This window comes from Triticum urartu, chromosome 4A (assembly GCF_056163025.1).
Source record: "Triticum urartu cultivar PI428250 chromosome 4A, HENAU_Tu73, whole genome shotgun sequence".
Taxonomy (NCBI): Eukaryota; Viridiplantae; Streptophyta; class Magnoliopsida; order Poales; family Poaceae; genus Triticum; species Triticum urartu.
This window is the reverse complement of record NC_141876.1, coordinates 485763406-485907584: the sequence shown is the minus strand read 5'-3', so window position 1 is coordinate 485907584 and position 144179 is coordinate 485763406. Positions and strand designations below refer to the sequence as shown.

The window sequence follows — 144179 nt, the reverse complement described above, 5'->3', positions numbered from 1 at the left end:
TGTGAAGATTTGCCCTCTTGCGACAAAACCACCATGCAGTTATGCCTCTAAGTCGTGCCTCGACACGTGGGAGATATAGCCGCATCGTGGGTGTTACAAGTTGGTAATCAGAGACATCCCTGACTTAGGATCCCCCTGCTTGATCGAATCGATGACGTTGTTGAGTCTAGAACAAAATGTTTTGAGTCTTAGGATTATATATATCGGAGAGTAGGATTCTTTTTACTCCTCAGTCCCTTCGTCGCTCTGGTGAGGCCTCCTGACGTAGAAGTTTTGACTTTCCTCTCCTCAAATTTCATGAATTTGTTTTAGGATCACGCGGGTTGGAATTGTTCCGATAGTCTTGTGACAAGAACATTGTTCTTGGTGCCTCCTGACATTTAGGGGTTGTGGCAGTGTCCCGGGGAGTTGAGCTCAGAGGTGTTGTCGTCACAATTTTATCGTTGCAGTTCTTGAATACCTGAGTTCGTCGACATCGAAAATCTCTTTTATGCAGTTGTTGGTGAGATAACCTCGACGCCACCCAGTACTGGGGCGGGAGTTCGGGAGTATTGCGATAACTCGTATAATGGATGCTTTTCGAAGGTTGAGGTACATGATTTCCGAAGGTTTCTTGGTTATGTCTTGATGGATGGATACAGCTGGATGTAGGGATTGTTAGTTTGGGTGAGATATTATGCTTCCCCTGTATCCCCAACACCTGATTGCATAACCATAAAGTTTTGGGAGTTTATAGGTGGGAATTCAAGTAGCTCCTGGGATATCTTTCCGACAGATGCATGATATGAGATTGGGGTTCGACGCCTAGTGGTCCGCCTATCCACGGTTGGTTTTACAGTGGTCTCATTGTGTCTTAAAGAGTCCTTGGCTATGCTGACTCGGGGACGCTTCGTATGTCTTGTGCACTGCCTTGTACATGATGGTGCTGTACGATCGATCCCATGTAGACCCCACCATGAAAACTTCGGACGAAATCTCTATCATATGTTTTTCCGGCTTATTTTGTAAGCCAATCCTTTGTTTTGTTTTGGTTTGTGGTATTCGAGTTACTTCAATGTCAACTGTTGAATCCATACCTTTCTAAGTGGTGCTCTCATATTTTATGGGAATACTAATCCTTCTTGATCATCGAGTTTGTCATCTCAATTTCTTCTCAACCGGTTTAATTTTCTTCAAGTGGATCCGATCATTTCAACATTCGCAAGATCACCTCTCAGTTTTCCCAACGTTGTTCGTTTCATCCGTCCCCAAGTTGCCTTTGTTTTTCCCGCCCTCCCACCCTTTTTCTTCAAGGACTCAGATTTCCTACTCAAGTATCGTTTTATTGATGGGAAGTCTCTCCATTCTTTTCTGTCAATGTTCTAATTCGGTGATTCTCAGTAAGATACTAAGGAAGCTTCAAGTTCATCATTCTTCATTCTTTTCCTTATTCGATGGATTCAATTCAAGCTTTGTCGATCATATCTTTTGCTCATTTCAAATGTTTTTCCATACCGGTGCACGTCCTAATCATTCTTCGCTTGCTATTCCATTGTTCCGGAGTGTTGGATATATCTCAGAAGATTCTCGTTTTCCATTCTTAATCCCTTCAAGCTAATTCAAGGTTGTTATCTCATTCAAGCCATTTAAATCAACCTGTGCAATCTCCCTTTCAAGTAATCGTCCAACGGTGTATCTTTGAGTGGGCCCTAACCCACAGGTCTTTTCCCAGGATCTTACCTGACTCTTCTAATTTTCCCGGAGCTATTCTCAAATTCATTTCAAAGTTTGACGTAAGAATGAGTTATCATCAGTCAAATGTCTTTCTCCTAGATCTTTCAAATTCTTGTCATCGTTGGTTCATCATTTCTAGTCTTCATTGTTCCAGAGTGGCTCATCAATTGTCTTGGTGGTTCTCATCATCTTTCTCAACATTTGAAGACCGAAGAAGAGTTTCTCCTCCAAATCTTACCCATTCTTCCAAAGATGCAAAGTTTAAGCTTGTTGCCATCGTCTCATAATTGTTTGCGATTGTGAGAATTCTTTTCACCCATCTGGAGCAATTCAGGAGTCTTTTCAGTTTGATTCTCCGGATCCCATCATCTCTGAATTATTCATTCCAGCTTTCAACTCTCGTTCTCCAAATCTTACCGGTGCATCATTCAAGTATACTCTAGTCCTCTCATCATCTCTTCATTCTCATGTATCTAAATTCTCTCAAGTATCTTCATTAGCTTTCTAATTCTTACGGTGGTTCGTTCAAGATTTCTCTTCCTTCGTTATCATATCAATTTATTTGTTGTTTCAATCCTACCGGTGGCTCGTTGAAGACCTTCTCAAGTTCACGCTATATCTCTCTTAATCCTTTCTACGAGAATAAGTTGTATGCAATCCGTTTGCTCGTCATCAATATAAATTGGTGAAGGATACACATAATGTAATTCTTATTATTGTTTCATCCAAGTGATCTAGTTTCTTCGTTCTAGAGTTGTTCATCATGTCACATTTCTTGGTTCGAGATGCTTCATCTTTCTTTTCCGGAGTTCCAAGTTTTCTCGGTTACATCATCGCGAAGCTCCATCTAAATCATTGCAAGGCTTCACCTTGTGTTTTCAACTTCTCTTTCTTTCTATCATCCTTTTATTACCGGAGTTCTTCATGGAGGCTCTACATGGTAGTTCGTCAAGGATTCCTTTCATTCTTCAATTGTTATTTAAGATTTCTCTCGAAGTGATGATCCGCCAAGCTATACTCAAAATTTAACAGGGTGCTCAACACATGTTTTGTTTTGGGGAGTTCAGGCATTCTTCATCTTACATTCAAGTGCAATTATTTCTACCTTATCTTTTGAGGTGGTGTTATGTCATTCTTAACAATTTCCTTTCGTGTTTCATGATTTGCAAGTTGTTAAGAATGAGATATTTTAAACCCATCATTTTCCCTTCGTTCAGGAGATCCTTTGCAACCCATCAATCTCTTCTTTGGAGTTATCTTGGGTTATATTTCACCTAAAGCCTTCCCTAAGGAATGTTGCTATTGTGGTGCTTATCAATGATCCAAGTTATCTCTCTATCATCTTGGTGGAAGAAGTTTTTTTTCATCTCGTTGGTGTTATGAATGATATTATTTGTTTCCGTAGTGGTAGAATTTCGCCTCAATTTTGAGAATTTTTCCATAAGCTCACTACAAGATTATTTGTTTCTTTGTTGGGTTTCCAGCAACTCTGTTATAACCTTCTTGGAAGGGTGCTTTCCAAACTCAATTGTGGTAGAAGTTGGCATTTTCTTCTCCATTCTGTTATTGCACTGATATATCTTCTATTCTTCCTTCCGGAGGCATTGTGATGTTGCTCTCTTCACTCATCATCTCGGATTGTGAGGACCGTGTTATATTCGTGCTTATCCATTCAACCGGATTGTCGTGTCCTTCATTCAAGTTCTCCAATCTTATCAAGTTTTGCCTCCCTTCTCAACCGAAGTGCTATCTGAAATCATTCTTACCCCTTGTGCCATTCTTTTAATTGTTTTGGAGGCAGTGTGTTGTTGATTTCGTCAAGTATCATCCAATCTTGCCAAGTTCATGTTCAATTCCTTCCATTTACAGTCGGAGTGTTGTCCAAATTATATCATTCTTATTCCTTCTCTATCTTGTTTTAACCGGAGTGTTGTGTCATCTCTTTAATTTCTTTTCATCTTATCAAGTTTTATTCTCTTTTCTATCGGATTGTTGTCCAAATTCTGGCATTCGTGCTCCTTGGCTATCTCATTATACTGGTGTGGTCATATTCTTTTGGTTTTTGAAGCTCTTATTTCATGTCTTTCAACCTACAAGGTTCTCGTAAGGTTCCTTGTTTCTATTTTCTAACGGAGTGTTTTCAACTTTGTTCATCTTTGTTGTATTCTTTCTTTCAATTTGTTCAACCTCGCAAGGTTCTTTGGTTTCACTCATTTGTCAAAGAAGCAACTTAGTTTTAACTCTTCCCTTTCAATTTGTTCAACCTCGCAAGGTTCTTTGGTTTCACTCATTTGTTCAACTTCCATTTTCCCCCGGTGCCATCCTAGATCTTGGGACGAGATCCTCTTGTAGTGGTGGAGTGTTGTAACGCCCCGAGACCGATGCGCCAGGTGTCTTCCAGTTATTCGCTGTTGTTGCCTTGTCATTCACTTGCGTGTTGTATCTTGGCATGTCATCATGTGCATTGCATCATCATGTTTTCAAAACTTGCATCCGTCCTGGTTCCCCCAGTTCCGTCCGTTGTCCGTTCTGAGCCCAGACACATTTGCACGCGCCCGCGGCACCTTTGAAATAGTATTTTTTTTATAAGTGGCCGGAAAATGTTCTCGGAATGGGTTGAAAGTTGTCATGCGGTGTTTTTATAGTGTAGATAGGCCGCCTGCCAAGTTTCATCGCATTCAGAGTCCGTTTGACGCCCCAACGGATAACTATAGCGATAATATAGTCGGTCAAATCGTCGGACGTTTTCGGTCTCCCAAAACTGTTACCGGGCTTTCCCTCTCTTTCCTCCCAAGACCGTCTACACAGTCCACTACCTACCACCAGGCCCAACCTAACCTCTCTCGTCAGCCCGTGGCCCTCCTCGCGTGAGCGTCCAAAACTTCTCCGAACCCGACCTAGCCAGTCGTCACCGTTGGATTCATATCATCCCCAAACATCCGTAAAATATCTGCATTTCTCCTTTGGACTCCCTAACCCATTTATTCTAGACCGCACGATCACGATCGGAGGATCCAAATCATTCCCCTTTTGTACATATATATACCCTTAATCCATTTTTAGACCCAAACCCTAAATCCTAGGACATTTGTCCCCCTACTGCCTCCAACTACACCCTTCCCCCTCCTCGGATCAGCCGCCGCCACCCACTCACCAAATCTCCCTCGGGATCCATCCTTCCCCAACCATCGCTCGCCACCTACAGCCTCCAGATCCCCTCGCCCTCCACCTCGCTCGATCCAGCGCCTCCCTGTCCTCTCCATCGCCTCCTCCCCGCGTCCAGCCGCTGAGCCATCCGGATGCCGCCGCCGCTCCTGTCCCTGAGCCACTGGAGCACCGCCCCGCTTCTGCCTCCTCATTCGAGCGCCACTGGAGTCGCTCCGTCCGTCATGCCTCGCGTGCATGGTGAGAACCCCGGTGAGCTGCGTACGCCCATTCCCCTCTTCTCTTCTCTCTCTCCCGACTTCTCTCTCACGCGGCTCTCTTTCTCTGTGTACCGCTGCAACAGGGAGCCGCCAGGGCCATGGATATCGTCCGCCGCCTCCAGCTCGAAGCTCCGGTGGCCCAAGCCTCGGAGGCGTCCGGATCCGGCCCGAATCGACCTCCCCAAGCCCCCAACACCGGTCTCCCCTGCTTCTGCATGCGGGGATGATGATGACCAGTGCCAACTCTCCTGCTCACCCTTTGCTTCCCGCATTGGACGACCCCAGCGCCAAGTCCCTCTTCGCTATTGACTGGTCCTCGCTCGATCTGCTCGAGTCATCGACCCGGATGCAGCCGCGCAGGCCTAGCTCCCTTCGCTCGTTGACATCGGCCTCCTCAAGCCCGGCGCCGCCAAACTGCTTCCTTTGCTTCATCCAGGACGAGCGCTCGCCCGCGTGCGTTGACCGCATCCCGCAGCATCGACCGCGACCCCCAAGCAGGCCTCTTCACCTGCTCGCCCGCAAGGCCGGCCTGCCTTGGCCTCTCCTTCGATCTGAGCTTGGCCCATGGTGAGCCACCCACAATCCTGAGCCCAGTCCGCCCGAGATGCGGCCCAATTCCTGTTTTTTTCAGTCCTGTGAATTTGTCTAATTATCCAGGGATTTGCAGATTTGCAGAAAAGTCCCTCTAGATCATGCATTTCATATCTCACAAACTATGCATCATATGTAAAAACTTTAAATATGAAAAATTCTTAGAATTTCATCTAGATTCATAATATGCCTCTTTCATCCATGTTAAACTTGTTTAAATTGTTGTTTGCTTTAATTTGCTTAAATAGCATGTTAAAATGGTTTATTTCATAACCAGTTAACCGTAGCTCAGATTTAAATAAACTTTATATGTAAATGGGGTAGAAAAATGCATATATTAACATGGTAGCACTACTTTGCATGTTTAACAACTCTAAAATATGGTTTAGGGCAGAACAGTACCAAACCTAAAATATGCACATGAGGATTTGTCGGAATTGTTGTTTGTTATTTTCGGCCTCATTTAAACTTGCCTAGATAGGTAGTTTTCATATGCTTCACCCTTTGCCATGTTTAATAACATTTAATATTGTTGGGTACATAACCGAGAGAGAACTAAATAAGTCATGTGGTGTTTCGTCAATATGCAACTCGTTGCATATGGAGCTCCACTTAATTTGTAGTATTGTTTGTGCACTTTGCCATGCCATGCCTCATTAAACCGGACAGGCATCATACTTGGTTGTGCATCATGTTATGTTTATGTGTTGGTTGTTTACTATGTTGCTTGCTTCTTTCCGGGTTGCTTCTCTCATTAGCTTCGGTTTCGTTCCGGAGTTGTGAGGATTGGTTCGACTATGTTGGGTCGTCTACTTCTTGGACTCGTTCTTGTTCCTTGCGGGATTTCAGGCAAGATGACCATACCCTCAAAATCACTTCTATCTTTGCTTGCTAGTTGTTCATTCTATCACTATGTCGCGCTACCTACCACTTGTTATATCATGCCTCCCATATTGCCATGTCAAGCCTCTAACCCACCTTCCTAGCAAACCGTTGTTTGGCTAAGTTACCGCTTTTGCTCAGCCCCTCTTATAGCATTGTTAGTTGTAGGTGAAGTTGAAATTTGTTCCATGTTGGAACATTGATATGTTGGGATATCACAATATCTCTTATTTTAATTAATGCATCTATGTACTTGGTAAAGGGTGGAAGGCTCGGCCTTATGCCTGGTGTTTTGTTCCACTCTTGCCACCTTTGTTTCTGTCATACCGGTGTTATGTTCCTTGATTTTGCGTTCCTTACGCGGTTGGGTGTTATGGGAACCCCTTGACAGTTCGCTTTGAATAAAACTCCTCCAGCAAGGCCCAACCTTTGGTTTTAACATTTGCCAACACCACCTATTACTTTTCCCTTGGGAGTCGTGCTCCCGAGGGGCATCTTTATTTTAACCCCCCCCCCCCACCCCGGACCAGTGCTCTTCTGAGTGTTGGTCCAACCTGTCAACCGCCGGTGGCCACCAGGGGCAACTCTGGGCTGGCCTACCGGAAGTTTGGAAAATCCGGTGTGCCCTAAGAAGGAGATATGTGCAGCTCCTATCGGGATTTGTCGGCACATTCGGGTGGCTTTGCTGGTCTTGTTTTACCATTGTCGAAATGTCTTGTAACCGGGATTCTGAGACTAATTGGGTCTTTCCGGGAGAAGGAATATACTTCGTTGACCGTGAGAGCTTGTGATGGGCTAAGTTGGGACACCCCTACAGGGTCTAAACTTTCGAAAGCCGTGCCTGCGGTTATGTGGCTGATGGGAATTTGTTAATGTCCAGTTGTAGAGAACTTGACACTTGACTTAATTAAAATGCATCAACCTCGTGTGTAGCCATGATGGTCTCTTTTCGGCGGAGTCCGAGAAGTGAACACGGTCTTGTGTTATGTTTGTTCGTAAGTAGTTTCATGATCACTTCTTGATCACTTCTAGCTTCTCGACCATTGTGTTGCTTCTCTTCTCGCTCTTATTTGCGTATGTTAGCCACCATATATGCTTAGCGCTTGCTGCAGCTCCACCTCATTACCTTATCCTACCCATAAGCTTAAATAGTCTTGATCTCGTGGGTGTGAGACTGTTGAGTCCTCGTGACTCGCAGATACTTAAAAATAGTTGTAGGTTCTGATGATACTAATGCAGGTGACACAACCGAGCTCAAGTGGGAGCTCGATGGATATCTTGATTGTTGTTTTGTGTCTTTTCCAGTTGATCAGTAGTGGAGCCCAGTTGGGACGATCGGGGGTCTAGCATTTGGGGTTGTCTTCTTTTATTTTGGTTCCATAGTCGGACCTTGATTGTACTCTAGATGATGTATGATTTATTTATGTATTGTGTGAAGTGGCGATGGTAAGCCAACTCTTTATCCCTTGCTTGTTCAGTACATGGGATTGTTTGAAGATTACCCCTCTTGCGACAAAACCACCATGCGGTTATGCCTCTAAGTCGTGCCTCGACACATGGGAGATATAACCGCATCATGGGTGTTACAAACAGTAAGACTTCTATGAGACTATTTTGCTTGACAAGAAGCCAATTGTTTGTGACATAAGATGGGTTGATTGGGAATACATCAAAGAGAATGAAGATCACTTCCCAGGTGTACAAGATAGCTTCAAAGCTTGTGGAGTTGACAAGTTTGTTGAGCAGAAGCTCACAAAATGGAATGACGAGCTAATCATGCAGTTCTACTCCACTGCTCATTTCTATCCAGATGGAAGGATAGTATGGATGTGTGAAGGTACAAGGTAACAATCAACAATTGAAGAATGGGCCAAGCTAATTAATGCCCCAGAAGAGCATGAGGACGACTTGGATGTGTATTCCAAGAATAAGAAAGACCACAACTCTATGGCAAACATGTACAAAGAGATCCCTGATAAAGCTTTGGAGACACACAAGTTTGGATATGTACATTACTTGTTGTCTGGTCTGCCTACAATCAACACCATCCTAAGGCACACTTTGCTACACAAGTCAGGAGATCACAAGATGATCATAGGACATTCCATCAACCTGTTACAAATCTTTGATGTTCCTGAAAAGTTTAAAGTCATGAGCCTGATTGTAGAGACAATCAAGAGGACAACTACTGACCAAAAGAGAAGTTGTGGGTATGCTCCACACATTCAGGAGCTCATCAACTCAAAGATGGGCACAAGCACCTACTTGTTGGACAAGGAGCACTTACCTCTGTACCCTGAGTTTGAAGACAACACAGTTGTGATGAATGAGAATGAGCCTTCATCAGCTCAAGCACAGGAGAAGCGAGCTAAGGCTAAGGTAGAGAAAGCTGCAAGGATGCCAAGTGTAGAGGAAGCATCTCAGGTGTTCCTAAAGAGCAAGCAAGATCAGCTAGCATATCTGATCCAGTCTACTTTGAGGATTGAGAAGGGCTTGGCCACCCCGACTCGGAATCAGGAGAGCTTTGAGAGGATTGTTGAGACAAAATTATATGATCTTGATCTGAAGGTTACTGAGATACAGACAACTATTGAGCAGCTCCAGGAGGAAGCTGATGAGAGGAGAGGAAAGGCAACTACAGATGCTTTTCAGCGTGTGCCACGAGGTCAGAGGTCTGCTGTAGTGCCAGTAACAGATTCTAGAGCTACATTATCGGCACTAGCTATTGGAAATATGCCCTAGAGGCAATAATAAAATGGTTATTATTATATTTCCTTGTTCATAATAATTGTGTTATCCGGAAATCGTAATACATGTGTGAATACATAGACCACAACATGTCCCTAGTGAGCCTCTAGTTGACTAGCTCGTTGATCAATAGATGGTTACGGTATCCTGACCATGGACATTGGATGTCGTTGATAACGGTATCACATCATTGCGAGAATGATGTGATGGACAAGACCCAATCCTAAGCATAGCACAAGATCGTGTAGTTCGTCTGCTAAAGCTTTTCTAATGTCAAGTATCATTTCCTTATACCATGAGATTGTGCAACTCCCGGATACCGTAGGAATGCTTTGGGTGTACAAAACGTCACAACGTAACTGGGTGGCTATAAAGGCACACTACGGGTATCTCCGAAAGTGTCTGTTGAGTTGGCATGAATCGAGACTGGGATTTGTCACTCTGTGTGACAGAGAGGTATCTCTGGGCCCACTCGGTAAGACATCATCAAAATGAGCTCAATGTGATCAAGGAGTTGATCACGGGATGATGTGTTATGGAACGAGTAAAGAGACTTGCCGGTAACGAGATTGAACAAGGTATAGGGATACCGACGATCGAATCTCGGGCAAGTATCATACCGGTAGACAAAGGGAATTGTATACAGGATTGATCGAATCCCCGACATCGTGGTTCATCCGATGAGATCATCGTGGAACATGTGGGAGAAAAAATGGGTATCCAGATCCCGCCGTTGGTTATTGGCCAGAGAGATGTCTCGGTCATGTCTGCATGATTCCCGAACCCGTAGGGTCTACACACTTAAGGTTCGGTGACGCTAGAGTTGTTATGGGAAATAGTATGCAGTTACCGAATGTTGTTCAGAGTCCCGGATGAGATCTGTACGTCACGAGGAGTTTCAGAATGGTCCGGAGGTGAAGATTTATATATGGGAAGTCATCATACGGTCATCGGAAGTGTTCGAGGGTTTATCGGTATTATACTGGGACCACCGAAGGGGTTCCGGGGGTCCACCGGGAGGGTCCACCTGCCCCAGAGGGCCCTATGGACTGTATGTGGAAGGGAACCATCCCCTAAGTGGGCTGGGAGCCACCCACCCTTAGGGCCCATGCGCCTAGGGTTGGGGGGGGGAACCCTAAAGGGGGCGCCCCCCTTGGCTTGGGGGGCAAGCCCCCTCCCCTTGGCCGCTGCCCCCCCCCTCTAGATCTCATCTAGAGGGGCCGAGCCCCCTTCCCCCTTCACCCTATAAATAGAGGGGTGGAGGGAGGGCAGCAACACCACTTCCAAGGCACAGCCCTCCCTCTCCAACATCTCCTCCTCCTCCGTTGAGCTTGGCGAAGCCCTGCCGGAGAACTGCGAGCTCCACCACCACGCTGTCATGCTGCCGGAGTTCTTCCCCAACTTCTCCTTTCCCCTTGCTGGATTAAGAAGGAGGAGACGTCCCCGGGCTGTACGTGTGTTGAACGCGGAGGCGCCGTTGTTTGGCGCCAGAATCAACCGCGATCTGAATCGCTGCGAGTACGACTCCTTCATCCGCGTTCTTGTAACGCTTCCGTTTCACGATCTTCAAGGGTATGAAGATACACTCCCCTCTCTCACGTTGCTAGTCTCTCCATAGATTGATCTTGGTGATGCATAGAAATTTTTTAATTTCTGCAACGATCCCCAACAGTGGCATCATGAGCTAGGTCTATGCGTAGTTTCTATGCACGAGTAGGACACAAGCTGTTGTGGGCTTTGATTTTGTCAATTTACTTGCCGTTACTAGTATTATCTTGATTCGGCAGCATCGTGGGATGAAGCGGCCCGGACCAACCTTACACGTACGCTTACATGAGACAGGTTACACCGACTGACATGCACTAGTTGCATAAGGTGGCTAGCGGGTGTCTGTCTCTCCCACTTTAGTCGGATCAGATTCGATGAAAAGGGTCCTTATGAAGGGTAAATAGAAATTGGCATATCACGTTGTGGTTTTTGCGTAGGTAAGAAACGTTCTTGCTAGAAACCCATAGCAGCCACGTAAAAACATGCAACAACAATTAGAGGACGGCTAACTTGTTTTTGCAGGGTATGCTATGTGATGTGATATGGCCAAAAGAATGTGATGAATGATATATGTGATGTATGAGATTGATCATGTTCTTGTAATAGGAATCACGACTTGCATGTCGATTAGTATGACAATCGGCATGAGCCATAGGAGTTGTCTAAATTATTTATGACCTGCGTGTCATTGAAAACGCCTTGTAATTACTTTACTTTATTGCTAACTGTTAGCCATAGTAGTAGAAGTAATAGTTGGCGAGACAACTTCATGAAGACACGATGATGGAGATCATGGTGTCATGCCGGTGACGATGATGATCATGGCGCCCCGAAGATGGAGATCAAAAGGAGCAAAATGATATTGGCCATATCATGTCACTATTTGATTGCATGTGATGTTTATCATGTTTTACATCTTATTTGCTTAGAACGACAGTAGCATAAATAAAATGATCCCTCGCAATAATTTCAAGAAAGTGTTCCCCCTAACTGTGCACTGTTGCTAAGGTCCATTGTTCCAAAGCACCACGTGATGATTGGGTGTGATAGGTTCTAACGTTCGCATACAACGGGTGTAAGCCAGATTTACACACACAATACACTTAGGTTGACTTGATGAGCCTAGCATGTACAGACATGGCCTCGGAACACGGAAGACCGAAAGGTCGAACATGAGTCGTATAGAAGATACGATCAACATGAAGATGTTCACCGATGATGACTAGTCCGTCTCACATGATTATCGGACACAGCCTAGTTGACTCGGATCATGTATCACTTAGATGACTAGAGGGATGTCAATCTGAGTGGGAGTTCATTAAATAATTTGATTCGATGAACTTAATTATCATGAACATAGTCTAAAACTTTGCAATATGTCTTGTAGATCAAATGGCCCACGCTAATGTTGCCCTCAACTTCAACGCGTTCCTAGAGAAAACCAAGCTGAAAGACGATGGCAGCAACTACACGGACTGGGTCCGTAACCTGAGGATTATCCTCATAGCTGCCAAGAAAGCATATGTCCTTGAAGAACCGCTAGGTGAAGCACATGTTTTCCCAGCAACTCAAGATGTTATGAACACCTGGCAGTCACGTAGTGATGATTACTCCCTGGTTCAGTGCGGCATGCTTTACAGTTTAGAACCAGGGCTCCAAAAGCGTTTTGAGCAGCACGGAGCATATGAGATGTTCTAAGAGCTGAAAATGGTTTTCCAAGCTCATGCCCGGATCGAGAGATATGAAGTCTTAGACAAGTTCTATAGTTGTAAGATGGAGGAGAATAGTTCTGTTAGCGAGCACATACTCAAAATGTCTGGGTTGCATAACCGCTTGTCTCAGCTGGGAGTTAATCTCCCGGATGACGCGGTCATTGATAGAATCCTTCAGTCGCTCCCACCTAGATACAAGAGCTTTGTGATGAATTTTAATATGCAGGGGATGGAGAAAACCATTCCTGAGGTATATTCAATGCTGAAATCAGCGGAGGTAGAGATCAAAAAGGAACGTCAAGTGTTGATGGTCAATAAAACCACTAGTTTTAAGAAAGGCAAGGGTAAGAAGAACTTCAATAAGGACGACAAGGGAGTTGCCGCGCCTGGTAAGCAAGATGCCGGGAAGAAGCCAAAGCATGGACCCAAGACTAAGACTGAGTGCTTTTATTGCAAGGGAAATGGTCACTGGAAGCGAAACTGCCCCAAGTACTTAGCGGATAAGAAGGCCGGCAATACCAAAGGTATATATGATGTACATGTTATTGATGTGTACCTTACCAGCACTCGTAGTAGCTCATGGGTATTTGATACCCGTGCGGTTGCTCATATTTGTAACTCAAAACAGGAGCTGCGGAATAAGCGGAGATTGGCGAAGGACGAGGTGACGATGCGCGTCGGGAATGGTTCCAAGGTCGATGTGATCGCCGTTGGCACACTACATCTACATTTACCTACGGGATTAGTTTTAAACCTTAATAATTGTTATTTAGTGCCAGCTTTGAGCATGAACATTGTATCTGGATCTCGTTTAATGCGAGATGGCTACTCATTTAAATCCTAGAATAATGGTTGTTCCATTTATATGAGAGATATGTTTTATCGTCATGCCCCGCTGGTCAATGGTTTATTCTTGTTTAATCTCGAACGTGATGTTACACATGTTCATAGTGTGAATACCAAGAAGTGTAAGGTTGATAATGATAGTCCCACACACTTGTGGCACTGTCGCCTTGGTCACATTGGTGTCAAACGCATGAAGAAACTCCATGCAGATGGACTTTTGGAGTCTCTTGATTATGAATCATTTGACACGTGCGAGCCATGCCTCATGGGCAAAATGACCAAGACTCCGTTCTCCGGAACAATGGAGCGAGCAACCAACTTATTGGAAATCATACATACTGATGTGTGCGGTCCAATGAGCGTTGAGGCTCACAGTGGCTATCGTTATGTTCTCACCCTCACTGATGACTTGAGTAGATATGGGTATGTCTACTTAATGAAACACAAGTCTGAGACCTTTGAAAAGTTCAAGGAATTTCAGAATGAGGTTGAGAATCAACATGACAGGAAAATAAAGTTAATACGATCAGACCGTGGGGGAGAATATTTGAGTCACGAATTTGGCACACACTTAAGGAAATGTGGAATTGTTTCACAACTCACGCCGCCTGGAACACCTCAGCGAAATGGTGTGTCCGAACATCGTAATCGCAGTCTATTAGATATGGTGCGATCTATGATGTCTCTTACCGATCTACCGCTATTATTTTGGGGTTATGCTTTAGAGACTGCCGCGTTCACTTTAAATAGGGCTCCGTCGAAATCCGTTGAGATGACACCGTATGAATTATGGTTTGTAAAGAAACCTAAGCTGTCGTTTCTGAAAGTTTGGGGATGCAATGCTTATGTCAAGAAACTTCAACCTGAAAAGCTCGAACCCAAGTCGGAAAAATGCGTCTTCGTAGGATACCCTAAGGAAACTATTGGGTATACCTTCTACCTCAGATCCGAAGGCAAGATCTTTGTTGCCAAGAATGCATCCTTTCTAGAGAAAGAGTTTCTCTCGAAAGAAGTAAGTGGGAGGAAAGTAGAACTTGATGAAGTACTGCCTCTTGAACCGGAAAGTAGCGCAGCTCAAGAAAATGTTTCTGTGGTGCCTGCATCGACTAGAGAGGGAGTTAATGATGATGATCAAGGAACTTCGGATCAAGTTACTACTGAACTTCGTAGGTCCACAAGGACACGTTCCACACCAGAATGGTATGGCAACCCTGTCCTAGAAATAATGTTGTTAGATAACGGTGAATCTTCGAACTATGAAGAAGCGATGGAGGGCCCAGATTCCAACAAATGGCTTGAAGCCATGAAATCCGAGATAGGATCCATGTATGAAAACAAAGTATGGACTTTGACAGACTTGCCCGATGATCGGCGAGCCATAGAAAATAAATGGATCTTTAAGAAGAAGATGGACACGGATGGCAATGTGACCATCTATAAAGCTCGGCTTGTCGCTAAAGGTTATCGACAAGTTCAAGGGGTTGACTACGATGAGACCTTCTCACCTATAGCGAAGCTGAAGTCCGTCTGAATCATGTTAGCAATTTCCACATTCTATGATTATGAGATATGGCAAATGGATGTCAAAACAGCATTCCTTAATGGTTTCCTTCAGGAAGAATTGTATATGATGCAGCTAGAAGGTTTTTTCGATCCTAAGAATGCTGACAAGGTATGCAAGCTCCAGCGCTCAATCTATCGGCTGGTGCAAGCATCTCGGAGTTGGAACATTCGCTTTGATGAGATGATCAAAGCGTTTGGGTTTACGCAGATTTATAGAGAAGCCTCTGTTTGCAAGAAAGTGAGTGGGAGCTCTGTAGCATTTCTCATATTGTATGTGGATGACATACTATTGATGGGAAATCATATAGAACTCTTGGAAAGCATAAAGGCCTACTTGAATAAGTGTTTTTCAATGAAGGACCTTGGAGAAGCTGCTTATATATTAGGCATCAAGATCTATAGAGATAGATCGAGACGCCTCATTGGTCTTTCACAAAGCACGTACCTTGACAAGATATTGAAGAAGTTCAATATGGATCAGTCCAAGAAGGGGTTCTTGCCTGTATTGCAAGGTGTTAGATTGAGCATGGCTCAATGCCCGACCGTGGCAGAAGATAGAGAAAAGATGAGTGTCATCCCCTATGCCTCGGCCATAGGGTCTATTATGTATGCCATGCTGTGTACCAGACCTGATGTAAACCTTGCCGTAAGTTTGGTAGGAAGGTACCAAAGTAATCCCGGCATGGAACACTGGACAGCGGTCAAGAATATCCTGAAGTACCTGAAAAGGACTAAGGATATGTTTCTCGTTTATGGAGGTCGTGAAGAGCTCGTCGTAAAGGGTTACATCGATGCTAGCTTCGACACAGATCTGGATGACTCCAAGTCACAAACCGGATACGTGTATATTTTGAATGGTGGGGCAGTCAGCTGGTGCAGTTGCAAGCAAAGCGTCATGGCGGGATGTGCATGTGAAGTGGAGTACATGGCAGCCTCGGAGGCAGCACATGAAGCAATCTGGATGAAGGAGTTCATTACTGACCTAGGAGTTATTCCCAATGCGTCGGACCCGATGGCTCTCTTCTGTGACAACACTGGAGCTATTGCCCTGGCCAAGGAGCCCAGGTTTCACAAGAAGACCAGGCATATCAAGCGTCGCTTCAACTCCATTCGTGAAAAATGTTCAAGATGGGGACATAGATATTTGTAAAGTGCATATGGACCTGAATGTCGCAGATCCATTGAATAAACCTCTTCCATGAGCAAAACATGATCAACACCAGAACTCTATGGGTGTTCGATTCATCACAATGTAACTAGATTATTGACTCTAGTGCAAGTGGGAGACTGTTGGAAATATGCCCTAGAGGCAATAATAAAATGGTTATTATTATATTTCCTTGTTCATGATAATTGTCTATTGTTCATGCTATAATTGTGTTATCCGGAAATCCTAATGCATGTGTGAATACATAGACCACAACATGTCCCTAGTGAGCCTCTAGTTGACTAGCTCATTGATCAATAGATGGTTACGGTTTCCTGACCATGGACATTGGATGTCGTTGATAACGGGATCACATCATTGGGAGAATGATGTGCTGGACAAGACCCAATCCTAAGCATAGCACAAGATCGTGTAGTTCGTCTGCTAAAGCTTTTCTAATGTCAAGTATCATTTCCTTAGACCATGAGATTGTGCAACTCCCGGATACCGTAGGAATGCTTTGGGTGTGCCAAATGTCACAACGTAACTGGGTGGCTATAAAGGCACACTACGGGTATCTTCGAAAGTGTCTGTTGAGTTGGCACGAATCGAGACTGGGATTTGTCACTCCGTGTGATGAAGAGGTATCTCTAGGCCCACTCGGTATGACATCATCAAAATGAGCTCAATGTGATCAAGGAGTTGATCACAGGACGATGTGTTACGGAACGAGTAATGAGACTTGCCGGTAACGAGATTGAACAAGGTATAGGGATACCGACGATCGAATCTCGGGCAAGTATCATACCGGTAGACAAAGGGAATTGTATACGGGATTGATCAAATCCCCGACATCGTGGTTCATCCGATGAGATCATCGTGGAACATGTGGGAGCCAACATGGGTATCCAGATCCCGCTGTTGGTTATTGGCCAGAGAGATGTCTCGGTCATGTCTGCATGATTCCCGAACCCGTAGGGTCTACACACTTAAGGTTCGGTGACGCTAGAGTTGTTATGGGAAATAGTATGCAGTTACCGAATGTTGTTCGGAGTCCGGATGAGATCCCGGACATCACGAGGAGTTCCGAAATGGTCCGGATATGAATATTTTTATATGGGAAGTCATCATACGGTCACCGGAAGTGTTCGGGGGTTTATCGGTATTATACAGGGACCACCGAAGGGGTTCCGGGGGTCCACCGGGAGGGTCCACCTGCCCCGAAGGGCCCTATGGGCTGTATGTGGAAGGGAACCAGCCCCTAAGTGGGCTGGGTGCCACACCCCTTAGGGCCCATGCGCCTAGGGTTGGGGGGAACCCTAAACGGGGCGCCCCCTTGGCTTGGGGGGCAAGCCCCCTCCCCTTGGCCGCCGCCCCCCTCTAGATCTCATCTAGAGGGGCCGGCCCCCCTCCCCCCTTCACCCTACAAATAAAGGGGTGGAGGGAGGGCAGCAACACCACTTCCAAGGCGCATCCCTCCCTCTCCCAACATCTCCTCCTCCTCCGTTGAGCTTGGCGAAGCCCTGCCGGAGAACTGCGAGCTCCACCACCACGTCATCGTGCTGCCGGAGTTCTTCCCCAACTTCTCCTTTCCCCTTGCTGGATCAATAAGGAAGAGATGTCCCCGGGCTGTACGTGTGTTGAACGCGGAGGCGCCGTTGTTCGGTGCTTAGACCGGAATCAACCGCGATCTGAATCGCTGCGAGTACGAGTCCTTCATCCGCGTTCTTGTAACGCTTCCGTTTCACGATCTTCAAGGGTATGAAGATACACTCCTCTCTCTCTCATTGCTAGTCTCTCCATAGATTGATCTTGGTGATGCGTAGAATTTTTTTAATTTTTGCGACGATCCCCAACACTAGCAGCTACAGCTTCAGTGCCCCCTCCAGCACCCACTCCACCAGCTCCAACTACATCAACAGATGCCTTCGTCCTTGGAGTTCTCTCTACACCACCTCCCAAAGACCGGGCCTGAGACGCATAGCACTATGCATTTTCAATCTTTTTGGTAACTTGTTGCCAAAGGCGGAGAAATGTATAGATCATAGGCTTCGAGAGAGTGTGTTTTGCTTCTTTGTCTCTCTTGCTTTTGGTTGAACTTTATTGTGTGCTTGGTTGATACTTTATGTTTGTGTGAGATACTTGTTTGATCATGTGTTTGATCATATGCTAATGCTTGCTTGGATGATATTATCTCTTATATCCCATATATGATCACTCACTTTGCTTGGTGATGAGTGCATGCTTTTAATTTCCATCATTTTGAGCGCTCCACCAAGATGTATGTGACATGGAAGAGTAACCCATGATCCTAATCGATTGTGCATTTGCATTCAAAAGGAAATTTTAAATAATGCACAAATTTAGGGGGAGCTCGTGCTTATCACATACTTCTCAAAGCGACGATGTATTTCAATCTTATGATCATTTGTCGAAGCTTTGATCTATATGTTGTCATCAATTACCAAAAAGGGAGAGATTGAAAGTGCAACTATCCATGGGTGGTTTTGGTAATTATTAACAACATATAGTTCATTGAGCTAATGCTATTTTAAGATAAATATTTCAGGAAATCTCAATCATTGGCATGGCATGGATTAGAAATATGGACCCCTCAAAATGCTAAGGACAAAAGATTGGCTCAAGCTCTAAAGCTCAAGACTCTACATTTTACTTTTAGTGATCCAAGATCACATTGAATCCATAGGAGAAGTCAATACTATTAAAAGGGGATGAGGTGTTGCTTAATGGGTTGTGTGACACCCACGATGCGGCTATATCTCCCACGTGTCAGAGCATGACTTAGAGGCATAACCGCATTGTAGGCATGTCGCAAGAGGGGTAATCTTTACACATCCCATGTACTGAACAAGAAAGAGATATAGAGTTGGCTTACAATCGCCACTTCACACAATACATAAATATAGCATTACATCATCCAGAATACAATCAAGGTCCGACTAGGAACCAAAATAAAGACAACCCCAAATGCATAAGATCCCCGATTGCCTCAACTGGGCTCCACTACTGATCGTCTGGAAAGGAAATGTAGTAACGTCCTGAATCCTCGTCGAACTCCCACTTGAGTTCGGTCGCATCCCCTGGAATGACATCATCGGCACCTGCATCTGGTTTTGGAAGTAATCTGTGAGTCACGGGGACTCAGCAATCTCACACCCTCGCGATCAAGACTATTTAAGCTCATGGATAGGAAAAGGTGGTGAGGTGGAGCTGCAGTAAGCACTAGCATATATGGTGGCTAACTTACGCAAATGAGAGCAAGAAGAGGAGAAAAGCACGGTCGAGGAGCTATAAGATCAAGAAGTGATCCTAGAACTACTTACGTTCAAGCATAACACGAGACTGTGTTCTCTTCCCTGACTCCGCCGAAAAGAGACCATCACGGCTACACACGCTGTTGATTCATTTTAATTAAGTTAAGTGTCAAGTTTTCTACAACTGAACATTAACAAATTCCCATCTGCCCATAACCGCGGGCACGGCTTTCGAAAGTTCAAAACCTTGCAGGGGTTTCCCAACTTAGCTCATCACAAGCTCTCACGATCAACGAAGGATATTCCTTCTCCCAGGACGACCCGATCAGACTCAGAATCCCGGTTACAAGACATCTCGACAATGGTAAAACAAGACTAGCAAAGCTGCCCGAATGTGCCGACAAATCCCGATAGGAGCTGCACATATCTCGTTCTTAGGGTACACCAGATTGTCCAAGATTCCGGTAGGCCAACCCAAAGTTTCCGCTGGTGGCCACCGGCTGCTGACAGGTTGGACCAACACTCAGAGGAGCACTGGCCCGGGGGGTTTAAAATAAAGATGACCCTTGAGTCCGCAGAACCCAAGGGAAAAAAGGCTTAGGTGGCAAATGGTAAAACCAAGGTTGGGCCTTCCTGGAGGAGTTTTATTCAAGGCGAACTGTCAAGGGGTTCCCATTATAACCCAACCATGTAAGGAACGCAAAATCAAGGATTATAACACCGGTATGACGGAAACTAAGGCGGCAAGAGTGGAACAAAACACCAGGCATAAGGCCGAGCCTTCCACCCTTTACCAAGTATATAGATGCATTAAAGTAAACAAGATATAATAATGATATCCCAACAATAAACATGTTCCAATAAGGAACAAACTCCAATCTTCACCTGCAACTAGCAACGCTATAAGAGGGGCTGAGCAAAGCGGTAACATAGCCAAACAACGGTTTGCTACGACAAGGTGGGTTAGAGGCTTGACATGGCAATATGGGAGGCATGATATAGCAAGTGGTAGGTATCGCGGCATAGGCATAGCAATAGAGCGAGCAACTAGCAAGCAAAGATAGAAGTGATTTCGAGGGTATGGTCATCTTGCCTGCAAAGTTCTCCGAGTTGACGTAAGCTTGATCCTCGTAAGCGTACTCAACGGGTTCCTTGATCACGTACTCGTCTCCCGGCTCTACCCAAAGCAATAACACAAGAAAGGGAAACACAATCAACCACGGTGCAATGCGCAAGCAACATGATGCAAAACATGGCATGATATGCGGGATGCAATATGCAATGCATATGCATGCTCCGGAAGGAAAAGATTGAATCAGGCCTCAACTTGGCAAACCAAGTGCGCCGCTGGAAAGATGAGTTGATTTCGATCGAAATCGATATAAAGATCACCGGAATCGGATGCACGGTTTGCAAATGGCAAGCAAAACAAGAATGGCACGATTCTGCGATTAACAGCACGATGCCATCTAAAATGCAACAAGAAACTAAGCTACTGCACTCTAACATAGCAACAAAGCACATGGAAGTGATCTACTCAAGATGCTTGACAAAATATGAACACTGAGCTACGGCTAAATCACACAATAGAAGGTTCAAACAAGCATGGCAAAAGTGCAAAAGATATCATCTTCACAGACTTAGTGAAAAATAACAACATGACAGGACTTAACATCAGGAAGCAAAGTTTAGAGTAAGATAACAACATGCTACAGGATCAGATCATAGCAACACAAGGCATGGAATGAGTCTACTCAAAGCATATAATAAAAGTCCCTTACTGACCATAAGCTAAAAAGGATCAGAAGACATGATGGCACCCATGTAAACATAGAAAGTTTCGTTAACAGATTCAGACTTAGCAGAAAACCGGACATGGCAAAAACAGAGTTACGTAGGCATGTTTGCGAGCTCGATGCACTCAACACAAGGCATTTCATGACAAGCTAAGCATACACCCAGCAAGAGGCAAAAACAGAGTTACGTAGGCATGTTTGCGAGCTCGATGCACTCAACACAAGGCATTTCATGACAAGCTAAGCATACACCCAGCAAGAAGACATGTCAAGAAGCCAACCATGGCAAGAACCATCTCATAGCATGCATGGATCAACTACAACAACCTTGGCAAAATTGATTAACACGTAAACAATCTGCCAGGAACATTTTATAGCAAAAGTAGAGCAAGATTGAGTCATGCTAGGGTACTCCATAATTGCAAACAAAGACATGGATGGATAAAGCACAACCATATGCTCAAATCATCCTTACTAAACATGCTCAAAAGAAGTATGGATCACTCCGTAGCAACATGAATACATGGCATAAAAATAACATCAGGGAAATGACTTAGTAGAATTCTAAGTCCCTGAAATCAGCAACATCACGAGAGCTACTTTGCATGCATGTGCTAGTCACCATATTGATCACAAAATACATGGCATACACCCCTGTAAATATGGCATGGTATAGCCCAAAACACATGTAGATCTCATGCTCATAGGAGGCACATAATAATCATGGCAAAAATGACAAATACACATAAACTGATAAGAATCAGGAACTAACATTTTATAGAACTCTTGCAACAGCATTTTAGGCATCAAGATGGACTCAAACAAGCATGGTGCAATGGAACAAAATGAAGAGCACATCCTAACGAACAATTTGATATCTCACACGCGGAAAACGGAGCTACGGGTGATGAGATATGGTGCGATGGACATGGCTAAAAAATATGCAGAAAAAGACTTAGACGAAAAAGTCAACCTCCGAAGCAGATCTGGATCTAGGGTTCTCGGGCACAGACTTCGAGGTTCGTCGGCAAGGTCACCGGAGAAGCCACCGGAGAGGAGGGAGACGACGGGGCGGCGAGGTCCCGCCGGAGGACAGCGCGGAGCAGACCGGGCGGCACGGCGCGCGCACCGGCGAGGTTCGGCGGCGGCTGCCGGAGTCGCGGGGCGGCGACGCGTGGGCACCGGCGGGCAGCGGCGTGCGGAGGCGGGCGACGGGCGGTGATCGGAGAGGTGCGACGCGGCCGGAGTTGGTGGCGGGGATGGCACGCTGGCCGTCGCGGGCGCGGGGAGGCGCGGGGGCGCTGGCGGCGGCGATGGGCCGGGCGGGCCCGATCTGGGCTCGCCGGGCCGGCGGCGGAGGCGGGCGGTGCGTGACACGTGGCGGCGCGGGGTTGGGCGGGCGGCGGTGGCGAACGCGTCCGGCTCCGCCCGGACGTGTTTGGCGGCGCGAGGGGAGCGGGGCTAGGGTTTGGACCCGGGATTTTCGGAGGGGGCATATATTTATAGATTCTGGGAGTTAGGAGAGTCCAAATGGAGTGCGGTTTTCGGCCACGCGATCGTGATCGAACGGTCGAGAGGATGGGGGGTTTGGATGGGTTTTGGGCCACTTTGGAGGGGTGTTGGGCTGCAACACACACGTGGCCTTTACGGTTCCTCGGTTAATCGTTGGAGTAACAAACGAACTCCAAATGGCACGAAACTTGACAGGCGGCTACCGGTGGTGTACCAAGGCCGCTTGGCAAATCTCGGTCCACTCCGAGAATGTTTAACACCCGCACACGAAAAGATGCAAAAGGGGACGCCGGAGGACGTAGGAGTGCCGGAATGCAAAACGGACAACGGGGGAAATGCTCGGATGCATGAGACAAACACGTATGCAAATACGATGCACATGATGACATGATATGAAATGCATGACATGGATAAAAAGCCAAACGAAGGCAAAACCCAACCACGAGGGAATATCATAACTTAGAGCCGAAAATGGCAAGAGTTGGAATACAAATATGGCAAGTTACATACGGGGCGTTACAGGTTGCTTGCTCAAAATGCTTAGTCATATGCTCCAAAAACCCTCAACCACTTTCTTATATCCACATATGTCCCAAACCAAAAGTCAAACTTGGCCCCACCGAAACATTCCATCCGGCCACACCGAGTTTGCTTGACATAGCCACTGCCACAAACCTTAGACACTTCGGTCTCACCGATAGGGATCTCGGTCTCACCGAGATGGGATTGCAAACTCTCTGTTTCCCTTCGTAACATTTCGGTCGAACCAAGATGAGCGATCGGTACCACCGAGTTCGCAATGCAAACTCTCCGTTTCCCCTTCGTAACGTTTCGGTCTCACCAAGATGAGCGAATCGGTCCCACCGAGTTTGCCTGACCAACTCTCTGGTTAGCTTATTACCAAAATCGGTCCCACCGGGTTTGTGTAATCGGTCTTACCGAGATTACGTTATGCCCTAACCCTAATGAAATCGGTCCCACCGAGTTGACATGTCGGTCCCACCGAAAATCCTAATGTTCACATTTTGAACTAAATCGGTATGACCGAGTTTTATTATTCGGTCCCACCGAGTTTGGTGATTTGTGTGTAACGGTTAGATTTTGTGTGGAGGCTATATATACCCCTCCACCCACTCTTCATTCGTAGAGAGAGCCATCAGAACATGCCTACACTTCCAACATTCATTTTCTGAGAGAGAACCACCTACTCATGTGTTGAGACCAAGATATTCCATTCCAACTATATGAATCTTGATCTCTACCCTTCTCCAAGTTGCTTTCCACTCAAATCATCTTTCCACCAAATCCAAATCAGTGAGAGAGAGTTGAGTGTTGGGGAGACTATCATTTGAATCCCAAGAGCAAGGAGTTCATCATCAACACACCGTCTATTATCTTTTGGAGAGTGGTGTCTCCTAGATTGGTTAGGTGTCACTTGGGAGCCTCCGTCAAGATTGTGGAGTTTAACCAAGGAGTTTGTACAGGCAAGGAGATCACCTACTTCGTGAAGATCTACCCTAGTGAGGCAAGTCCTTCGTGGACGATGGCCATGGTGGGATAGACAAGGTTGCTTCTTCGTGGACCCTTCGTGGGTGGAGCCATCCGTGGACTCGAGCAACCGTTAGCCTTCATGGGTTGAAGTCTCCACCAACTTGGATGTACGATAGCACCACCTATCGGAACCACACCAAAAATCTCCGTGTCTACATTATGTTTGCTCCCTCCAAACTCCTTCCTTTACCTTCATGTGCAATGTTTTACATTCCGCTGCTATACTCTTAGACTTGCATGTGTAGGTTGATTGCTTGACTAGTGCTAAGTTGCTAAAATCTGCCAAGTCTTAAAATTGGGAAAAGGCTAGATTTTTATTTGGTCAAGTAGTCTAATCACCCCCCTTTAGACATACTTTCGATTTCGATCCTACAACGGTGCCATGTCAGACAATGCTTTCTTCACCTCCTCGATTGCAGGAACTTTTTCAAGAAGTTCATTCATATGTTCCGAGACCCAAGGAGTGACAACATCTAAATTTTTTTGCATCTCATTAAAACCTTGTGAGTGATACAACAACTTGTAGAAATTGAGAATATTTTCCCTTACATCATCTAGATCAACACAAATAGAATATCACTTCTATGGAGAGTAGTGATTCGGTTCATTCTTTTTCTTTGCACTACTTGGGCTTGAAAATAACCAGTATTACGACCCCTTGCACAATCATTGCACACTCGAATACTTCCTATTGACATAAACATTCTTTCAACTAAATTGTCATGACCATTTCCTTTGCTGACGGACCACATCCAACCGAGGCAACTCCCAAGTGTTCAAGCTTTTGCTGCCACTTGTGATTTTTTTTGATAAATAAGTGAACTCTCTTGCTCCCCAAGTGCCGACATTTTTTTGGATGGACGATAAGACTTCAGTGACACCACTTAAACCCCTTTGACTGTATGAGAACGTGTTATGCAACAAAATTGTATGCTACTTGATTACACAAGAACACTATGAAGAGGTCGTAACCACTACTAAAGTGTAATAGCCCGAGACCGATGCTCCAGATGCTTTCCATGTTTTTCATGATTGCCGTGTTAATTATTTGTCTGTTGCATTCATCATCGCATCATTCACATTGCATTGGCACTCCTTTGTCGTCATTTTCCAAAACTTGCACCCTTTCGTAGTTGCCGTTTCTTCTTATTGCCTTTTATTGACGTTCCCGAGACCAACCACACTTGCACGAGCCCGTGATTTCATCTAATAATTATTTTCTAAGTGGAAATGAAAATGTTCTTAGAATGGGTTGAAATCTGACATGTGGTCTTGTTATTTTGTACGTAGACCGCCCGTCAAATTTTGTTGCATTAGGAGGTCGTTTGATGCCCCGACTGCTAAACTTGTGTAGCATCGTTGTCGGTTTAATCGTCAGACGTTTTCAGTATTAAAATCTTGTGTCGGGCCGCTCGTCTTCCCTCTCATCTCAGCCATGACCTCTCTACACAACCCACTTACTCCAACCAACACCCCCTCTGCCCGTAGCCGTCCGATTGTGATCGGAGGGTCCAAATCAGCCTCAAATCCCCCAAACCTAGACCCCTACCTATTTAATCCCCGCCTCTTCCAACTTTGGAACCCTAGCCTACCCTAACCTTTCTCCTACCCACAACCGCTGCCACCCCCCTCAATTTTCGAGCCGGCCAACCCCCACCTCGCCACTTGGCATGCAGCCAACGACCGCACCGCCACTTGAGCCGTCGGATTCCACCAACCTCGCCCCGCCACATCGCCACTTGACTAAGAACCTTTTATTTAGCCGTTTACCGTTCCACACATGCATATGAGTTTTCCACTGAATCGCATATTCCAGGATCATAGTAGTTATAGCATAAAATATAAACTCTATAATTATGAATATGGAAATACAATAATACAAATATTATTTTCTCTAGGGCATATTTCTAACACTTGATGGTAAATTTACCATCAAAGAAGGGTGGCCCGTCTTTGCGGTCATTCAACAGCTGAAAATCGTGTGCTCCTTCACCTTGAAACCCCCATGTAAGGATAATTTTAAGTCATCTTGTTTGACCTTTCTCGCACGGGCGTCATGGCTAGGCGCAACCGGCACAAAAAAAGAGCTCCCATGGATCCAAGAGTGCTTGTTTCTGTTGTCATCATAGGTTGCTTGCCTTCTTGGTTGCGATAGGCTTGTGCGCCACGGTCCCAACGGGTCATTCATGTATTTCTAGCTGAGACATTTAGCCAGCTTTTGAAACTTAACGTTGTCGTGTCGTACGTGGAAACCCAACAAATGGTTGTTCCGCTGAACAATGATTGGCCGACTCGAACAATCGTTGGATGCTTAGCATACACATCGTATTCTAACCATCACGTGCTCCGCCTACGACCTATGCGAACATGAGCGTGATGTAAGTTTGCCCCGCCATTTTTGAGTGCGGCGTGCTCGGATGCTCCGGCTGACAGCCCTGCCCGTCGTGGGGTGGTAAGAGTATTGCTAGCAGTTGTTCCAGTGAAGGAAGTCGATGGGGCCTTCACGGTAAAGCCAAGGCATGCAGTCCACCCGTTGTTGTAACCTGTCGGGGCTAGCTGGTTGGTATGGGCTGACTTTCAATACTCGTACTCATGCCATCACAGACCCTGGCTGGACGACATCATGTAAGAATATGCAAAGCAATATGACATGGACGAATAGCATTGGTTATGGTATGGGTATGTTTTTCTAGTATGGTTATACATATGCTTCTTGGTACCGTCATGTTTGTGTTCATTTATAATTATCGAAAGAACCTGGTACCCTTTGCAGATCATTGATAGAACGTGTTGCTTAGTTGTTTTGACCGCGATTAGTTTTCTCAGGAGTAACACAACATATCACACATGTGAACGGCCTAATATTTCCCGCTTGTTCTATCTATGTAGAGGCATGCAGGCTTTTTCTTTGGTGGATGGGCAGCTGCACATTGTAACCATAGCGAAGTGAAGAGGCCATGGCCGGAGAATAGTGGCCTAGAAAAATCGTCGGCGGTTCGAAAGTTAAGTGAACTGTTTGAACCATAAAATGGAAGTTAAGTTAATTATTTGAAGAGACCAACTGCACCCAACGGCGAAATGACCAACTACAACAAAGAAGTGAAACAATTAACACAAACTGAAAATTTAGGTGAACTATCGTTAGACGTGTTGCCCATAGCATTGCTTAACTGATGGTGCGGGCCCGACACAGACGACCAATGCATGTCTAGCTAGTAAGGGCGGACCGAAAGGGCGAGTGTCTGAGCCATACCTGCTAAAAAAAGCGCGTTTCTGGGAGCTTGAACAGAGTCCAGTGCCATACTGTCATGGCACGTGCAAAAGGTTGGGTTGACGCGGGCAACACTAGCACGAAATGACTGAGTAGCAGGACGACCGGGCAACCAACCTTCAAAGCCACCTCCTAGAGTCTATTTTCTGGCTTATATTTTAATTTCCATTTGTTCATTTGTTTGTATAGTTCCCATATGTATTCTTATTATACTAATGGCTTTTGAGGGTGATTTATAGAACCAACATTTCTTACACGTGCTGCCCATAGTGTTGCTTAACTTTCTGGTTGTAGTTTCATATTGTTCACTTAACTTCTCTATTTGGCTAGGTGCAATTTCGAAGTTTGATCAAATTTTGAGCCGAAAGAATTATTGGCAGACAGTTGAAGAAAAGAATATTTCAAATACCTCACTTAACTTCTGGGTTGTAGTTGGTCTCTGGGCCAGTCGGCCTGTTACAAATGGAGCTACAAGAGAGAAAATCAACTCACATGGGGCTGCAGGCTGAATGGGTGCATTCCAATATAATTATCTTAGGAGTGCCACATGAGATGAATGTTGTGGCGAAGAAGATAGAAAATGAAAAAAGATTGTTCTTTTTTAATTAAGAGATGATCTAGCAACAAATCTCTCATTACATATTTAGGAATACTTCTAGAAAGATAAGAGTGATAAACAACCCAATAATGCTAGACCTACGTAATCAACCTACGTAAACCTATGTTCTATCCTCTCTAAACCCCTGAGTTTTACGGTGTGGGTTTGGGTCTAATTTTCCTTCCAATCAGATTAGCCCAAGTCAGCCAGCACGTAAAGCTACGTAAACCAATTTATGTAGGTGTAGCAAAAAGCACTAAGGCGTTGTTTGGATAGTGAAGATTAGCGATAGGATTATAGAAAATGAGTTTTTAGCCGATTTCTAAGAAAACCCATTTTACGTCAATTTTTACAAATAACCAGTTTATAAAAAACTATGTTTGGTATGGAAATTTGGAAAACTGGTCGGCCCAGTTCCTTGTTTGGATACCCACAACTACTAGCTGCTTCTATTCCTACTAGATGACCCGGTTGCGCCAATGGCGCAAGAAGCGAATTAGAAAGAATGTTAGTAGTGAGTAAGTAAAAGATGTAACTGGAAATATAATGCAGTGTGGATTGTATTACATCATGTATTAACCACAAATCATGAAATCAATACCAGAGAACCAACTAATGTCACCACCTCTGTACTAACAACCAACATTTAGTATCACAGGAGTGTTTACTTGCAGATCAGGAGTATCACAATTACAACTAAAGAGGCATTGTCCTCACTGCTGTCCTGAGCCCTTCACAAGGAGAGCTCCAAGCCTCACAACTTCTTCCTTCAGCTCTACACATGACCCTTAGTTACGAAGCTCGTCCCTCAGCTATGATTATTTCAAGATGAAATCAACATGCTATTTCTCTCACATGGAACATGTTCAGAATTTAGCCAGTCTTGCTAATCTTTCAGCTACAAAGGCAGAAAGAAAAATGGCATGATGAATAACTAAAAAAAACTGGACCAATAATACTTGTAGCATTAAAAAACCGAGAAAGTGAATTGAGGACAACAGAACAATTATTTGTAACAAGGGCAAGCTTGGCTGATGCAATTATTTTGGACCCCTTAACAAAAAGTGGACACCATCCGCACGTCGGACATGCACGTGTACAGCCATCTGGATTCCATGGACACCATCTGGACAAAAGGAGTGCATGTGTAGGACCACCTGGAAGTGGTCGCAAGAGTGACCAGCAGAGGCGCCCTTGCGGCGCCCGGTGACGAAATGCAGTGGTGCTACGTGGTGCGCTGTTGTCGGTGACACCATGCCTTCTTCCTGCCGGACGGCTGTTGGTCTGCACCGCACAGGGAAGAGTGGGGGGCTTGTGATGGAGAATGACGAGGAGGGGTGCGCCCCCCCAACCGCCAATGTCGCAGACTTGGAGGTTGCTGCCCGTGGGGAAAACATCATGCTCGCTGCCCGTGGGGGAAACCGCATGCCCAAGATCCCCGGCGCAGCGGATGAGATCGAGGTCCTTTGCGCAGCGAAGGGCAACTTGGAGGAGCGGCAGCTGCAGACCACGCATCTCCCGCACACGCCGACGCGCTAGGAGGCCGCGCGCAGTAGCCTGCAGCCTCACCGCCGCCGACACGTGGCGGGTAGCGATCCAAGACGGAAGCGGTGACGGCGACGGCGGGGACTGGACTTGGTGGAGCGGGACTCCCGCCGGCATGGTCGATGCGGGGCCGGAGCTAACCGGCGGTGGCTGCTGCAGCGGCTGCGGCGGTGGCGCACCGGGCAGCGGCAGCGGCTGCTGCGGCGGAGCGCCGGGCGCGGCGGAGGCCGGTAGGAGCGGCGGCTGCCAGTGCAGCCAGGGCTGGGCGGTGGTGGCGATGGATGGCAGCTGCAGTGGCCCGGCGAGCGCGGCGAAGGCCGCCTGGTGCGGCGGCTGCCACGGCAACCACGGCGGCGCGAGGGCAGCGATGGGCGCTGGAGGCGCGGCAGGAGCCGGCCCCGGCCACTGCGGCCACTGCGGGGCGGCGGTGGGCGACAGCTGCAGCTGGGGCAGTAGCGTCCCAGCGAATGCCACGGAGGCCCCTGGATGCGGCGAGTACCACGGCAGGGCCGGCAGCCCGGCAGTGGCGGTCAGCGGCAGGGGCGGCGGCGGCCCGTAGGGGCTGGCCAGGTACAGCCGGATCCCCTGGACGGCTATGACGAGGTCGTTGAGGACCCCGGTGATCTCCTCCGGGGTGTAGACGGCAGACGGTGATGCGGTGGAGGGCGCCGACATCTGGGCAGTGGCGGCGCCGGAGGATGCGACCAGCGGCGCGGACAGGGAGGGCAGCGGCGCGGTGGTGACAGTCGGCAGGGGAAGCGACGGGGTGGGAGGCGACGAAGACATGATCGGAACTGAGCTACCTGATACCAAATTGTTATGGCGCTGTTAGAAGGAGGGCGCGAGAGGGCCGGCCGGGGGCCTTTTTGCCCACGGCCGGGCAAGAGGGAAGGGATTTCCTTCTTAATTCTTGCTTGATTAGATCGATACATCTCTTTTTATATAGAGAGGTTTACTTGACTCCCAAGCAAGGCTTATTTGACCCTTAAGCAAGCGACTCTTATCTCTAATTAACCCTAAGACTAACGGGCTCATTAGGCCCATTACGTACTCTAACATGATCACTCTGAAACTATATTTTAGAACCAAATTAAAAAGGAACAAAATAATCTAATACTCCCTCCGTTCCAAAATAACTGTCTCAACTTTGTACAAAAACATCATGTATCTTTAGGACCAATTTTTAGACGATGGTACCACATAAATCAAGAATTAGACATATCAGATTGCAACGTATTCATGGTCATGTATCTTTAGGACCAATTTTTAGACGATGGTACCACATAAATCAAGAATTAGACATATCAGATTGCAACGTATTCATGGTCAGTTACCAATCATGTCACACCAAGGATTTGCACATAGAACCTGAAATAACTGCAGCTAGCTTGAAGTCTGAAATCTACCAGGTGACAAACAAAGGCAATACCACCAAACCTTATTCTTATTGGACAAGCACAAGATTTAAGAGAAGATAACACATAAAAAATCCTATTTGGTTTCTGGATGCATGCACTTTCTGGATTGTGCACATCAAAGCATGGAAGAACATTCCTAGGAGAGCCATTGTAGCACAACAAAGTAAACCAAAAATAAAAAAAGAAGTGAGTTTGTATCATGTAATTTAGCAATGTATCAGCCCATATCACCATTTATTTTTCAGAGACCAAAGAAAATGACAGAAGTTCCCCTATTCTTTCCTGTACCTTTCTACCAGAATGCTCTCTATTTACAAGCGCCACACAGACTATTTCCACTTGGCGGCAGGTTGGGCACAACAATCCTCGCCGCGAGCTGCAGAAGAACCACACACGCACATACGTCAGACCAGGACACACGAACACGGGCGCCGTGAGGGGGAACGGAACGGACCGGAAGGGGAGAGACAGATCGAAAGAGGGAACGTATGGAGGCATAGTCAGGCTGGGAGGCCGTGAGCGCGGCGGCGGTCTCGGCGGCGAGCTCGTCGAGCTGGCTGGTGGTGACGCCCATGTATACCCTGACGCAGACCAAGCACGGGGTCGCGGTGCTCCTGGCTGAGCCCATAGCTGAGCTTCTTGAACCACACCGTGATCTTGTCGAAGTGCACCGTCTCCGTCCGCCCGTCCCGCTTCACGACGTACATCACCGAAAACTAACAAAAACATACTCATGTGCATCATCCAAACAGGCAATGGTTTTGCATGTTTGTACATCAGAATCAATAATTGAATTATCAACAGATTGGTATATGCAACATGCTTAAATATCATGCCAAGAGAATAATTAAATGCCACATTTATGAATAACTGAACATTATGAATGCCATGCTGCATTTTGTAATGGTAATGATCCAAGATAGTTAAATAGATGGTCATTATTAGGAATGCTCCATAGGATCTAAAGACACGTGTGCATGTTTCTTAAGTGTGCTTTCTAAAATTGGATACCCATTTAGCTCTATTAGCTTGACTTGAAGCGATGGGGACACCGCAAAGTTGATCCCGTACTAATAGTCACAGACAACCTTGTAGAAGATCATGCCCACCCTTGGTCCTTAGAGGGACGTGTGTTGTAGTGGTAACCACATCGGTGAACTTGAAAGGTTATACATGTTCCTACATTACAGAAATGAAACAATAAGCATCTTCACAATAGGACTACATCACTCGGCCAACAGGGCATTTAACGCAAATGCATTGGCTAATGCCAATGATGTCTGTTTCTTACACAGGATAGCCATGAAATTGTTAATCGTATAAAAGTACAGGAATGCAAAGAAACCATGATCGTTCTACAATTGTTGAAGCAAGCTATTATCTTTCAAGAAATCCTATAGAAAATAAGCAATGTAAAAAGGGGAAACAGCTAGGCACGCACTAAGAAACTGACGAACAATATCTGTCCAACTAAACTTCTACACATGATGAAATAAATATCCTTGCAGAGGGCCCTTTATAATTGGAACAAAGAAATAATTTTAAAAAACAGTACCCCTCTGTCATCACCATAGTCTAGCAGATTAATTTAACACAATTTAGGATGAGTAGCACTATAATATTAAAACTGAACTAATTGTTCCTGCTACTTGTGCTTTCTGATGCCTTGTACATATTCATATATGATACAGTAACACTGGCAGCAATTTCTCAAGCGCAAGAACACATATTTTTTTAACTAACAGATTGTATCTAAAGTCCCCCCAAAAGCTGACTTAGAATATAATCAAATAAGTCAAAAACTCTTTTTTAGACTAAATAAGTAGAATCCTGCCTTCTTGTGGCTACAGTTTAGTCTTGGCTAGAATTTAATCTAACAAGCAGAAACCTCATCAGAATTTAATACAGAATATGAATGACAATAAAACAATTCTAAGCAAAGAGGAGGAAGAGGGGAGCGAAGCTGACAGGGAAAGGTTGTCGGGGCGAGCTGAGGGCTTGCTTTCAGAAAAACTCTCCCACAGGCTTGCTCTACACTCGCCGTTGCTCTCGACCGTGACCGTAAATTTCTGGGAATATATGTTTCCTCTATATAATTATGCTGGATTTTTGGAGAGATGCATCACATAATATCTTTCAGTTTCAAATCCATGAGTTTGTGTAGATTTCGTTTGTAAAACTTTGTATAGCTTAGGTTCTGAACTATCTTTATGAAACCTTATGTAAGATCTGAAGTCAATCTTGTCGATTGTGTACAGATCCGATGAATAAATGGGCAAGGAAACCAAGTGGTGTCCGGGGATTGATGGCTCGGATAGCCTGGTAATGATATCAATAAGTAATTATTGTGCAAACAATAACTAATGCAGGTTCCAGGATCTCGTGTGTTGCTGCTGATTACCGAAGGCATATTAGACAAACTCTAATCGATCTAGCCAGTCCAGGCACAACAAGAATGGGCCGCTGCATTGTAAGGTATATCCAAGATTCAGAAACATATGATTTCGCTGCTTTCGACTCAGAACTGAACTAAGCTAGGCACCCGAACACCATGCTAGAATCCAGAGGGAAGCATAGCGCAAGTGCGACCCTCGCTGACCACCTAGAGGCACGGTACCAGTAATGCACCAAGATCTGTCTATTCAAGAGGTAAACAAGAACACATCCTCGTTTGATATCATGATATGCAAGTAAATTTCAAGCACACAGGGTTGATATGCAAACAAATATCACACACACAGGGAGACCGCCCAAACAAGCACATCAGCTCACATCACTTTTAGTAGACAAAAACTGAGCAAGAGAGACCCAACCTTGTTCATAATGACACGAAGGACCCAACAAACAGAGAACATAGATCAGCCTGCAAGAAGAAGAAAAAATAAGAGAATGAACAACATACCAGCTCATAGACATTTCATGAAACACGTCAGGAGTATTGTAACGGAAGAACACCTCCTTCATATGATAATAATGAGCAGCAGTAGAATGGAAGGATCACTGGCAAATTGAACGAATGAGAGCAGCCCCGACGATCTAAAGCTTCAGACCACCAATATCATCATAAACCATGTTTGTCGGCATTGCTAAAAAAACAGTAGAATAAGCAAACAAAATCTCAGTTAACCACCTGGTACACAAAACAAAGGGCATTTAAATCCCCAAACCTGAAGATATGCTACAGGAGCACATGTACATTTGATAAAAACCAATGTACATGTATATGCATGATTACTAAATATGGCAACAATACATATGGCACAATAATTTACCCCCGTCACTGAAATCTGAAGTCAGTGTGCGTGTGTATGTTTATACACCCAGCTAAAAATCTACGAAACGCAAAATAAGAATCTGAATGCCCAATAAAAATTAATCTGGCTGGGCAACTCGGCTACTCCGAGCTCCCCCAGATTGAAAACTCGCTGGTCGTCCGATTCTGTCTTTTACATCGTCTGAGCCGTCTAATTTTCACAATCTATTTTCACTTCGTGGTTATTTTTCCTCTTCTATGACTGGTGGGCTTATTATTGTGCTTTACCTGATTATTAGTGATTTGAATGATTAGTAATTTACCTGAGTATAAGTGTCACAAGTATATTCATTAACTGCCCCCGTACAACCTGCAAATTGATTATGGAATGAGCTTCTGACGGGAAATAGAAAACAAAAAGCACAAAAGAACAGTAGGCACCTGACATAGCTCTAGCGTGGTAAACTTTTTTGAGTGCTTACAGTCATCTTTGGTGCTGACTCGTATCTGACCATTGCCCTGCCCATCGAGGTCACTGTTGCACCACGACTCACGGCAAGGCCCATTTGCCTAGTATGCTCCAACTGCCAGCAGACAAGCAATGTTGCATAAACCAATTGAGGCCTTTTCACTAATTAAATCTACAAAACCATTTAGTAAAATCCACTGGAACTATCCAACTATAGGACTGAATCAATGAAACATAACAGCAGCTGCAGAAACCACTCTAGACCTTTTTCATAAACTAAAGGAAACATTTTAGGTTCTAATTAACCCTGGGGGCTGCAGCCGCTGTTATGAAAATCACTCTCTTCCTATCAATTTTCAGAAAATGGTTTAGAGTGGTTTCTGAAAATGGTCCAGAGTGGGTCCTGATTAAATTGATAGGAAGAGAAGGAATGGGGGTGTTTTAGAACGATTGCTACACATATGGCATACATCTGAAAAAGGAAAAAAGAACACCCTAAATCAAACCTGAAGAAAACAGGATAAAATAACCCGATGTATGAACTGTAAACTGATGAGATTGTTAGTAGACATGATAAAATATGTATGTACAGGTCATTAATTAATAGATTATGAATAGCAAGGATGAAATTAAATCAAATCTGGCAGAAATATGTGCAAAGAACAGCAAGACACCACCGCCGCTGTTGAAATCAAATCTGACAGAAATATGATGAAATTAATTAATCCACGCTGGCCATTCCCATCCACGAGATGAGAGAGACAGTGTGTGTGTGCTGTGTACGCAAGGATGGGAGGGGCTGGAGGAACAGATGAGAATTAAGGAAAAGGGAAGGGGGGGAGAATCCACACCTTGGTCCTCTGACCGTTGCAACCCGTGGTCGAAGGTGAAGAGGCGGTGGCGCAGGGGGGGAGAATTGATTTTAACCCCCCCAGTTCGCTCGCCTTGGATCTTATGTCCCTTTCTTCGTTTGCCTAGCTCTGAAGCCCCCCAGTACGACTTGATTCTTGCCGATTGCCCCTTCTGCGTTGTTATCTATTCAGTTAGCTAATAATGCAAGAAAAACTGATCCTATAATGGTCTGATTTGACTAATTTGCCCTCGTGCAGTTTCCTCATGACCCAGCACCACGCGATGCGAGGAGGGCTAGCACGTTCGTTCTTCGCCCCTGCCGCCAGAGCCGCCGCGCCCTGCTGTCCGTCGCCCCTGCTGCTCCGCCGCGCCTTGCCGTCCGTCCCCCCTGCTGCTGCGCGGCGTCCCCCCCTCCCCTCTCCCCTCCCGCCGCCCTCCATTGCTGGCAAGGCAAGCTTCTCCCCTTCCGTTTCCATGGATTTTGCTTGGTTCCTCTTATATGGTTGTCTAAATCCTAGAAACCCTAGGTGCTGAGGGAGTTTCACATGGGGATTTCTGTCTATTCGCATTTTTATTTGATGGTTATATCTACTAACAAATTTGTTAAACATCAAAGGGGGGCATCAGGAAGAGCTAGACAGAACTGGGGGGCTTCAGAGCAAGGCAAACGAAGAAAGGGGCATAAGATCCAAGGCGAGTGAACTGGGGGGGTTAAAATCAATTCTCCCGCGCAGGGGTGGTTGGGGGATTTTTTTCGGGGCTCTTCGTCCAGCGGCGGTCGTCCAGGTCGAGTTCCTCCTCCGGCGGCTTCTTGGCAGTGAGCGCCCGGGGCGCCGTTGACCGGGGATCCTCCTCCGGCTACCGTCGTCCCGGTAGAGATTTGCGGAGGAGAGCCCACAGTTTCTTGTCCGCGCCGCCGCCCCGGCCTCGCTGCTCCTGGCCCGGCCTCGTTAGTGGAGAAGGAGAGAAAGGAGGGGAGGCGGCGTTGGGTAGAGGAGGAGAGAAGGGAAGGCGCCCGAACCCTAGCCCGAATCCTAGCCGCGGGGGAGAGAGAGAGAGGAGGGTGACGAGGAGGGGGAGGCGAGTGGGACGGGAAAAGAAAAGACGGCTCAGATCGGGAATCACCGCTGCAGCCTGAAGACGAGCGATGGGAAGGCAAGGAGGGGGAAGAGGCGAGGCGGTGGAGGAGTAGCAGTCGGCGGCGGGGCTCCTAGAGCGTAGGAGGAGGAGGAGGTGGGAGGGAGTGGCGGCGGACGAGGGAGGGAGGAGTGAGGGGCGCGGGGCTGTTTTTCCTCTTGCTCGATTGCTGTGGCCCTGGCGCAGTAGCGCGACCGCTCGCTTGCTCGTGTGGTGCGGTGCGCCCTTGCGTTTTTTTGGGTGGTTTTTACCCCTCGCGTGGTGCGGTGCGCTCGAGCGATGGTTGTGCCTAGCACTTTTTAAAGGTTTATATGTTCAATTCTTCTCGACTCACTTCCCCCAAATGGCACATCATGGCCTCATCCATCCAAGCGTTGAGCTGCTGCTGCTCTCCGATTCCTTCTCTGCTCGCTCACACCGCTGCTCCCTCGTCTCGCCTGTGGAAGAATCCGTGCGCGGACGCCAGGTACGGCACGCCTCCGCCGTCCTGGACATCGGTTGCTGCTGGACTCCCAGACCGCCATGTACACGCCGCCGCGCGCGGACGCCTACTACTATGCGCCTCCGCTCCCTGGATGTTGGTTGATGCTCGCCTCCCCTCCTCTGGACGGCTAGGTCCCCAGGCGTACTCTGTTTCGTCGGCCGTCGACCCCGCACAAGCTGTACCTAGCGAGCGGTTCTGCTTCAGGTCAACGCATAGGCCTGCCTCCCCTCAACGCCGGCCGTGCAGGCTGCACCGACATCAGCCTGTATCGGCGGCGCCGGGGGCAGCAGGCAGCTATAGCGGATGGGGATTCCAAGCTAGCGGATGGGGATTCGGAGGAGCAGGTATGTTTGATTATTATTTTCAAGTTTTGTACTAGTAAATTAACATGAACTATATCATGCACTTGACGAGAGAAGCTACAGTTATCTCTTTTTTTGGTTTCTTAGCATGTTTTCATGGTCTACATCATGCACTTGCGGAGAGTATACTACTTCATAATTGACAGGACTTAGCAATTAGCTACATATCTACTTGGTCCATTGAAGAATCTGGTGCGTAGGTACAAAGGGAACACTTGAATGTCACATAAAAATGCACCAATTTGAAGTAGTTTATTTGTTGCTTTACTTGCTGGAAAAATTGGTAGACAATAACATTTCATCTTGTAGCTCCAGATAGAGAGAGGGAGAGGCAGAGGGTGAGAGAGAGAGATAGAGCATATAAGCCTATAAAAGAATGGGAAGTTCATGTCCATATAAAGAATTAAAAGTTGCAACAATAATTATGCAGATATATCTGCAATCGAAGATGAAAAACAAATATTACAGTATTTAATCATCTTCTGGTTGAGCACTACGTTGTTGATGTTTAGTCCACAACTCTCGAGCGATGGCAGCACGAACTCTCTCACCAGCAACTCTATCATCTTCTCTTGCTTGCCCATGAACTTGATGATCACCATGGTCAGTATTTTGTTCTGTTTCCCCATGCTCATAAAGCTCGAATAACTCATCAGGATGATTAACCTTTCTTATGAAGTTGTGGATAATGCAACAAGCCATAACAATTTTCACTTGAGTTCTGTATGGATAAGGAATTCCTCCTTTCCTACTTAGAATTGGAAAACGAGCTTTTAGAACACCAAAAGTTTGTTCAATGACATTCCGCAACTGTGCATGTAGATGGTTGAACAAGTCCTTCTCACTAGTATATCATCGATTACTTCCACGAAAAGAAGCAATATGATAGTGATCTCCACGATACGGGGCAATAAATCTTGGAGTATTTGCGTAGCCTGAATCAACAAGGTAAAATTTACATGCACATTAATTTCATATCAAACTCATCATCTTTATATATATTGTAGATACACGAATAATTGTACTTTACCTTCAGGAACAACTAAACCCCCACTAGTCACAGCCCATCTTAGAACAACTTGATCCGATGCAGAACCCTCCCATCCAGGAGCGACATAAGAGAATGTCATGTCAAATGACACTACTGCCATTACATTTTGAGACGGATAACCATGTCTGTTTCTATAAGGTGTTTGCTTATCAAGCCTGACTTTTGCCTCAATATGTGTCCCATCAATTGCTCCTAGGCAGTTCTGTTGGGATTTTTTGTTAGTCAAAAAATAAAGTTTAAATGGTATCGACCTTCTATTTATGAAAATCATATGTAAAAGAGTATCTGCTTCTAATAGCAGACATACCTTGAAATATGGGTAGAATCTTGCGTCACCCAATATTTTTGATGGGACTTGATTGCTTGAATCTGTTATGCAAACATCATGCAAACCATTTATGGCGTCTAAAACTTTGTTGAAGTGTCGGCTGATTGGTTCGCCAGAATGCTGATATCTATCTTGGATGACACGGTTTCTAACATTGTGACCAATTGTATGTAGAAACATGAGTAGTTGTTCGTCCACTGTCATTCGATTTGTATCCTTAAGTAACTTCCTCTCGCACAAAGCATCCCGCAACAAGTAGAATGTGTGCGTCTCAAGACGAAATTGTTCATAAAATCTAACTGGATGTCCCTCTAAAAACTCTATCGTTTTCTGAGCACCAGTTAATATAGAAGTGTTACGGGGCGTTCTGAATAACCTTGTGAACAACACATCGCGAAACAAGGACACTACAGAAATGTTATTAATAAGCACTTGTTCGGAATCAGAAAGTTCATCATCTGGCACATCCGAAATGTTCATAGATCCCTGCACGATTTGCACAGTTGACCATATCATCTCTGGATAATTGTTTTAAAATGTAATAGTGCTGAACCGGACAATGAACAATACCAAACTGAAAACAATATTTATTACTTCACACAAACTGACAAAATATAAGTGAAATTGTTTTCTGAATCTTGTAAAGTGCGACAACGACTGAAATAAAATACTATGCTCAAAGGTGTATTACAAAAATTCTAAGGATCAAGAATCCAGAGCTTCCGCGTCTCTTCATCCATCTCGATGAAAATGGCTCGTTTATCACCATCTGTAAATGCCTTTACCGCTTTTAGTTTCTCTTTGGGATCTAGATTACTCATACTATTTAGTATTGCCATACAAGATTTAACCGAGTAAGCTTCAGTTTGTTGTGCTACTGTTTTCTTTGCTTCAGCAATGCTAAGTGATGCATCTGCAAGGCGATCAATTGCTATTATGGCATCATCGGCTGTCCGTTTTTGTCCTCTTGCAGTTTCCTTGGATCCACTTCCAGGGGACTTCTTTTTTTCTGGCTCAATGGTAGTTGACTTCTTGGTGAAGACACCAGGGGAAGCATTGATTTCATCAGAATCGATGTCATGTACTTCAACTTCCGTATTGAGATCAATTTGTGAAGATTTGGTCGTACATGTACCATCTTTTCCTTTGCTAGATACAGCACCAGCTCCAGATGTTGTTGAACTAGCACATATGGCTTGAAGATCTATCCAACTAGGCCACACCTTATCTCGATATTCTTGGATAGCCTTATCCTTCTGCAAGTTGTTTAATGTTTTTGTTAATAATAGGATATGAAAACTTTATATGAATTCTACTTGAACAAACTTATCTTAATTAGTTCTTCCCAAATATCTTCTGGAGCTTTTATCATTTTGTCATCGTCATCCCAACCAAATCCCGTGAGTTTTAGAAGTCTGTCCATGGTGCTGTAGCAATTCCTGTAGTATTTATGACGATTTTTCAGTTGTTGTAATTCAAGTTTTTCTACCCTTGAATCATTGAATTGTTCTAAGATATCACGCCATGCTTTCTTTGTGTAACATGTTCCTTCTTTTCCTCCATGTAGGCTTTGATCTTTTAATATATTCAGCAGTATTTTGTCCTCTGAAGATTTCCATACATGGCGCTTAGCTTTATCTGTGTTTTCCTTCTTAATTTTTTTCCTTCTCATCATCCATATTTTTCTACAGAGGGGATACAAGAAGCAATAATGGAAGATGAGTCATTTGGTTTAAAAGGAATAAATCTATGAAGTGGAAGAAAATGAGCATGCCACTAATCTTTTGTTCATGCTATGACTGGACACTTGAATTTTTGTCGCTTGTCTTGTTGGAAATATGCCCTAGAGGCAATAATAAATTGGTTATTATTATATTTCCTTGTTCATGATAATCGTTTATTATCCATGCTAGAATTGTATTGATAGGAAACTCAGATACATGTGTGGATACATAGACAACACCATGTCCCTAGTAAGCCTCTAGTTGACTAGCTCGTTGATCAATAGATGGTTACGGTTTCCTGACCATGGACATTGGATGTCGTTGATAACGGGATCACATCATTAGGAGAATGATGTGATGGACAAGACCCAATCCTAAGCCTAGCACAAGATCATGTAGTTCATATGCTAAAGCTTTTCTAATGTCAAGTATCATTTCCTTAGACCATGAGATTGTGCAACTCCTGGATACCGTAGGAGTGCTTTGTGTGTGCCAAACGTCACAACGTAACTGGGTGGCTATAAAGGTACACTACAGGTATCTCCGAAAGTGACTGTTGGGTTGGCACGAATCGAGACTGGGATTTGTCACTCCGTGTAAACGGAGAGGTATCTCTGGGACCACTCGGTAGGACATCATCATAATGTGCACAATGTGATCAAGGAGTTGATCACGGGATGATGTGTTACGGAACGAGTAAAAGAGACTTGCCGGTAACGAAATTGAACCAGGTATCGGGATACCGATGATCGAATCTCGGGCAAGTATCGTACCGCTAGACAAAGGGAATTGTATACGGGATTGATTAAGTCCTTGACATCGTGGTTCATCCGATGAGATCATCGTGGAGCATGTGGGAGCCAACATGGGTATCCATATCCCGCTGTTGGTTATTGACCGGAGAATGTCTCGGTCATGTCTGCATGGTTCAGGGGACCCGTAGGGTCTACACACTTAAGGTTCGATGATGCTAGGGTTATAGGGAAAGTATGTACGCGGTTACCGAATGTTGTTCGGAGTCCCGGATGAGATCCCGGACGTCACGAGGAGTTCTGAAATGGTCCGGAGGTAAAGATTGATATATAGGAAGTATGGTTTTGGCCACCGGAAGTGTTCCGGGCATCACCGGTAGTGTACCGGGACCACCGGAGGGGTCCGGGGGTCCACTAGGTGGGGCCACCAGCCCCGGATGCCTAAATGGGCCAATAGTGGGAAGGGACCAGCCCCTAAGTGGGCTAGGGCGCCTCCCACCAAGGCCCAAGGCGCCTCCAATAGGGGAAGGGGGCAAACCCTAGGGCAGATGGGCCCTAAGGCCCATCCCAGGTGCGCCTCCCCCTCTCCCCCTTGTGACCGCCACCCAGATGGGATCTGGGGGCTGCCGCCACCCCTAGGGAGGGAACCCTAGGTGGGGGCGCAGCCCCTCCCCTCCCCCTATATATACTTGAGGTTTGGGCTGCCCAACACATGTGATTTGCTCTCCCTGTTGGCGCAGCCCTACCCCTCTCCCTCCTCGTCTCTCGTAGTGCTTGGCGAAGCCCTGCTGGAGTCCCGCGCTCCTCCACCACCACCACACCGTCGTGCTGCTGCTGGATGGAGTCTTCCCCAACCTCTCCTTCTCCCCTTGCTGGATCAAGGCGTAGGAGACGTCACCGGGCTGTACGTGTGTTGAACACGGAGGTGCCGTCCGTTCGACACTAGGATCATCGGTGATTTGGATCACGACGAGTACGACTCCATCAACCCCGTTCACTTGAACGCTTCCGCTTAGCGATCTACAAGGGTATGTAGATGCACTCTCCTTCCCTCGTTGCTAGATTACTCCATAGATTGATCTTGGTGATGCGTAGAAAATTTTGAATTTCTGCTACGTTCCCCAGCAGTGGCATCATGAGCTAGGTCTATGCGTAGTTACTATGCACGAGTAGAACACAAAGTAGTTGTGGGCGTCGATATTGTCAATTATCTTGCCGTTACTAGTCTTATCTTGATTCGGCGGCATCGTGGGATGAAGCGGCCCGGACCAACCTTACACGTACGCTTACGTGCGACCGGTTCCACCGACTGACATGCACTAGTTGCATAAGGTGGCTGGCGGGTGTCTGTCTCTCCCACTTTAGTCGGATCGGATTCGATGAACAGGGTCCTTATAAAGGGTAAATAGAAATTGGCAATTCACGTTGTGGTTTTGGCGTAGGTAAGAAACGTTCTTGCTAGAAACCTATAGCAGCCACGTAAAAACTTGCAACAACAATTAGAGGACGTCTAACTTGTTTTTGCAGCAAGTGTTTTGTGATGTGATATGGCCAAAGGATGTGATGAATGATATATATGTGATGTATGAGATCATGTTCTTATAATAGGAATCACGACTTGCATGTCGATGAGTATGACAACCGGCAGGAGCCATAGGAGTTGTCTTTATTTTTTGTATGACCTGCGTGTCATTGAGAAACGCCATGTAAATTACTTTACTTTATTGCTAAACGTGTTAGCCATAGTAGTAGAAGTAATAGTTGGCGAGCAACTTCATGGAGACACGATGATGGAGATCATGATGATGGAGATCATGGTGTCATGCCGGTGACAAGATGATCATGGAGCCCCAAGATGGAGATCAAAGGAGCTATATGATATTGGCCATATCATGTCACTATTATTTGATTGCATGTGATGTTTATCATGTTTTTGCATCTTGTTTACTTAGAACGACGGTAGTAAATAAGATGATCCCTCATAATAATTTCAAGAAAGTGTTCCCCCTAACTATGCACCGTTGCGATAGTTCATTATTTCGAAGCACCACGTGATGATCAGGTGTGATAGATTCCAACGTTCACATACAACGGGTGTAAGACAGATTTACACATGCAAACACTTAGGTTGACTTGATGAGCCTAGCATGTACAGACATGGCCTCGGAACACAGAAGACCAAAAGGTCGAACATGAGTCGTATAGAAGATACGATCAACATGAAGATGTTCACCGATGTTGACTAGTCCGTCTCACGTGATGATCGGACACGGCCTAGTTGACTCGGATCATATAATCACTTAGATGACTAGAGGGATGTCTATCTGAGTGGGAGTTCATAAGATAAACTTAATTATCCTGAACATAGTCAAAAAGTCTTCGCAAATTATGTCGTGGTTCGCGCTTTAGTTCTACTATTTAGATATGTTCCTAGAGAAAATTTAGTTGAAAGTTGATGGTAGCAATTATGCGGACTGGGTCCGTAAACTAAGGATTGTCCTCATTGCTTCATAGAAGGCTTATGTCTTTAATGCACCGCTCAGTGTGCTGAACCTCGAACGTTGTCTGTGGATGTTGCGAACATCTGACATACACATTTTGATAACTACGTGATAGTTCAGTTAAACGGTTTAGAGTTGAGGCACCGAAGACGTTTTGAAACGTCGCGAAACATATGAGATGTTTCGAGGGCTGAAATTGGGATTTCAGGCTCGTGCCCACGTCAAGAGGTATAAGACCTCCGACGATTTTCTTAGCCTGCAAACTAAGGGAGAAAAGCTCAATTGTTGAGCTTGTGCTTAGATTGTCTGAGTACAACAATCATTTGAATCGAGTGGGAGTTGATCTTCCAGATGAGAAAGTGATATTTCTCCGAAGTCATTACCACCAAGCTGCTAGAGCTTCGTGATGAACTATGATATATCAGGGACATATATGATGATTCTTGAGATATTCGCGATGTTTGACACCACAAAAGTAGAAATCAAGAAGGAGCATCAATTGTTGATGGTTGAACCACTAGTTTCAAGAAGGGCAAGGGCAAGGGTAAGAAGGGATACTTCATGAAACGGCAATTCAGCTGTTGCTCTAGTGAAGAAACCCAAGGTTGAACCCAAACCCGAGACTAAGTGCTTCTGTAATAAGAGGAACAGCCACTGGAGCAGAATTACCCTAGATACTTGGTAGATGAGAAGGCTGGCAAGGTCGATAGAAGTATATTGGATATACATTGTGTTAATGTGTACTTTACTAGTACTCCTAGTAGCACCATGGTATTAGATACCGGTTCGGTTGCTAAGTGTTAGTAAACTCGAAATAAAAGGCTGCGGAGTAAACGGAGACTAGCTAAAGGTGAGCTGGCGATATGTGTTGGAAGTTTTTCCCAAGCTTGATGTGATCAAGCATCGCACGCTCCCTCTACCATCGAGATTGGTGTTTGCGTTGAGCATAGACATGATTGGATTATGTCTATCGCAATACGGTTATTCATTTAAGGAGAATAATGGTTACTCTATTTATTTGAATAATACCTTCAATGGTCTTGCACCTAAAATGAATGGTTTATTAAATCTTGATCGTAGTGATACACATGTTCATGCCAAAAGATATAAGATAGTAATGATAGTATCACCTACTTGTGGTACTGCCACGTAAGTCATATCGGTATAAAACGCATGAAGAAGCTCCATGTTGATGGATCTTTGGGCTCACTCGTTTTTGAAAAGTTTGAGACATGCGAACCATGTCTATTGGTGTATATGCATGAAGAAACTCCATGCAAATGGACCGTTTGGACTCACTTGATTTTGAATCACTTGAGACATGCAAATCATACCACATGGGCAAGATGACTGAAAGCCTCGTTTTCAGTAAAATGGAACTAGAAAGCAACTTGTTGGAAGTAATACATTTTGATGTGTGCAGTCCAATGAGTGCTGAGGCGTGTAGTGGATATCGTTATGTTCTCACTTCACAGATGATTTGAGTAGATGTTGAGTATATTTACTTGATGAATCACGAGTCTGAATTATTGAAAGGTTCAAGTAATTTCAGGGTGAAGGTGAGAGATCATCGTGACAAGAGGATAAAATATCTATGATATGATCATAGAGATGAATATCTGAATTACGAGTTTGGCACGGAATTAAGACATTGTGGAAATTGTTTCACAACTAATACAGCCTGAAACACCATAGTATGATGGTGTGTCCGAACATCATAACTGCACCCTATTGGATATGATGCATACCATGATGTCTCTTATCGAATTACCATGATAGTTTATGGGTTAGGCATTAGAGACAACCACATTCACTTTAAATAGGGCACCACGTAATTCCGATGAGATGACACCGTACGAACTATGGTTTAGAGAAACCTAAGCTGTCATTTCTTAAAAGTTTGGGGCTGCGACGCTTATGTGAAAAAGTTTCAGGCTGATAAGCTCGAACCCAGAGCGGATAAATGCATCTTCATAGGACACACAAAACAGTTGGGTGTACCTCCTGTCTCAGATCCGAAAGCAATAAGGGATTGTTTCTAGAATCGGGTCCTTTCTCGAGGAAAAGTTTCTCTCGAAAGAATTGAGTGGGAGGATGGTGGAGACTTGATGAGGTTATTGAACCGTCTCTTCAACTAGTGTGTGGCAGGGCACAGGGAGTTGTTCCTGCGGCACCTACACCAATTGTAGTGGAAGCTTATGATAGTGATCATGAAACTTCAGATCAAGTCACTACCAAACCTCGTGGGATGACAAGGATGCGTACTACTTCAGATTGGTACGTAATCCTGTCTTGGAAGTCATGTTGCTAGACAACAATGAACCTACGAGCTATGGAGAAGCGATGGTGGGCCTGGATTCCAAAATGGTTCGAGGCCATATAATCCGAGAGAGGATCCATATATGAAAACAAAGTGTAGACTTTGGAAGAACTACTTGATGGTCGTAAGGCTGTTAGGTACATATGGATTTTTAAAAGGAAGACGTACAATGATGGTAAGTATCACCATTAAGAAAGCTCGACTTGTCGTTAAGATGTTTTCCGACAAGTTTAAGGAGTTGACTACGATGAGACTTTCTCACTCGTAGCGATGCTAAGAGTCTGTTGGAATTATATTAGCGATTACTGCATTATTTATGAAATCTTGCAGATAGGATGTCAAAACATTGTTTCCTCGACGATTTTCTTGAGGAAAGGTTGTATGTGATACAACCGGAAGGTTTTGTCAATCCTGAAAGATGCTAATAAGTATGCAAAGCTCCAGCAATCCTTCTAAGGACTGGAGTAAGCATCTCGGAGTTGGAATGTATGCTTTGATGAGATGATCAAAGATTTTGGGTGTATACAAAGTTTATGAGAAAATTGTATTTCCAAAGAAGTGAGTGGGAGCACTATAGAATTTCTGATGAATATATGTTGTTGACATATTGTTGATCAGAAATGACGTAGAATTTCTGGAAAGCATATAGGGTTATTTGGAAAGTGTTTTTCAATGGAAAGCCTGGATTAAGCTACTTGAACATTGAGCATCAAGATCTATAAGGATAGATCAAAACGCTTAATGGTACTTTCAAATGAGCACATACCTTGACATGATCTTGAAGGTGTTCAAGATGGATCAGTCAAAGAAGGAGTTCTTGCCTGAGTTGTAAGGTATGAAGTTAAGACTTAAAACTCGACCACGGCAGAAGAAAGAGGAAGGACGAAGGTCGTCCCCTATGCTTTTGTCATAGGCTCTATACGGTATGCCATGCTGAGTACCGCACCTGATGTGTGCCTTGCCACATATCTGGCAAGAGGGTACAAAGGTAATCTAGGAGTAGATCACCAGATAGCGGTCTAAATTATCCTTAGGAATAAGGATATGTTTCTCGGTTATGGAGGTGATAAAGAGTTCGACGTAAAGAGTTACGTCGATGCAAGCTTAACACCTATCCGGATAGTTCTGAGTAGAGATACCAGATACGTATAATGGAGCAACAATTTAGAATAGCTCCAAGTAGAACAGTTATTTGAAATGGCTCCAAATGTAGCGTAGTAGTTGCATCTACAAGATGACATAGAAATTTGCGAAGTACATACAGATCTGAATGTTGCAGACCCGTTGACTGAAACCTCTCTCACAAGCATAACATGATCAAACCCAGAACTCTTTGGGTGTTAGTCACATGGGGATGTGACCTTGAGTGTTAATCACATATCGATGTGAACTGGATTATTGACTCTAGTGCAAGTGGGAGACTGTTGAAAATATGCCCTAGAGGCAATAATAAATTGGTTATTATTATATTTCCTTGTTCATGATAATCGTTTATTATCCATGCTAGAATTGTATTGATAGGAAACTCAGATACATGTGTGGATACATAGACAACACCATGTCCCTAGTAAGCCTCTAGTTGACTAGCTCGTTGATCAATAGATGGTTACGGTTTCCTGACCATGGACATTGGATGTCGTTGATAACAGGATCACATCATTAGGAGAATGATGTGATGGACAAGACCCAATCCTAAGCCTAGCACAAGATCATGTAGTTCGTATGCTAAAGCTTTTCTAATGTCAAGTATCATTTCCTTAGACTATGAGATTGTGCAACTCCCGGATACCGTAGGAGTGCTTTGGGTGTGCCAAACGTCACAACGTAACTGGGTGGCTATAAAGGTACACTACAGGTATCTCCGAAAGTGTCTGTTGGGTTGGCATGAATCGAGACTGGGATTTGTCACTCCGTGTAAACGGAGAGGTATCTCTGGGCCCACTCGGTAGGACATCATCATAATGTGCACAATGTGATCAAGGAGTTGATCACGGGATGATGTGTTACGGAATGAGTAAAAGAGACTTGCCGGTAACGAGATTGAACCAGGTATCGGGATACCGATGATCGAATCTCGGGCAAGTATCGTACCGCTAGACAAAGGGAATTGTATACGGGATTGATTAAGTCCTTGACATCGTGTTTCATCCGATGAGATCATCGTGGAGCATGTGGGAACCAACATGGGTATCCAGATCCCGCTGTTGGTTATTGACCGGAGAACGTCTCGGTCATGTCTGCATGGTTCCCAAACCCGTAGGGTCTACACACTTAAGGTTCGATGACGCTAGGGTTATAGGGAAAGTATGTACGCGGTTACCGAATGTTGTTCGGAGTCCCGTATGAGATCCCGGACGTCACGAGGAGTTCCGGAATGGTCCGGAAGTAAAGATTGATATATAGGAAGTATGGTTTTGGCCACCGAAAGTGTTCCGGGCATCACCGGTAGTGTACTGGGACCACCGGAGGGGTCCAGGGGTCCACTAGGTGGGGCCACCAGCCCCGGATGCCTACATGGGCCAATAGTGGAAAGGGACCAGCCCCTAGATGGGCTAGGGCGCCTCCCACCAAGGCCCAAGGCGCCTCCAATAGGGGAAGGGGGCAAACCCTAGGGCAGATGGGCCCTAAGGCCCACCCCAGGTGCGCCTCCCCCTCTCCCCCTTGTGGCCGCCACCCAGATGGGATCTGGGGGCTGCCATCACCCCTAGGGAGGGAACCCTAGGTGGGGGCGCAGCCCCTCCCCTCCCCTATATATACTTGAGGTTTGGGCTGCCCAACACATGTGATTTGCTCTCCCTGTTGGCGCATCCCTACCCCTCTCCCTCCTTGTCTCTCGTAGTGCTTGGCGAAGCCCTGCTGGAGTCCCGCGCTCCTCCACCACCACCACACCGTCGTGCTGCTGCTGGATGGAGTCTTCCCCAACCTCTCCTTTTCCCCTTGCTGGATCAAGGCGTATGAGACGTCACCGGGCTGTACGTGTGTTGAACACGGAGGTGCCGTCCGTTCGGCACTAGGATCATCGGTGATTTGGATCACGACGAGTACGACTCCATCAACCCCGTTCACTTGAACGCTTCCGCTTAGCGATCTACAAGGGTATGTAGATGCACTCTCCTTCCCTCGTTGCTAGATTACTTCATAGATTGATCTTGGTGATGCGTAGAAAATTTTGAATTTCTGCTACGTTCCCCAACATGTCTGTCTAACGGGATGTTCACATCCCTTATCAGTTATTTTCCTATGTTGCTGCCAAGATCTTTAATTTGCTATTAAATCTGGTCTCGCTTGCCCCACGTACTGCTATCAACATCAGATGACATCACAAGGTATTCTAATCTTCATCTCCTTACTGCTTAGCTCTTACTGCACACTATATATTCTGGATAAATATGATTGATACTTATGGAAAATCATCCTTACAGTGTGCTTTAAACTGCATCCTTGTCATGAAAAATTAACTACTGCACTTGATATATATAGTCATCGATAATCTAATTGTGGTTCGGTGTTAGATCATTTTAGTATTTATATAGGCATTCATAGTGCAATCTGATTCTCTTATGTGCCACATGTTCATATTTACGATACTCCCTAATCAGAGTTGCCTCTAATTTTTCCTTCAACAGTATGTGTTATCATTTAGATTAACAGATTACCAGGTTGTTGGATCTACTATGTCCTAGGAATTGCCCATATGAAATTATCAGAGGTTTTATGCAAAATAGGGTCCACTACCAAATAGATTAATTCAATCAACAGTACCATGAAAATATTTACAAATACAAATTCGTACTGCTGTGTAGGATGGTGAAGCCATGGAACCTGATTGAAGATGGGAAGACTGATTGAAGGTGGGAAGATGATGCACGAAAAGCCTGAAGGAGATGTGGAGCCTTATTGAAGATGACCAGCTTCAGATCCAAGGTCAACGTCTCCCATCCAGTGCCTGTCACGGGGTCACAGCCAGCCCTTTGCGATCTGGGTGTATAACATGCGGGAAACAAAGTCTGTCTTTTATAGGCAGTGAAAAGGGCGTGAGGTGAGACGCAAAAAGCAGAATTGGTGCCATCTGAAATTGTTGAGGAATAGACGGGGGCGAAGAAAGGCAGTTGCATCTGTATATGCTAATCGCGTTCGTGGAAAAACGAGTAATAATAGTTTTTCCACAAACCCGGAATGATGGGTTTTTAGAAAACGAGTTTCCCCTATCCACGAGGTTGTTGGACGAGCCAAACAAGATTTTTTACGGTTAGGCAGTTTCCTTGGCTTACGTAGATTGCGTTCTCTATATTCCTTTTATCCAAACAACGCCTAAATAATCCATACCCATTGTACGTTATGCTTTATTACCACGGGGGGCGGGGAGACGTATATTTTTTACGGGTATATTTATAAGGAAAACGATAATCCAAACATGCCTCAAACTAGAAAAACAAAGCGAGACAAACGTTGCCGGGTTGCACTCTTCTCGATCTGGTCTAAGCACACGTAGGATAAACTGCCAATCTTTCCACCATCGGCGCGTTACTTTTCTTGCTCTCTTCAGCTTCTTCTTCCAGGTGGAGGCCATGAGCGTAGTCGTCGAAGCATTCGTCAATTGTCCTGAATGGAATGTCAGGGTAAAGGCTTGATACTTCAACGTCTCTCGACCCGTCGATGCCGAAGTTGGTCTGGCAGCCGTTTATAAAGATGTCGTGCGTGAGCGAAGCGACTATGCTCTCCGGGATGATGTCTTCTGCAATGCATAAGATGAATCAGATTTTCAAGCCAAAATTACGTTGAATCTCAGGCTGCATGAGTAGGTACCCGCAGCCATGGCGAGCAAGTCCTCCTTGCTAAGCGTGACGCGCGGCAGTGTGCGGCCGATCTTGCTCTCCCAGAGGCAGGCCATCTCGTTGGTGCTGAGGAGATTGCAGGCGGGGCGGAAGTGGACGACCTTGTTGACGCTCCGGGCGTCGTACGCGGCCTTGACCGTGAACTTGCCAATGTCAGTTCCAGCCACGAAGAACGCTGTGCAGTGCGGACAGAATCGCTGAGTCACGGTGAAGGAACAAAGAGAGAGGTAGGGCATGGGTATACCTCTGACGGTGCCATCGCCGTAGATCTGGAAGCGGTCGAGCGGCGGGCGCACCTCGGACGGGTGCATGTTGTCGAAGTAGGGCCAGCCGGCGATGGAGTTGCAGCAGATGTAGGTGTAGGGCACGCCGGCCGCCTCCGCCGCCCGCCGGACGCGCCGCTTCTCCTCGTAGAACCCCAGCCCGGCCCCCACCGGGCGCGCCCTGTCCACGTCGTGCCCGAACTCCGACGGCAGAAACCTCTGTTGTGCGCACCGCGCATACAAGTCCATCATGCATGCATACGGGTGTGTACGTGCACGTCACAGTGCAGTGTAACACAAACTTGCAAGTGCTGGCGCGTACCTTGACGGTGCCGGCGGCTTGGATGGCTTTGATGAGGCCGAGCTGGTCGAGGATGTTGGCGCCGCCCATCACCGAGATCACCACCTCGACGCCGTGCGCGCGGAGCGCCGTCTCCACGGACCTCCCGCCGTCTTTCCCGTCGACGCGGCCCTGGCATTTCAGAGGGCGCATACCTAGCTACGTGAACATCTGTACTACATACAGTGGCGGAGACACGCCTGGAGCAGTTAGGACTATAGCCCCAGGCCTAGAAACAACTTCCTTTGTAATTTCTTCATGCAAAGTATAGAAAATTATAAAAATTTATCATTCAACATAGCACAGCCCTAGGCATAATTTGCATCTAACTCCGACACTGGGTGTCTGCATGATATATAATACCTCGACGACCAAGGCGCCTTTGCGCTGGAGCGCGTCGACGGAGGCCGCGCGCGCGGGGCAGGCGTTGCCGGGGCGGACGAGGATGAAGGTCCTGCGCCCGCTGTCGAGGCAGGCCTCCGCCACGAAGCGACCGATGTAGCCGGTGGCGCCCACGATGAGTGCTGGGCCGGGACGAGGCACTTCCTCTTCCTCACAAGGCGCCATCGCTTCCGTCGCTGTGCCTAGCTTGCTAGAAGCTGATGACCAGATGGTGGCGGTTCTAGCAACCGGCTGGCAGACGCTGACCGGCAGAGTTGGATCTTATATAGAGGTTGTCTTTGTACCCTACTTGTCACCTGTCGGGCAGGTCTGGTTACAGAAGAAGAGTAGGTAAACACATGGCAGCCCAAACTCACACGTTAGGTGCTGCTGAATCCTAGTTTTGCCAGATCCAATAGCAAGGGACCAGATTCATATGTGAGTGGTAAATGGTCAGGGACCCTCTGTAGGAATCAGATGCTTCTGTATCGTGCAAAATTTCTGCACAACTGTCTCTCCGTTCGTGTCAAACGGGTAGTATGATCTCTTCTTGTTGGCTGGGCCTGATTCTTCTACACAGACCGGCTGGTAAGGGCCGTAGGTTTCTTCCTTAGTCAAGCCCCACGACAAATGCTGATGGCGTTTGCCCCGCCGAGAGACGTGGCGGTAGTTACCATTTTTGCGCCTCGTTTTTTTTAGCATAATAACTTTATCTTCTATATCTAAATAGCTAGCCCCCACTAACTATTTCTCTCAACATGCAAGCATGCCACATCATCCCACAACATGCATGAGAAAAGGTCCACTCTCACTATCATAGTATCTCAACATGCAAGCATGCCACTTCATCATGACATGCACGGAAAAAAACTCATCTCAATATGCAAACATACATGAGAATTTTCATTCTATTATGGTATATATATTTAAAATATATTTAACAACTATATAGTAATCAAACATAATAAGTTATATCATTTTTAGTTTTAGCCTTTTATATTATTACTTCAAATATTCATGTTTCATACAATGAATCACATTGAAATATGTTATAAAATGTTCCCGCAACAACGTGCGGGGTATCATCTAGTTCATCAAATGATAGTGTCGTTTACAAAAAGGGTCTTTTACATCTGTGTCCCTAACTGGAACCCACTACTCATATTTGCCCTTAATTTTGAAGTGTGCTCAAATTTATCCCTCTGCCGTTAAGTGCACTTATAGAAATGTCCTTCCGTGCTGTTTCCGTCCGGTCAAAGTGGGTTGACCGGTATCTGGCCGTTTCTTTGACAATCTTGCCCCTGTCTCCATGTGTCTCTTATGGATGGGACCCACTCCAAATTTTTTGGTAAAAGCCCTATCGCTCACACACTTCCACATGGGTCCTAGCTAGAAAAACTAAAATGAAAAATAGAAAAGGACTAGTCAAACTAGATATTAGGCCCACATGTCATTGGCTTATCAATATTTTCTCAAATATTTTTTTAATTAACAGTGGATTAGGCTGCCTCAATTAAAAGCCGTGGCTTGGGCCGACGGTCGCCCGCGACGACCAATTCCCGCGCCGGAGGCACACAGGGAGGCCGCAAGGAGGCCGACCGAGAGGACCAGGCGATAGCCCTCGATCTACCACGTGTGGGGATATTGTCGCCGGACCATATGGTCGCCGGAACAAACGGCGGCGACCATTCCCACGGCGGCTCTGGGCGGCGCAAGTGGGGGAGCTTCCATGCGAGCGGGAGGGAGAGGGAAAAAGGCTGTGTGGGGGATCTTCCATCACTAGGATCACGATGGCTACGCCGCTCAGGCTAAGAGAAGGCCAGAGCGAGGACTTTGACGATGGCGGCCATGGCAGAGCTCGGAGCTCGCGGGTAAGACAACCCGAGATCATGGCGGTTGCTGTGGAGGAAGCCCACGTCTTCTTCGGTACATCACGATGCCCGGGAAGCAGGTGGAATCGACCGGCGTGCCTCAATGGCGTCGAATCGAAGGCGGCAATCTGAGACTGGAGGCGGGAAGATGCGTTGTAGCGCTCAATCCTTGATGTCTCTGGTCGAATTAGTGCTGGAATTTAGTCTATTTTGGGCAGCCCAATAACTATTTCAGAAATTCCTAATAAATCCTAGAGGCCCACTTAGCCCATTTGTGCAAGGCAAGGGATACTACTAAAGTTTAGTCCCACATTGCTAATTTAGTGGGAGTTGGACCTCCTTATAAGGGAGGTTCTTTCCCCACTTGTACGAGCATGAGAACAAGAGGGATATCCACGCGCGCTCCTCCTCCGCCGCCCGCCTCGCCACGCCACGCCTCGTCACGACGTGCCGCGGGTTGCGGGAATGAGCCGAGCCGATATCTAAGGTCGCTCCTCTCAGATAGACGCACCGGAATCTCTTCCTCCTCTCGCCACAAGTTCCTGAGCATTGCGCTGCTGCTACGTTCTTCCCCATCCCGTCTTGCGGCGTGCACCGCAGGTCGGGACAGTAGGCCTCCGAAACCGCACCTTTTGAGTCCTGTACGGGAGAAGGATGATAAGGTTTTTGGGAAGCGCTTAGCGCGACTACTGGCTGCTTCATCACGGACGATCCGGTCGCCGACGACTTCTTCCCCGATGTCCACGACCTCCTCGACGACATGGCAGGCGAGGACACCGACCCCAAGTCCAGCGCTTCTGCTGCTGCTGTCCCGTACGTGTTCTTGTCTTTCCTGTTAAAGGTTCTGCCGCAGTTCCTTATTCTAGTCCTTGTCCTACACATGATAGGTTCTACTTCATATATGCAACTAGTTCTACTGTCTGCTATAGATATGTTAGGCTACGGTTCATATATGCAGAAGCTATTTACCTTCTCTCTGTCAGAACGCATGACTTGTTTTATCTCTATTATATTACTCATGCTTTATCTAGTATTTCTGTTAATAAAATCATTTGGTAAATTGCTCATATTTCCAACAATCCAAAAACCTTATTATAGGCAATTTACCCCAAGTGGTTTTGTTGCTTCCATGAGACCTCCTATGTTTAAGGGTATCCACTATAAGAGGTGGCGCGTGAGAGCAGTCTTATGGTTTCAAACCATGAGTTGCTATGACGCCACTCTCGACAAACCTGAAGGAGAGCTTGATGCTCAACAGGCACAAGCTTTTCAGAAAATGGATACTCTGTTTAAGGCTGCTCTCTTGAGTGTTCTTGGTGAGAACATAGTTGATGCTTATGCGTCAATTGATAATGGAAAAGATATGTGGGATGCACTCGAGGCCAAGTTTGGGGTCTCGGATGCTGGCACTGAGCTGTACATCATGGAGCAATTCTATGATTATAGGATGACTGAAGAGCGCTCCGTGGTTGAGCAAGCTCATGAGATACAGTCATTTGCTAGAGAACTTGAACACTTCAGTTGTATGCTACCGGACAAGTTTGTTGCCGGAGGTATCATCACTAAGCTTCCTCCTTCATGGAGGAACTTTGCTACCTTGCTGAAGCATAAGAGGCAGGAGTTTTCCATCCCGGATCTCATTGGCACTCTTGATGTGGAAGAAAAGGCGAGAGCAAAGGACGCACGTGCTCGAGGTATTGAGGAGGATCTAGTGCCAATGTGGTACAGAAGCAGAACTTCCAGCCCCACAAGTTCAAGAACAAGGGCAAGTTTGATAGGAAGAACAAGGCTGTGCAACACACGAACTTCAAGAAGAAGAATGACAAGAAGAAAGGTGCTTGTCATGTGTGTGGGGATCCTGATCATTGGGCTCCTAGTTGCCCTAATCGCTATGACAAGCGTCATCCTGGGAAAGGCGGCAAGACCGCTAATGTTGTCATTGGAGACACTGACATGAAGTATGATGGGTATGGTATATTTCTCACTATTCTTTCAGTATGTCATTCTCCTGACTGGTTGATTGACACGGGTGCTAATGTGCATGTATGCGGTGATATTTCCATGTTTTCGTCTTATCAGACCGGAGGGACTTCAACCGTGCTGATGGGCAACAGTTCAAGTGCTTCTGTTCGTGGTGTTGGCACGGTCGATCTGAAGTTTACTTCGGGGAAGATCGTGCGGCTGAAGAACGTGCATTATGTCCCTCCATCAATAAAAATCTTGTTAGCGGATCTCTTCTGTGTAGAGATGGCTACAAGCTTGTCTTTGAGTCGAATAAATTTGTAATATCCAAGTATGGAACCTTTGTTGGTAAAGGCTATGAGTCAGGAGGCTTGTTTCGTTTATCCTTATCAGACGTTTGCAATAAAGTTGTTAATCATATTTGCAACAATAGTGAATCTAATGTGTGGCATTCACGTCTTTGTCATGTTAACTTTGGTTGCATGTCGCGACTAGCGAAGTTGAACTTAATCCCTAATTTCACCACCGTCAAAGGATCTAAGTGTCAAGTGTGTGTGTAAGCTAAGAAACCTCGTAAGTCTCACACGACTGCGGAAATAAGAAATCTTGCACCACTAGAGCTCATACATTCAAATCTATGTGAAATGAATGGTGTGTTGACAAAAGGTGGAAAGAAATATTTCATGACGTTAATTGATGACTCCACTAGATACTGCCGTGTGTATCTTCTGAAATCTAAGGATGAGGCTTTGAACTTTTTCAATATCTATAAAGCTGAAGTGGAAAACCAACTTGATCGGAAAATCAAGAGGCTTAGGTCCGACCGTGGTGGAGAGTATTTTTCCAATGAGTTTGATGCTTTTTATGCGGAACATGGTATAATCCATGAGAGGACGCCTCCCTACTCACCTCAGTCAAATGGGGTGGCCGAAAGAAAGAACCGTACTCTAACTGATTTGGTTAACGCCATGTTAGACACATCGGGTCTCTCCAAGGCATGGTGGGGGGAGGCAATATTGACAGCATGTCATGTCCTAAACCGAGTCCCCACAAAGAACAAAGAGATAACTCCATTCGAGGAATGGGAGAAGAAAAGGTTAAAACTCTCTTATCTGCGAACATGGGGTTGTTTGGCGAAAGTCAATACTCCAATTTCAAAGAAGCGGAAGCTTGGACCAAAGACTGTGGATTGTGTTTTCCTGGGATATGCTTTTGATAGCATTGCCTATAGATTCTTGGTTGTAAAATCTGAGGTACCTGACATGCATGTCGGTACGATCATGGAGTCGAATGATGCGACATTCTTTGAAGATATCTTTCCCATGAAGGATATGGCTACCTCATCTAATCACGAGATGCCTAGTTCATCGAATCAGGAACCAGTTACAATTACCGAACCTGCAATTTCGATGGAACACTTTGAAAGTCTAGTGGAGGAGAACAATGAAGTTCCTATTAGGAGCAAGAGACAGAGGACTGCAAAGTCCTTTGGTGATGATTTTCTTGTGTACCTCATAGATGACACTCCCAGTTCTATTTCAGAGGCCTATGCATCTGAAGATGCTGACTACTGGAAGGAAGCGGTTCGTAGCGAGATGGATTCCATCTTGGCAAATGAAACTTGGGAGATAATTGATCGTCCTTATGGGTGCAAACCTATAGGATGCAAATGGGTATTCAAGAAGAAGCTTAGGCCTGATGTTACTATTGAAAAGTACAAGGCTCGGCTCGTGGCTAAGGGTTATACCCAAAAGGAAGGTGAAGACTTCTTTGATACTTACTCACCTGTGGCTCGACTGACCACTATTCGAGTTCTACTTTCACTAGCCGCCTCGCATGGTCTTCTCGTTCATCAAATGGATGTTAAGACTGCTTTCCTAAATGGAGAGTTGGACGAGGAAATTTATATGGAACAACCAGATGGGTTTGTACTAGATGGTCAGGAAGGGAAAGTGTGCAAGTTGCTGAAGTCTTTGTACGGACTTAAGCAAGCACCCAAACAGTGGCATGAGAAGTTTGAAAGAACTTTAACAGCTGCAGGCTTTGTTGTGAACGAAGCTGACAAATGTGTGTACTATCGCCATGGTGGGGGCAAGGGAGTTATCCTGTGCTTGTATGTTGATGACATACTAATTTTCGAAACCAATCTGAATGTTATTAAGGAGGTTAAGGATTTCCTATCTCGTTGTTTTGAGATGAAGGATTTAGGAGTGGCTGATGTCATTCTGAACATCAAGTTGTTGAGAGACGATGATGGTGGGATTACATTGCTTCAATCTCACTATGTGGAAAAGATCTTGAGTCGCTTTGACTACAGTGACTGCAAGCCCTCTCCAACACCATATGATGCTAGTGTGTTGCTTCGAAAGAATCGAAGAATTGCTAGAGACCAAGTGAAGTATTCTCAGATTATTGGCTCGCTTATGTACTTAGCCAGTGCTACAAGACCTGACATCTCTTTTGCTGTTAGCAAACTGAGTCGGTTTGTTTCAAAACCAGAAGATGTGCATTAGAAAGCTCTAGAAAGAGTTTTGCGTTATTTGAAAGGCACTGCAAATTATGGAATTCACTACACCGGGCATCCAAAGGTGCTTGAAGGGTATAGTGACTCAAACTGGATCTCAGATGCTGATGAGATAAAGGCCACGAGCGGTTATGTATTCACTCATGGAGGTGGCGCTGTTTCTTGGAAGTCTTGCAAGAAGACCATCTTAACGAGGTCAACAATGGAAGCAGAACTCACAGCACTAGATACAGCTACGGTTGAAGCAGATTGGCTTCGCTGGCTCTTGAATGACTTGTCGGTTGTTCCGAAACCTGTACCGGGTGTCCTTATGAACTGCGACAATCAAACTATGATCACGAAAGTGAGCAGTTCAAAGGATAAAATGAAGTCATCAAGACACGTTCAGAGAAGGTTAAAGTCTGTCAGGAAAATGAAAAACTCCGGAATTATTGCGTTGGATTATATCCAAACGTCTAAAAATTTGGTAGATCCTTTTACCAAGGGTCTATCACGTAATGTGATAGATAATGCATCGAGGGAGATGGGTATGAGACCCACAATATGAGTTGTTCACAGTGGTAACCTATTCTTTGTGATGGGAGATCCCGTGAATTAGATGTGGAAGACAAGCTATTGGTCAACTGAGAGGAGAGTATCCTTACTATTCACAATACCACTCCATGAAGATGCAATACTCTCCTAATCTGCATGGCAAGTTGATGTATATCTTAATGTGTTCTAAGTGGCTTATTTAAGCAGAGATGTTATCCTGCAGAACATCTTTTGAAGAACACACCTATATGAGTCTGATTGTCAAACGTCGCAATCTATGAGAGTAGGGTTCTCTCTAGTAAATTCATGAAAGGTCATGGAGTATGACGCATAAGCTCCACCCGCGGGGAAGACCCACGGTAGCCACGTATCGGTCAAGGCTTTATGTGAAGCTAAATTCACAGAAAACTTGCAGTTCAAGGCCCAGTTCACTGTTCAAGTTGCTTACTAGTGTAGCATAGAGTTCTAGGTGGAAGTTCAACTTAACAGTCTCCACTGCAGTACCGGTATATAAAACAGTGTTTTTTGGAACCAAAGACAAATTTCTGTGTGCCTCCGGGATTTGGTGGGGGATTGCTGGAATTTAGTCTATTTTGGGCAGCCCAATAACTATTTCAGAAATTCCTAATAAATCCTAGAGGCCCACTTAGCCCATTTGTGCAAGGCAAGGGATACTACTAAAGTTTAGTCCCACATTGCTAGTTTAGTGGGAGTTGGACCTCCTTATAAGGGAGGTTCTTTCCCCACTTGTACGAGCATGAGAACAAGAGGGATATCCACGCGCGCTCCTCCTCCGCCGCCCGCCTCGCCACGCCACGCCACGCCTCGTCACGACGCGCCGCGCCGCGCCTCGTCACGACGCGCCGCGCCGCGCCGCGGGTTGCGGGAATGAGCCGAGCCGATATCTAAATTTTTTCCACGCACTACGGGTATACGCTGCACCCTTCGGCTGCTGACTGTTCGTTTCATCTCCCGCGTTCCCTTCAGCTCCCGGCGCAGCCTCTCGCCTCCTTCTCTTGCGCCTATAAAAAGGAGGTCGCTCCTCTTAGAGAGACGCACCAGAATCTCGTTCTCGTCCTCCTCTCGCCACAAGTTCCTGAGCACTGCGCTGCTGCTACGTTCTTCCCCATCCCGTCTTGCGACGTGCACCGCAGGTCGGGACAGTAGGCCTCCGAAACCGCACCTTTTGAGTCCTGTACGGGAGAAGGGTGATAAGGTTTTTGAGGAGCGCTCAGCGCGACTACTGGCTGCTTCATCACGGACGATCCGGTCGCCGACGACGACTTCTTCCCTGACGTCCACGACCTCCTCGACGACATGGCAGGCGAGGACACCGACCCCAAGTCCAGCGCTTCTGCTGCTGCTGTCCCGTACGTGTTCTTGTCTTTCCTGTTAAAGGTTCTGACGCAGTTCCTTATTCTAGTCCTTGTCCTACACATGATAGGTTCTACTTCATATATGCAACTAGTTCTACTGTCTGCTATAGATATGCTAGGCTACGGTTCATATATGCAGAAGCTATTTACCTTCTTTCTGTCAGAATGCATGACTTGTCTTATCTCTATTATATTACTCATGCTTTATCTAGTATTTCTGTTAATAAAATCATTTGGTAAATTGCTCATATTTCCAACAATTAGTAGGCTGGTAGGATGCGTTCATGTCGTAAGAGCTTCCCGACGAGTTGGCGGGGCTTGGTGTTGCCCTTGGCCACGTTCTTGACAGACGACGGCGACAGGTCACTCTCTAGCCGTCCAGCATGCTTGCGGGAGAGGGCTCAAGGGCGGGAGAGAGAAAGCAGGCTAGCGGCAGAAAGAGAACGAGGGCAAGAGGGATGCGACGTCAGGGGAGGCCAGCTGTAGAGGCGACGCCCGTTCGTCACTCTCACCGGAGTTGAGAGAGAGTGGCGTCGGCCCGTCGTTCGGCAGGGAGAGAGAGAGGTGAGAGAAAGAAAAATATTTTTTGTCTAGCTAGGACCCACATGTAAGTGTGTGTGAGAGAGATGGGGTGAGAGAAAGGGTTTTTTCAAAAAAAAGGGAGTGGGTCCTACCGGTAGGTGAGACATGAAGACAGGGCCAAAATTGTCAAAGAAACGGCCAGATACCGGTCAAACAGCTTTGACCGGACGGAAACGGCATGGATGGGCATTTCTATAAACGCACCTAACGGCAGAGGGACAAATTTGAGCATGCTTTGAAATTAGGGGCAAATCTGAATAGGTGGTTCGAGTTAGGGACAGAAATGCAAATGACCCTTACAAAAAAAGCTAAAGAACAAAGTCAACGATGTTTGCGCCTTGGTAACTTGACGGGCACGCTTCCTTTCGTTCATGTTTCATACAATGAATCACATTGAAATATGTTGTAAAATGTTCCCGCAATAACGTGCGGAGTATCATCTAGTTCATTAAAGAATAGCGTCGTTTACAAAAAAAGCTGAAGAACAAAAGTCAGGGATGTTTGCGCCTCGGTAACTGGATGGCGCGCTTCCTTTCGTTGGGAAAATGTAAAAATAGACGCACGAGCTACGGAGCGGAACGTGGCCGCCGGCAAAATAGCATAAGACCGCAACGGAAACAAGAACCAAGGAGGAAAGAAAGCACGTACGAAGGGGGGAGTAATCAAGGATGCAGATCTTCGTCAAGACGTCGGCGGGGAAGACCACCACCCTGGAGGTCGAGAGCAGCCACACCGTCGATGATGTCAAGTCCAAGGTCCAGGACAAGGAAGGTATACCGTGAGTCGTCCATGCCCAACGCCACGTTTTTTTAATTAATTACCCCCGTGTCGCACCGTCGATCTTCGCAGGAATCTCGCCGGACCAGCAGCGTCTCGTCTACGCCGGGAAGCAGCTGCCGGACGGCCGCACCCTGGCCGACTACGGTGTACACAAGGAGTCCACAATCCACCTCGTGCTACGCCTCGGCGGAGGCTGGTGCTTCTACAAATACGGCCCCGGCCTGCGAGCCCTCGCGGAAAAGTACAACGCCAACAAGATGATCTGCTGCAAGTACGTATTTTTTCTCTTTCATTCAAAAGTGGATAATCCCGGTCTGCCTGCATCATACGACACACATAGTCATTTTATATTAAAAAATATATGAATTTGTTAAAGTACATCTAGATATGTCATAAGTATTGCACGTTTAAATCTTGTGCCGTAAATTTTAGGCCAAGATTCGTACGGATATTTTCTTTTCTTTTTTCTTTTTTCTTTTTATGCTTGCTTGAGTCACTTTAAATGTGTAATAATTAGGACACATCTAAATGCGCCTTAGACAAAATAAGTTTCAGTCATCGGGTCACAAAAGTTATCCTATATACCTAAAAGATTCACCCCCACTATCCTATTTATCTTAACATGCAAGCTATCCACATCAGCAGTCCACTCACATCAGCGCTCCGTTACCGAATTACAAGAGGGACCTACCACAGGTTGACATGGATTCTCTGCCTTCACGTCACCTCAACTTCTTCTACCAAGTTGTGCCACACACACGTCACCTCAACTTCTTTTACCACATTGTGTCACACACACATGCTGTGCGTTATCACGTTGTGCGGCACGCAGCAAATGTAGGTGGCATACGAAACGAGGGCCTGCCCATATTCCTTTCATCCACTATCTCGCCACTGATCATTAATAGGCCCGTTTATACTAGGATAAAGCCAGTTTGTCTCACACAAATCATGAACGAATTATTGCGCCTTCCAACTGGGTGCTACTGCGACGGGGCGGCGGCGGACATGTAGCAGAGCATCGGTATCCATTAACTAGAGGAATAGGTGTCAGGCAGGCAGCGGTGAGGACGTAGCAGCAGCCAGCAGGCGAGGCGCCACACACCGACGACAACGATCGTAGACTGAACGCTCCAGCTAGGGCTGAGGTATGTCAAAATATCAATTAATCTTTTTGCCTAATTTTTGGACAGATTGGTTTGGTGAATCGGTTTATCTAATCACATCATAGAGATAACGAGTACTTCTTTTTCGTAGTGAATAATTTGTGCATCATTAAATTTTGGACCGATTTATCTACGTTCAATACTGTCAAAATTCTGCAGCCGCCACTGGGTACTACTGCAAGGGTCGAACAAGCAGAACGAGAGTGCCAGATCGATAGAGAAGAACACCGCTACATGACCAGAAACTGGAGCCCTATGTTGCCATCATGGACATGGATCGGAAGGCTCTGAATTACGCCAGATGCATTCATCCCCTACAAACTATAATATTTCGGGGCAACCTTTTAATCATAATTTAATTTTATTAATATCTGTGTAAATGCAGATAACTCATCATGCTTATTTCTAGGAATGGAACTAAGCTTCATCAAATTCAAAAGCATGTATAATGCTGCGCACTACACAAAACAAACAAAAAGAATGAGAACAACCTGAGTATACTGTCATGAATGGTCGCAGTATGTTGCACAAGGTTGATCCGGTGAGAAGCATGATTTACTCAATAGTGTACCTCGTGATTTATTAGTGATATCTTTTAACAGAAAATTAGATTATTAGTGAACTCGCATTTTTTCTTCTGAGCAAGCTATGTTTTTATGGAATGGATAGTTAATAGTTGTCATCGTTGTTTCAGGTTTTTTCCAAGGGCTGAGATGTCTCTACTTAAAGGTGTTTTTTTTGCATCAGCTTGTTTTTATTTTGCGGGTGATGTATCACCTTGGTGATATACTTTTTTTGCGGGGAACCTTCGTAATATACTATTAAGGTAATAAAGGAGAAGAAGTTTATCAAAGAAGGTAATAATTAGTAAAAAAAATCACGTGCACACAATTTAAGCTTTTCAACACTTTTATCTTATTCTAAACAATATTTTTTTCCAAGAATGTTATTTAAAAAAACACATTTATCATATTCTAAACAATATTTTTTTCCAAAGAATATTCTTTATCATCGCACATACTAAAATTCATGTGCACACAATTTTAGCTTTTCAACACTATTCTCTCTTATTCTAAACAATATTTTTTTCCAAGAATATTATTTATCATCGGCACATACTATCTCATGTTTCTAAACATCAAATTATTTGTTAGAAATTCCCGCAACAACGTGCGGGGTATCATCTAGTTGAAATAGACTTTCGTCCCGCTTTATTAATAAAGCCACCATCGCGTCCATACAAAAAATTCAAGTGCAGTAGAGTAAATTAAACGGCTGCGGCGTCAGCACAAACGGATCCCTCGCCAACAAGAGCACACTCTCTCAGCCGGCTCCCTCTCGCCCTCTCCACCTACCCCACCGCTCTGCCACTGCGCCCACCGTTGCTACCCGCCCACCACCGGCCTCCACTGAGATCCCGCCGCCGCGGCCCTCCAGGGTCCCCTTCCCCCACCCGCCGCCGCACTCCGCAAGCATGGCTCACTACCTGCCGCTGGCAAGGAGCCGCTTCCCTGGGGAGCTGCTCACCCACGGGGACTCAGATCTGAGGCCGGAGCGGGGCGGGGGCATTATCTCCCGCTCACCAGGCATGGACGCTTTGGAGGCGGATTACCGCAACCATGCCCTGCTGGCTACGGTCCGGGGCAGGCGGCCCGCGGTCTCGCCAGAGGCACTAGTGCGGGAGCTGGAACGCTGCTGCGGCGTCGAGAGGAGCCGGATCCGGGTGGAGGTCACGCATCCGGCCGATTTCTTCATCACCTTCGCCACATCAGAGGAGTGCGATGCGGTCTTCACCCGGTCCGGCCAGATCCGCTGCGTCGGGGCCCCCATCGCCTTCCAGCGCTGGCACCGGAGCGCGCAGGCCTCCAGCGGCAAACTGTAGTTCTTCTGCAAGTTAGGGATCGAGGACCTTCCTGCCAGTGCTTGGGAATGGGGGACTCTTAGTCAGCTCGTCAACAACCTTCAAGGTCAGCTGGTTGAGATCCTGCCGCCGACCGACCGCTGGCAGCTGGAGGTGACGGCGTGGATGAAGAACCCGTCCGGCATTCCCAAGATTTATGATCTGGAGGTTCCGGAGCCGGCGGGTCTGCCAAACTCGGTCGACCAAGAATGGCCGGTTGCCCCACCGCCGCCGGCGCCGCCCTCGGAGCGCATTACACTTGTGCATCACCTCACCATTCATGTCCTGGATGTGGTGGACCGCACCGTGCCATACTTGCAATTCAGGCCGGACTTCGAGCCGGAGGAGGACGAAGATCTCACTAGAAGACACGACTACTCCAGAATCTGCTACTGGGGCTCGATAGATGGAACTGGTGCGGGCAACATGATGCGGTCAGGGGGCCATCCCTTCACGGGTCCGGGCGGGCTGGGTATTGCGGGTGATTGGGGTGGGCGTTCGGCCAGCGACCTTCCTACCCAGGGCGGCGGTCTGGAGTTTGGCGCACCAAGGCCGACGGCAACCGCACTGTCCTCTGTTTCACCTTCTTCCAATGCCACGACGGCGGTTGGATCTGTGGCCCTTGTGGAGATGCCAGTGGGTAGGTCCCCGGCATCCACTGCCGTGGGCTCAGCAGCGCTGCATCGGACACCAGAGTTAGCACCAAGTGGACGGGGATGTGCGCCATCACCGCGGAGGCTGTCATTTAGCCAAGAGGCTCAGGGGGAGGCTGCAGATGGATCGACCCAAGCTGACGACGTGTTGGATGGGGCAGCACAGGCGCCTGTGATAGAGGAACATAATAGAGCGCTGCTGGAGGTCGTGGGGGCGACAGGGCCGCTCTCATCATTGTGCATCCCGCACAGGCAGGAGGAGGAGGAGCCATCGGGGCAGGATTTGCCTCGCACCCCGATTGTAGTCCCGCTGAGGGAGCACCGGCTAATACGGCCAAGCGAGGAGGACACGGCTACGGAATTCGGCCCCAAAACAGTGGTGACCACGCTACTGGAGGGTGTCGGGGCCACACCCGCGCCATCAGTCTTGGGACTCAGGACGGTGGCATCCGTGCCGGCCAGGCGCAAGAAGACTCTGCCTCCCAATTTCACTCCAAGGAGGAGTGCTAGGCTCTGCCAGCAAGATGATGGCATGAAGAAAGGACCGGAGCAGCGTGCCCAGACGGTGCTACTCCGACGCATGGGCCTGATCGAGAACAAGGAGCAGATGACCCAGGAGGCTCTTGAGGCGTACCTCCGGCTTTTCGACAAGCCACTGGCGCCCCAACACATTAGGGCGGTGGCCGCCCTGCTCGATCCGGAGGGACATGAGTTCAACGAGCCGGCGCAGCTCCAGTTCGGGGCATTCTTACTTCCCGAGCAGGCAGAGTCATGCGGCGTCTAGTCGCAGCGACATCGAAGGAAGAGGCTCTTCTCTGGTTTGTAATGTCGTTAGGCATAGTATCTTGGAATGTAAGGGGGCTCAATAACCCCGCAAGACGCAGTGCGGTCCGTCTGTCCCTGCAACAGCTTAATGTCTCATTGGTATGTTTACAAGAGTCTAAATTGGCCATGGTGGAGAGGGCCCTGGTCTTGTAGACTTTAGGGCCCGGGTTTGATGAGTTTGACTATCTGCCAGCGGAGAGGGATGGCGTTGTGATGGCGTGGAAATCCAATCAATTGCAGGTTTCCAATGTGCAGAAAGGGGGAATTTGTAATCTCGGCAATGGTTAGATCTCTGGCTGATGACAAAATCTGGAAGGTTTCTTCTATGTATGGGCCACAGGAGGTCGAAGACAAAATCAGGTTTCTGGAGGAGCTGGCACATCTAGGCCAGCAGGTTCAAGTACCCTGGATTATCAATGGGGATTTCAATCTGGTGAGCAAGGAGGAGGAGAGAAGCACTCGGAGGATCAATAGGAGGACTGCAAACAAGTTTAGGCACACCTTGAATAGCCTTGGTCTGCATGATATGCCTCTGGCAGGCAGATGCTTCACTTGGTGCAATGGTCAGGAGCAAACAGTTATGGCACGTCTAGATAGGCTGCTGTTTAATAATGAATGGGAAGATCTATTCCCGATCAGCGACCTGACACCCCTAAGCTCGAACATCTCGGATCACTGCCCCCTTCTACTCTCGGTCTCCAGGGAACGTCCACGAGCACACAGATTCAGGTTCGAAAACTTCTGGTGCAAAATTCCGCGTTTTTTGGAGGTGGTTCGAGAGGCTTGGGAGGAGACAGTCAACAGTCAGAACCCGATGAAGATTTTTGCAACCAAATTGCAGTGCACAACAAAAGCCCGAAGGAGCTGGGGGCAGAGAAATCAGAGTTCTTTTAACCTCCAATTCTAGATAGCGAGTGAGGTTATTCTGCGCTTAGATTCTGCGCAAGAAGTCAGGGCACTATCAAAGGACGAGAGGAGATTGAAAGCTTTCCTAAAGGGCGAATGCCTGGCACGAGCGTCGCTGGGAAGAACGAGGCTGCGTCAGAGGACGCACATTAGAGTCTTGAAAGAGGGTGATGCGAACACTAAGTACTTCCACATGAAGGCTAATGGTAGGAGGAGAAAACACCTGATTCCGTGTATTACCGATGGGACTCATACGGCGGCCACAGTGGAAGACAAGCTGGAGCTTGCGAGGGGCTTCTTCATGGAGCTCATGGGCACGCCCAAAGAGCGTCCTAGGCTGATCAAGCTTGATGAGATACGACTAGGGGCGATTGACCCGGACATGGCACAAGCTTTGGAGGCTCCTTTTTCAGCCGAGGAGGTCAAGCGTGTGGTATTGGGCATGCCGTCGGACCGTGCACCCGGGCCGGATGGATTCTCCGGGCTGTTCTACCAGTCTTGTTGGGATATAATTGCCCAGGACTTCATGGAGGTGATGGAACAGCTCCACACGGGCGGTTTCAACTCGTTTGAGATCCTCAACGAGTCCATCCTGACGCTATTACCCAAGAAGGAGGGAGCGCTGCATCTTAGAGACTTCAGACCGATCAACCTTATTCACGGAGCTGCAAAGATATTTGCGAAAGTTTTAGTGGTGCGGCTGTCCCCCCTGTTGCCGAAGATTATTACCCAGGCACAGTGTGCTTTTGTGAACTCCAGAAGTATACATGAGAACTTTAAGTTTGTACGGAGTGCGGCTCGACAACTGCACCAGAGGAAAACCAAAGCTATTCTGATGAAGATCGACATCTCCAAGGCTTTGATACCCTTTCTTGGGAATTTTTGCTGGAAGTCCTTCGGAGAAGAGGTTTCGGTGAGAGATGAATCTCTTGGATCTGTGGGTTGTTACGTACTGCATCGACCTCTATCCTTCTTAATGGAGTCTTGGGCGAGCCATTCATGTTGGGCAGTGGAGTCAGGCAAGGAGACCCCATATCTCCAGCGCTATTCATCATAGCCATGGACACTCTCCATGCTTTAATGGAATGGGCGAAGCAACATCGGCTGCTCTCTGGTATTTGGCTGGGATGAACGGGTGCCAAGAACCTCCATTTTCGTGGATGATGCCATCCTTTTCTTCACCCCCTCCAGTACAGACTTACATGTGGTGGCCGGCATACTCAAACTATTTGGGGAGGCCTCGGGACTATGCATTAACTTCCAAAAGAGCTCAATCACAGGGATCTGTTGTGATGAGGAACAGCTCCAGATAGTGGCCAACCACTTCCAATGCGACAACCAGCCGTTTCCCTTCAAATACTTGGGACTGCCTCTGTCGATCTATAGGCTCAAACGCCATGATATTCTCCCTCTGGTGGACAAGGTTTCCAGTAAGATGAAGGGCTGGAAACCAAAGATGCTGGCAATATCCGGAAGACTGACTCTGTGCCAATCTGTCCTCATGGCACTGCCTATTCACCATATGTCCGTCCTTCCACTTCCAGTCTGGGCAATCAAATTAATTGAATGAAGATGCAGAAGCTTTGTGTGGAAGGGAGAGCAGCAGATCAGCGGGGGTCACTACCTTCTACCCTGGGCTATGTTATGCAGGCCCAAGGAGTTTGGCGGCCTCGAGGTTCTGAACCTGAGGAGTTTTGGGCTGGCTCTCCGCTGTCGGTGGCTGTGGAAGAATTGGGACAAGGAGGAAAGACCTTGGAGTTTCTTTCTGGACAAGGCAGAAAAGGAAGTGGTTGCGATGTTCAACGCAGCATGCGAGATAAAGCTGGGTAGCGGTCATGACGCCCGATTCTGGGTTGATAACTGGCTCCCGGGCGGGAGATCCATCGCCTACACCGCGTAAGCTTTATACTCATATGTCAAGGACAAGGGCATGTCTATCAGAGAGGCTCTGTCTAACAACGCCTGGGTCCGAGACATCTAGGGTGGCATCTCATCGAGAGCCCTGGCCCAGTACCTAGAGGTGTGGGACACCGTGCAAGAAACTGTGCTTCAACAGGACAGCAGGGACTCCCCAGATGGAGACTAACAGAGAGTGCAACTTTCTCGGTCGGCTCGACGTACAGGATGTTTTTCTTGGCGAATGCCGGATTTGCTTGCACTAAGCCTATATGGAAATCGAAGGCGACCCCTAGATGCAAATTCTTCATGTGGTTAGTGGTCCACAAGAGATGTCAGACAACGGACAATTTGCAGAGCAGGGGCTGGCCCAACGATCCCTGCTGCCAATTATGTCACTCGGAGCTGGAGGATTGCACACACCTTTTTGTACACTGCAGATATACGCAACTTGTGTGGACAAGGATCAAACAGTGGTCAGGCGCCAACTTCACAATACCAAATGAGAGCTACACTTCTACTGAAGACTGGTGGATAAGCGCCAGGCAACAAATACCCAAGACGAGGAGGCGCGTGTTCGACACCATTACCATCCTGATCCATTGGCGAATCTGGAAAGAGAGGAACGCCAGAGTCTTCGACCAGCAGGCCAGCAGTGTTGACAAGGTCTTTGATGCTTTCAGGGAAGATCTGGCCACCTAGAGAGCAGCGGGGTGCATCTTAGACACTGACACTACTGGGTAATCTAGGGTGTTGCTCTCTTCCTCTTCTGTAAGGCTGTTGGCCAGTCTTAGTGTGGCTTCAGGCTTTTAGTATTCTGCTGGGCCATTGCTTGTGGCCAGTACCGATGTAACTGTGTTTTTCCGCTCCCTCTAATAAAGAACGGCCTATGGCCCTTCGAGAAAGGATAAAAAATAAGAAGAAAAGATCACCAAGTGGCCGTAGTATCAAGGCCCGTTGTGTGTCAAGTCAGCGTGCGCCTGCAGTCATAGCATCCATCATAAGGCACAGGTGACTGCGATCACGTTGTCTCGGTAGCTGGTACCAAAATGCTTACAGCAAAACATGACAAAACCAGTCAGAAGCAAAATTACATAGCTTATCCACATAATCGGGTAGTAGGACGCCAGCCAAACTGGTTAAACAAAACTCATGCAACCGTTTTCAAATGGCTGGACCCGAAGGCCATAAGCCCTCGCACGTCTATAGGCTGCAGTGATGATCACATACAGATTGATGCCATAGCTAGCTCTGTAGGTAACCTACAATTTTTTTGGAATAGATGATCGGTTAAAAACATAATTATTCTAGCAATTTCAAATTGCCCAATGAAGGACACAAACTCCCACACGGAATTTACCCTTCAGTGGTGAATACCACCTAACCAATTACCAAACCAATTTGGTATACTTGTTGGTCGTGATAAATTGAAGTAACACGAATCATCCATCAAATCAATGTAGCAAACAGATATGACATGAATAAATGATGAATTGTTTTCTCTTAATCGCAAAATGAACATTTTGTGCTACCCGGTCAATTATGTTTTGCAAAATTATCTTTTGTAAGAACTAAGTCCCTCTGTAAGAATCACATGAAAACTTTGATTTTAGAACTTTTGTTTATTAGATGTGTTATGCGAAAAATAGACCCAGAATTTATAAAATCCGCATACATAGACTTCACGAGAAAGACACCATTGTTAATCAACCTCCACCGTAACGGTACAGACATCTCGGTTAAATTGATTGACACCAACGTACTAACCAAGTGGATCCACCCAGTTCATTTGTCACGGAGTAAGGCTCCGCTAAATTAACTATTCAATGGGCTAGCCCCAAGACAGCTGCCACCGTGGCCTCCTTCCTAACTATAATATTATAAAGGGTCAGATATTGAAGAGCTAATGAAGTGTCACCTAACCAATTATCTTCCCAAAAACTCGTTGATTAGCAACCACTAACCTTAATGGAACCTCTCATGAAAAACAAAGACGACCTTCGCCAAGCCCTTCCTGGTGCGTAAGCCCCAACTTATTTAGCTGTTCTTCACACAATTGCCTGCGTGTGTACATGATTACATGTGACTCACATCGATCATTACATGTGATAAAAGTAGGCATTGTCTATCCCGTCACACCATTTCCTAATTGTTGTGTTCGTGTACATGATTTAGCTCTTGACAAGTAAGTTGGTGATGTGTACCCTAAGAGGTAAGTGTAGATGTGATGCAATGCAACTATGTAGGAGCGATTATCAACCTTTTTTCTTCTTCTAGAAGGAGGTTCCATCGTGGTCTTTGCGTATCATAGTGATTGTCCTAATTAGCGTTTTGTCACTATTCTCTTGCAGGTGCTATGCTCGGCTGCTTCTTAGAGCTACAAACTGCCGCAAGAAGAAGTGTGGCCACAGCAACCAGGTGAAACTTCATCCATTGTCCCTTTATGGAAGAAAGAAATCATGTTCTTTGCCTCATAGATCTTGTTAGAATACAGTTCATCGCCGACGATATTCAGAAATAAAATTATTATTTTTTGATTAAAAATAAAATTAATTCTTTCATGATGCATGCTCTAGTCATAGTGTCGTATCCAACATTTTACTCCATTTAACATACTTTCCAACTCCCCTGCTCTTTTTTTATGTGATGACCCTGATTTTTTTTCTTCTGGTATGCACTGTAGGGGCATGTGTTCCATCCACACTAACACTCTCATGACAAAACATTTTCGTACAAATAGGAACTTCTAGGTTTTGACAGCTACTATTGGATATTTATATTTATTTAGATACAATTGATGTGAATTACTGAATAATCTATTCATTTTTCTTATCTGATGTATTGTGTGCAAACTATTATTTACAGTTGAGGCCAAAGAAGAACAAGTACAGGAGGTACTGAAGTGCCATTTGTCAATGAATCAACTTCTCACTACTCATATAGCCATATCATCTGAGATTCACAGTTCATGTCCTGTTTAATTACCTCGTTGTAACATCCTGCTGGGTGTAAACCATGATTACATAATTACTCTCTCAAATACAGATTTTTTTGAGACAATTTACGAAGCTTTATTACGTCGTCACCAGTTGGACCAGGACGAAAGAGAGGTTCCCGGGATGGCCTAACCACACACGGCGGCCCATCCCTAAATTCAAAGCATGTTGGGGAACGTTGCAGAAAACAAAAATTTTCCTACGGTTTCACCAAGATCCATCTAGGAGTTCATCTAGCAACGAGTGATTGGTTTGCATCTACATACCTTTGTAGATCACGCGCGGAAGCGTTCAAAGAACGGGGATGAAGAAGGCGTACTCGACGTGATCCAAATCACCGATGATCCTAGCGCCGAACGGACGGCACCTCCGTGTTCAACACACGTACGATCAGCGTGACGTCTCCTCCTTCTTGATCCAGCAAGGGGAAGGAGAGGTTGAGGAAGATGGCTCCAGCAGCAGCACGACGGCGTGGTGGTGGTGGAGTTGTAGTACTCTGGCAGGGCTTCGCCAAGCTCTATGGAGGAGGAGGATGTGTTGGAGAGGGAGAGGGAGGCACCAAAGGCAAAGGTAAGAGATCCTCCATCCCCCCACTATATATAGGGGGGCCTAGGGGGGGGGGGGGCGCCGGCCCTAGGAGATGCAATCTCCTAGGGGGGCGGCGGCCAAGGGGTGGGGGGCTTGCCCCCCAAGCAAGGGGGAGCCCCCCCTTTAGGGTTTCCCCACCCTAGGCGCATGGGCCCTAGGGGAAGTGGCGCCCCAGCCCACTTTGGGCTGGATCCCTTCCCACTTCAGCCCATGGGGCCCTCCGGGATAGGTGGCCCCACCCGGTGGACCCCCGGGACCCTTCCGGTGGTCCCGGTACAATACCGGTGACCCCGAAACTTGCCCCGACGGCCGAAATAGCACTTCCTATATATAATTCTTTACCTCCGGACCATTCCGGAACTCCTCGTGACGTCCGGGATCTCATCCGGGACTCCGAACAACATTCGGGTTACTGCATATACATATCCCTACAACCCTAGCGTCACCGAACCTTAAGTGTGTAGACCCTACGGGTTCGGGAGACATGTAGACATGACCGAGATCGCTCTCCGATCAATAACCAACAGCGGGATCTGGATACCCATGTTGGCTCCCACATGCTCCTCGATGATCTCATCGGATGAACCATGATGTCGAGGATTCAAGCAACCCCGTATACAATTCCCTTTGTCAATCGGTATGTTACTTGCCCGAGATTCGATCGTCGGTATCCCAATACCTCGTTCAATCTCGTTACCGGCAAGTCACTTTACTCGTACCGTAATGCATGATCCCGTGACCAGACACTTGGTCACTTTGAGCTCATTATGATGATGCATTACCGAGTGGGCCCAGTGATACCTCTCCGTCATACGGAGTGACAAATCCCAGTCTTGATCTGTGTCAACCCAACAGACACTTTCGGAGATACCCGTAGTATAACTTTATAGTCACCCAGTTACGTTGTGACGTTTGGCACACCCAAAGCACTCCTACGGTATCCGGGAATTACACGATCTCATGGTCCAAGGAAAAGATACTTGACATTGGAAAACTCTAGCAAACGAACTATACGATCTTATGCTATGTTTAGGATTGGGTCTTGTCCATCACATCATTCTCCTAATGATGTGATCCCGTTATCAATGACATCCAATGTCCATAGTCAGGAAACCATGACTATCTGTTGATCAACGAGCTAGTCACCTAGAGGCTTACTAGGGACATGTTGGTGTCTATTATTCACACATGTATTACGATTTCCGGATAACACAATTATAGCATGAATAAAGACAATTACCATGAATAAGGAAATATAATAATAATGCTTTTATTATTGCCTCTAGGGCATATTTCCAACAGTCTCCCACTTGCACTAGAGTCAATAATCTAGTTACATTGTGATGAATCGAACACCCATGGAATTCTGGTGTTGATCATGTTTTTCTCTAGGGAGAGGTTTAGTCAACGGATCTGCTACATTCAGGTCCGTATGTACTTTACAAATATCTATGTCTCCATCTTGAACATTTTCACGAATGGAGTTGAAGCGACGCTTGATGTGCCTTGTCTTCTTGTGAAACCTGGGCTCCTTGGCAAGTGCAATAGCTCCAGTGTTGTCACAGAAGAGCTTGATCGGCCCCGACACATTGGGTATGACTCCTAGGTCGGTGATGAACTCCTTCACCCAAATTGCTTCATGCGCTGCCTCTGAGGCTGCCATGTACTCCGCTTCACATGTAGATCCCGCCACGACGCTCTGCTTGCAACTACACCAGCTTACTGGCCCACCATTCAAAATATACACGTATCCGGTTTGTGACTTGGAGTCATCCAGATCTGTGTCGAAGCTAGTGTCGACGTAACCTTTTACGACGAGCTCTTCGTCACCTCCATAAATGAGAAACATTTCCTTAGTCCTTTTCAGGTACTTCAGGATATTCTTGACCGCTGCCCAGTGTTCCTTGCCGGGATTACTTTGGTACCTACCTACCAAACTTACGGCAAGGTTTACATCAGGTCTGGTACACAGCATGGCATACATAATAGAACCTATGGCTGAGGCATAGGGGATGACACTCATCTCTTCTATATCTTCTGCCGTGGTCGGACATTGAGCTGAGCTCAATTTCACACCTTGCAACACAGGCAAGAACCCCTTCTTAGACTAATCCATATTGAACTTCTTCAATATCTTATCAAGGTATGTGCTTTCTGAAAGACCTATGAGGCATCTTGATCTATCTCTGTAGATCTTGATGCCTAATATATAAGCAGCTTCTCCAAGGTCCTTCATTGAAAAACTTTTATTCAAGTAGGCCTTAATGCTGTCCAAAAGTTCTATATCATTTCCCATCAAAAGTATGTCATCTACATATAATATGAGAAATGCTACAGAGCTCCCACTCACTTTCTTGTAAACGCAGGCTTCTCCATAAGTCTGCGTAAACCCAAATGCTTTGATCATCTCATCAAAGCGAATGTTCCAACTCCGAGATGCTTGCACCAGCCCATAAATCGAGCGTTGGAGCTTGCACACCTTGTCAGCATTCTTAGGATCAACAAAACCTTCCGGCTGCATCATATACAATTCTTCCTTAAGGAAACCATTAAGGAATGCCGTTTTGACGTCCATTTGCCATATTTCATAATCATAGAATGCGGCAACCGCTAACATGATTCGGACGGACTTCAGCTTCGCTACCGGCGAGAAAGTCTCATCGTAGTCAACCCCTTGAACTTGTCGATAACCCTTAGCGACAAGCCGAGCTTTATAGATGGTCACATTACCATCCGCGTCTGTCTTCTTCTTAAAGATCCATTTATTTTCTATGGCTCGCCGCTCAACGGGCAAGTCAGTCAAAGTCCATACTTCGTTTTCATACATGGATCCTATCTCGGATTTCATGGCTTCAAGCCATTTGTCGGAATCCGGGCCCGCCATCGCTTCTTCATAGTTCAAAGGTTCACCGTTGTCTAACAACATGATTTCCAAGACAGGGTTGCCGTACCAATCTAGTGCGGAACGTGTCCTTGTGGACCTTCGAATTTCAGTAGGAGCTTGATCAGAAGTATCCTGATCATCATCATTAACTTCCTCTCTAGTCGGTGCAGGCACCTCAGGAACATTTTCTTGAGTTGCACCATTTTCCGGTTCAAGAGGTAATACTTCATCAAGTTCTACTTTCCTCCCACTTACTTCTTTCGAGAAAAACTCCTTCTCTAGAAAGGATCCATTCTTGGCAACAATGATCTTGCCTTCGGATCTGAGGTAGAAGGTATACCCAATAGTTTCTTTAGGGTATCCTATGAAGACGCATTTTTCCGACTTGGGTTCGAGCTTTTTAGGTTGAAGTTTCTTGACATAAGCATCGCATCCCCAAACTTTTAGAAACGACAGCTTAGGTTTCTTCCCAAACCATAATTCAAACGGTGTCGTCTCAACGGATTTCGACGGAGCCCTATTTAAAGTGAATGCGGCAGTCTCTAAAGCATAGCCCCAAAAAGATAGCGGTAAATCGGTAAGAGACATCATAGATCACACCATATCTAATAGAGTGCGATTACGACGTTCGGACACATCATTACGCTGAGGTGTTCCAGGCGGCGTGAGTTGTGAAACTATTCCACATTTTCTTAAGTGTGTGCCAAACTCGTGACTCAAGTATTCTCCTCCACGATCTGATCGCAGGAACTTGATTTTCCTGTCACGTTGATTCTCAACCTCACTCTGAAATTCCCTGAACTTTTCAAAGGTCTCAGACTTGTGTTTCATTAAGTAGACATACCCATATCTACTCAAGTCATCAGTGAGGGTGAGAACCTAACGATAGCCACCGCGAGCCTCAACACTCATTGGACCGCACACATCAGTATGTATGATTTCCAATAAGTTGGTTGCTCGCTCCATTGTTCCTGAGAATGGAGTCTTGGTCATTTTACCCATGAGGCATGGTTCACACGTGTCAAATGATTCGTAATCAAGAGACTCTAAAAGTCCATCAGCATGGAGCTTCTTCATGCGTTTGACACCTATGTGACCAAGGCGGCAGTGCCACAAGTATGTGGGACTATCATTATCAATCTTACATCTTTTGGTACTCACACTATGAACATGTGTAGCATTACGCTCGAGATTCATTAAGAATAAACCATTCACCATCGGAGCATGACCATAAAACATATCTCTCATATAAATAGAACAACCATTATTCTCAGATTTAAATGAGTAGCCATCTCGAATTATACGAGATCCTGATACAATGTCCATGCTCAAAGCTGGCACTAAATAACAATTATTAAGGTTTAAAACTAATCCCGAAGGTAAATGTAGAGGCAGTGTGCCGACGGCGATCACATTGACCTTGGAACCATTCCCGACGCGCATCGTCACCTCGTCCTTCGCCAGTCTCCGCTTATTCCGCAGCTCCTGTTTTGAGTTACAAATATGAGCAACCGCACGGGTATCAAATACCCAGGAGCTACTACAAGTGCTGGTAAGGTACACATCAATCACATGTATATCACATATACCTTTCGTTTTGCCGGCCTTCTTGTCCGCTAAGTATTTGGGGCAGTTCCGCTTCCAGTGACCACTTTCCTTACAATAAAAGCACTCAGTCTCGGGCTTGGGTCCATTCTTTGGCTTCTTCCCGGCAGCTTGCTTGCCGGGCGCGGCAACTCCCTTGCCGTCCTTCAAAGCTTTCTTTCCTTTGCCCTTCTTGAACTTAGTGGTTTTATTCACCATCAACACTTGATGTTCCTTTTTGACTTCTACCTCTGCTGATTTCAGCATTGCAAATACTTCAGGAATGGTCTTTTCCATCCCCTGTATATTGAAGTTCATCACAAAGCTCTTGTAGCTCGGTGCAAGCGACTGAAGGATTCTGTCAATGACCGCGTCATCCGGGAGATTAACTCCCAGCTGAGTCAAGCGGTTATGCAACCCAGACATAGTGAGTATGTGCTCACTGACAGAACTGTTTTCCTCCATCTTACAGCTGAAGAACTTGTCGGAGACTTGATATCTCTCGACCCGGGCATGAGCTTGGAAAATCATTTTCAGCTCTTCGAACATCTCATATGCTCCGTGTCTCTCAAAACGCTTTTGGAGCCCCGGCTCTAAGCTGTAAAGCATGCCGCACTGAACGAGGGAGTAGTCATCGGTACGTGCCTGCCAAGCATTCATAACGTCTTGTTCTGCAGGGAGAACAGGTGTGTCACCTAGTGGTGCTTGTAGGACATAATCTTTCTTGGCAGCTATGAGGATGATCCTCAGGTTCCGGACCCAGTCCGTGTAGTTGCTGCCATCGTCTTTCAGCTTGGTTTTCTCTAGGAACGCGTTGAAGTTGAGGACTACGTTGGCCATTTGATCTACAAGACATATTGTAAAAATTTTAGACTAAGTTCATGATAATTAAGTTCATCTAATCAAATTATTCAATGAACTCCCACTTAGATAGACATCCCTCCAGTAATCTAAGTATAACATGATCCGAGTTAACTAGGCCGTGTCCGATCATCACGTGAGATGGACTAGTCAACATCGGTGAACATCTTCATGTTGATCGTATCTTCTATACGACTCATGCTCAACCTTTCGGTCTTCTGTGTTCCGAGGCCATGTCTGTACATGCTAGGCTCGTCAAGTCAACCTAAGTGTTTGCATGTGTAAATCTGTCTTACACCCGTTGTATGTGAACGTTAGAATCTAACACCCGATCATCACGTGGTGCTTCGAAACAACGAACTGTCGCAACGGTGCACAGTTAGGGGGAACACTTTCTTGAAATTATTATGAGGGATCATCTTATTTACTACCGTCATTCTAAGTAAACAATATGCAGAAACATGATAAACCTCACATGCAATCAAACAATAATAGTGACATGATATGGCCAATATCACATAGCTCCTTTGATCTCCATCTTGGGGCTCCATGATCATCTTGTCACCGGCAAGACACCATGATCTCCATCATCGTGTCTCCATGAAGTTGCTCGCCAACTACTACTTCTACTACTACGGCTAACGCGTTTAGCAATAAAGTAAAGTAATTTACATGGCGTTTCTCAATGACACGCAGGTCATACAAAAAATAAAGACAACTCCTATGGCTCCTGCCGGTTGTCATACTCATCGACATGCAAGTCGTGATTCTTATTACAATAGCATGAACATCTCATACATCACATATATATCATTCATCATTCATCACAACTTTGGCCATATCACATCACAGAACACTTGCTGCAAAAACAAGTTAGACGTCCTCTAATTGTTGTTGCAAGTTTTACGTGGCTGCAAAAGGGTTCTAGCAAGAACATTTTCTTACCTACGTGAAAGCCAAAACATGATTTGTCAACTTCTATTTACCCTTCATAAGGACCCTTTTCATCGAATCCGCTCCAACTAAAGTGGGAGAGACAGACACCCGCCAGCCACCTTATGCAACTTGTGCATGTTAGTCGGTGGAACCGGTCTCACATAAGCGTACGTGTAAGGTTGGTTCGGGCCGCTTCATCCCACAATACCGTTGAAGCAAGATAAGACTAGTAGTGGCAAGAAAGTTGACAACATCAACACCCACAACAAATTGTGTTCTACTCGTGCAAGAGAACTACGCATAGACCTAGCTCATGATGCCACTGTTGGGGAACGTTGCAGAAAACAAAAATTTTCCTACGGTTTCACCAAGATCCATCTAGGAGTTCATCTAGCAACGAGTGATTGGTTTGCATCTACATACCTTTGTAGATCACGCGCGGAAGCGTTCAAAGAACGGGGATGAAGAAGGCGTACTCGACGTGATCCAAATCACCGATGATCCTAGCGCCGAACGGACGGCACCTCCGTGTTCAACACACGTACGGTCAGCGTGACGTCTCCTCCTTCTTGATCCAGCAAGGGGAAGGAGAGGTTGAGGAAGATGGCTCCAGCAGCAGCACGACGGCGTGGTGGTGGTGGAGCTGCAGTACTCCGACAGGGCTTCGCTAAGCTCTATGGAGGAGGAGGATGTGTTGGAGAGGGAGAGGGAGGCACCAAAGGCAAAGGTAAGAGATCCTCCATCCCCCCCCACTAAATATAGGGGGGCCTAGGGGGGGGCGGCCCTAGGAGATGCAATCTCCTAGGGGGGCGGCGGCCAAGGGGTGGGGGGCTTGCCCCCCAAGCAAGGGGGAGCCCCCCCTTTGGGGTTTCCCCACCCTAGGCGCATGGGCCCTAGGGGAAGTGGCGCCCCAGCCCACTTTGGGCTGGATCCCTTCCCACTTCAGCCCATGGGGCCCTCCGGGATAGGTGGCCCCACCCGGTGGACCCCCGGGACCCTTCTGGTGGTCCCGGTACAATACCGGTGACCCCGAAACTTGTCCCGACGGCCGAAATAGCACTTCCTATATATAATTCTTTACCTCCGGACCATTCCGGAACTCCTCGTGACGTCCGGGATCTCATCCGGGACTCCGAACAACATTCGTGTTACTGCATATACATATCCCTACAACCCTAGCGTCACCGAACCTTAAGTGTGTAGACCCTACGGGTTCGGGAGACATGTAGACATGACCGAGATCGCTCTCCGGTCAATAACCAACAGCGGGATCTGGATACCCATGTTGGCTCCCACATGCTCCTCGATGATCTCATCGGATGAACCACGATGTCGAGGATTGAAGCAACCCCGTATACAATTCCCTTTGTCAGTCGGTATGTTACTTGCCCGAAATTCGATCGTCGGTATCCCAATACCTCGTTCAATCTCGTTACCGGCAAGTCACTTTACTCGTACCGTAATGCATGATCCCATGACCAGACACTTGGTCACTTTGAGCTCATTATGATGATGCATTACCGAGTGGGCCCAGTGATACCTCTCCGTCATACGGAGTGACAAATCCCAGTCTTGATTCGTGTCAACCCAACAGACACTTTCGGAGATACCCGTAGTATACCTTTATAGTCACCCAGTTACGTTGTGACGTTTGGCACACCCAAAGCACTCCTACGGTATCCGGGAATTACACGATCTCATGGTCCAAGGAAAAGATACTTGACATTGGAAAACTCTAGCAAACAAACTATACGATCTTATGCTATGTTTAGGATTGGGTCTTGTCCATCACATCATTCTCCTAATGATGTGATCCCGTTATCAATGACATTCAATGTCCATAGTCAGGAAACCATGACTATCTGTTGATCAACGAGCTAGTCACCTAGAGGCTTACTAGGGACATGTTGGTGTCTATTATTCACACATGTATTACGATTTCCGGATAACACAATTATAGCATGAATAAAGACAATTATCATGAATAAGGAAATATAATAATAATGCTTTTATTATTGCCTCTAGGGCATATTTCCAACAAAGCATGCTTCGTAAATTGTGAGCCTCCATATTGGAGCTCCTATTTTCATGAACAAAATTGCAAGAATTAAAGCTAGTAGAATAAACTAAGATTTCATGCACAATCGCTCCATATTCCGCTCCACTCTTCTGCTTGATCCTATCAATAACCTCCTTACAATCAGAAGCCACATGAATATTCTGAAGTTGGAGATCTTTGGAAAGAGCCAAAGCCTCCCGTACCGCCAGCGCTTCAAGGGCAGTTGGATTGGTGATAGCTCGGAATCCCAACGAAGATGCTCCCAGGAACATGCCATTCTCGTCCCTGGCTATAGCGGCAATGGCTCCAACCCCTCGTCTCTCTGCCACGACTGCATCAACATTAAGCTTGGACATGTTGCTAGGTGGCCGTAACCATCTCTTCGGTCTTTGTGGCTGGGTGCTATTTCTGATTGGTGTGGCATGGGGCTGAACCTGGAAATCACTGATGTATCGCTGTATAAACATGTGTGTTGACATGGGAGATTGATGTAGATCCTCATAGACTGCTTTCCTCTTTGCACTCCAAACCACCCACAATGTAATTGCCATCCTCATCAACTGATCTGTGGTCAGCGCTTCATTCAGAGAGAACAACCACTCACGTGGGTCTTCGGCTGTGTGTTGGCACATCGTCTGGATCAGTTCGTCTTCCGCAAGCGCCCATACACAGCGAGCGTGTGTGCAATCAAGCATCGTGTGTCTCCACGAATCCATGGCACCACAAAGTTTACATGTCGGCGAGTCACCCATGTGTCTATGAGCTAGCACATCAGCTGTCGGGATGGAACTTCTAGCCAAATCCCATAGGAAGAATTTGATCTTAGGTGGCAAATTGACCTTCCAGAGTGCTGACCAAGCGCTGCTATCCTGCCCTGCCCGCGAGGTCCCTTCCTCCTCATCTATCCAAGATTCCCTTGCAAACTTGGTGTTCATGATCAGCCTATAAGCCGATTTAACTGAAAAGCATCCCTTCTTCTCACCACTCCAAGCCCAAAAATCATTTATAGTCCTTGTACAAAGAGGAATACTAAGAACTGCCTCCGCATCGATTGGTAAGAAAACCGACCTGACCAGTGATTCGTTCCATGTTGCAGTTGCCATAGAGATCAATTCAGAGACCATGATCGGTGGCGTTGGGATCCTCGAAGAGATGGGTCTCATCATACCTGGTCGAGGCAACCAGTTATGGCTCCATATATGTGTGGTTTGCCCGTTCCCGATTCTTCGTATTATACCAAGTCTCAGCATATCCCGTTCGTCCAAAACCCCCCTCCATATTTGAGACGGCTTCCCGCCAAGTTCAGCATCGAGTAGCGTGGTCTCCGGGAAGTATGCCGCCTTAAGTATTCTCGCACTCAGAGATTCGGGCTCGGTAAGGACACGCCAGGCTTGTCTGGCTAGTAGAGCAAGATTGAAGATCTCCATATCGCAGAAACCGAGACCACCCAAGTGTTTTGTTCTCGTCATGGCATCCCAGGCGACCCAATTAGGCTTCCTCTTGCCCGCTTTGCTTCCGCACCAAAACTGACGAATAATAGATGTGATATTCTCACATAGGCCTCGTGGGATCCTGAAACAAGCCATAGAGTAGACTGGCAATGCTTGAGCCACTGCCTTAATGAGTACCTCCTTACCCGCTGCTGACAGCAATTTTTGCATCCATCCTTTCACCTTCTCCCAAACCCTGTCTCGAAGATATCTGAAGGTACCCATCTTTGACTGTCCCACATCTGTTGGCATTCCCAAGTATCAGTCGCTCAATGATTCATTCTGAACGTTGAGAGTATTTTTGATACTATCCCTTACATGTTGCGGGCACCCCTTGCTAAAGAATATAGAGGATTTATCATGATTTACCCTCTGTCCTGAGGCATTACAATACATATCCATCAGGTTTGACACCTATGACGCCCCCTCCACACTTGACTTGAACAACAATAGGCTATCATCGGCGAAGAGAAGGTGGTTAACAGCCTGAGCTGTGGGTGCCACCTTGATCCCACTGAGTGCTGATGATCGAGAACTGGACTTTAAAAGGCACGAAAGGCCCTCTGCTACGATCAAGAAGAGGTAGGGGGAGATCGGGTCTCCCTGTCGGATGCCATGAGACGGCAAAAAATTCTCAAGCCTCTCACCATTAAACTGAACCGAGAATGAAACGGAGCTGATCATCCCCATAACTGTGTCCACCCATACTTGGTTGAACCCTAGCTTTATCATAATCGCTTGGAGATAAGACCATTCAAATCTGTCATAAGCTTTCATCATATCCAGTTTCAGCACACAATAGCTATTTGACTTCGCCTTGCTTCGCTTCATAAAATGTAGATATTCATATGCACATATAATGTTATTAGTTATCAGTCTGCCCGGAACAAACGCAGATTGCTCTTCTGATATGATGTCTGGTAGAAGCACTTTAAGCCTGTTTGCTACGACCTTTGAAGCTATTTTGTAAATAACATTACACAAGCTAATAGGGCGAAATTGGGATAGAAGAGTTGGATTGATCACCTTGGGGATGAGAACCAGTACCGTGTCATTCACACATGTTGCACTCTCCTCCCCTCTAACAATCCTCAATACTGCCTTAGTTACCTCCTCCCCACATAGGTCCCAGTGCCGCTGATAAAAATGTGCTGGAAATCCATCTGGCCCCGGTGCCTTAGTGGGGAACATCTGAAAGAGTGCAATTTTCACTTCTTCATTTGTGTATGGTGCTGTGAGCTGTTCGTTCATGGCTTCAGTAACCTTGACAGGAACATGTTGTAATACTTGATCGATCCCTATAACTCCCTCGGAAGTGTAGAGATTTTTATAGAAGTCAGACACCATACCTTTTAGTTCTGCTTTGTCCTCAACCATCACTCCAAGAGCATTGGCCAGTGCTTTAATCATGTTTTTCTTCCTCCGCATGCTGGCTCTCATATGGAAGAAGTGTGTATTCTTGTCACCCTCTGCTAGCCACTGTATATGTGACCGTTGCCTCCACATGATTTCTTCCTGATGGTATAGTTCAACAAGTTTCTCATTTATTTTCAGCTCAGCATGCGTTGGTCCTACCCTAGTTGGCTCCCCCCTCAAACGATGCAGCTCAGCGTTGAGGTGTTTTATTTCTTTTCGGACAGATCCAAAAGTTTCCCTGTTCCATCGCCCCAGGTTGCTTGATATTGCTTCTAATTTCTCCTTGAGTCCCTCCATAGTTAAGGAAAACTGCTCCTGGCTCCATTGTTGGATGATAGTATCTTTCCACGAGTCGTGAGACTCCCACATCACCTCGTACCTGAATGGAGGTTTAGCAGAAGGTCGTCCCTGACCAGGTTCAACACAATCAGACAGTGGTCTGAGCCAGCTGCCGTTAAGTGTCTGAGACTAGCCTCCGGGTGCTGTGCACTAAGCTTGGCCGACACCAGGGCCCGGTCCAGTCGAAGCCTTGTATAGCTTCCCCCGGTCACTTTTGTGTCAAACGTCCAGAAATTGCCTTCATAGCCCAAATCCATTAACATGCAAGCATCGACCGCGTCACGAAAACCCTAAATTTGAGCATTGCTTCGTTCTCCAATACCTTCTTGTTCATTTGGACATAGGACTTCATTAAAATCGCCTATACACACCCACGGGAGCTCGCTCAAACTTGCTATTCCCTTCATGGTGTCCCATGTTTGGTGCCTCAGGTGTGTACGTGCCTCTCCATAGAAGCAAGATGCACGCCATTTATCAGTACCTGGTTCATCTATAGAGCAGTCAATATGATACACCGAGCAACCCAAAATTTCGACTTTTATTGGATTGTTCCAGAAAATGCCAAGGCCTCCGCTCCGGCCTTAGCTACTAACAGCAAAGGAATTATCAAAACCAAGAGAATTTGCTAAATTTTCTACCCGAGCTCCATCTAGCTGAGTTTCGACAATACAAAGCAGGGTAGGGACAAACTTCTTCGCTAAATCGCGAAGTTCTCGGACTGTCGCGGCTTTGCCCGCATCGCGGCAGTTCCAGCTCAAGATACTCATTGTGCCCGGCGGTACTCCTCTCGGGAGCCCGCCGATGTTGCTTCTGTGTCGTTGCCCAGTCTCCTGATGCTGCTCTGGAGTTGATTTCCCTTGTCATCTGCTATGTCCACCCGAGCCCGTTTCGGGTCCTGCTTTGGGGGCGGGCTCAATGGGATCTGTGGCGTGGGGAGTGCAAGAATCTCATCTCCCTTGGGTTTAGACTTATATCCCCCTTGGATGTTAGCTATCACTTCCGAGACTTGTGTGCGCTTTCTGTTTCCTTCCGCATCTACCATGTGTTCATCCATACCAGAATAGTTTCCGGCCTGGTGTTTCTTTTCTTTAGATTTCCCCTTGCTTCCATTCCTAGCTTTACCGGGACCCGGTCTTGCGCCCCTAAACCAGTCTGCCTTCAAGTTCTTGAAAACCAAAGCTGATGGAGGGTGGATACCGTCTCCATGTTCCTTGTACAAGTGTCCAAGCTTCCCGCATACCGCACACCAGTTTGGCAAATGCTCGTACTTCATGCGGAAAATCATCCTTTTTTCGCCCACCTTGAGCGACACGGCATTCCTCAAGGGCTTCTCCACATCAATCTTGACCTGGACCCTGAAGAAGTTGCCTTCAAAATCATGAGAGGTTGGTTCGGCATAGATGAACTCCCCGAGTTTCGACGCCAGCGATGGGATCTGGGAAACATAACCCTCTGGAAAATCATGTATCTGAGCCCAGATCTCCAACCTGTCCAGCTTGATTGACGACGGCTTTGAGAAACCATCGTATGGTGCTATAACCACTGCATCCCCTTGAAACGCCCATGGACCATCCATCATTACTCGCTCCCAATCCCCCAAACATGCAAATTGGAGGGTGTACAAGTTGTCTTCTAGGGGACGGATGTTGACTTTCTGCGCAAGGTTCCAGGCTGCGCGCATGTTCTTATAGAACCAAAACTGGTTGTACTCCTTCTCTGTGTTAACCCTGGCCACCGCCATCCAGCGGGTTGTTTCAGGCGGAACGGATCCCTGATCCACCACCACATCATCCAGATCTTCCTCAGAGAGCCCCAATTCCTTCATCATCTCTGCCAGATCGTCCGGATCACCTGATCCAGAAGCTTCAGCCACCATCTCCTTGTACCCTTACCCGAAGATGATTCTCTGCCGGGCTGTGACCTAACCCTAACCAACCAGCCGCCACTAGTTCGTCGCCCAACTGGTGGGAGAGGGAACCAGAAACGTCACCCCCGTCAATAGACAGAGCGTAACCAGCGAGCAGAGGTAGGGAAAAAATTTCTCTACGCGCAGCGAAGATCGCCGCCGAGAGGAAGTGAAACCCTAACGAGAGGGAAGGTGGACCGTCGTGGCTCATGATGCATGCTCTAGCCATAGTGTCGTATACAACATTTTACTCCATTTAACATACTTTCCAACTCCCCTGCTCTTTTTTTATGTGACGACCCTGATTTTTTTTCTTCTGGTATGCACTGTAGGGGCATGTGTCCCATCCACACTAACACTCTCATGACAAAACATTTTCGTACAAATAGGAACTTCTAGGTTTTGACAGCTACTATTGGATATTTATATTTATTTAGATACAATTGATGTGAATTACTGAATAATCTATTCATTTTTCTTATCTGATGTATTGTGTACAAACTATTATTTACAGTTGAGGCCAAAGAAGAACAAGTACAAGAGGTACTGAAGTGACATTTGTCATTGAATCAACTTCTCACTACTCATATAGCCATATCATCTGAGATTCACAGTTCATGTCCTGTTTAATTACCTCGTTGTAACATCCTGCTGGGTGTAAACCATGATTACATAATTACTCTCTCAAATACAGATGGTTGTCTTTGAGTCACGACGAGCAACCATACTACTAAGAGCCCGTTGAAGGTGGTCTGCTCCGGTGGGGCACATAGCCGGCCCGAACGGTCCAACTGCATGGAGTCAGATCCGTGAAGCGCAGGAAGCCCGTGGTTGGAAAATGAGTAAGCGAAGTGCAAATCCCCCTCCCCCCGCTTTTCTGATTTTCAGGGGATGGGGCTCAAATCCGAAAAATTCTATACCAACAGAGGAATACGGCGATTTTACAGGAATATCATTCATTAACTAATCTTCACCCCTTGATTTTTAAGGGGCATGGGGCCCTCATCACCTTTTCTTCCAATCAATTTATCCCAGCTAAGCATCCCTGTAAAATTCAGTAAAAATCTACATGTGCGTGTAGCATTGCTCCTCCAATCCAACTACAATCTTACACGTGACATTGATTTCCAATCAACCCGTAGAAACCCCGTAAGCCTCCCATACATGTGCCATCACTCCCCCCCCTTTTAAGATCTGGAAAACCCAAGTTTCAAAAAAGAGAAAAAATGCAAAAAACCTGGAGATTTACAACGAATTACCATTAAGAACATTTCTAACCTATCCCTTAGAAATAGAGGAGTAAACATTGGATTAAACCTTAGTAGAATATATTTACTTGAATAAGTTTTGGCCGGACCTAGCCGATCCCCTATATATAATGGAGTAAACTTAAATTTGGCTCATACATTTCGGTGAACACTTGCTATGCACCTCCGCAGCGAGTGGCAACCATGGTGACCATGCCGGCGGCGAGCAGCAGCAGCAGCAAAGGCACACAACTGGGAGGAGCAGCAGCAGTGTGCCAGCGGCAGCAAGCAGCAGCAGCACGCAGCGGGGAGGAGCAGCGGCGAGCAGCAGCAGCAGCAGCACGTTGCGGGGAGGAGCAGCGGTGAGCAGCACACACCGACGGCAAGCAGCAACAACATGCACCGGCGGCGGTGAGCAGCAGCAACACGCAACGGGGAGGAGTAGCAACAGCAGCAGCACACACCAACGACAGCGAGCAGTAGGAGAAATAGCACACACCGACGGCGGCGAGCAACAACAACACGCAACAGCAGCATTTAGTGGCCGTAGAACGAAAACCCCCCTCCCCCGCGTCGTCTCCTCCGAGGCGACCCGGGGGCAACTCTAGTCGCCACAGCCGTGCCCCCTCCTCCCCCTCCTTCCTCTCCGTCGCCGCCTGAGGTGTGCTTCGGCACGCACGCTCGACACCGATGAAGGTGGCAGCGGGGATTCGGCGGCTGCTCGTCTCGGGCAGGGCCTCGGCGCCACCCCGACAGATGAAGGTGGGGTGGCCCTGGCGGCGGGCCGCCCTGCCGGTGCGAGCTCGGCGCCCCCTTGGTCTCGCGGGTGACGAGGTGGCGGCGGTCAGAGGTCGCTGGTGTGCATCCCTCCCCGCAGGTATGCCGCTGATGAAGCCCATCCCCTCCGCCCCAATCTGCTCCTTCCTTCGTCAGATCTGGGTCCTGGTGGCTTAGGCCGCTGCTCTTGGTTGCTGGCTACGCGGATCTCATCGGGCGGGGTTGGATCCAGGGGAAACCCCTGGCCGGCGCGACGGTCACACCAAAGGCGACGCCTTGGGCGACGTTCCCCTCCTTGGAGGCTGTGGTGTGGATCTTCCCCCTCCTTCCGTCGCCTGCTAGGTGAAAGCCTAGGTCCCCTGCTTAGGGCGGCGACGGCATGTCCGTGTCTTGTTCCTTCTTGGAGGCACCGTCCGGGGATTGCAGGGGCGGCGAGAGAGTTTGGTTGTGGGTGTGATGGTGGCGGAAGACAGCTTGGATTGGTCTTCATAGGATGCCGGCTGGAGGGTCCCTGATGAGTTCGCCGGTGGGTCGATGCCCACGAGCCTGGGCAAGAGGGGATCGGGTTCCCCTCTTCGACGACAACGATATACCATTGGTGGGAGCATTGTGCTCCGGCGAATCCAGCGCTGGCCTTTGATCTACTTATCGCTGCTTCCCTTGCTTCTGCGACTATGGCCGGCAGCTCTCGCCCTTTGGTGCGGCTGAGCCGCAGACAACGATGGTGCTTGTTTGTAGTGTGCCCTGTGCCTGCGGTCCTACTCTAGTCTCTTCTCCCTGCATCTTGGAGGCCATCCATTTGGGTTCTGGGGTGAACCGAGCTGCCGTCTACCGGTACGGCATCCTTCGAGCCAGGATGAAGGGGTAGGGGCCCTTTGCAGAGGCAGTAACAGATGGTGGTCTGGTCCATGGCTGGCTCCGAGGGTGGCTGTTATCACGAAGCTTGCACGGTGGTGCATTCCTCCCAAGACCCTAGTTTTGTTCTGTTGGTGTAGGTCGTCCAGTAGGGTGTTGGTAGCAGCGTGGTGTTGCCTTGGCTCACTCTGATGCTGCCTTGAGTTGTTTTGCTTGAGTTCCTTGTATCCGTCGCTCGGTTTCCTTTTCTTTGCATTGTAAGCGGTTGTTCTTGTAATCCTGGCCGGTTGATGGCTTTGTTAATTCAAAGTCGGGCTCTTCTTGAGCCTTCGTTCCAAAAAAAGCATTTAGTGGCCGTACCACTAGCAGTATAGGCAGGGATCATTGGTGAGGTCGCCGGCGAGGCCCAAGGTCACAAGCGAGGCCATGGGAGCTTCACGTGAGTTGCCGGCCGGCCACGAGGAGGTCTTTGGTTGAAGAATAATTATACTCGGCCATCTTCAGGCGGAGTAAATATAGAGAGAAATTTAGGGACGAAATACGTAAAAATTATACTCCTTCTCACGGATTGGGGGTCGGCTAGGTGCCGGTTAGAGTAAAACAGCCTGTTATAAGGGATTTTTTTTTTGTGAATACTGTTATAAGGGATTGGTTAGAAATGCCATAAGACAGCTCATATCCCTGAGAAAAAGGCGTCAACCCTCACATGTAGTTTTCCATTGCGGGTCTGAGAAAGAATACATTGGTAGCATTTGCCATTAAAAAACCCCGCTTAGGACGCCAAAGGTCCAGGCAATTCAGACAAACACTAGGATCAGTTATTTAAAGTACTTGTGTATGGATCTCATCACCGGCCATGCAGGAGTACCTAGGTTCCTGCACCAGTAATCCCAGGACGGCGCCGACCCCATCTGGGTGCCGGAGAATACACCGTTGACATCCCAAAAAATAATCATGCGCTACAACGGTAATCACGTCAGTTTACAACCAGATTAGTACAAGACTTATCAGCAATTTAGCAGTCGAGTACGAACACAGGTTGCAGCAGCTTAGGCATCAGCAATTTCCTCCCACGATGCATGCCATGAGCTATCTTGTAGCAACGTCCATGGCAGTAGGATTACTCCTCGGTGCCGTCTCCCCAACAGTCAAGGCAGCTTCAGCCAATGCGACGGCGAGCCGGAACACGACGGCGTCGGCACTGCCACCGTTCGGCACGAACCACACCGTCGGCGACGGTGCCGGGTGGTTGTTTGACGGCAAGGCGAATGCCTCGGCGGCCAACTACTCGGCCTGGGCAGCCAACCGCACCTTCTACCTCGGCGACTACCTCAGTATGTGTTCTTTCACTGCATTTCCTTTAGCTTTGATGTGCAAGGGGCAACTCCAAATCTTATTAGTCCCCGTTCGGAACAACTGAATTCGGTGCGAATGTAGCAAGAATTGCCGTCGCTTTTGGGATCATGTTGGTCACATGATCATCTCGTTTTGCATTTACAGGCTTCAGGACCCGCACGGATAACACGGTCGTGCACACGACCAACGCTACGGTATACAAGCTCTGCGGCTACGACGGTGGTGCCAGCGGTGGCGGGTGGAAGGCCGAGGAGGCCTTCTTGACGGTGATGCTAGCTGCGGAGGGCCCAAACTACTTCTTCTCGGACGCCGGCGAGGGGGAGCACTGCCGGAGGGGGATGCGGTTCGACGTCACTGTGGCGCGCGGCCGCGGCCTCCCACAAATACCACCGTCGTACTACGAGCCCCTGTCCGGCGGGACGGCAGGGAGGGGGCTCGGCGAGGTGGTGCCCATGTGGGTTGCTGTGAACGTTGGCTTTGCTGTTTTGCTGATGCTGTGAATGGTCTCCATTTCCATCAGGTGTTAATCAGCATTCAGCAACGACACAGGGAAATTGCAACTTCTGTAGCAACGTCCGCAAGTTTTAAGATTTGTTCTCGTTGCTTGAAAAATTTAAAATCTTAGTCGTCTGTAAAGTTGGTGGCCGAGGTAGAGGCTCAGAGAGACAGAGACGGCATCGAGCTATGCTCACAACGTGATGCCGGTGAATGCATCAAGAAGAAGACTTCAGTATCTTCAAAAATTTATATGTATTTCTACTTTCTTATAAATGTGCGTTTGTAAGGACATGTGATACTTAATATCACTGGTGGAGAAGCCCATTCAACACCAAATTCTTTTTATACGTAAGCATGCACTTTTTCTTTACGGGAATACTTAAGCATATACTGCTTGTTGGTTTTAGACCACAAATCGATTAGCCGAAGCAAACCTAGATGGAAGCACGCAAGCAGGCAGCTTGGTTTCTGTACTGCCTACCACATGCACATCTCACTGTGTGGACGTACTCGAACTGACTCGCTTCTTCTGAACTGGCTCACTTCTGCTGAACAACAATCGGATCGATTCTTTTGGCGGCTCGCTCTTTTGATGGAACTCTCATAACTTGGCGACCAAAAAACAGAGAAAAATTTGCCGGTCCGTGCAACTTTCATTTTTTGGGTTCTTTCTTCCTTAACTTGTATATATATAAGAGTACATGACTGACTACTCGTGCCCTTTCGCAAAAAAAAAGACTGACTACCCGTGCCAACGCACCACGGACTTCACAACCAACACAACACGGCCCGGTATTCGGTTTAACGCATATATGAGATGAGTATGAGGTGTGCCAGACAGCTAAATAATTTGATGGTGTGTTACATTGAGAAAAGGATAATCAAAAGTTGATATGTTGCTATAATTAAGGAAGACTTTCCAAAGGAGGATAGGGCACTGCCATTGCATGCGTCTTCTAGACGCCATTGAAAGCTTCGGTGCAGTGTGAATTGACTATTATGTTTTTGCATCAAATCTTTTTAGTTGACAGTTCGCCACATCTTAATTTTTTTCGTCCTCCGCCTCTGCTTAATATATAACCTTAGAACTTTTCATAAAAAACGAGTTTTGCAGTTTTAGAGTAATGTTAGTGCAAAATTTATTTCAAAATGCTATAAACAAGGGGCGAGGGAGCTCCACAAGGTTGATATGAGTTAGTATATGACCTTAATATATGTATTACTCAACTCGTAAATTCATACAATCAATCGTAGAAAGTTCTGTAGCAACTGAAGGCCCTGATCCAATCCAAGTCATGGTTCTGCCCTCTAAACGAGCAAACTTAGCTAAGCTATCACTAACCTTATTCTAACTACGATTGATATGAGTAATACAAGATCACAGAGAGACAAAAGATATCTAATCTCTTTAATGAGCGACGCATAAATAGATCTATCCACGTCCTTGGCCTGGATTAGCTTCACTGCAACAAAAGAATTCATCTCAATCATGATTGGAAGATCACTTGATTGGATAGCTAACGAAAGGCCTTCCATACAAGCACACAATTCAGCTTCTATAGAGTCACGGCATGAAAATAGTTGTTTGCATGAAGAAATAATAATAGCACCCTTCTCATCTCGCAAAACCATATCAGCACCAGCTGAACCATCATCATCATAGGACCCATCAGTGGAAAGTTTTACCCAACCAGATTTTGGAGAAATCCACTTGGCCTCAACACTCATTATCACATGCAGCCTACTGAAATTATTTTCATAAATGACGATAGATTTTCCCTTATTTGGATCAGCTATGACATCTGACTTAATGCCAATGAGGGAATCAAGATAGCTCACCAAAAAAACGTCTGGAAGCTTCCATAGGTGGTGGTGGCTTGTGATGAACAACCTCATTCCGAATATGCCATGCCCGCCATAATGTCATTAGAAACATTGATCGTTCAATTTCTGACAGTGGTTCTAGTGCTTGCAGAATCCATTCTTTCCTACTATTCATCACTGAGAAAATACTCGGTAGAGCCCATACTTCAGCCACTGTATCCCAGAGTATCCGTGATAATGTACAATGGCAAAGAGCATGGAAACTGTCCTTCTAACTTACTACTCCCTTTGCCTCGTAATATAGGAGTATTTTTTACACTAATTATATTATGAGATAGAGGGAGTATATTTTATTTTCAAAAACTGCTGCTAATTTTACACGCTAACAAATGATATATGACTAAGCCCTCTAATGATGTACATTAGAGCAACTCCAATGGGCCGACCCAAACGGACGGCGATTTCGTCCGCTTTTTGTCCGTTTGAATCGGCCGCCCGCCCTGCGTCCGCCCTATTTTACATTTGGGTCGGCAGCACGCCCAACGCGCCGACCCATATGTGCAGGCGTAGCCGGCTGGCCGCCCAATATTTACATTGATTTGCATTCAAACATATTGTCAAATAACATAGTTTTACTGAATAAAAATATTATAGTTTTACAAGCCGGTTACAAATAAAAATGTTTCACATAGTTTTGCAAACGAATAAAAGAAGATACATCTATTGGTTGCCAACATGAGCCCACATATGCTCAACCAAATCATTCTACAGCTGCATGTGAGTTTCTCAATCACGCATGTCTTCATGAAATTGGGTGAACTGTTCAACTGTTGCCGCTACTCCATGCTCAGGCACAACATTCTCACCCTGAAACTGAAACCCTTGATCGTACAGATGTTCCGGGCGCTCGTCTTCTACGATCATATTGTGCATGATCACACAAGCAGTCATCACCTCCCACAGTTTCTGCGTGCTCCAGGTATTAGCAGGATACCGAACGATGCCCCATCGAGATTGCAAAACACCAAAGGCACGCTCGACATCCTTCCTGGCACTATCTTGCTCCTGGGCAAATCTTTTCCTCTTCTCTCTGACAGGGTTGGATATTGTCCTGATAATAGTGGTCCACTGAGGATAGATACCGTCACCCAGGTAGTATCCTTTGTCGTAGTTGTGTCCGTTGACAGTAAAGTTCACCGGTGGGCTGTTGCCTTTGTCAAGCCTAACAAACACGGGCGAGCACTAAAACACGTTGATATCATTGTGTGATCCAGCCATGCCACAGAAAGAGTGTCAGATCCAGAGATCTTGAGATGCCACGGCCTCTAATATGACAATGCAAGCCCTGACATGTCCCTTACACTGCACTTGCCAAGCAGAAGGACAGTTCTTCCACTCCCAGTGCATGCAGTCTATGCTGCCAACAAACGGGTTGTATCTTCAGCTGTCGGCTCTCTCAAGTACTCACGGCCAAACACAACAATAACAGCCTTGCAGAACTTATACATGGCCTCTAGGCATGTAGACTCACTCATATGGACGTCCTTGTCAATGAGATCACCGGGCACTCCGTATGCAAGCATTCGGATGCCGGCAGTGCATTTCTGATAAGAGGAGAAACTGATCTTGTCGACGGCATCCTCTTTGCACTCGAAATAGTCATCATAGCCGACCACCCCCTCTCTAATACGGTTGAAAAGATGCCTACTCATACGGAAACGACGACGAAATTTTTGATGTTTGAACAACGTATTTGTTGTATCAAAGTAGTCTTCCAAAGAAGGAAATGCCCGCTCTCTCGATTGCGATTCAACGCCGGAAGGTGGCCCGGAATGGAGCCACGAAACAACGGCCGCTAGCTGTTGAGGTGATAATGGACCAACACGGCAGCCAATATCTCCTCCTCATCGGAGTCGCAAAGGAAATTGTGGAAAAAGAACTCATCGACGGAGTCCATTTTCGTACCTTGGCAAACCGTCGAACAGCTTGCGTGCGTCGAAGAAGAAGACGGACGGCGAGGGGAGTCGCCGCGCCCACGGACCAGCTAGCTGCCCTGCCGACGTTCGACAAGTGGGCCGGCGTCCGACAAGCGTGCCGGTGAGGATCTGGCCGGGGCGGCGAGGCGGCCTCTTGGTCGTGGGCAGCTGTGCGGTTGGGGGGAGCGGCGGTGGGAAACAGTTTGCTCCCCGGCGGCAAGACGATGATGGAGGGGGCGGCGAGGGAGTGAGAGGCGTTGCTGGGTGGATGTGGAGGCGGCGGCAGCTGGCAGAGTCGCCGGCAAAAGAGGGCGGCGGCGTAGGCAACGAAGGAGGCGGGCGAGGGTTGCTGTTGGCTGGGGGTGGGGGAGGCCAATGAGCCACCGACCAGCGGGCCTAGGGAGAGGAGGAGGCGAGCGTGCGCGCGTCCGCCGCGTGTCCGCGCCGACGCAAATCTGGCTCAAAAATGGGTCGGGAATGGGTCGCCCGCGGACTAAGAGCGGACGCACGTCCGTTTGGATCGGCGCGTTGGGCCGACTTTTCTGTCCGCACCGACCCAAACGGACAGCGGCGGACCAAATGGGTCGCCCCATTGGAGTTGCTCTTAGTATTCATGCTAAGTGTATTTTTTAACATCTGGGCTGCATACCCACGTTTAAAATTACATCGACGATCTTTGTGCGGATAGGATAGCAGAGGCGGGCGCGTCCGCTAGGTCTACACCAAATGGTTAGTTCAGGTTTTTGCAATGTGGAATTTCTCAAAAGAAAAGGTTGAAAAAGCTGAGGGGCATTTATTTCCCATTTCCTTGGGCCGTTCCTGCTCCAGTCCACACACAGAGACAACACGCGCCGTTCAAAGCCCTCGTCCCCACCCCCGGCTTCCCGCGGCGGCGGCGACCATGGAGCACGACCTGTCCCGGTGTCCCCTTTTCGCCCGTTTGCACAAGGTAGCGGCCGAGTTGCTCCGCAGCAAGGACGCGGTGCGACAGCTATTCCACCGCGCCTACGTGCCTACCCACCACGCCCTCCCCGACTCGCTTGTCTCCACCGCCCCTTGCCTCTTCGCCCTCCTTCCCCACGACGACGTCGACCGCGTCAGCCGCCTCCTCGATGCGCTTCTTCACAACATCGTCTCCGCCTCCCCGCAAAGGACGCCGTCCGCACCGCCGCGCTCTCCCGCCGCTGGCGCGGGGTCTGGCGCTCCGGCCCGCTCATCCTCGTCGACTCCGGCCTCTTTCCCGCCACCTCCGCCATGTACAGCGTCCTCACGCACGCCCGAGGCCCTTCCGATGCGTCCACCTCACCAGCTGCAACATGGATGAATTCCATGCCCTGCTCATGGGCTGGCTCCAGATCCTCGCTGACAAGGGCGTCCAGGATCTCGTCCTCGTAAACCACCGGTGGCTGTTCGTCGTCGCTCTCCCCGCCACTCTGTTGGGCGTGGCCACCCTCACCCGCCTCTACCTCGGCCCCTGGATGTTCCCCGACACGGCCGGCCTCCTGAGCGCCACCTGTTTCTATAACCTCTGTGAGCTCGCGCACTGCAACGTCGTCATGGAGAGCAGGGATTTGGACTTCGTCCTCGACAGGAGCCCCGTGCTCGAGACGCTATGTGTCAAAGGGAATCTGTTGAGGCTTTGCCTCCGCCTTGTCAGCCAAAGCCTCCGGTGCGTGCAGATCATCGGCTGCTTCCTTGAAGAAATCTTCGTGGTGGACGTCCCACGCCTTGAGCGGCTCACCCAGTCCGAAGGTTTTACCCCTAATGGCAACTTCACCAAGGTGAAGATTGGTCATGCCCCCAAGCTGCAATTGTTGGGGTACTTGGAGCTGGACCAAAGGCACGTCCTAGAGGTCGGCAACACCATTATCAAGGTGCCTCATCTTTCCATTCGTTCAATTTAAAATTCCTAAGTGATCAATGCAAATGTGTGATCTTTCTTGTCTTAATTGGGTGCGTTGTGATTGCACTTGCAGGTTGGGTCAAGGGTGAGTCCAAGCACCATGGTGCCAGGTGTGGGAATCCTGGCTTTAGAGGTGTGTTTCGGAGTCCGCAATGATGCCAAGATGGTTCCCGGTGTCCTCATATGCTTTCCGAACATTGAGACGCTCCACATCAAGGTGAATCCCCTGACACCTCGTTTGGCTTCCATTTGCATCATAATAATGCTAATTGCTATCAATAGCTGATGAACTGCATCTGCATTTGACTGATCGAATTTTCAGTCTGGAAAAACCGATAAATCCTCATCAATCCTCTGGCAAGCTGAACCTGAAGTCCTGGCACGAGTCTGGTACCATAGAATGCATCCGGTCACGTATCAAACTGCTGGTTTTTCATGATTTCCAAGGGGGCCGCGGCGAGCTCGCCTTCCTTAAATTTTTCTTTGAGAGCACATTGGTGATGCAGGAGGTTGAGAATGTGTTTGACGCTGCCTCTAGTTCGTTCGAAGAGGTAGAATCCAAATTGGAGAGTCTGGGGTCCATGAAACGGGCCAGTGAAACCTCCATAGCGCTGGTCGCTGCGAGTTCTGGTCATCATGGAGGAGACATTTGGAGCTTCAAAATAGGATTTGGTTTTCCTCCTGCCGACCCTTTTGTAAACTACTAAAGTCACAGCAAGTGGCCTATGTACTTCGGAATGCTTTGGAAGTTGTTAATGTTCTGCTGCTTGCAAGACTGTTTAATATTCGATTTCAGTGTTTGAACACTTGCACTGTCTCGTGTTCCTGTTGGGGAACGTAGTAATTTCAAAAAAAATCCTATGCACACGCAAGATCATGGTGATGCATAGCAACGAGAGGGGAGAGTGTCGTCCACGTACCCTTGTAGACCGTAAGCAGAAGCGTTATGACAACGCGATTGATGTAGTCGTACGTCTTCACGATCGACCGATCCTAGTACCGAACGTACAGCACCTCCGCGATCTGCACACGTTCAGCACGGTGACGTCCCACGAACTCAAGATCTAGTAGAGCTTCGAGGGAGAGTTCCATCAGCACGACGACGTGATGACGGTGTTGATGAAGCTACCGACGCAGGGCTTCGCCTAAGCACCGCTATGATATGACCGAGTTGGATTATGGTGGAGGGGGGCACCGCACACGGCTAAAAGATCAATGATCAACTTGTGTGTCCTGGGTGCCCCCTGCCCCCGTATATAAAGGAGCAAGGGGGGAGGCTGGCCGTCCCTAGGTGGGCGCGCCAAGAGGAGGAGTCCTCCTCCTAGTGGGATTAGGACTCCCCTTTCCTAGTCCCACTAGGAGGGGGAAGGAAGGAGTGGGAGAGGGGAAAGTCAAGGGGGGCGCCGCCCCCCTTCCTTGTCCTATTCGGACTCAAGGGAGGAGGCACGCGGCCTGCCCTGGCCGGCCCCTCTCTCTCTCCACTAGGGCCCATTAAGGCCCATTAGTCCCCGCGGGGTTCCGGTAACACCCCTCTGACACTCCGGTTTTCTCCGAGATCACCCAAAACACTTCCGGTGTCCGAATGTAGCCATCCAATATATCAATCTTTATGTCTCGACCACTTCGAGACTCCTCATCATGTCCGGGATCACATCCGGGACTCCGAACTACCTTCGTTACATCAAAACACATAAAATCATAATATCGATCGTCACCTAACGTTAAGCGTGCGGACCCTACGGGTTCGAGAACTATGTAGGCATGACCGAGACACATCTCCGGTCAATAACCAATAGCTGAGCCCGGATGCTCATATTGGTTCCTGAAGGAAATATGCCCTAGAGGCAATAATAAAGTTGTTATTTATATTTCCTTATATCATGATAAATATTTATTATTCATGCTAGAATTGTATTAACCGGAAACTTAGTACATGTGTGAATACATAGACAAACAAAGTGTCACTAGTATGCCTCTACTTGACTAGCTCGTTGATCAAAGATGGTTATGTTTCCTAGCCATAGACATGAGTTGTCATTTGATTAACGGGATCACATCATTAGGAGAATGATGTGATTGACTTGACCCATTCCGTTAGCTTAGCACTTGATCGTTTAGTATGTTGCTATTGCTTTCTTCATGACTCATACATGTTCCTATGACTATGAGATTATGCAAATCCCGTTTATCGGAGGAACACTTTGTGTGCTACCAAACGTCACAACGTAACTAGGTGATTATAAAGGTGCTCTACAGGTGTCTCCGAAGGTACTTGTTGGGTTGGCGTATTTCGAGATTAGGATTTGTCACTCCGATTGTCGGAGAGGTATCTCTGGGCCCACTCGGTAATGCACATCACTATAAGCCTTGCAAGCATTGTAACTACTGAGTTAGTTACGGGATGATGTATTACGGAACGAGTAAAGAGACTTGGCGGTAACGAGATTGAGCTAGGTATTGAGATACCGACGATCAAATCTTGGGTAAGTAACATACCGATGACAAAGGGAACAACGTATGCTGTTATGCGTTTGACTGATAAAGATCTTCGTAGAATATGTAGGAACCAATATGAGCATCCAGGTTCCGCTATTGATTATTGACCGGAGACATGTCTCGGTCATGTCTACATAGTTCTCGAAAGCGTAGGGTCCGCACGCTTAAAGTTTCGGTGATGATTGTATTATGAGTTTTTGTGTTTTGATGTACCAAAGGTAGTTCGGAGTCCCGGATGTGATCACGGACATGACGAGGAATCTCGAAATGGTCGAGACATAAAGATCGATATATTGGATGACTATGTTCGGACACCGGAATGGTTCGGGAAGTTTCGGACATATACCGGAGTATCGAGGGGTTACCGGAACCCCCCGGGGAGTTTAATGGGCCAAGATGGGCCTTAGTGGAGAAGAGGAGGGGCGGCTAGGGTAGGCCGCGCGCCCCCTCCCCCTCTAGTCCGAATTGGACAAGGAGGGGGGCGGCGCCCCCCTTTCCTTCCTCCTCTCTCCTTCCCTTCCTTTTCCCCTCCTAATCCAACTAGGAAAAGAGGGAGTCCGACTCCCGGTGGGAGTAGGACTCCTCCCTGGCGCGCCCTCCTCTTGGACGGCCGCCTCATCCCCCTGGTCCTTTATATACGGGGTTGATAACCCACAAGTATAGGGGATCGCAACAGCTTTCGAGGGTAGAGTATTCAACCCAAATTTATTGATTCGACACAAGGGGAGCCAAAGAATATTCTCAAGTATTAGCAGCTGAGTTGTCAATTCAACCACACCTGGAAACTTAGTATCTGCAGCAAAGTGTTTAGTAGCGAAGTAATATGATAGTGATGGTAGCGGCAACAAAAGTAAAGACAGCAAAAGTAATGTTTTTGGTATTTTGTAGTGATTGTAACAGTAGCAGCGGGAAAGTAAATAAGCAAGAACCAGTATATGGAAAACTCGTAGGTACCGGATCAGTGATGGATAATTATGCCGGATGCGGTTCATCATGTAACAGTCATAACATAGGGTGACACAGAACTAGCTCCAATTCGTCAATGTAATGTAGGCATGTATTCCGTATATAGTCATACGTGCTTATGGAAAAGAACTTGCATGACATCTTTTGTCCTACCCTCTCGTGGCAGCGGGGTCCTATTGGAAACTAAGGGATATTAAGGCCTCCTTTTAATAGAGAACTGGAACAAAGCATTAGCACATAGTGAATACATGAACTCCTCAAACTATGGTCATCACCGGGAGTGGTCCCGATTATTGTCACTTCGGGGTTGCCGGATCATAACACATAGTAGGTGACTATAGACTTGCAAGATAGGATCAAGAACTCACATATATTCATGAAAACATAATAGGTTCAGATCTGAAATCATGGCACTCGGGCCCTAGTGACAAGCATTAAGCATAGCAAAGTCATAGCAACATCAATCTCAGAACATAGTGGATACTAGGGATCAAACCCTAACCAAACTAACTCGATTACATGATAAATCTCATCCAACCCATCACCGTCCAGCAAGCCTACGATGGAATTACTCACGCACGACGGTGAGCATCATGAAATTGGTGATGGAGGATGGTTGATGATGACGACGGCGACGAATCCCCCTCTCCGGAGCCCCGAACGGACTCCAGATCAGCCCTCCCGAGAGGTTTTAGGGCTTGGCGGCGGCTCCGTATCGTAAAACGCGATGATTTCTTCTCTCTGATTTTTTCTCTCCGAAAGCAAATATATAGAGTTGAAGTTGGCGTCGGAGGGCATCCAGGGGGCCCATGAGGTAGGGGGCGCGCCCTAGAGGGGGGCGCGCCCCCCACCCTCGTGGACAGGGTGTGGGCCCCCTGGTCTTCATCTTTGGCGAGGATTTTTTATTATTTTTTCTAAGATGTTCCGTGGAGTTTTAGGTCATTCCGAGAATATTTGTTTTCTGCACATAAAACAACATCATGGCAATTCTGCTGAAAACAGCGTCAGCCCGGGTTAGTTCCATTCAAATCATACAAGTTAGAGTCCAAAACAAGGGCAAAAGTGTTTGGAAAAGTAGATACGACGGAGACGTATCAACTCCCCAAAGCTTAAACCCTTGCTTGTCCTCAAGCAATTCAGTTGACAAACTGAAATAAAGAAAGAAAAACTTTTACAAACTCTGTTTGCTCTTGTTGTCGTAACTATGTCAAGCCAGCATTCAAGTTTTCAGCATAGATCATAACTAACCACATTTGCAATAATTCTCGGGTCTTATAATTACTCATATCAATAGCATAATCAACTAGCAAGTCATAATAATAAATCTTGGATGACAACACTTTCTCAAAACAATCATAATATGATATAACAAGATGGTATCTCGCTAGCCCTTTCTGAGACCGCAAAACATAAATGCAGAGCACCTTTAAAGATCAGGGACTGACTAGACATTGTAATTCATGGTAAAAGAGATCCAATCATAGTCACACCCAACATAGATTAATAGTGAGGAATGCAAATGACAGCTGTGCTATCCAGCTAGTGCTTTTTAATAAGAGGATGATGACTCAACATAAAAGTAAATGGATAAGCCCTTCGCAGAGGGAAGCAAGGATTTGTAGAGGTGCCAGAGCTCGGTTTTGAAATAGAGATAAATTGTATTTTGAGCGGTATACTTTCATTGTCAACATAGCAACTAAGAGATGGCGATATCTTCCATGCTAAACACATTATAGGCGGTTCCCAAACAGAATGGTAAAGTTTATACTCCCCCTCCACCAACAAGCATCAATCCATGACTTGCTCGAAACAACGAGTGTCTCCAACATACATCAGGTCCCAGGGGGAGTTTTGTTTGCAATTAATTTTGATTTAGTTTGCATAAAGCATGGGACTGGGCATCCCGGTGACCAGCCATTTCTCGTGAGTGAGGAGCGGAGTCCACTCCTCTTGAGAATAACCCGCCTAACACGGAAGATAAGGACAACCTTGGTTGATACATGAGCTATTCGAGCATACAAAACAGAATGTTTATTTGAAGGTTTAGAGTTTGGCACGTACAAATTTACTTGGAACGACAGGTAGATACCGCATATAGGAAGGTATAGTGGACTCATCTGGAATAACCTTGGGGTTTAAGGGATTGGATGCACAAGCAGGATTCCCGCTTAGTACAGGTGAAGGCTAGCAAAAGATTGGGAAGCGACCAACTAGAGAGCGACAATAGCCATGTACATGCATTAAAATTAATAAACATTGGATGCAAGCATGAGTGGGATATAATCCACCATGAACATAAATATCGTGAAGGCTATGTTGATTTTGTTTCAACTACATGCGTGAACGTGTGCCAAGTCAATTCACTTAAATCATTCAAAGGAGGATACCACCCCATCATACCACATCATAATCATCTCAATAGCATGTTGGCACACAAGGTAAACCATTATAACTCATAGCTAATCAAGCATGACACAAGCAACTATGATCTCTAATTGTCATTGCAAACATGTTCATTCATAATAAGCTGAATCAAGAACGAGGGACTCATAATATTTACAAAAACAAAAGAGGTCGAGTTCATACCAGCTTTTCTCATCTCGGTCAGCCCATCATATATCATCATAATTGCCTTTCACTTGCACGACCGAACGATGTGAATAACAATAAGAGTGCACGTGCATTGGACTAAGCTAGAATCTGCGAGCATTCAATAAACAGGAGAAGACAAGGCAATATGGGCTCTTGGTTAAATCAACAATAATGCATATAAGAGCCACTTCAACAATTTAATTATGGTCCTCTCCTACTGACCCCAAAGAAAAGAAAAGAAATAAAACTATTTACACGGGAAAGCTCCCAACAAGCAAAAGAAGAACGGGATATATTTTTGAGTTTTCTTTTTAATTATTACTACTACAGCAGAAAAATAAACTACTACTATTTTTTTTGGTTTTTCTTAAGGTTTAACAAACACACAAGAAGAAAGCAGGAAAAGAAAATAAACTAGCATGGATATTACAGTGAAAGAGTATGAGCACCGACATCTAGCAATGAGTGTGTGTGAACATAAATGTAATGTCGCTGAGAAATACGTACTCCCCCAAGCTTAGGCTTTTGGCCTAAGTTGGTCTATTGCCAGGGATAGCCTGGCGGATACCCATAGGTGTAGCTGGGGTCGTACTGCGACGAAGAATAGTTGGGATCATACTGATGTGCAGCGGTTATCGCCTGCTGAGCTGCAGCGTGGAGTCGAGGAGCCTCCGCTCTCCTCTCGTACTCTTCTGCCTCCTCTCTGGTAATAACATATCTTCTTTTTGTCTGTGAATCAAAGAAGGCAGGAGCCGAGAGAGTAATACGAAAAACACGTCGTTTATCAAAAATTAAACGATATAAGAGAGGTGATTCAGGCCTCTCGACAAACTGGTGCGAAGCCATAGAGTTATAATCTAAATATGCAGGAGGCAACTCTGTATCACCCTCACGAATGTCTATCTCAAGAAAATGAGCTAAGCGGGTTGCATAAACTCCACCAAAGAAATCTCCATTATGTCTATTATGATGCAACCTACGAGCTACAATGGCTCCCATATGATAAGATTGGTCTTCTAACACAACACTCCTAAGAATGCTAAGATCAGGGACACACATGTGACATGCTTCATCCTTAGAATTTATGCATCTACCGATGAAGAGAGCAAAATAATGTATAGCAGGAAAGTGAATGCTCCCTATGGTAGCCTCCGTTATATCTCTAGATTCCCCCACAGTTATACTAGCAAGAAAGTTTATAAATTCAGATTTAGGGGGATCCCTAACACTACCCCATGATGGAAGTTTGCAAGCAGAAGTGAAATCCTCTAAGTCCATGGTATAAGATTTGTCATAGAGATCAAACATGACTGAAGGAGAATTACGCGAAGATGAATACTCAAACCTCCTCACAAATGAACTTGTGAGATCATGATACTGGGGGCATTTGTTAGCCTCAAAATCCTCAAGACCGGCATTGCGCAAATATGCTTTGAATTCTTCTTTAATTCCCGCACGGTCCATAAAATTTTCTGACGGCCATTCGCAAGGCCGTATTGGAGCGTCTCTTGGTGGATCCTCGTCAGCATCGCGCATAGCAATCCTGGGTCCTTGCTTCTTAGAAGAACCACCTTGGAACATCTTCCTAAGCATATTGTTTTTCTCTGAAAAATTCTGAAATTTTTAGTAACTTCAAAAAAAAGTGAACCAACTTCAATAAAACTGATAGCAACTACTCCTACAAGTGCCTAGAGCCTATATCAAGCATTAGAACAACTTGGAACCATATAAATTTGACATGCAAGCTCAAGAACATGGTCACCTATGCAACACAAATTTGCAAAGAATAAAGCACTAGAAGAAAAACTAATTGGACCAATGGAGGAGTCACATACCAAGGAACAATCTCCCCATGCAGTTTTGCGAGAGGTGCTATGAGCAAGGAGATCGAAAATCACAGCAAAAGTGGCTGGAACTCGTGCTTGAGTTGGTTTTTCGGGTTTGTGTGAGACAGAGGAAGAAGATGGGTGCTGGGATAAGTGGAGGAGGTTCACCGTGGGCCCACGAGGCAGGGGGCGTGCCCTAGAGGGGGGGCGCGCCCACCACCCTCGTGGCCAGGTGGCAGCTCCTCCCGCGGTAATTTTTGCACAGTAAATCCTCAAATATTCCCGAAAAAATCATATTAAATTGGCATGTCATTCCGAGGACTTTTATTTTTGGTATATTTTTATATTGCACGGATAAGTCAGGAAATAGACAGAAAAATACTATTTTTACTTTATTTCTACTAATTAACAGAAAATATAGAGAGGGTACAGAAGGTTGTGCTTCTAGTTTTGTCCATCTCATGCTCGTAAAAAAGAATCCACTAACAAGGTTGATCAAGTCTTGTTAACAAACTCATTTCGATAATCATGAAACCGGAGAAATTTCGAATAACACTAAGTTACCTCAACGGGGATATGCACATCCCCAATAATAAGTATATCATATTTCTTTTTGACAGTAGGAAGAGGAAATTCAAAACCTCCAATTATAATCGATGGAATTTTTCCAATGGAGTTGATACTATGAACTTGAGGTTATTTCCTCGCAAAGTGTACCGTATGCTCATTACCATTAACATGAAAAGTGACATTGCCTTTGTTGCAATCAATAACAGCCCCTGCAGTATTAAGAAAAGGTCTTCCAAGAATAATAGACATACTATCATCCTCGGGAATATCAAGTATAACAAAGTCCGTTAAAATAGTAACGTTTGCAACCACAACAGGCACATCCTCACAAATACCGACAGGTATAGGAGTTGATTTATCAGCCATTTGCAAAGATATTTCGGTAGGTGTCAACTTATTCAAGTCAAGTCTACGATATAAAGAGAGAGGCATGACACTAACACCGGCTCCAAGATCACATAAAGCAGTTTTAATATAATTTCTTTTAATGGAGCAAGGTATAGTAGGTACTCCTGGGTCTCCAAGTTTCTTTGGTATTCCACCCTTAAAAGTGTAATTAGCAAGCATGGTGGAAATCTCAGCTTTCGGTATCTTTCTTTTATTAGTAATGATATCCTTCATATATTTAGCATAAGGATTTGTTTTGAGCACATCAGTTAATCGCATACGCAAAAAGATAGGCCTAATCATTTCAGCAAAGCACTCAAAATCCTCATCATCCTTTTTCTTGGATGGTTTTGGAGGAAAAGGCATGGGTTTCTGAACCCAAGGTTCCCTTTCTTTACCATGTTTCCTAGCAACAAAGTCTCTTTTATCATAATGTTGATTCTTTGATTGTGGGTTATCAAGATCAACAGTAGGTTCAATTTCTACATCATTATCATTACTAGGTTGAGCATCATCATGAACATCATCATTAATATTTTCATTAGGTTCATGTTCATTACCAGATTGTGTTTCAGCATCATACATAGATATATCATTTGGATTATCAGGTGGTTCAGCAATAGGTTCACTAGAAGTTTGCACAATTCTATCATTTTTCTTCTTCTTCTTTTTAGAAGAACTAGGAACATCAATATTATTTCTTTGAGAATCTTGCTCGATTCTCTTAGGGTGGCCTTCAGGATACAAAGGTTCCTGAGTCATTCTACCAGTTCTAGTAGCCACTCTAACAACATAATCATTTTTCTTACTATTCATTTCATCAAGCACTTCTTTTTGAGCCTTAAGTACTTGTTCTACTTGAGTGGTAACCATACAAGCATGTTTGCTGACAAGTTTAAGTTCACCTTTAATATTAGCCATATAATCACCCAAGCATCTAATCATATAAGAATTTTCTTTTAGTTGTCTACCAAAATAAGCATTGAAGTCATCTTGCTTAAACATAAAGTTATCAAACTCATCCAAGCACTGACTAGCAATTTTAGTAGGAGGGACTTCAGCTTTATCATATCTATAGAGAGAATTTACCTTTACTACCTGTGTTGGGATATCGGGATTAGGAGGTTCTTTAATAAATAAAGAATTGAGATCATATGTTTCTTCAACAGGCGGTGAATTAATACCATGTATTTCTTCAATAGGAGGTAAATTCTTAACGTCTTCAGCTTCAATACCTTTTTATTTCATAGATTTCTTTGCCTCTTGCATATCTTCGGGACTGAGAAATAGAACACCTCTCTTCTTCGGAGTTGGTTTAGGAATAGGCTCAGTAATTGGAGAAGGAGTTGGCTCAGGAGCTGGCTCAGGAGGTGCCCAATTATTTTCATTTGTCAACATATTATTCAATAGGATTTCAGCTTCATCCGGTGTTCTTTCCCTGAAAAGAGAACCAGCACAACTATCCAGGTAATCTCTGGAAGCATCGGTTAGTCCATTATAAAAGATATCAAGTATTTCAGGTTTCTTAAGAGGGTGATCAGGCAAAGCATTAAGTAACTTGAGAAGCCTCCCCCAAGCTTGTGGGAGACTCTCTTCTTTAATTTGCACGAAGTTGTATATTTCCCTCAAAGCAGCTTGTTTCTTATGAGCAGGGAAATATTTAGCAGAGAAGTAATAAATCATATCCTGGGGACTACGCACACAACCAGGATTAAGAGAATTAAACCATGTCTTAGCATCACCCTTTAATGAGAACGGAAATATTTTGAGTATATAAAAGTAACGCGATCTCTCATCATTAGTAAACAGGGCGGCTATATCATTTAACTTAGTAAGATGTGCCACAACAGTTTCATATTCATAGCCATAAAACGGATCAGATTCAACCAAAGTAATTATATCAGGATCAACAGAGAATTCATAATCCTTATCAGGAACACATATAGGTGAAGTAGCAAAAGCAGGGTCGGGTTTCATTTTATCTCTAAGTGATTCTTTGTTCCATTTAACTGATAACCTCTTAAGCTCATATCTATCTTTGCAAGCTAAAATAGCGGCAGAAGATTCCATATCAAAAAGATAACCCTCAGGAATAACAGGCATATTTTCATCATCACTTTCATCATCGTATTCAGATTCAATAGTTTCTTTTTCTCTAGCCCTAACAATTTGTTCATCAAGAAATTCACCAAGGGGCACAGTAGTATCAGGCATAGAAGCAGTTTCATCATAAGTAGCATGCATAGCAGAAGTGGCATCATCAATAACATGCGACATATCAGAACGAATAGCAGAAGCAGGTGTAGGTGTCGCTAGCTTACTCATAACAGAAGGTGAATCAAGTGCAGAGCTAGATGGCAGTTCCTTACCTCCCCTCGTAGTTGAGGGATAAATTGTTGTCTTAGCATGTTTCAAGTTCTTCATAGTGTCCAACAGATATAAATCCCAAGTTACTCAAAGAATAGAGCTATGCTCCCCGGCAACAGTGCCAGAAATTGGTCTTGATAACCCACAAGTATAGAGGATCGCAACAGCTTTTGAGGGTAGAGTATTCAACCCAAATTTATTGATTCGACACAAGGGGAGCCAAAGAATATTCTCAAGTATTAGCAGCTGAGTTGTCAATTCAACCACACCTGGAAACTTAGTATCTGCAGCAAAGTGTTTAGTAGCGAAGTAATATGATAGTGATGGTAGCGGCAACAAAAGTAAAGACAGCAAAAGTAATGTTTTTGGTATTTTGTAGTGATTGTAATAGTAGCAGCGGGAAAGTAAATAAGCGAGAACCAGTATATGGAAAACTCGTAGGTACCGGATCAGTGATGGATAATTATGCCAGATGCGGTTCATCATGTAACAGTCATAACATAGGGTGACACAGAACTAGCTCCAATTCGTCAATGTAATGTAGGCATGTATTCCGTATATAGTCATACGTGCTTATTGAAAAGAACTTGCATGACATCTTTTGTCCTACCCTCCCGTGGCAGCGGGGTCCTATTGGAAACTAAGGGATATTAAGGCCTCCTTTTAATAGAGAACTGGAACAAAGCATTAGCACATAGTGAATACATGAACTCCTCAAACTATGGTCATCACCCGGAGTGGTCCCGATTATTGTTACTTCGGGGTTGCCGGATCATAACACATAGTAGGTGACTATAGACTTGCAAGATAGGATCAAGAACTCACATATATTCATGAAAACACAATAGGTTCAGATCTGAAATCATGGCACTCGGGCCCTAGTGACAAGCATTAAGCATAGCAAAGTCATAACAACATCAATCTCAGAACATAGTGGATACTAGGGATCAAACCCTAACCAAACTAACTCGATTACATGATAAATCTCATCCAACCCATCACCGTCCAGCAAGCCTACGATGGAATTACTCACGCACGGCGGTGAGCATCATGAAATTGGTGATGGAGGATGGTTGATGATGACGACGGCGACGAATCCCCCTCTCCGGAGCCCCGAACGGACTCCAGATCAGCCCTCCCGAGAGGTTTTAGGGCTTGGCGGCGGCTTCGTATCGTAAAACGCGATGATTTCTTCTCTCTTATTTTTTCTCTCCGAAAGCAAATATATAGAGTTGAAGTTGACGTCGGAGGGCATCCAGGGGGCCCATGAGGTAGGGGGCGCGCCCTAGAGGGGGGCGCGCCCCCCACCCTCGTGGACAGGGTGTGGGCCCCCTGGTCTTCATCTTTGGCGAGGATTTTTTATTATTTTTTCTAAGATGTTCCGTGGAGTTTTAGGTCATTCCGAGAATATTTGTTTTCTGCACATAAAACAACATCATGGCAATTCTGCTGAAAACAGCGTCAGTCCGGGTTAGTTCCATTCAAATCATACAAGTTAGAGTCCAAAACAAGGGCAAAAGTGTTTGGAAAAGTAGATACGATGGAGACGTATCAGGGGGTAGGGGGCACCTTTAGACACAACAATTGATCTCTTGATCTCTTAGCCATGTGCGGTGCCCCCCCTCCACCATATACCACCTCGATCATATCGTAGCGGTGCTTAGGCGAAGCCCTGCATCGGTAGCAACATCATCACCGTCATCACGCCGTCGTGCTGACGGAACTCTCCCGTGAAGCTCTGCTGGATCGGCGTTCACGGGACGTCATCGAGCTGAACGTGTGCTGAACTCGGAGGTGCCATATGTTCGGTACTTGGATCGGTCGAGTCGTGAAGACGTACGACTACATCAACCGCGTTGTGCTAACGCTTCCGCTTTCGGTCTACGAGGGTACGTGGACAACACTCTCCCCTATCGTTGCTATGCATCACCATGATCCTGTGTGTGTGTAGGATTTTTTTTGAAATTACTACGTTAACCAACACTTCCTACATATTCTACGAAGATCTTTATCGGTCAAACCGCATAACAACATACGTTGTTCCCTTTGTCATCAGTATGTTACTTGCCCGAGATTCGATTGTCCGTATCTCAATACCTAGTTCAATCTCGTTACCGGCAAGTCTCTTTACTCGTTCCGTAATGCATTATCCCGCAACTAACTCATTAGTTACATTGCTTGCAAGGCTTATAGTGATGTGCATTACCGAGAGGGCCCAGAGATACCTCTCCGACAATCGGGGTGAAAAATCCTAATCTTGATCTATGCCAACTCAACAAGTACCATCGGAGACACCTGTAGAGCACCTTTATAATCACCCAGTTACGTTGTGACGTTTGGTAGCACACAAAGTTTTCCTCCGGTATTCGGGAGTTGCATAATCTCATAGTCATAGGAACATGTATAAGTCATGAAGAAAGCAATAGCAATATACTAAACGATCAAATGCTAAGCTAACGGAATGGGTCAAGTCAATCACATCATTCTCTAATGATGTGATCCCGTTAATCAAATGACAACTCATGTCTATGGCTAGGAAACTTAACCATCTTTGATTCAACAAGCTAGTCAAGTAGAGGCATACTAGTGACACTTTGTTTGACTATGTATTCACACATGTACTAAGTTTCCGGTTAATACAATTCTAGCATGAATAATAAACATTTATCATGATATAAGGAAATATAAATAACAACTTTATTATTGCCTCTAGGGCATATTTCCTTCAGTATCCCACTTGCACTAGAGTCAATAATCTAGATTACACAGTAACGATTCTAACACCCATGGAGTCTTGGTGCTGATCATGTTTTGCTCGTGAGAGAGCCTTAGTCAATGGGTCTGCTACATTTAGATCCGTATGTATCTTGCAAATCTCTATGTCTCCCTCCTTGACTTGATCGCGGATGGAATTGAAGCGTCTCTTGATGTGCTTGGTTCTCTTGTGAAATCTGGATTCCTTTGCAAAGGAAATTGCACCAGTATTGTCACAAAAGATTTTCGTTGGACCCGATGCACTAGGTATGACACCTAGATCAGATATGAACTCCTTCATCCAGACTCCTTCATTTGCTGCTTCCGAAGCAGCTATGTACTCCACTTCACACGTAGATCCCGCCACGACGCTTTGTTTAGAACTGCACCAATTGACAGCTCCACCGTTCAATATAAACACGTATCCGGTTTGTGACATAGAGTCATCCGGATCAGTGTCAAAGCTTGCATCGACGTAACCATTTACGACGAGCTCTTTGCCACTTCCATAAACGAGAAACATATCCTTAGTCCTTTTCAGGTATTTCAGGATGTTCTTGACCGCTGTCCAGTGATCCACTCCTGGATTACTTTGGTACCTCCCTGCTAAACTAATAGCAAGGCACACATCAGGTCTAGTACACAACATTGCATACATGATAGAGCCTATGGCTGAAGCATAGGGAACACCTTTCATTTTCTCTCTATCTTTTACAGTGGTCGGGCATTGAGTCTGACTCAACTTCACACCTTGTAACACAGGCAAGAACCCTTTCTTTACCTGATCCATTTTGAACTTCTTCAAAACCTTATCAAGGTATGTGCTTTGTGAAAGTCCAATTAAGCGTCTTGATCTATCTCTATAGATCATGATGCCCAATATATAAGCAGCTTCACCAAGGTCTTTCATTGAAAAACTCTTATTCAACTATCCTTTTATGCTATCCAGAAATTCTATATCATTTCCAATCAACAATATCTCATCCACATATAATATTAGAAATGCTACAGAGCTCCCACTCACTTTCTTGTAAATACAGACTTCTCCAAAAGTCTGTATAAAACCATATGCTTTGATCACACTATCAAAATGTTTATTCCAACTCTGAGATGCTTGCACCAGTCCATAGATGGATCGCTGGAGCTTGCACTCTTTGTTAGCACCCTTTGGATCGATAAAGCCTTCAGGTTGCATCATATACAACTCTTCTTCCAGAAATCCATTCAGGAATGCATTCTTTACATCCATTTGCCAAATTTCATAATCATAAAATGCGACAATTGCTAACATGATTCGGACGGACTTAAGCATCGCTACGGGTGAGAAGGTCTCATCGTAGTCAACTCCTTGAACTTGTCGAAAACCTTTCGCAACAAGTCGAGCTTTGTAGACAGTAACATTACCGTCAGCGTCAGTCTTCTTCTTGAAGATCCATTTATTCTTGATGGCTTGCCGATCATCGGGCAAGTCAACCAAAGTCCACACTTTGTTCTCACACATGGATCCCATCTCAGATTTCATGGCCTCAAGCCATTTTGCGGAATCTGGGCTCATCATCGCTTCCTCATAGTTGTAGGTTCGTCATGGTCAAGTAACATGACCTCCAGAACAGGATTACCATACCACTCTGGTGCAGATCTTACTCTGGTTGACCTATGAGGTTCGGTAGTAACTTGATCTGAAGTTATATGATCATCATCATTAGCTTCCTCACTAATTGGTGTAGGAGTCACAGGAACAAATTTCTGTGATGAACTACTTTCTAATATGGGAGCAGGTACAATTACCTCCTCAAGTTCTACTTTCCTCCCACTCACTTCTTTCGAGAGAAACTCCTTCTCTAGAAAGGATCCGTTCTTAGCAACGAATGTTTTGCCTTCGGATCTATGATAGAAGGTGTACCCAACAGTATCCTTTGGGTATCCTATGAAGACACATTTCTCCGATTTGGGTTCGAGCTTATCAGGTTGAAGCCTTTTCACATAAGCATCGCAGCCCCAAACTTTAAGAAACGACAACTTTGGTTTCTTGCCAAACCACAGTTCATAAGGCGTCATCTCAACGGATTTAGATGGTGCGCTATTTAACGTGAATGCAGCCGTCTCTAAAGCATTACCCCAAAACGATAGCGGTAAATCAGTAAGAGACATCATAGATCGCACCATATCTAGTAAAGTACGATTACGATGTTCGGACACACCATTACGCTGTGGTGTTCCGGGTGGCATGAGTTGCGAAACTATTCCGCATTGTTTCAAATGAAGACCAAACTCGTAACTCAAATATTCTCCTCCTCGATCAGATCGTAGAAATTTTATTTTCTTGTTACGATGATTTTCCACTTCACTCTGAAATTCTTTCAACTTTTCAAATGTTTCAGACTTATGTTTCATCAAGTAGATATACCCATATCTTCTCAAATCATCTATAAAGGTGAGAAAATAATGATACCTGCCACGAGCCTCTATATTCATCGGACCACATACATTAGTATGTATGATTTCCAACAAATCTGTTGCTCGCTCCATTGTTCCGGAGAACGGCGTTTTAGTCATCTTTCCCATGAGGCATGGTTCGCAAGTACCAAGTGATTCATAATCAAGTGTTTCCAAAAGTCCATCAGAATGGAGTTTCTTCATGCGCTTTACACCAATATGACCTAAACGGCAGTGCCACAAATAAGTTGCACTATCATTATCAACTCTGCATCTTTTTACTTCAATATTTTGAATATGTGTATCACTACTATCGAGATTCATCAAGAATAGACCACTCTTAAAGGGTGCATGACCATAAAACATATTATTCATATAAATAGAACAACAATTATTCTCAGATTTAAATGAATAACCGTCTTGCATCAAACAAGATCCAGATATAATGTTCATGCTTAACGCTGGCACCAAATAACAATTATTTAGGTCTAAAACTAATCCCGAAGGTAGATGTAGAGGTAGTGCGCCGACCGCGATCACATCGACTTTGGAACCATTTCCCACGCGCATCGTCACCTCGTCCTTAGCCAATCTTCGCTTAATTCGTAGTCCCTGTTTTGAGTTGCAGATATTAGCAACAGAACCAGTATCAAATACCCAGGTACTACTGCGAGCATTAGTAAGGTACACATCAATAACATGTATATCACATATACCTTTGTTCACCATGCCATCCTTCTTATCCGCCAAATACTTGGGGCAGTTCCGCTTCCAGTGACCAGTCCCTATGAAGTAGAAGCACTCAATCTCAGGCTTAGGTCCAGACTTGGGCTTCTTCACTTGAGCAGCAACTTGCTTGTTGTTCTTCTTGAAGTTCCCCTTCTTCCCTTTACCCTTTTTCTTGAAACTGGTTGTCTTGTTGACCATCAACACTTGATGCTCCTTCTTTATTTCTACCTCCACAGCTTTTAGCATTGTGAAGAGCTCGGGAATAGTCTTATCCATCCCTTGTATATTATAGTTCATCACAAAGCTCTTGTAGCTTGGTGGCAGTGATTGAAGAATTCTGTCAATGACACTATCATCCGAAAGACTAACTCCCAGTTGAATCAAGTGATTATTATACCTAGACATTTTGAGTATCTGTTCACTGACAGAACTATTCTCCTCCATCTTGCAGCTGTAGAACTTATTGGAGACTTCATATCTCTCAATCCAGGCATTTGATTGAAATATCAACTTGAACTCCTGGAACATCTCATATGCTCCATGACGTTCAAAACGTCGTTGAAGTCCCGGTTCTAAGCCGTAAAGCATGGCACACTGAACTATCAAGTAGTCATCAGCTTTGCTCTGCTAGATGTTCATAACATCTGGCGTTGCTCCTACAGCAGGTTTGGCACCTAGCGGTGCTTCTAGGACGTAATTCTTCTGTGCAGCAATGAGCATAATCCTCAAGTTACGGACCCAGTTCGTGTAATTGCTACCATCATCTTTCAACTTTGGTTTCTCAAGGAACGCATTAAAATTCAGCGGAACAACAGCACGAGCCATCTATCTACAACAACATAGACATGCAAAATACTATCAGGTACTAAGTTCATGATAAATTAAAGTTCAATTTATCATATTACTTAAGAACTCCCACTTATAGAGACATCCCTCTAATCATCTAAGTGATCACGTGATCCATATCAACTAAACCATGTCCGATCATCACGTGAGATGGAGTAGTTTTCAATGGTGAACATCACTATGTTGATCATATCTACTATATGATTCACACTCGACCTTTCGGTCTCAGTGTTTCGAGGCCATATCTGCATATGTTAGGCTCGTCAAGTTTAACCTGAGTATTCTGCACATGCAAAACTGGCTTGCACCTGTTGTATGTGAACGTAGAGCTTATCACACCCGATCATCACGTGGTGTCTCAGCACGACGAACTGTAGCAACGGTGCATAATCAAGGAGAACACTTGTACCTTGAAATTTAGTGAGAGATCATCTTATAATGCTACTCGTACTAAGCAAAATAAGATGCATAAAGGATAAACATCACATGCAACCAAAATATATGACATGATATGACCATCATCATCATCTTGTACCTTTGATCTCCATCTCCAAAGCACCGTCATGATCTCCATCGAAGCATCGTTGTCGTCACGCCAACAATTGCCTCCATGACTATCGCTACCGCTTAGTGATAAAGTAAAGCAATTACATGGCGATTGCATTTCATACAATAAAGTGCTACCTCATGAGCACTTGCGTTGGTTTTCCCTTGAAGAGGAAAGGGTGATGCAGCAAAGTAGCGTAAGTATTTCCCTCAGTTTTTGAGAACCAAGGTATCAATCCAGTAGGAGGCCACGCACGAGTCCCTCGCACCTACACAAACAAACAAATCCTCGCAACCAGCGCGATAAGGGGTTGTCAATCCCTACACGGTCACTTACGAGAGTGAGATCTGATAGATATGATAAGATAATATTTTTGGTATTTTTATGATAAAGATGCAAAGTAAAATAAAAGCCAATAAAAATAACTATGTATTAGAAGATTAATATGATGGAAAATAGACCCGGGGCCATAGGTTTCACTAGTGGCTTCTCTCAAGAGCATAAGTATTCACGGTGGGTAAACAAATTACTATTGAGCAATTGACATAATTGAGCATAGTTATGAGAATATATAGGTATGATCATGTATATAGGCATCACGTCCGAGACAAGTAGACTGACTCCTGCCTGCATCTACTACTATTACTCCACACATCGACCGCTATCCAGCATGCATCTAGAGTATTAAGTTCATAAGAACAGAGTAACGCTTTAAGCAAGATGACATGATGTAGAGGGATAAACTCATGCAATATGAAATAAACCCCATCTTGTTATCCTCAATGGCAACAATACAATACGTGCCTTGCTGCCCCTACTGTCACTGGGAAAGGACACCGCAAGATTGAACCCAAAGCTAAGCACTTCTCCCATTGCAAGAAAGATCAATCTAGTAGGCCAAACCAAACTGATAATTCGAAGAGACTTGCAAAGATAACCAATCATACATAAAAGAATTCAGAGAAGATTTAAATATTGTTCATAGACAAACTTGATCAAAAACCCACAATTCATCGGTCTCAACAAACACACCGCAAAAGGAGATTACATCGAATAGATCTCCACAAGAGAGGGGGAGAACTTTGTACTGAGATCCAAAAAGAGAGAAGAAGCCATCTAGCTAATAACTATGGACCCGTAGGTCTGAGGTAAACTACTCACACTTCATCGGAGAGGCTAAGGTGTTGATGTAGAAGCCCTCGTGATTGATGCTCCCTCCGGCGGAGCTCCGGAAAAGGCCCCAAGATGGGATCTCGTGGATACAGAAAGTTGCGGCGGTGGAATTAGGGTTTTGGCTCCGTATCTGGTAGTTTGGGGGTATGTATGTATGTATATATAGGAGGAAGGAGTACGTCGGTGGAGCAACAGGGGGCCCACGAGGGTGGAGGGCGCTCCTGGGGGGGTAGGCGCGCCCCCTACCTCGTGCCTTCCTCGTTGATTACTTGACGTAGGTTCCAAGTCCTCTGGATCATGTTCGTTCCGAAAATCATGTTCCCGAAGGTTTCATTCCGTTTGGACTCTGTTTGTATTCTTTTTCTGTGAAACCCTAAAATAGGCAAAAAAAACAACAATTCTGGGCTGGGCCTCCGATTAATAGGTTAGTCCCCAAAATAATATAAAAGTGTATAATAAAGCCCAATAATGTCCAAAACAGAATATAATATAGCATGGAACAATAAAAAATTATAGATATGTTGGAGACGTATCATAAAGCGACAACGATATGGCTCCTGCCAGTTGCCGATAACTGTGTTACAAAACATGATCATATCATACAATAAAATTTAGCATCTTGTCTTGACCATGTCACATCACAACATGCCCTGCAAAAACAAGTTAGACGTCCTCCTCCTAGTGGCTGCTACGGGCTGAGCAAGAACCGTTCTTACCTACGCATCAAAAAACCACAACATGGTATAGTGATTGTTTTTTGATCTTCAGAAAGAACCTTGTTCATTGAATCCGATTCAACTAAAGCTGGAGAAACAGACACCCACTAGCCACCTGTGTGCGAAGCATGTCAGTAGAACCAGTCTCGCGTAAGCGTACGCGTAATGTCGGTTTGGGCCGCTTCATCCAACAATGTCGCTGAATCAAGAATCAACTAGTGACGGCAAGCAATATGTATATACCCACGCCCACAACTCCTTTGTGTTCTACTCATGCATATGACATCTATGCATAAACCTGGCTCGGATACCACTATTGGGGAACGTAGTAATTTCAAAAAAATTCCTACGCACACGCAAGATCATGGTGATGCATAGCAACGAGAGGGGAGAGTGTCGTCCACGTACCCTTGTAGATTGTAAGCGGAACCGTTATGACAACGCGGTTGATGTAGTCTTACGTCTTCACGATCGACCGATCCTAGTACCGAACGTACGGCACCTCCGCGATCTGCACACGTTCAGCTCGGTGACGTCCCACGAACTCACGATCCAGTAGAGCTTTGAGGGAGAGTTCCATCAGCACGACGGCATGATGACGGTGTTGATGAAGCTACCGACGCAGGGTTTCGCCTAAGCACCGCTACGATATGACCGAGGTGGATTATGGTGGAGGGGGCACCGCACACGGCTAAAAGATCAATGATCATCTTGTGTGTCCTGGGGTGCCCCCTGCCCCCGTATATAAATGAGCAAGGGGGAGGCCGGCCGGCCCTAGGATGGCGCTCCAAGAGTAGGAGTCCTCCTCCTAGTGGGAGTAGGACTCCCCTTTCCTAGTCCCACTAGGAGGGGTAAGGAAGGAGTGGGAGAGGCGAAAGGCAAGGGGGCGTTGATGAAGCTATGTACCTAGGGTAGGGTCATGGACCTGTCCAGCATACCCTCCCCAATGACATCTTTACAAAGAATCAGAAGCAGTCAAAGAGAAATCATCATCCACTCGACCGTGGAGATGTGCTCACTCGACCATCTTGAAGACACTCGACCACCAGAAGATGAGGAACCCTCCACTCTGCAATGGTTAGGACTTAAACCATAGCATTATGAGCATTTATGATATTTTACTATAGATGTTACCAGTAACGCCTTTCCTTTATGAGCATTGAACCCTGTGTAACAGAGGGGAGCTGGGGTCCTGGCGCACTCTATATAAGCCACCTCCCTCCTCTGGGACAGGAGTTCGCACTTTTCTAAACTCACACCCACACATATAATCCAGTTGACCGCCTCAGGGCACCGAGACGTAGGGCTGTTACTTCCTCCGAGAAGGGCCTGAACTCGTAAAACTCTTGTGTACAACTACTCCATAGCTAGGATCTTGCCTCCTCATACCTACCCCCCATTCTACTATCAGTCTTAGATCCACGATAGTTGGCGCCCACCGTGGGGTAGGTGTCTTAGCGACTTATTGGAGAAGTTGCAATTTTTCCGATCCCCATCATCATGGTTCCATGCGGAGGTTTGGCTGAGGGTCGCGAGATCCGTCTCGGCGCGCTCGTGTTTGTCGCCGACGACTCCGCTTGGCTTCGGGAGGCACCACTCGACGTCGACGCGCTCCCCGCCCGCGGGGCGACGCACTTTCACGCATGCGTCCGCGGCGTCCTCCCGTGGCAACCGTCGACCCAGTACCGGTCGACTCCAATGGCTTTCCCCCTCCGTGCGACCCGCTGGAGCAAGCGCACCGGCCGGTCGAGGATTCAACTATGGGTGAAGCATGCGGTGGCCTGCCAGTCGGCCACCCCTCAAGTCGCGGCGCTCGAGCCCGACGAGTCTCTCTACGGCCTGTTCGATCTGTCGACTGGCTCCGTAGAGACTGCATCCGAGTGCGGCAGCAATGACTCGGCAACGGAAGTCCTGATGGTCAATGGACCACGCGGTCCTCCTGGCTTCGATCGTGAAGACGGAGGTGACGGGAATGGCGATCCGTCGCGCGTTCACGAGGAGTACCGCCCCAAGCCTCTCTCCTTGCAGCAGAGAGAAGAACTTCGTCGCCGAAACATGGATGCCCTGCATACTCCTATAGTTGGAGAAATGCCTGAGGCCCAGGCCTTGGAACAGGCTCGCTTGGCCAATCTGGCTGAGCACACTCGGCCGGAGAACCTACAGCACACACTCGACGATCGCGCTCGTCAACGTGCTCCTGAGTCCAGCCGACGCCAACTTTTTCCACCTCCAGCTCAGGTATACCGGACACCGATCCAAAACCTAGCAGCTGCTGCCCGGATAGCAGAGTCGATTCAACCTTCCCAGTCAGAAGCTGGCCGAGGTCTGGCGCAGATCAGGGCCTTGCTCCGGGCAGCAGGAGAGCAGAATACGGCCGAGTCTCAGTCGCGGGATAGGATCCATAGCAGATCTGTGGTCGTAGATACGGTCCAGTCGGCCCATAGCCCGAGATCACCCCTGAGGCGTGAGGGACGTGGAGAGCGGCGTGATCAGTACAGAAACCAGGAGCAGTATGATCGTCGAGCCGATCGCAATGGTCGCCGTCGAGTGCCCACGCCTCCTCCAAGGAGTGGGTCATACGTGCCGCGGCCACATGAAGACAGACGCCCTAACAGCGTCGGAAGAGGTATTCCAATCGACCCCAGGGAGCCAGGCTTTGATGCGAGATCTATTCTCGTACAAGGCTTGGTCGACAGAAACAGAACTCACCGAGATGACCATGACAGAGGCCCGCAAACCAGCAATAGGGTGCATGTCTCTAGCCCAGAGTGCTTCGGCAGAGCTATCAGAGCTGCAGTGATTCCCCCCAACTTCAGGTTGGCGACTGGAGTCAGCAAGTTCACCGGAGAGTCCAAGCCTGACACCTGGCTCGAAGACTACCGAGTGGCTGTACAGATTGGTGGCGGCAATGATGAGGTGGCCATGAAACACCTTCCTCTGATGTTGGAGGGCTCGGCTAGGGCGTGGCTGAATCAGTTGGCACCTGGCAGCATCTATACTTGGGAAGATCTCGCCCGAGTGTTTGTCAGAACGTTTGAGGGTTCTTGCAAGCGGCCAGCGGGTTTGACAGAATTACAGTGTTGCGTCCAGAAACCGAATGAAACTTTGAGAGATTATATCCAGAGGTGGATCACCCTGTATCACACGATGGAAGATGTGTCTGATCATCAGGCAATTTGTGCTTTCAAGGAAGGCGTCAGGTACCGGGAGTTGAACCTGAAATTCGGTCGGACAGGAAACATGACTCTGACTCGGATGATGGAAATCTCCACCAAGTATGCCAATGGTGAAGACGAGGAGCGACTGCAGAGCGGCAAGCACAAAGCAGTCGCCCACGAAGCCGGAGGAGGAAACTCCAGTCGGAAACAAAAACGCAAGGCCAAACCAGCTGCTCCGGGTGAGGCCTTGGCAGTGGTTCAAGGAAAGTTCAAGGGGAAGCCCAAAGGGCCGTGGAACCCCAAGAAAGTAAAAGATCAGGATGGAAATGACGTGTTGGATCTGCCGTGCCATATCCACACCAAAAAATACGAAGAAGGTAATTTCATTTACCCAAAGCATACCACTCGACAGTGTCGGCTCCTGATCCAGCAGTTCCGAGAGAAACAGCCCAAGGAAAAGGAGAAGGAGGCAGACAAGGCTGAGAGTGAAGGGGAAGATGATGATGGTTATCCTCACGTGAATTCCACTCTGATGATTTTTGCTGATGTTGAAAACAAGAGTCGATTGAAAGTCATCAACAGAGAGGTGAACATGGTCGCTCCGGCGACACCCAGTTACTTGAAATGGTCGCAGACTGCCATTACATTCGACCAGTCTGATCATCCAGCGCACATCGCCACCCCTGGGAGGCAAGCGCTGGTGGTCGACCGGGTGGTCGAAGGCACTCGACTGACAAAGGTCCTGATGAACGGTGGCAGTGGCCTGATCATTCACTATGCAGAAACGTTGAAAGGAATGGGCATTCCGATGTCCAGACTCAGTGAAAGCCATATGAGTTTCCATGGGGTCATCCCAGGCAAGAAGGCTGCGTCCCTCGGTCAGATTGCACTCGACGTGGTTTTCGGTGATGCCAAAAATTACCGCAAAGAAAAGTTGATGTTTGAAGTCGTGGATTTTCAGAGTGCATATCATGCAATTATGGGCAGGCCGGCTTATGCACAATTCATGGCTCGACCTTGTTACGTCTACCTCAAACTGAAGATGCCTGGTCCCAAAGGAGTGATCACTATCTCTGGTAATCGGAAAAAGGCGGAAGAGTGTTTCCAGAAGGGCTCAAAGATCGCCGATGCCCAGATGGCCGTGGCAGAATTGCAAGAATACCAGAAAAATGCAGACCCGGGTGCCTTGTTGCGAGCCAAGAAGCCAGCCACGGATTCAGCATTCCATTCTTCTGGCGAGACGAAGTCTGTTCACATCCACCCGACGGACCCCAATGCAGCTCCGACCCACATTTCGACCACACTCGACTCCAAATAGGAAGAAGCGCTCATCCAGTTCCTCCATGAGAACTGGGACATCTTTGCATGGAAGCCTTCTGACATGCCAGGTGTTCCCAGGGGACTGGATGAGCATCGTTTGCGAGTCAACACGAAAGTGAAACCAGTCAAAGAGCATCTTCGACGGTCCGCCGTCCAGAAAAGAAAAGCAATCGGCGAAGAGGTGGCTCGGCTTTTGGCAACTGAGTTTATCCGAGAGATTTACCACTCCGAGTGGTTAGCCAATGTTGTCATGGTCCCAAAGAAAGATGACTCACTCCGCATGTGCATCGATTTCAAGCATATCAATCGGGCCTGCCCGAAAGATCACTTCCTTCTCCCTCGCATCGATCAGATAGTCGACTCAACTGCTGGGTGTGAGCGTTTGTCCTTTTTGGATGCCTACTCCGGGTACCACCAGATCCGTCTGTACGGACCCGACGAAATAAAGACAGCTTTTATCACCCCATTCGGGTGCTTCTGTTATGTCACAATGCCATTCGGCTTGAAGAACGCCGGAGCCACATTTATGCGAATGATTCAGAAGTGCCTGCTCACTCAGATCAGTCGGAATGTGGAAGCATACATGGATGACATTGTGGTCAAGTCACGTAAAGGTTCCGACCTGCTGACCGACCTCGCTAAAACCTTTGCCAACCTCAAAAGGTATGATATCAAGCTCAATCCATCGAAGTGCACGTTTGGAGTTCCAGGCGGAAAGTTGCTCGGTTTTCTTGTTTTCGAACGAGGAATCGATGCTAACCCAGAGAAAGTAGGCGCTATACTCCAAATGAAACGCCCTGTGTGTGTGCATGATGTCCAGAAGCTTACTGGTTGCTTGGCCGCCCTAAGTCGATTCATTTCTCACCTCGGTGAAAAGGCGCTGCCTCTTTACAGACTGATGAAGAAATCAGATAAGTTCGAGTGGACTCCAGAAGCTGATACAGCATTTGCAGAGCTAAAAGCCCTGCTTTCCACCCAGCCGGTGCTTGCTGCTCCAATCAGCAAAGAGCCTCTTTTGCTTTATATAGCAGCCACTGGACAAGTCGTCAGTACAGTACTTATGGTCGAGCGGGAAGAAGAAGGAAAAGCATACAAAGTTCAACGCCCAGTTTATTATATTTCTCAAGTCCTGACCCCGTCAAAGCAGAGATATCCTCACTATCAGAAGCTTGTCTATGGAATTTACATGACCACGAAGAAGGTTGCACACTACTTCTTAGATCACTCTGTTACAGTCGTCAGCGACGCTCCATTGTCAGAGATTCTGCACAACAGGGATGCAACTGGTCGAGTGGCAAAATGGGCGATTGAACTCCTTCCCTTGGATATCAATTTTGAGGCAAAGAAAGCTATCAAGTCCCAAGCAATAGCAGATTTCCTCACCGAGTGGATTGAACAGCAACTGCCGACTCAAGTTCACTCTGAGCACTGGACCATGTTCTTTGACGGATCCAAGATGTTGAATGGTTCTGGTGCTGGAGTAGTTCTGGTATCCCCCCGAGGAGACAAGCTCAGATATGTCCTCCAAATTCACTTTGATTCCTCCAACAATGAAGCAGAGTATGAAGCGCTCCTTGTTGGGGAACGTTGCGGAAAACAAAATTTTCCTACGGTTTCACCAAGATCCATCTAGGAGTTCATCTAGCAACAAGTGATCGGATTGCATCTACATACCTTTGTAGATCACGCGCGGAAGCGTTCAAAGAACGGGGATGAGGAAGGCGTACTCGACGTGATCCAAATCACCGGAGATCCTAGCGCCGAACGGACAGCACCTCCGCGTTCAACACACGTACGGTCAGTGTAACGTCTCCTTCTTGATCCAGCAAGGGGGAAGGAGAGGTTGAGGAAGATGGCTCCAACAGTAGCACGACGGCGTGGTGGTGGTGGAGCTGCAGTACTCCGGCAGGGCTTCGCCAAGCACTATGGAGGAGGAGGATGTGTTGGAGAGGGAGAGGGAGGCACCAAAGGCATGGATTGAGAGGCCCTCCTTCCCCCACTATATATAGGGAGCCTAGGGGGCGCCGGCCCTAGGAGATCCAATCTCCTAGGGGGCCGGCGGCCAAGGGAGGAATCCCTCCTCCCCAAGGCACCTAGGAGGTGACTTCCCCTTTTGGGACTCTTCCCTTCCTTATCTCTTGGCGCATGGGCCTCTTGGGGCTGGTGCCCTTGGCCCATATGGGCCAAGGCGCACCCCCTACAGCCCATGTGGCCCCTGGGGGCAGGTGGCCCCACCCGGTGGACCCCCGGGACCCTTCCGGTGGTCCCGGTACAATCCCGGTGACCCCGAAACTTGTCCCGATGGCCGAAATAGCACTTCCTATATATAATCTTTACCTCCGGACCATTCCGGAACTCCTCGTGACGTCGGGGATCTCATCCGGGACTCCGAACAACATTCGGGTTACTGCATATATATCCCTACAACCCTAGCATCACCGAACCTTAAGTGTGTAGACCCTACGGGTTCGGGAGATATGTAGACATGACCGACATCGCTCTCTGGTCAATAACCAACAGCGGGATCTGGATACCCATGTTGGCTCCCACATGCTCCTTGATGATCTCATCGGATGAACCATGATGTCGAGGATTCAAGCAACCCCGTATACAATTCCCTTTGTCAATCGGTATGTTACTTGCCCGAGATCCGATCGTCGGTATCCCAATACCTAGTTCAATCTCGTTACCGGCAAGTCACTTTACTCGTACTGTAATGCATGATCCTGTGACCAGACACTTGGTCACTTTGAGCTCATTATGATGATGCATTACCGAGTGGGCCCAGTGATACCTCTCCGTCATACGGAGTGACAAATCCCAGTCTTGATCCGTGTCAACCCAACAGACACTTCCGGAGATACCCGTAGTATACCTTTATAGTCACCCAGTTACGTTGTGACGTTTGGTACACCCAAAGCACTCCTACGGTATCCGGGAGTTACACGATCTCATGGTCTAAGGAAAAGATACTTGACATTGGAAAACTCTAGCAAACGAACCATACGATCTTATGCTATGTTTAGGATTGGGTCTTGTCCATCACATCATTCTCCTAATGATGTGATCCCGTTATCAATGACATCCAATGTCCATAGTCAGGAAACCATGACTATCTGTTGATCAACGAGCTAGTCAACTAGAGGCTTACTAGGGACATGTTGGTGTCTATTATTCACACATGTATTACGATTTCCGGATAACACAATTATAGCACGAACAAAAGACAATTATCATGAACAAGGAAATATAATAATAATGCTTTTATTATTGCCTCTAGGGCATATTTCCAACAGTCTCCCACTTGCACTAGAGTCAATAATCCAGTTCACATCGATATGTGATTAACACTCAAGGTCACATCCCCATGTGACTAACACCCAAGAGTTTGCTAGAGTCAATAATCTAGTTCACATTACCATGTGATTAACACTCGATGAGTTCTGGGTTTGATCATGTTATGCTTGTGAGAGATGTTATAGTCAACGGGTCTGAATCTTTCACATCCGTATGTACTCCGCAAATTTCTTATGTCATCTTGTAGATGCAACTACTACGCTACATTTGGAGCTATTCCAAATAACTGTTCTACTATACGAATCCAGTTTACTACTCAGAATAATCTGGATTAGTGTCAAAGTTTGCATCGGCGTAACCCTTTACGACGAACTCTTTTACCACCTCCATAATCGAGAAAATTCCTTAGTCCACTAGTTACTAAGGATAACTTTGACCGCTGTCCTGTGATCCATTCTTAGATCACTCTTGTACCCCTTGAATGACTCATGGCAAGGCACATTTCAGGTGCGGTACACAGCATAGCATACTGTAGAGCCTATGTCTTAAGCATAGGGGACGACCTTCGTCCTTTCTCTCTATTCTGCCGTGGTCGAGCTTTAAGTCTTAACTTCATACCTTACAACTCAGGCAAGAACTCCTTCTTTGACTGATCCATCTTGAACACCTTCAAGATCATGTCAAGGTATGTGCTCATTTGAAAGTACCATTAAGCGTTTTGATCTATCCTTATAGATCTTGATGCTCAATGTTCAAGTAGCTTAATCCAGGCTTTCCATTGAAAAACACTTTCCAAATAACCCTATATGCTTTCCAGAAATTCTACGTCATTCCTGATCAACAATATGTCAACAACATATATTCATCAGAAATTCTATAGTGCTCCCACTCACTTCTTTGGAAATACAAGTTTCTCATAAACTTTGTATACACCCAATATCTTTGATCATCTCATCAAAGCATACATTCCAACTCCGAGATGCTTACTCCAGTCCTTAGAAGGATTGCTGGAGCTTTACATACTTATTAGCATCTTTCAGGATTGACAAAACCTTCCGGTTGTATCACATACAACCTTTCCTCAAGAAAATCGTCGAGGAAACAATGTTTTTGACATCCTATCTGCAAGATTTCATAAATAATGCAGTAATCGCTAATATAATTCCAACAGCCTCTTAGCATCGCTACGAGTGAGAAAGTCTCATCGTAGTCAACTCCTTGAACTTGTCGGAAAACATCTTAACGACAAGTCGAGCTTTCTTAATGGTGATACTTACCATCATTGTCTGTCTTCCTTTTAAAATCCATCTGCACTCAACAGCCTTACGACCATCGAGCTGTTCTGCCAAAGTCTACACTTTGTTTTCATACATGGATCCTCTCTCGGATTTTATGGCCTCGAGCCGTTTATCGGAATCCGGGCCCACCATCGCTTCTCCATAGCTCGTAGGTTCATTGTTGTCTAGCAACATGACTTCCAAGACAGGATTACGTACCACTCTGAAGTAGTACGTATCCTTGTCATCCCACGAGGTTTGGTAGTGACTTGATCTGAAGTTTCATGATCACTATCATAAGCTTCCACTTCAATTGGTGTAGGTGCCACAGGAACAACTCCCTGTGCCCTGCCACACACTAGTTGAAGAGACAGTTCAATAACCTCATCAAGTCTCCACCATCCTCCCACTCAATTCTTTCGAGAGGAACTTTTCCTCGAGAAAGGACCCGATTCTAGAAACAATCCCTTATTGCTTTCGGATCTGAGACAGGAGGTATACCCAACTGTTTTGGGTATCCTATGAAGATGCATTTATCCGCTTTGGGTTCGAACTTATCAGCCTGAAACTTTTTCACATAAGTGTCGTAGCCCCAAACCTATAAGAAATGACAGCTTAGGTTTCCCTAAACCATAGTTCATACGGTGTCATCTCATCGGAATTACGTGGTGCCCCTTTTAAAGTGAATGTGGTTGACTCTAATGCCTAACCCATAAACTATTGTGGTAATTCGATAAGAGACATCATGGTATGCATCATATCCAATAGGGTGCAGTTATGATGTTCGGACACACCATCACACTATGGTGTTCCAGGCTGTATTAGTCATGAAACAATTTCCACAACGTCTTAATTCTGTGCCAAACTCGTAATTCAGATATTCATCTCTATGATCATATCATAGATCTTTTATCCTCTTGTCACGACGATCTTTCAACTTCACCCTGAAATTACTTGAACCTTTCAATAATTCAGACTCGTGATTCATCAAGTAAATATACTCAACATCTACTCAAATCATCTGTGAAGTAAGAACATAACGATATCCACTACACGCCTCAGCACTCATTGGACTGCACACATCAAAATGTATTACTTCCAACAAGTTGCTTTCTAGTTCCATTTTACTGAAAACGAGGCTTTCAGTCATCTTGCCCATGTGGTATGATTTGCATGTCTCAAGTGATTCAAAATCAAGTGAGTCCAAACGATCTGTATGCATATCTACCAACAAACATGGTTCGCATGTCTCAATCCTTTCAAAAATGAGTGAGCCCAAAGATCCATCAACATGGAACTTCTTCATGCGTTTTATACCGATATGACTTAAGTGGCAGTGCCACAAGTAGGTGGTACTATCATTACTATCCTATATCTTTTGGCATGAACATGTGTATCACTACGATCGAGATTCAATAAACCATTCATTTTAGGCGTAAGACCATTGAAGGTATTATTCAAATAAACAGAGTAACCATTATTCTCCTTAAATGAATAACCGTATCGCGATAGACATAATCCAATCATGTCTATGCTCAACGCAAACACCAAATAACAATTATTTAGGTTTTAATACCAATCTCGATGGTAGAGGAGCGTGCGATGCTTGATCATATCAACCTTGGAAACACTTCCAACACATATCGTCAGCTCACCTTCAGCTAGTCTCCGTTTATTCCGTAGCTTTTATTTTGAGTTACTAACACTTAGCAACCGAACAGGTATCTAATACCCTGGTGCTACTAGGAGTACTAGTAAAGTACACATCAACACAATGTATATCCAATATACTTCTATTGACTTTGCCAGCCTTCTCATCTACCAAGTATCTAGGGTAATTCTGCTCCAGTGGCTGTTCCTCTTATTACAGAAGCACTTAGTCTCGGGTTTGGGTTCAACCTTGGGTTTCTTCACTAGAGCAGCAGCTGAATTGCCGTTTCATGAAGTATCCCTTCTTGCCCTTGCCCTTCTTGAAACTAGTGGTTTCACTAACCATCAACAATTGATGCTCCTTCTTGATTTCTATTTTTGTGGTGTCAAACATCGCGAATATCTCAAGGATCATCATATATGTCCCTGATATATTATAGTTCATCACGAAGCTCAAGCAGCTTGGTGGTAATGACTTCGGAGAACCATCACTATTTCATCTGGAAGATCAACTCCCGGTCAATTCAAGCGATTGTTGTACTCAAACAATCTGAGCACAAGTTCAACAATTGAGCTTTTCTCCCTTAGTTTGCAGGCTAAGAAAATCGTCGGAGGTCTTATACCTCTTGACGTGGGCACGAGCCTGAAATTCCAATTTTAGCCCTCGAAACATCTCATATGTTTCGCGACGTTTCAAAACGTCTTCGGTGCCTCAACTCTAAGCCGTTTAACTGAACTATCACGTAGTTATCAAAATGTGTATGTCAGATGTTCGCAACATCCATAGACAACGTTCGAGGTTCAGCACACTGAGCGGTGCATTAAGGACATAAGCCTTCTATGAAGCAATGAGGACAAACCTCAGTTTACGGACCTAGTCCGCATAATTACTACTATCAATCTTCAACTAAATTTTCTCTAGGAACATATCTAAACAGTAGAACTGAAGCGTGAGCTATGACATAATTTGCGAAGACCTTTTGACTATGTTCAGGATAATTAAGTTCATCTTATGAACTCCCACTCAGATAGACATCCCTCCAGTCATCTAAGTGATTACATGATCCGAGTCAACTAGGCCGTGTCCGATCATCACGTGAGACGGACTAGTCAACATCGGTGAACATCTTCATGTTGATCGTATCTTCTATACGACTCATGCTCGACCTTTCGGTCTCTTGTGTTCCGAGGCCATGTCTGTACATGCTAGGCTCGTTAAGTTAACCTAAGTGTTTCGCATGCGTTCCGAGGCCATGTCTGTACATGCTAGGCTCGTCAACACCCGTTGTATTCGAACGTAAGAATCTATCACACCCGATCATCACGTGGTGCTTCGAAACGATGAACTTTCGCAACGGTGCACAGTTAGGGGGAACACTTTCTTGAAATTATTATGAGGGATCATCTTATTTACTACCGTCGTTCTAAGTAAACAAGATGCAAAAAAACATGATAAACATCACATGCAATCAAATAGTGACATGATATGGCCAATATCATATTGCTCCTTTTGATCTCCATCTTCGGGGCTCCATGATCATCATCGTCACCGGCATGACACCATGATCTCCATCATCATGATCTCCATCATTGTGTCTTCATGAAGTTGTCTCGCCAACTATTACTTCTACTACTACAGCTAACGGTTAGCAATAAAGTAAAGTAATTACATCGCGTTGTTCAATGACACGCAGGTCATATAATAAATAAAGACAACTCCTATGGCTCTTGCCGGTTGTCATACTCATCGACATGCAAGTCGTGATTCCTATTACAAGAACATGATCAATCTCATACATCACATATCATTCATCACATTCTTCTTGGCCATATCACATCACATAGCATACCCTACAAAAACAAGTTAGACGTCCTCTAATTGTTGTTTACATGTTTTACGTGGCTGCTATGGGTTTCTAGCAAGAACGTTTCTTACCTACGCAAAAACCACAACGTGATATGCCAATTGCTATTTACCCTTCATAAGGACCCTTTTCATCGAATCCGATCCGACTAAAGTGGGAGAGACAGACACTCGCTAGCCACCTTATGCAACTAGTGCATGTCAGTCGGTGGAACCAGTCTCACGTAAGAGTACGTGTAAGGTCGGTCCGGGCCGCTTCATCCCACAATGCCACCGAATCAAGATTGGACTAGTAACGGTAAGCATATTGAACAATATCAACGCCCACAACTACTTTGTGTTCTACTCGTGCATAGAAACTACACATAGACCTAGCTCATGATGCCACTGTTGGGGAACGTTGCAGAAAACAAAATTTTCCTACGGTTTCACCAAGATCCATCTAGGAGTTCATCTAGCAACGAGTGATCGGATTGCATCTACATACCTTTGTAGATCACGCGCGGAAGCATTCAAAGACCGGGAATGAGGAAGGCATACTCGATGTGATCCAAATCACCGGAGATCCTAGCGCCGAACGGACGGCACCTCCGCGTTCAACACACGTATGGTCAGCGTAACGTCTCCTTCTTCTTGATCCAGAAAGGGGGAAGGAGAGGTTAAGGAAGATGGCTCCAACAGCAGCACGACGGCGTGGTGGTGGTGGAGTTGCAGTACTCCGGTAGGGCTTCGCCAAGCACTATGGAGGAGGAGGATGTGTTGGAGAGGGAGAGGGAGGCACCAAAGGCGTGGATTGAGAGGCCCTCCTTCCCCCACTATATATAGGGAGCCTAGGGGGGCGCCGGCCCTAGGAGATCCAATCTCCTAGGGGGGCGGCGGCCAAGGGAGGAATCCCTCCTCCCCAAGGCACCTAGGAGGTGACTTCCCCTTTTGGGACTCTTCCCTTCCTTATCTCTTGGCGCATGGGCCTCTTGGGGCTGGTGCCCTTGGCCCATATGGGCCAAGGCGCACCCCCTACAGCCCATGTGGCCCCCGGGGGCAGGTGGCCCCACCCGGTGGACCCCCGGGACCCTTCCGGTGGTCCCGGTACAATCCCGGTGACCCCGAAACTTGTCCCGATGGCCGAAATAGCACTTCCTATATATAATTCTTTACCTCTGGACCATTCTGGAACTCCTCGTGACATCCGGGATCTCATCCGGGACTCCGAACAACATTCGGGTTACTGCATATACATATCCCTACAACCCTAGCGTCGCCGAACCTTAAGTGTGTAGACCCTACGGGTTCGGGAGACATGTAGACATGACCGAGATCGCTCTCCGGTCAATAACCAACAGTGGGATCTGGATACCCATGTTGGCTCCCACATGCTCCTTGATGATCTCATCGGATGAACCACGATGTCGAGGATTCAAGCAACCCCGTATACAATTCCCTTTGTCAATCAGTATGTTACTTGCCCGAGATCCGATCGTCGGTATCCCAATACCTCGTTCAATCTCGTTACCGGCAAGTCACTTTACTCGTACTGTAATGCATGATCCCGTGACCAGACACTTGGTCACTTTGAGCTCATTATGATGATGCATTACCGAGTGGGCCTAGTGATACCTCTCCGTCATACGGAGTGACAAATCCCAGTCTTGATCCGTGTCAACCCAACAGACACTTTCGGAGATACCCGTAGTATACCTTTATAGTCACCCAGTTACGTTGTGACGTTTGGTACACCCAAAACACTCCTACGGTATCCGGGAGTTACACGATCTCATGGTCTAAGGAAAAGATACTTGACATTGGAAAACTCTAGCAAACGAACTATACGATCTTATGCTATGTTTAGGATTGGGTCTTGTCCATCACATCATTCTCCTAATGATGTGATCCCGTTATCAATGACATCCAATGTCCATAGTCAGGAAACCATGACTATCTGTTGATCGACGAGCTAGTCAACTAGAGGCTTACTAGGGACATGTTGGTGTCTATTATTCACACATGTATTACGATTTCCGGATAACACAATTATAGCATGAATAAAAGACAATTATCATGAACAAGGAAATATAATAATAATGCTTTTATTATTGCCTCTAGGGCATATTTCCAACACTCCTGTATGGGTTGCGCATGGCCATCTCACTCGGCGTCCGTCGCCTCATGGTCTATGGCGACTCAGATTTGGTAGTTAATCAAGTGATGAAGGAGTGGGACGTCAGAAGCCCAGCCTTGACTGGTTACTGCAACGCGGTGAGAAAGCTTGAGAAGATGTTCTAGGGGTTAGAACTCCACCACATCCCCCGATTGAAAAATCAAGCAGCCGATGAATTGGCAAAGATAGGTTCCAAGAGAGAAGCCATTCCCAGCAATGTGTTCTTGGAGCATATTCACACGCCGACAGTTCAGGAAGACCCTTTCACTAAAGAACCCCCACAACCCAAGAGCGCCACGGATCCGACTGAAGTCGAGGTCCCAGCTGTGGTCGACCTAATCATGGAGGTTCTGGCCATTACTCCTGACTGGACGGTGCCCTACATTGCGTACATCCTCAGGAAAGAGCTCCCAGAGGATGAGGAAGAAGCTCGACAGATCGTCCGCCGATCTAAAGCTTTTACTGTGATAAGAGGGCAGCTGTTTAGAGAAAGTGTGACTGGAGTCGGTCAGAAGTGCATAACACCAGAAGAAGGTCGAATGATCCTCAATGACATCCACTCGGGGACCTGTGGCCACCATGCGTCCTCTCGGACCATCGTGGCTAAAGCATACCGAGCTGGATTCTATTGGCCACGAGCAAATGAGATGGCGAAAGATATAGTCGACAGATGTGAAGGCTGCCAATTTTACTCCGATATGTCTCACAAGCCAGCGTCGGCCCTGAAGACCATTCCTCTCATCTGGCCCTTCACTGTTTGGGGACTGGATATGGTTGGACCGCTGAGGACCGGCAAAAGCGGCTTCACTCACATGCTCGTTGCATTCGACAAGTTTACCAAATGGATCGAAGCCAAACCTATCAAGAACCTTGACACTAGCACCGCTGTCAGTTTTATCAGAGAATTGACATTCAGATATGGAGTCCCACACAGCATCATCACGGACAACAGATTGAACTTCGATTCCGATGAGTTCAGAATTTTCTGCGCCTCTCAGGGCACTCGAGTCGACTATGCTTCTGTTGCTCACCTGCAGTCGAACGGACAAGCAGAAAGAGCCAATGGCCTAATTCTCAAAGGACTGAAGCCCCGACTGATGTGTGATCTCAAACACGCAGCAGGTGCTTGGGTTGATGAACTTCCATCAGTTCTATGGGGTTTAAGGACAACTCCTAATCGGTCGACTGGAAGAACTCCTTTCTTCTTAGTCTATGGAGCCGAAGCTGTTCTGCCAAGTGACTTGCTCCACAACGCACCCCGAGTTGAACTCTTCTTCGAAGCAGAAGCAGAGCAGGCCCGGCAAGATTCAGTCGATCTCTTAGAGTAGGAAAGAGAGATTGCCTTGATCCGCTCGACCATTTATCAGCAAGATTTGCGTCGATTCCACGCCAGGAATGTGAGGGGTCGGGCCTTTCAAGAAGGAGACTTGGTTCTTCGAGTGGATCAGCAGAAACCACACAAGCTCGCTCCAACTTGGGAAGGCCCCTTCATCGTCACCAAAGTTCTCCACAACGGAGCATACTATCTTTACAGTATCGAGCATCAGAAACACGAGCCACGGGCTTGGAACGCGGAGCTGCTCCGCCCCTTTTATACTTAAACACTTGTTTGAATAGAATGTAATAAGCAACACCTTTTGTAGTTCGTTTATCAAAGTCAAGAGCTTATGGTTCTCTCATTCGATTGTGTTGTTCTTATTTACTCCTGAAATCCCCCAGTGGGTGGGCTTAGTCGCGAATCCGTTCCGCCTAAGTTCGAAAAAATCCTACCGAGTGGAGAGCAATCCTCCCACTCGGGGGCTTAGCTGCAGTCGAGCACTCGCCTAAGTTCTCTCACTAAGAGGCTTAACGGCAGTCCAGCACTCGCCTAAGTTTGAAAAAATCCTACCGAGTGGAGAGCAATCCTCCCACTCGGGGGCTTAGCTGCAGTCCAGCACTCGCCTAAGTTCTCTCACTAAGAGGCTTAACGGCAGTCCAGCATTCGCCTAAGTTTGAAAAAATCCTACCGAGTGGAGAGCAATCCTCCCACTCGGGGGCTTAGCTGCAGTCGAGCACTCGCCTAAGTTCTCTCACTAAGAAGCTTAACGGCAGTCCAGCACTCGCCTAAGTTTCAAAAAATCCTACCGAGTGGAGAGCAGTCCTCCCACTCGGGGGCTTAGCTGCAGTCGAGCACTCGCCTAAGTTCTCTCACTAAGAAGCTTAACGGTAGTCCAACACTCGCCTAAGTTTGAAAAAATCCTACCGAGTGGAGAGTTGTCCTCCCACTCGGGGGCTTAGCTGCAGTCGAGCACTCGCCTAAGTTCTCTCACTAAGAGACTTAACAGCAGTCCAGCACTCGCCTAAGTTTGAAAAAACCCTACCGAGTGGAGAGCAGTCCTCCCACTCGGGGGCTTAGCTGCAGTCGAGCACTCGCCTAAGTTCTCTCACTAAGAGACTTAGCGGCAGTCCAGCACTCGCCTAAGTTTGAAAAAACCCTACCGAGTGGAGAGCAGTCCTCCCACTCAGAGGCTTAGCTGCAGTCGAGCACTCGCCTAAGTTCTCTCACTAAGAGGCTTAACGGCAGTCCAGCACTCGCCTAAGTTTGGAAAAATCCTACCGAGTGGAGAGCAATCCTCCCACTCGGGGGCTTAGCTGCAGTCCAGTACTCGCCTAAGTTTGAGACCCATTCATATCCGCAAGGACGACGAGGTGCAGGTCGACTGCAACCTTCTCCTTCGGAGCTGCGGCACAAATACAACGTCTGCTCCATCCCTATCCGCAAGGACGACGAGGTGCAGGTCGACTGCAACCTTCTCCTTCGGAGCTGCGGCACAAATACAACGTCCGCTCCATCCCTATCCGCAAGGACGACAAGGTGCATGTCGACTGCAACCTTCTCCTTCGGAGCTGCGGCAAAATACAACGTCCACTCCATCCTTATCCGCAAGGACGATGAGGTGCGGGTCGACTGCCACCTTCTCCTTCGGAGCTGCGGCACAAATACAACGTCTGCTCCATCCCTATCCGCAAGGACGAAGAGGTGCAGCAAACAAAGTCCATCCGAAGGCAAACACAAGCACATTCGGAGATAAACCAAATTCAGATAAATACTAAAAGGTTCCAAGCAGCGAATCAAAGGTACTCGGGCACCAAGCCCGAAGGAGTTTAACGGTTACAGAAACCACTCAGCATTCCGAGGCAAATTTAAAGCATACCCAAGTTTCATAAGATTGTTCACTCGGCCGGAGGAGGGCTGGCAGGCTCCACGAATGAGTCCAGATCGATCCCATCAGCGATCCGAGTGGCGGGAGCAATGAAAGTCTCCATGAAGGACTGGAATTCGTGCTTTTTGGTGTTAGCAACTTTGATCGCAGCCAGCTTGTCTTCACGAGCCTCCTTGCAAGGGACTCGCACCAGGGACAGCGCCACATCAGCACCACACCGGGCGGAGGATTTCTTCCATTCTTGCACTCGGTCAGGGATCTCGTTCAGTCGAGTCATCAGAGATTCCAGATCATTCTGAAGCGTCGCCCCCGGCCAAAGCGTCGAGTCGATTCGAGAGACAACCTCCTTCAGGCGTGCGAGGTAGCTTGTGCCGCTGGCGATACGGGACTCCAGTCGGAGCACATTCATCGCAGTTCCGTCGCAGACCGGGGAAGCGATAGGGTCCAGACCCATCTCGACCCTTCCAGTTTCTTCGTCAAAGTCTTGACAGAGTTCTGCAGCCAAAAGTCAGTTCAATCAACCGAGCAAAATCCGATGGCAAGCATCAACACAGTCGGATTAAAAGAAATACCTCCCAGCACGAGATAAAGCTTCTTGGAGAGGGTCCTCAGATATGCTTCTGTGTCATTCCTCTTGCGGATCGCAGACTCCAACTTTTTGTTCAGGACGACCTTATCCTTCTTCAAGCTGGTCACTTCGCGTTAGCTTCATTAAGACAAGATGTCAGTCTAGTCACCTCTCCTTCAAGCGTTCGACTGAAGCAAGCTTCTTGTCTGCGAGAATGGTTTTGTCTTGGGCTGCTTTTTGCACGGCGGCGAGGTCCGAGTCCTTCTTGTCCAGAGTCAACTTCATTTTCTCTACAAAAGAAATAATCGAATCAAAAAAGAGATCAAAGAGATATATTGAAGTTCAGTCGGCAATCAGTTACCTTCCATACCAGTGGCCTCATCTTGAGCTTTTTTCAGATTTTGCTGAGCCAATTCCAAGTCTAAGTTGAGTTGCCTCTGCTTCTCTTCGAGTTCGGCAAACTTGGAGATAAGAGTACAAGACTTCTGCAGGAGGCAAGAGACAGATCAATCGATAGGTTCGAAGGCAGTTCATTTCCGAGTGAATAAAACCTAAAGAAGTGGACAACAAGCTGTTCAGACCCCAGTCGACTGCCAGCAGTCGACCGCGGTCTCGGGGACTACACCCAGTGGGTGCACTTGGCGTTCCCCCACCGGTTCTGATCCCACTCGACCGGCCCGCCGGAGTCGAGTGCAAGGAGTAAAAAAGAGAGAGAAAGAACAATTGCACCGTCAAGAAAGAAGAACTCAGACCACAGTCAACTGCCAGCAGTCGACCGCGGTCTCGGGGACTACACCCAGTGGGTGCACTTGGCGTGCCCCCACCGGTTCTGATCCCACTCGCCCAGACCGAGTGGAAGAGTGAAACTACCAAAAACGACAGCAACACCCAGTGGGTGCTCTAATTCAACGCGAACAATAGGAGATTGTGCAGAAGAAGATTTTTCGAGAACAAAAACAGTCAGAAAGTCTACTCACCTGGACGTTGGCCCGAAGGGCGGCACTAGCGTCGTAGGCAGCCTGACTGCTCTCGTGCACTATCTTCACCCGCTCCATCATCATATCAGCCTGTCGGATGGCTTCCGCAGCCGCTTCCGACTAGTTGTCTGGAACGGGGTAGCTGGTGAAAAAATGTGCAGACGACCCAGGTGCGGCTGCTTGAGGCTCCGTGGTGTGGAGTTGGATGGTTGAAGGAACCACAGGCGCGGTCGACCGCGTGGGATGCCCACTCGGCAAGGGTGCAGCGAATGTCACAGTGGCCCTGCCCGCGTCTTCAGCTTGACAGACGGGAGGCGTTGCAATTGGTTCTTGCCGAGCCACCCTGCCAGCTGTTACCTTCTTGCTCTCCCTAGGCTTAGGAGCCACATCTTCGTCGTCATCCGGAAGGTCAATGATGTTGGGTGGAGCTGCAAGACAGAACATTCAACCCCAAGTGAACCACTCGACCCTAAAAGGATCAAGAATCGAAATCGCAAGAGTTCATACCTGGGTTAGAGGTTACCGCATCCTCCATTTCCTCGTCCCGGTACTGGTATGAAGAGGTCCCTGACGTAGCAGCACTGCAAAGGCCCACATTCAATCGGTTACACCCAGTTAATCGAATCCACATAAAGGCAAGTCAAATGGTTACCCGGAGATAGTAGGAACGGTCACTTTGATCCGAGGCAAAGCTTTGTGCAGTTTGGAAGAGATGGCTTTCGGCACTTTCGGCGCTGGAAGCGGCGCGACCTTGGATTGCTTTGGAGGCTTCTCAGTCGGCGTCGGGGAAGACGTCTTGGGGCGCTTCGAGGATTGCCCGATCGGCGCAGCCACCAAGTCCGGAGCGCGTGCCGGGTCATGAGTGTGCTTGGACCTCATCTCCCTATGAGGAGGCGAGTCGACTTCTTCCTCATCGGTCGATGCATCGCTCTCCTCGTCCTCCTCGGCTTCCGAATGCTCCTCGCAGCTCTCGCCCCCGCTCCCTTCTTCTTCAGCGCCTGGGTCCTGCACTCCGTTGGGCATCGAGTACATTCCAATGAGGGCCTGAAAGGGTAACAATCAAAAGACATTCATTCGACCACAAACGGGACATCACGTGGTGAATCGGAAAGATACTTGATAAAACAGAAATATACCTGCTCCGGCTGGTGCGAGTTGTCGAATGGAATCACCCTCCTGGATCCCCGAGGGTTGTCTTTGTTGCCAGTGATTCCCCTCAACCAGTTCTCCAAGATATCCTCACTAACCTCCTCCGGGTGGATCCGAGTGGTATCCTCGAGCCCAGAGTACATCCACATCGGATGATCGCGCGCCTGAAGAGGTTGGGTGCGTCGACTGAGAAAGACCTCCAGCAGATCCATCCCGGTCACTCCGTCGCGGACAAGCTGGACGACCTGTTCAACCAGCTCCTTGACCTGCGCCTTCTCTTCTCAAACTACCTTCAGGGGAGCAGGCTTCTCCACTCGAGCCAAGGAAAAAGGAGGAAGTCCAGTCGACTGGCCAGGGGTTGGCTGATCCTTGCAATAAAACCAAGTCGACTGCCAGCCCCGGACCGAGTCAGGAAGGATCATCGCTGGGAAAGTACTCTTGCTCCTCATCTGGATCCCCAGACCGCCGCACATCTGGATCACCCGCGTCCTCTCGTCACTCGACTTGGCCTTTTGACCGTCTGGGAACGGCAAGTGAAGATGTGTTTGAAAAGCCCCCAGTGCGGTCGACAGCCCAAGAAGTTTTCGCACATGGACACGAAAGCGGCCAGATAGACTATGGTGTTCGGAGTGAAATGGTGGAGCTGAGCCCCAAAGAAGTTCAAAAAACCCCAGAAGAAAGGGTGGGGAGGCAGTGAGAATCCGCGATCTATGTGGGTTGCGAGGAGGACACACTCACCCTCTCTAGGCTGCGGCTCGGTTTCATCCCCTGGGAGCCGAGCCGACTTGTGAGGGATCAATCCCCCCTCCACCAGGTCGTCGAGGTCGTCCTGCGTGATTGCCGAGCGGATCCAGTCGTCCTGGATCCAGCCCGCCGGCAGGCCGGACCTCGACGAGGATCCGCCCCGGCTAGTCCGCTTGCCCTTCGCCTTCGTGGTCGCCTTCTTCGCGCGTTCCAGCGCCGCCGTCTTATCCTTCCCCATGGTGGCGGATCAAGCTCGAGCAGAGGTCCGGCAACAAGGCGGAAGCGAGAGTGGCGGAGGGATCGGGAGAAAGAGAAGAGAGAATGGGAGCGTGCGGAGCAGAGGCCTGGCCCGAAACCTTTTATAAGGCCTTCCACCGAGTGTCTGACTGGTGGACCCAAGCGATCTAAACAAATCCCGCAACAGTCGCGCGCAGTACGTGGCGAAAAAGGTGGTGCAGGGATCGAGGAGACTTGCCTAATCTGTCCTGATAACCTCGGTTCCTCTCGTCTGGTGCACTTCCGAAAATTTGAATCCCGCGAGATCCGCGGAGAGCAGAACAACCTGTCAGACTGAAGACAAACACCCTCTACATCATCATTCAGAATTCTACCATGAAAGTTCACTCGACAACAACCAAGAATGGACCAAGGCGATTGAGAAAGGAGTCGATGTCATCTCCTTAACTCATTGTTTCAGGACAAGGCATATTCATAGCGCAAAGAGTGGGTCGGAAGTGTTCTCAACCCCTTTCTCACTCAAACCCTGATCCATTCGGGGGCTAATGATGAAGCTATGTACCTAGGGTAGGGTCATGGACCTGTCCAGCATACCCTCCCCAAGGACATCTTTACAAAGAATCAGAAGCAGTCGAAGAGAAATCATCATCCACTCGACCGTGGAGATGCGCTCACTCGACCATCTTGAAGACACTCGACCACCAGAAGATGAGGAACCCTCCACTCTGCAACAGTTAGGACTTAAACCATAGCATTATGAGCATTTATGACATTTTACTGTAGACGTTACCAGTAACGCCTTTCCTTTATGAGCATTGAACCCTGTGTAACGGAGGCGAGCTGGGGTCCTGGCGCACTCTATATAAGCCACCTCCCTCCTCTGGGACAGGGGTTCACACTTTTGTAAACTCACACCCACACATATAATCCAATCGACCGCCTCAGGGCACTGAGACGTAGGGCTGTTACTTCCTCCGAGAAGGGCCTGAACTCGTAAAACTCGTGTGTTCAACTACTCCATAGCTAGGATCTTGCCTCCTCATACCTACCCCCCATTCTACTGTCAGTCTTAGATCCACGAGAGGCGCCGCCCCCCTTCCTTGTCCTATTCGGACTCAAGGGGAGGGGGTGCGCGGCCTGCCCTGGCCGGCCCCTCTCTCTCCACTAGGGCCCATTAAGGCCCATTAGTCCCCGGGGGGTTCCGGTAACCCCTCTGGCACTCCGGTTTTCTCCGAGATCACCCGAAACCCTTCCGGTGTCCGAATGTAGCCATCCAATATATCAATCTTAATGTCTCGACCATTTCGAGACTCCTCGTCATGTCCGTGATCACATCCGGGACTCCGAACTACCTTCGGTACATCAAAACACATAAAATCATAATATTGATCGTCACCTAACGTTAAGCGTGTGAACCCTACGGGTTCGAGAACTATGTAGACATGACCGAGACACGTCTCCGGTCAATAACCAATAGCGGAACCTGGATGCTCATATTAGTTCCTACATATTTGTAACACCCTGGATGTAACTTGCCATATTTGTAACTCCGACTCTTGCCATTTTCGGCTTTAAGTTACGAGATTCCCTTCGTGGTTGGGTTTTTGTCTTCGTTTTGAATTTTGTTTTGTCATGCATTTCATATCATGTCATCATGTGCATCGCATTTGCATACATGTTCGTCTCATGCATCCGAGCATTTTCCTCGTTGTCCATTTTGCAATCCGACACTCCCACATGCACCGGTGCCCCCCTCTTGTTTCTTTTCATGAGCGGGTGTTAAACGTTCTCGGAATGGACCGAGATTTGCCAAGTGGCCTTGTTACAGCACCGGTAGACCGCCTGTCAAATTTCGTTCCATTTGGAGTCGGTCTGATGCTCCAACGGTTAACCGGGTAACCGCAAAGGCCTCTTGTGTGTTGCAGCCCAACACCCCTCTAAAACAACCCAATAACCCATATAAACCACTTCCATGTCCTCCGTCGCCGGATCACGATCGTGTGGGCAAAAACTACACCTCATTTGGACACTCCTACCAACTCAAACCTATAAATAGGTGCTCCCTTCAAATTTTTCGTGCAGTCCAACCCTAGATCTAGGCCTCTCCGCCGCCAGACATGTCCGGCCCGCACCGAACGAGTCATGGCCGCCGCCCGCAGCCACTGGCGTGCCGCCACGTGGCGCGCCGCCGCCTCCCAGCGCGCCGGCCCATGGGGCCCCAGCCAGGCCCTCCCGGCCTGGAGCGCCGCCCGCGCCGCCCGACCTTCCTCGCCGCCCGAGCATACCTTCCCGCCGCCGCCGGCCGCCGCCGCCCATCTCGCCGTGCCGCCCCGCCGCCAGCGCCTCCCGCCACCACCGGATCGACGCCGCGCCGCCCGGCCGCGCCTCGCCTCGTCGTGCGCGCTCGACTCCGGCGGACCGCCGGCCAGATCCGGCCACGGGCCGGCCGGATCCGCCGCCCCAGCGCTTCGGCCGCCGTCCTCTCCGTCCCCGGCGAGTTCTCCGGCGAGATCCAGTCACGCCTCGGAATCCATGCGAACCCTAGATCTGAGCAGGTTGACCCCGTTCATAGCATCATATCTCCATGACCGTGGCTTCTAATCTGGCATATGATATATCAAAATGTTCATTGTGAGATGCTCTTCATTTCATTCCGTTGTGGCATGCTTGTTTGAGTTCATCTTGATGCCCAAATCATTGATGCAAGAGTGCTATAAAATGTTTACTGGTGGCACTTATCAGTTCATGATGATTTGTCATTTTTGTTGCATTTGATGTGTGCATCATATGGACATGAGCTCTACATGTGTTTTGAGCTATGTCATGCCATCTTTACAGGGGTTCTTGCCATGTAATTTTTTGATCTATGTGGTGACTAGCACAAGCATGCAAAGTAGCCTCCGCCATGTTGCTGATTTCAGGGACTTAAGTTTTTGCTAAGTCCTTGTCCTGCTGTTATTTTGATGCCATGTTAACTTGATGCTACAGTGATATCCATGCTTGTTTTGAGTATCTTCAGTAAGGGTGTTTTGGACATATGGTTATTCTCTATCCATCCATGTCCTTGTTTGCAATTATGGAGTGCACTAGCATGTCTTGTTCTTGCTCTACTTTTGCTATAAAATGTTCCTGGCAGATTGTTTACATGTTAATCAATTTTGCCACGGTTGTTGCTAGTGATCCATGCATGTTATAAACTTCTCTTGCCATGGTTAGCTTCATAAACATGTCATCTTGCTGTGTATACTCTTTTTTGTCATTCAAGGCTTTATGATGAGTGATTTGAGCTCGCAAAGTTGTCTTCATGATGCTGTTTATGCCATCCTCTGTTTTCTGCTAAGTCTAAAACTGTTAATAAAACTTGCTATGTTTACATGGGTGTCATCATATCTTCTGTGCCTTTTTGGCTCATGTCCAGTAAGGGACTTTTGTTCTATGCTTTTAGTAGATTCATGCCATGCCTTGTATTGCTATGATATGTTCCTGTAGCATGTTGTTTGCTTGCTCTAAACATGGCTTCCTGATGTTATTTCTGGTATGTTAGTATTTTCACCAAGTCTGTGAACCTGATATCTTTTGCACTTTTGCCATGCTTGTTTGAATCTACTCTTGTGTGATTTAGATGTAGCTCAGTGTTCATGTTTTGTCAAGCATCTTGAGTACATCACTGCTATATGCCTTGTTGATATGTTGGGGTGCAGTAGCTTAGTTTCTTGTTGCATTCTAGATAGCATCGTGCTGTTAATCGCAGAATTGTGCCATTCTTGTTTTGCTCGCCATTTGCAAACCGTGCATCCGTTTCCGGTGATCTTTATATCGATTTCTACCGAAATCATCTCATCTTTCTAGTGGCATACTTATTTTGCCAAGTTGATGCCTTGTTCATCCTTTTCCTTTCGGAGCATGCATATGCATTGCATATCACATCTTGCATATCATGCCATATATTGCATCATATTGCTTGTGCATTGCACCGTGATTGATTGTTGGTCCTTTGCTTGTGTTCTTGCCTTAGGTAGAATCGGGAGACGAGTACGTGACCGAGGAACCTGTTGAGAATGCTTACGAGGATCAAGCTTTCAACAACTCTGAGAACTTTGCAGGCAAGATGACCATACCCTCGAAATCACTTCTATCTTTGCTTGCTAGTTGTTCGTTCTACCGCTATGTCGTGCTACCTACCACTTGTTATATCATGCCTCCCATATTGCCATGTCAAGCCTCTAACCCACCTTCCTATCAAATCCTTGTTTGGCTATGTTACCGCTTTTGCTCAACCCCTCTTATAGCGTTGCTAGTTGCAGGTGAAGATGAAGTTTGTTCCTTGTTGGAACATGGATATTGTTGGGATATCATTATTATCTCTTATTTACTTTATTGCATCTATATACTTGGTAAAGGGTGGAAGGCTCGGCCTTATGCCTGGTGTTTTGTTCCACTCTTGCCGCCCTAGTTTTCGTCATACCGGTGTTATGTTCCTTAATTTTGCGTTCCTTACGCGGTTGGGTGTTATGGGAATCCCTTGACAGTTCGCCTTGAATAAAACTCCTCCAGCAAGGCCCAACCTTGGTTTTACCATTTGCCACCTAAGTCTTTTCCCTTGGGTTCCGCGGACTCAAGGGTCATCTTTATTTTAAACCCCCGGGCCAGTGCTCCTCCGAGTGTTGGTCCAAACTGGACGTTGTCCGGCGCCCCCTGGGCAACCAGGGTCTATGCCAACCCGGCGTCTTGCCCATCCGGTGTGCCCTGAGAACGAGATACGTGCGACTCCTATCGGGATTTGTCGGCACATCGGGTGGCTTTGCTGGTCTTGTTTTACCATTGTCAAAATGTCTTGTAACCGGGATTCCGAGTCTGATCGGGTCTTCCTGGGAGAAGGAATATCCTTCGTTGACTGTGAGAGCTTGTGATGGGCTAAGTTGGGACACCCCTGCAGGGTTTTGAACTTTCAAAAGTCGTGCCCGCAGTTATGGGCAGATGGGAATTTGTTAATATCCGGTTGTAGAAAACTTGACACTTAACTTAATTAAAATGAATCAACCGCGTGTGTTGCCGTGATGGTCTCTTTTTGGCGGAGTCCGGGAAGAGAACACGGTCTTGTGTTATGCCTGAGTGTAAGTAGTTTCAGGATCACTTCTTGATCTTTTCTAGCTTCTCGACCGTGCGTTGCTTCTCTTCTCGCTCTCTTTTGCGTATGTTAGCCACCATACATGCTAGTGCTTGCTGCAACTCCACCTTGCTACCCTTTCCTACCCATAAGCTTAAATAGTCTTGATCGCGAGGGTGTGAGATTGCTGAGTCCTCGTGACTCACAGATACTTCCAAACAATTGCAGGTGCCGAGGATACCAGTGCAGGCAATGCTACCGAACTCAAGTGGGAATTCAATGAAGACTTGGGTCGCTATTATGTTTCCTTTCCTGATGATCAGTAGTGGAGGCCAGTTGGGATGATCGGGGATCTAGCATTTGGGGTGGTCTTTTTTTTATTTTGGTTTCGTAGTCGGACCTTTC

General features: G+C 46.7%; 6 protein-coding genes and 1 pseudogene across 10 annotated transcripts; 3 read left to right on the top strand and 4 right to left on the bottom strand.

Moving 5' to 3' along the window:
* Positions 1–29064: 29064 nt before the first annotated feature.
* Positions 29065–35778, bottom strand: LOC125554823 (uncharacterized). The gene is made up of 6 exons (XM_087520796.1): positions 35715–35778; positions 34836–34978; positions 34718–34764; positions 34044–34227; positions 29547–32320; positions 29065–29076 (listed from the first exon to the last, which is right to left on the bottom strand). Exons 5-6 carry the CDS (start codon positions 30507–30509, stop codon positions 29065–29067), a joined length of 975 nt encoding a protein of 324 aa, XP_087376922.1. The 5' UTR covers positions 30510–32320; positions 34044–34227; positions 34718–34764; positions 34836–34978; positions 35715–35778.
* A 674-nt stretch (positions 35779–36452) lies between these two features.
* On the bottom strand, positions 36453–39593 carry LOC147976257 (uncharacterized). Its single transcript, XM_087518650.1, has one exon. The coding sequence runs from the start codon at positions 39591–39593 to the stop codon at positions 38691–38693; it is 903 nt and encodes a 300-aa protein (XP_087374776.1). The 3' UTR covers positions 36453–38690.
* Positions 39594–39648: 55 nt separating this feature from the next.
* Positions 39649–40887, bottom strand: LOC147976256 (uncharacterized). The gene is made up of 2 exons (XM_087518651.1): positions 40414–40887; positions 39649–40339 (listed from the first exon to the last, which is right to left on the bottom strand). Exons 1-2 carry the CDS (start codon positions 40750–40752, stop codon positions 39776–39778), a joined length of 903 nt encoding a protein of 300 aa, XP_087374777.1. The 5' UTR covers positions 40753–40887; the 3' UTR covers positions 39649–39775.
* A 9803-nt stretch (positions 40888–50690) lies between these two features.
* LOC125553985 (leucoanthocyanidin reductase-like) lies at positions 50691–52449 on the bottom strand. 3 transcript variants are annotated; one of them, XM_048717619.2, is made up of 5 exons: positions 52176–52449; positions 51795–51944; positions 51454–51691; positions 51181–51384; positions 50691–51109 (listed from the first exon to the last, which is right to left on the bottom strand). In XM_048717619.2, exons 1-5 carry the CDS (start codon positions 52377–52379, stop codon positions 50853–50855), a joined length of 1053 nt encoding a protein of 350 aa, XP_048573576.1. In that variant the 5' UTR covers positions 52380–52449; the 3' UTR covers positions 50691–50852. The 3 variants fall into 3 exon arrangements, with proteins under 3 accessions (XP_048573576.1, XP_087375873.1, XP_087375874.1); XM_087519747.1 differs by having other exon boundaries at positions 50691–51106; XM_087519748.1 differs by having other exon boundaries at positions 51795–51983; positions 52176–52309.
* A 9207-nt stretch (positions 52450–61656) lies between these two features.
* LOC125554821 (ubiquitin-ribosomal protein eL40 fusion protein-like) lies at positions 61657–72374 on the top strand. Of its 3 annotated transcripts, XM_087518645.1 has the most exons (5): positions 61657–61813; positions 61892–62093; positions 63683–63717; positions 71520–71586; positions 72034–72374. In XM_087518645.1, the coding sequence occupies exons 1-5, from the start codon at positions 61711–61713 to the stop codon at positions 72035–72037; spliced, it is 411 nt and encodes a 136-aa protein (XP_087374771.1). In that variant the 5' UTR covers positions 61657–61710; the 3' UTR covers positions 72038–72374. The 3 variants fall into 3 exon arrangements, 2 of the variants coding, with proteins under 2 accessions (XP_087374771.1, XP_048574182.2); XR_015601393.1 differs by lacking the exons at positions 63683–63717; positions 71520–71586; positions 72034–72374 and adding exons at positions 62746–62970; positions 63148–63523; XM_048718225.2 differs by lacking the exon at positions 63683–63717.
* A 17769-nt stretch (positions 72375–90143) lies between these two features.
* Positions 90144–91271, top strand: LOC125553986 (early nodulin-like protein 18). The gene is made up of 2 exons (XM_048717620.2): positions 90144–90440; positions 90607–91271. The coding sequence occupies exons 1-2, from the start codon at positions 90182–90184 to the stop codon at positions 90960–90962; spliced, it is 615 nt and encodes a 204-aa protein (XP_048573577.1). The 5' UTR covers positions 90144–90181; the 3' UTR covers positions 90963–91271.
* Positions 91272–95661: 4390 nt separating this feature from the next.
* LOC147976255 (F-box/FBD/LRR-repeat protein At5g22660-like) lies at positions 95662–97370 on the top strand (annotated as a pseudogene).
* Positions 97371–144179: the final 46809 nt, after the last annotated feature.

Bases quoted from the DNA above. Each gene is read 5' to 3' on its own strand.
- LOC125554823 (XM_087520796.1), bottom strand. From the start codon at position 30,509: ATGTCTTCGTCGCCTCCCACCCCGTCGCTTCCCCTGCCGACTGTCACC.
- LOC125553985 (XM_048717619.2), bottom strand. From the start codon at position 52,379: ATGGCGCCTTGTGAGGAAGAGGAAGTGCCTCGTCCCGGCCCAGCACTC. The intron at 51,945-52,175 runs GTATTATATATC...CTGAAATGCCAG, and splicing joins AAGGCGCCTTGGTCGTCGAG to GGCCGCGTCGACGGGAAAGA. The intron at 51,110-51,180 runs GTACCTACTCAT...TATGCATTGCAG, and splicing joins CTTGCTCGCCATGGCTGCGG to AAGACATCATCCCGGAGAGC.
- LOC147976257 (XM_087518650.1), bottom strand. From the start codon at position 39,593: ATGATATGGTCAACTGTGCAAATCGTGCAGGGATCTATGAACATTTCG.
- LOC125554821 (XM_087518645.1), top strand. From the start codon at position 61,711: ATGCAGATCTTCGTCAAGACGTCGGCGGGGAAGACCACCACCCTGGAG. The intron at 61,814-61,891 runs GTATACCGTGAG...CGATCTTCGCAG, and splicing joins CAAGGTCCAGGACAAGGAAG to GAATCTCGCCGGACCAGCAG. The intron at 62,094-63,682 runs GTACGTATTTTT...TCGTTGTTTCAG, and splicing joins AACAAGATGATCTGCTGCAA to GTTTTTTCCAAGGGCTGAGA.
- LOC125553986 (XM_048717620.2), top strand. From the start codon at position 90,182: ATGCATGCCATGAGCTATCTTGTAGCAACGTCCATGGCAGTAGGATTA. The intron at 90,441-90,606 runs GTATGTGTTCTT...TTGCATTTACAG, and splicing joins CTACCTCGGCGACTACCTCA to GCTTCAGGACCCGCACGGAT.
- LOC147976256 (XM_087518651.1), bottom strand. From the start codon at position 40,752: ATGATGAGAAGGAAAAAAATTAAGAAGGAAAACACAGATAAAGCTAAG. The intron at 40,340-40,413 runs ATTAAGATAAGT...ACATTAAACAAC, and splicing joins AAGATATTTGGGAAGAACTA to TTGCAGAAGGATAAGGCTAT.